General features: G+C 40.6%; 1 protein-coding gene across 1 annotated transcript; it reads left to right on the top strand.

The window, feature by feature from the left end:
• Nucleotides 1-31653: 31653 nt before the first annotated feature.
• NGFR (nerve growth factor receptor) lies at nt 31654-96114 on the top strand (the record flags this gene model as incomplete). The annotated part of the gene is made up of 8 exons (XM_081343043.1): nt 31654-31804; nt 49092-49230; nt 75898-76254; nt 86420-86524; nt 87515-87643; nt 88793-89012; nt 91654-91814; nt 95813-96114. Exons 1-8 carry the CDS (start codon nt 31676-31678, stop codon nt 96112-96114), a joined length of 1542 nt encoding a protein of 513 aa, XP_081199169.1. The 5' UTR covers nt 31654-31675.
• Between the last annotated feature and the right edge of the window lie 48065 nt (nt 96115-144179).

The raw sequence follows: 144179 nt of genomic DNA, 5'->3' as shown, positions 1-144179 counted from the left end.
CTATCCCACCCTATCTTGTTCAGGCCCCACTTAGGACTTTATGAACACTCCAATTCCAAAAGGACATCAATACATTGCAGCAAATCCAAAGAAAGGATTCCAAGATGTGAAGGACCTGGAAATTAAATCCAATGAGAAAAGAATTAAAACAACTGGTATGTTTAATCTGCACAACAGTAGACAAAGAAAACATAACAACTCCTTTCAAATTATCTAAAAGGGCTACTGCACAAAAGAAAAAGTGGACTTAGTCTATGGAGATTCTCATTGATCAAGGTCATGGTTGTCCTAAAGGTGCTTTTTCAAAAGGCAACTGGAGTTTGTTTTTCCAAGTTCAGTTGCCTTTTGAAAAAGCACCTTTGGAACAAAGAGTGGATTTGTTCTCTATTGTCTCAGAGGAGAAAACCAGAACCAATGGAATGACACTATAAGAAAGTAGATTCAGGTAGCTATTACGAGGAATGACCAGACACTTTCAACCACTGAAATAGGTTGCTTCATGAAGTCATATATTCCTCTTCACAGTAGTTCTTCTGAGAGAGGTTGAATAACTATCTGTCCAAAGTACTGAGTATGCGGTTTTCCTTTTTTTTCCTATGGCAAAAGAAAGCAAGGGTAGTACAGTAATAATTGCCTTGGATGTAATTCCAAACATCTGGACCAGCTCTCAAATATTATTGATGTTGACAAAATCAGCATCACTCAATTGCAAATGGCAGTTTTATTTGGAACAGTTTACATCTAGTGATGATACTTTTAATATTATTAAACAATATCTGCCTATTCCAGGTCCTTGGGAGGGATTCAATGGCACTTTTTTTGCCTTCAAGTCTTGTTGACTCCTGGCAACTGCTTGAACTAGTCCCTGTAGCTTTCTTGGGAAACTTCCAAAAGTGGTTTGCCATTGCTTTCTTCCTAGAGCTGAGAGAGAATGACTGGCTCAAAGCCACCCAGTGGACTTAATGGCTAAGGCAAGACTAGATTTTATAGTGTCCAAGTTTCTATCCTGATATTTTAACCACAACCTCAAACTGGTTCTTTATAGCTCATATCAGTAACACAAATACATTGGAATACTAAAACTGAATATAATCAAAAAGTCAGATGTTCTCAGAACTATCATAGTACATACTATTTTGTAAAGGTTCACATAGTTTCTCAGGTACTCCTCCTCTCAAAGACTGCAGAAAAAGTAATGAACTTAATAATAAATTAATTTAATTTCATGTAGGAATGGATTGGCACCTTGAAGCTATCAAGGTTTTTTTATGAACTAAAACAGTAATGAATAACCTTTTTCTCTCTGAGAATGACACTTTTATAAATGGGAGGTGCTCTGACATCACCAAAAAGGGAGAGGTTTCAAAATCTTCCATGTTTTGGGCAGTTTTAATGACATAGGGGATTTGAGAGAGGGACCAAATCATTTCATTGTCTAGTAGTATTACATTTTTCTTCTACTCATACTTTAGTTTTTTTTTTACCTTAATGTTTGACTATTTTTCACCCAAATTTTGGTGGTTCCTTTAAGAACTACCCATAAGGTGCTGGAACTGTGTGTAGTTCACAGGTTACCTACTCCTGAAATAAAGCAAAAGTAGGAAGATATGTATGCAAACATCTGAACTTTGCTTACATTAGCATGTTCCTTGGATGATGCTATAGCTGATCAACTAAGTGACAGCAGGTTATATATAGGACAATGTTAACTATAAAATAAATTTGTGTATTCAGCTGAAGTGACCTCCTACATTGAGAAATAATCAAAACACCAGACTGGGCATCTCTGGGGTAAGCTAGGGATTCTACAGAATTCCGCAAATCATACTTCTAGTATGATTACTAAAGAAAAACCTCTACTGTAAAGTGAGAAACCAAAATGCCAATTAGTTATGCCACAAAATGTGGCATTGTGGAAAATTAAAATAGTTGCCAACAACTCAGCATTGCTAGGCCCAATCAGAAAGGGGTCATATGTCTTTAAAATGACTGAAAAATTATTTGAAAAGGTTTTTAAATAGTTGTCAAACTGAATTTTGTTTTTATTGTTGGTTTCGTTGATGGTTTTGTGTACCATCTTGTTAGAGAAAATTGATCTTTTTCATAAGACTTGCCCTTGCTAACCTGTGATTATTGTTACTGTTCTTTTTATTCATCAGAAGATATTGTTTTAATTTGATCAAATCTCTAGGACAGCTTTATGCATTTTGATCAGGGTGTATATTTCCTCCCTGCTTCTTAAACAGAGATTTGGTTAGCAAACAATCACATGGAACTCTTTTTTCAAATTCAAACAGCCAGTTCTTCTATTCAAGCTCAACATTCTGTCAGCTGGAAATAAATCTTGCTTTCCTAAGTCCAGTGAGCAGTTCCAGACTGTCAGTAAGGCTATAAACATGGTAGATGTTCAACCAAATATTTGTGCATCTGTTCAGTCAGTTCTGCTATTTCATGCTCAGGTGTGTTGAACAACCCATTTCTGCTGTTAGTTTCAATTAGTATAATTTAAACCATTTATTCATTCCTCCCACTCTCCCATAGCTTAGAGCCAGAAGATATAAGTTCTAGCTTTGATAGATAAATTGGGTAGCTATGTCAGTTCATGATTTATAATGCCTAACTTCCTCAGCTATAAAAAGCAGTGGAGTAGTGACAAGCTTTGAAGCACACAGAGGCAATTCCCAAATAGCATGCCTCCAAAGCAATATATTACAGTAGCTCCATTTATAATTTTGAGAACATATCTTAACAAAATAGTTCACAAAGTAGAATATCACAAAGAGTTGACAGTTCATCAAATGGCTGCCATTATGGATATGTCCAATTAGAAAATATCTGTTTATCAAAATGTAAAGAGGGCAGCTGAAAGAAAATGATGTAAAGAGATTTGCATATAAAGTAGAGGTAAACCTGACCTTCAAACAGTAAATGAACTTAAAGTTTTCTGTTTTTCTATTTTGACACCATTTTCATGGAAAGCAAACTTATGAAGTTCAAAGACAAGCACTTTTGCTGCGGAATTTGAGCTCAAGGGAAAGAATGGGAAAATGTTAACAGAGAAGAGAGTCTAGTAATATTTTCATTTCTCCCATAAATCTACAGAAAAAGGCACTGGGAAACAGTATGTTGCTCAACATTTCCATGCAAGCGTTTGCAGTGTGTTTAAGAAGAAAATTAATAGAGCAATAGCACTTAGACTTCCTTATTGCTTCACAGTGCTTTACAGCCCTCTCTAAGCAGTTTACAGAGTCACCATATTGCCCCAAACAATCTGGGTCCTCATTTTACCGACCTCGGAAGGATAGAAGGCTGAGTCAACCTTGACCCGGTCAGGATCAAAGGAATCGAACTCCTGCATTCTAACCACTGTGCCACCATGGGTCTATATCAAGGCACCTTGCATTTTAAAAGATCATGGATCCTTATTAGTGATAAATGCAGGGATTTTTTTCTCATAGAACGCTCAAAACGGCATTCTGGCACCTTTTTTTGCACAATTTTTTTTGAAGGAAACTGTTCCAGAGAGCCAAATTCTCCTCAGCAGCACACCAACGAGGCAGCCAGATTGCAGAGCAGCAGAATGCATCGCAGTGACGGGCCTTCAGATGGCCCAAATTGAAAGAAACACGTTCTGCATGGGCTAATTCAAAAGTGGGAGGGTAAGAAGGGCCGAGTGTGAACAGGTTGCCGAGCAACCTGCTTAAACAAACTTTCATCTCCTGGTGCAGGACGCCTTGCCTTTTTTAAGCTGGGAAGTTGAAAAAAATGCTAAAAAGAAGGCAATACAGTGCTATCAAGGAAAATGTATGGATATAGCCAGCAGACATTTAGGGAACCTTTATTTTTTATACACTGTTCAAATTTTGTTTTAATGCCATGGTGATACACAATCAAATGTAGTCAATCTTTTTTTTTTTTTAATCCCAAAGCATCTGTTCGTTAAATACAGTATAACAAAGTTTTGGATGATAGAATTATTTTTTATCTAAGGATAACTAATGATAACAGCTCTTAAATCTGTTATTTTGTTTTATTTTTGCACAAAAAAAATTATAATTTGCATTTGCATTCATTTACATTTAGAATATGTTGTTAAAATGTATTGGTGTTGAAATAATTAGTGCACACATATACCTAAAGCCAGTTTATTGCATTTGGCAATTGTACTAAAAAAAATCTCATTGTCAACCAATATAATTCATTTAATTTGAAATCAAGTGAAAAATTGATTTAAATTATTTTATTAAAACAAATTAATGGCAATTCTTTTATAAGAAGTTGCCTCAAACAAAATGAAATTTCAATACATTATGCATTGTGAATGCTTTCTATTGCGTTCCTTAAATACCATACTTATTCTTATGCCAAGAGACCTTGAATATTTTTATGGCGATCAATGTACCAGGAAGAAAAGGAAGAATGCTTCGGAAGCATAAGAACGTAAGATCTACGGTCATGCAAAGGAATTGTGCATTAAAGAGGAATCTGATTTGTGATGTGTGCCATGTGTTCAATTAATGTAGCTTGCACAGCCCCACCATATAGAGTGGGCCCCACTGCTCCCACAGCACCAGGCACGCCGGCTCTGGCTGCGGGGGGCAGCCCGCCGCAGCAGCGCTCCCCCCGCCGGCCTCCTGCGCCCACCAAGATGAGAATTCCGGCACCTTTTTTTTTTTTTTTGGAAAAAAGCACTGGATAAAGGTGCTATGAGAATTCCCAAAAAGAGCTGACTGACCCATCCAGTTAACCTTAAAGAGGTTAGTTTAACCCCAAATCCATGTTTCTTTGAAGCCAATGCAACTACAGTAATTTTTTCATGTCATGCAAGCTACTTACCAAAGATTAACTGTCCCTTTTGACATTTGTCATCGAGAAAAAGTTCTGGAGAGATCCTGCTTCTCTGAATTGTCATAGGCAGTGGAATGAATAAGATATCGATTGGGATATTGATTAATTGGGATAATGATGAGCCACGTGTCAGCATAAAAGCAGTTCTTTGAATTTGCTCCATTATAGAAATTCTTTACTTAAAAAGGGCAAACTTTAAAACTCATCCAGTCCTTCATCCATCCTTTTAAATACTAATTCAGTAACTGCTTTAAACACTGCCTGCTTGATATTTTTTAAGATCATTTCCTCTAACATCAAATATTCTGGGCATGTTCCTGATGAAGCATGTTTAATTCAAAATGTTTGGTGGGAATAAAGAAGATTCTGTGGCTGTTCTGTTCTCATTGGAAAAATACTAAACAATAAAACTTTTTGTAATTCCCTGATTCATATATTTTTGTATAGAGAAATCCCAGAATCCAATATAAGGACATAGCCATATTCCTAAGGCTAACATGGATGTTTGCATGTCTGAATAAAAACACATTTCACAATTAGATACTTATACCTTTTATACTGCAACCAAGAAGTAAACTCCCAGTCATTTGCTTTTCCTCCTTGTAATGCTTTAATACAGCAGAGCCCATATTTATGTTCCCTGCTACACCAACTTCTGAAAAATCTTGTCTTCTCTTGGTTTTATTTATGCATAGGTATTTATAATGTTCCCTTAAGGATAGCCATCTTTGTCAAAGTAAAGTAATTGCTTGGTTTTTTTTTAACAAAATCAATAGAAAGTTTAGATAGGTGCAAATAGACTCATGCAATATTTAACTTGGCCGGTTGCTGGTGGATGAGGTATTGCACTGATGTACAGTGCCATACTCTGGAAGAAGGAGATAACACAGTTCCAAATAGGTCTGGGACAGGGATCTGCATTACAGCAAGAGTACCTTTATAAAATTGCATGCAAGCTTTCAAGTTCTTCAGAATGTTGCCTCTATAAATAAAGCAAAAGTGGGAGAAGGCAAACCATGTGGGCATCCCTATTTGCAAACCAATTGATAGTTAAAATTGTTTCCAGGATACATGAGTCTTGTTGGCAACCCTCATGGCTGCATATTAAATCCAGTAGCTGCATGTTTATAGCTGAAATATGCTATCAATGGTAGTACTTTTTTGGAGGAAATTTATTTAAACTATTTTTCATATTAATTGTCCTTTAGAGATCTTGGCTTCAGAATGTAGGAGTGGGCCGTATATGTATTTACTGATGGTCAATGTACCAAAATAAGAAACAGACACAGAAAAATAACAATCACTTTTTAATATAAAAGAAAGCTTACACCAAACTTTTATGCTCTATTTCTTTGTAACAAAGAAAAAATACACCCTCCCCATAGGGGTAGTTTTTCGGGTAATAATCCCCAGACCCACCCCTCAAAATGAATTCTGATGGATCTTGAATAATATAATCGCACCATCACAGAACCTTGTGAGATCTAACAATATTCTGTAGGGAAACTAGTAATAATTGTTGAATGACTAAATAATATTGCCCCCAACTATTCATAGAGGGGCTATCTCAAAACATTAGAAGTCCACTGGGATGAGTCATACAGTAGACCACGTGCACCAAATAGTGGTGCAAACATCTAAAATATGGGATACAAAGAAACTGAAATAAAGTATAAGGCAAAGTGTAGAGAGAGGGGAAAAAAATCAGTTATATCCTAGATCACAGGTCTGCAACCCACGGCTCCGGAGCTGCATGCGGCTCTTTCAGCCGTTTCCTGCGGCTCCCAGTCCTCTGCCATGTGCAGTCCTCCCCCCAAAAAAAAGTGGGACTAAAAAAGTTCAACTAATCAATTCAAATATGCAGGGTAGGTGCATATCTCGCCTTGGCTCCACTCTTCAAACCCTGTTCTGCGCATGTGCGCATGTATGCGATGCGCACACATTTTTTGTGGCTCCCAGTTTTTCCTTTTGTGAGGGAACCGGTTCCGAGTGGCTCTTTCACTGTTTCAGGTTCCTGACCCCTGTCCTAGATACTTAAAAGGAAATAAAAGGTCCTGGAAGGTCAAAATGAAAAAAAAATAGACTACAGTTTCTTTTTTGTTTATTATTCTTTATCACCAAAGAAAAAAGAAAGGAAAAAAACAAACAAACTGACAGACAACCAACACCATCACCAAATCGGAAAAAAAAATGTGTGCAAAACAAAATTGTCAATATATCATTGACAACTAACATTATGCCCTAGCTTGATTGCAAGCCACAGATTATTTCTTGAGGAACATACAGCTTTATTGTCTACTTGCCCCCCCCCCGCCACCCTCCAGGCAGGAACATCCACTCAACTTTTCCTGTTAGACTTCAAAAGGCTTGTTTTCTGACTTGAACCAGTTCAAACAGTGCCATCCAGTTTGCCTGCTGCACATTATTTCATTGTAGGGAACCACTGTAGATCCAGTCTGCTACCATGTACTTTAGTAGGAATATCCCTCCCCTCTCCCTGATGGCTACCCAGTTTTTATTTTTGTTTTTCTTTTGGGTTCCAGGATGAAAAACTGGCCACTACATTAGAGAATATTGGACATTCTTTTTTTTTCCTTACAAATTCATTGATGAAACAATGAGAAATGGTGTTTGCCTATTAAACACACACACACACACACACACACACACACACACACACACACACACACACACACAGAGTTCATTGATCAAACAATGGACAAAATATATTATTCATCTGACTCACCTGTCCATCTTTAGATGAAATTAACAAAGGTTCTGTCACTTTCCTCTTCTGTACCAATTACAAGAAGAATGCTAAAATTAGCCTTTTCCCTTTTCCCAATCTAGGAAAGATAAAAGAAGCAAAAATATCAGAATATCAGGGTATCAACAGGGTCAAAGTGAAGGCAAAGTCTGAAATCTGGGAAGGGATTTTTTTTTTAAAGACAGCTTCGTTTCCAGCCAGTTTACATTCAGATGCTTCTATCATGCAGACAGAGGCTGAGCCCTAATGCTTCCATCTGCTGTATTAATAAGGGGAAGACTAGTGCACTGTCATTTATTTCTGAACTGGATGTCAGTGTTTGTGGCTGTTAGTTGACTTAGATTTAAAAAAGTTGAGAGGCAGAGGTTTAGGAGATGAAACAAAAAGATCAAGAAGATAGACTGTACTGTATATGTTAACCAAAACAGCGAATCTCAGTTATTTGGCTCTAGAAATGGCTTGCCACTATTGTGTTGCCCTAAAAATTGTCAAAAGACATTATTATTTTTCTTTCTGTCTCTTAACAACCTTTCCCCCCTTTCTCTTAGTTTTCTATGTTTTTCCTGTTTTTATCTTATAAGATTTAATAGTATTCTTTTTTAAAAGGAATGACATACTGCTTTATATATATTAAGACATGTACAAAATATTTAAAAACGAAGTTCAGCTATGGGACCACAGCACAAGCAGAGGGGGAAGCATGAGCATACCACCATTATGATCAGCCATTCCCCAACTAGCACCTTCCCAACATTTATGGACTGTGACTTCAGTCTTTGGCCATGCTTATTGGAAATTTTGGGTGTTGCAGTTTCAGCACATCTGGGCCAGATGCCAGGCTGTAAAAGTCTGTAGCAGGTAGATTTTTGGCACCACGTTGAAAACAGGTGAAAAGGGGAATTCCAAGCCTGAAAAAACTGAGATGCCAACTTATCAGGTTCCCATTGTGGAATGTCAGTTTCCATCTGCCAACATGATGCTTGAGAGCTGCCGAAGCTAGAGTCAATCTATAGCACATTAACTTTGCATTGTTTGTAAAGGTAGTTTTTTTTCCTTGGAGGAAAATAAATGACAGAGAAATACTTAATCAAGGCATAAAGTACTTTCAGAAGCCTAAAAGATTCGGTATTCTAATGCATCTCTAAACTACCAGATTAGTGGGAAAAGGCATGAAGGAAAGATATGTACCTATATTAAAGAAACAAGATTTTTGGAAGGAATTAATTTTTCCAGAAAGTTGCACTAGGATAGATTAATAGAAAGTTACATTTCATAAATACAGATATTAGAAGCAATTGTGGTTATTCAGCATTCAGCAATGTAGATGGAAAATGGACTGTATACATGTTCAAATTCAAAAGTTATCCTACTTAATTAGTCAATCTATATATGTATTAGGCTTTAGTGATGGGTCTCAAGATGGTACAAGGGAGCAATCTTTTCAGGAATGGTCCATAGCCAGAACAATTTCTTGTAGGATTGATCCACATAGCATAAACAAAAATTAAGGCAAACAGATTGCAACCTAAGCATCAGATTCCATATTATGACAAACAGTGTCTTTCTAAAACCATGTATCATTGTTGAATGAACCATGAATAGTGGGCTTCAGATGTCACAATTGTTCTCTATTGGACTCATGAAGTGAGAATGATATATGGTGCCTTATTCCATACTTGCTGCATTTCTTGCAATTTAGCAGACTAGGCTTTCAAAAATGTATCTTTGAATGATACATTGTTCAAAATACAAATGTATCTTTTCTCTTCATTCATTGCAGTTATTCCAATTTATTACTGTTTACTAGACAAGTATCTTGGAATGAGGTTTATTCGGTATTTCACTTTTTAATGGATAATAGCAACAGTCTGAGTTTATGGAGTCTCTAAATGTGTGTTTGCATTGTGTTGCATTGTAAATGTGTGTTTGCATTGCTTGTTATGTGTTGCTTTCATTTTTGTATTCTTGTAACTAAGTTTTTCAGTTTATATAGAGAGAAAATTTATAGTTTATATAGAGAGAAAGATTATATTAACTGGTTTGTTGTCCATTCACAGTTATGTATTTAAGATGGTTAGCTATATAAACTTGTTAAATAAGTACTTTTTTTTGATGACCTGCACAAGTCAGCTACTAGACAAATCTTTTTACTGTCCTATTTTGTGTTCAGCTATGTTTGGATAGGTATATATGTCCTGCTTTTAACTTTTGATCAGATTCCAGTTGTACAATTTGTGTTTTCTCTCTCTTTTACTCTATAGTTTTTTCATGTCTAGTGCTTATATAAATTTCTATAGACTGTTTTTCAGCTCTTTTGCTAAGATCAAGTATGCTCTCTCTCACTCTCTCTCTCTCTGTGTGTGTGTGTGTGTGTGTCTGTGTCTGTGTCTCTGTGTGTGTGTATGTGTATGTGTGTGTGTGTGATTTTTCTGTAGGCCTTGGTTGGGTGGATAAATTGTTTTGTTTTTGTTGGTTGACACTGGATCCACAATAAATCCATTGTATCTGATTTTTTTTAAAAAAATCACTGGCTATTCTTCCCAAAGCTCCCACAAAATTTAAAAATAGTTGGCAATAGCATCACAGCAGCAAACTGAACAGATGCTGCCTACAGCTGCCAAATCCTCCTTCCTAAATGGGGGCAATAAGCAGCCTACAGTAAACTTGCCTTGACACAGCTGTTCTTACATCAGGACTCGGGAAGAGAAGACGAAGCCGCCTTATTTAGAATAAAATAGAGCTGGAAGGGACCTCGGAGGTCTTCTAGTCCAGTGCCCCACTCAAACAGGAGAACCTATACCATCTCAGACAAGTGAGTGTCCAGACTCCTCTTTAAAAAGTGATGGAGTACCCATGGTTTCTGAAGGCAAGTCGTTCTACTGGTTGATTGTTCTCACTGTCAGGAAGTTTCTCCTTAATTCCAAGTTGCTTCTCTCTCTGATTAGTTTCCAACCATTGTTTCTTGTCCTGCCCTCTGGTGCTTTGGAGAATAGTTTGATGCCTTCTTCTTTGTGGCAGCCCTTCAAATACTGGAATACTGCTGTCATGTCACCGCTGTTTCTTTTCTTCTTTAGACTAGCCAAACCCAGGTTCTACAGCCGTTCTTCATATGTTTTAGTCTCCAGGCCTTGGATCGTCTTAGTTGCTCTTCTCTGAACTTTTCCCAAGGTCTCAACATCTTTTTTAGTAGTATAGTGACCAAAACTGGTTGCAGTATTCCAGGTGTGGTCTCACTAGGGTTTTATAAAGCAGTGCCAATACTTCAGAAGGGACGCGGTAGCTCAGTGGGTTAGGATGCTGAGATTGTCAATCAGAAGGTCGGCAGTTTGGCGGGTCGAATCCCGAGTGCCACGTAACAGAGTGAGTGCCTGTTACTTGTCCCAGCTTCTGCCAACCTAGCAGTTCGAAAGCATGTAAAAATGCAAGTAGAAAAATAGGGACCACTACGGTGGGAAGGTAACAGAGTTCCGTGCGCCTTTGGCATCTAGTCATGCTGGCCACATGACCATGGAGACGTCCTCGGACAAACGCTGGCTCTTTGGCTTTGAAATGGAGATGAGCACCGGCCCCTAGAGTCGGAAACAACTAGCACGCATGTGCGGGGGAAACTTTACCTTTACTTTAATTTAATTTAATTTAATAACATTTATATACCGCCCTTCTCCCTGAGGACTCAGGGCGGTTCACAGGGCAGAATAAAATAGCGAATACAAACATTAAAATAAGATTAAACAAATTGCCCTAGTTAAAAACAATATAAATACAACACTAAAAACCCCCAGAAAAGTTAAAAAACGAAAAATAAAATAACCCCAACACTCCCCCTCAGGCTAGGCCGGCTTGTACAAACAGAAATGTCTTGAGATCGCGACGAAAGGAGCGAAGATCGGGCGCCATCCGGAGCTCAACCGGTAGCTGATTCCACAGCTCCGGAGCGCCCACAGAGAAGGATCTCCCCCTGGGGGCCACCAATCGGCATTCTCTGATCGGTGGCACCCTGAGGAGGCCCTCTCTGTGGGAACGCACAGGGCGCAGGGAGCTTGATGCCGGCAGCAGATGTTCCCTGAGGTACTCCGGCCCCATGCCATGGAGTGCTTTAAATACCGTTACCAGTACCTTGAATCTCACCCGGAAGACAACTGGCAACCAATGCAGCTCACGGAGCAGAGGCGTAACGTGGGAGTATCGGGAGGCTCCCAACACCACTCTCGCGGCTGCATTCTGTACCAGTTGGAGCTTCCGAGTAGTCCTCAAGGGCAGCCCCATGTAGAGAGCGTTGCAGTAGTCCAGACGAGAGGACACGAGCGCATGAGTGACCGTGCATAAATCGTCCCGGCTAAGATAGGGCCGCAACTGACGCACCAGGCGAACCTGTGCGAAGGCCCCCCTAGTCACGGCTCCTATATGGTCTTCCAAAGTGAGCCGTGAATCTAGGAGGACCCCCAAGTTGCGAGCCCTATCTACGGGGGGTAATAGTTCCCCCCCCATAACTAGAGGTGGAATGTCCGAATAAACCCGGGACGAAGGTATGCAAAGCCACTCAGTCTTGTCGGGGTTGAGTTGGAGTCTGTTCCTCCCCATCCAGACCCGAACCGCCTCCAGGCAACGGGACATCACGTTGAGGGCATCACTGGGGTGGTTTGGGGTCGAAAAGAAAAGTTGGGTATCATCAGCGTACTGATGATACCCAACTCCAAAGCCACGAATGATCTCACCCAGCGGCTTCATGTAGATGTTGAACAGGAGAGGCGAGAGGACCGACCCCTGAGGAACTCCACAAATGAGAGACCTCGCGGTCGACCTCTGCCCCCCTGCCAACACCGACTGCGAACGTCCCAAGAGATAGGAGGAGAACCACTGTAAAACTGTGCCTCCCACTCCCAATCCCCTGAGACGCCGCAGCAAGATACCATGGTCGATGGTATCGAAAGCCGCCGAGAGGTCTAATAGGACTAGGACAGAGGAATGCCCCCTGTCCCGAGCCCTCCAGAGATCATTCACCAGCGCGACCAATGCCGTCTCCGTGCTGTACCCGGGCCTGAAACCCGATTGGTACGGGTCTAGATAATCCGCTTCATCCAGGACCAAAGGGAGCTGATGCGCCACCACACTCTCAACAACCTTCGCAAGAAAGCGAAGGTTGGAGACAGGACGAAAGTTGTTCAATACAGCCGGGTCCAGGACAGGCTTCTTGAGGAGAGGCCTCACCACCGCCTCCTTCAAGACGGCGGGGAAGATACCCTCACTCAAAGAGGCCGATATAACTGCCTGGAACCAGCTGCGTGTCCTCTCCCGGGCTGCATAAACCAGCCAGGAAGGGCACGGGTCCAGTAAACATGTGGTGGCGCTCAGCCTCCCCATGATCCTGTCCACTTCCTCCGGAGTTACAGAATCAAACTCCTCCCAGATGGTATCGACAAGACCACCCGTGTCCTGATCGTCAGACTCTGCCCAGTCAGAGTCCAAACCGGTCCGAATCCGAGCGATTTTGTCCGACAGATGTTGGTTAAACTCCTCGGCACGTCCCTGCAAGGGATCCTCCCTCACCTCCTGATTTAGGAGGGAGCGAGTCACCCTAAACAGGGCGGCCGGGCGATTATCTGCGGACGCAATAAGGGTGGCGAAGTGGTTAGACCTCGCCTCCCTAATTGCAGCGAGATAAGACCTAATATAGGCTCTTAGTCGCAATCGGTCGGGTTCAGATCGGGTGGACCTCCAACCGCTCTCTAGGCCCCGTCTCCGACGCTTCATCTCCCGGAGCTCCGCAGAAAACCATGGAGCCCGACGGGATCTGCACCGGGTCAGGGGCCGCAAGGGTACAACTCGGTCAAGGGCCTCAGTGGCCGTCCTTTCCCAGGCCTCCACTAGGGTCTCGGCCGAGCTGTGAGTGAGGGAGGCAGGTGGGGACCCCAGCGCCGCCTGGAACCTTTGGGGATCCATTAAGCGTCTGGGGCGGTACCATTTGAGTGGTTCCAAACACCCACGGCGGGGGGTGGCAAAACGGAAGACCAGCCGCAGGAGATGATGATCGGTCCATGACAGGGGCATAATAATTGGAGAGCCCCCACCAAGATCATCTAACCACCGTCCAGACAAGAAAACAAGGTCAAGGGTGTGGCCTCCTTCATGAGTCGGTCCCGTAATTACTTGCGTCAGGTCCATGGCCGCCATGGAAGCCATGAACTCCCGAGCTAACTCAGATGATCCTCCCAGCGATGGTAGGTTGAAGTCCCCCAAAACTATAAGTTTCGGGAACTCAACCACCAGCCCCGAGAGGACATCAAGCAGCTCAGGCAGGGCTGCTGCTGCGTGACTAGGCGAAAGGTACACCAGCAGCAAGCCCAACTGCGCACCAGGGCCGCATCTCAAAAAGAGAGACTCACACCCGACTGTCTGGGGAACGGTGGCCTCCCGCGGACACAAGGTCTCCCTCACAACAACAGCCACTCCCCCACCCCTACCCTGAGCCCGAGGCCGGTGCAGCACCCGGAAACCTGGTGGGCAAAGATCAACCAGAGGAACACCGCCCTCTGGGCCCAACCAGGTCTCCGAGATGCAAGCCAGGTCAGCCTGCTCACCCTCGACCAAGTCTCGAACGAGAGGAGCCTTATTAACGACCGACCTGGCATTCAAATACACCAGCCGGAGCTCAGGAGGCTGCACATCCTCACTCCCGGGACCTCGGGGCGGAACCAGAGGGTCGGAGTGCCTCACCGCTTGTAAGCAGCGGAGAGGCCTTCCCTGAGACCGATACGGCCCTCTGTTCCTACACCTGCTGCCATTCCCTATCGTCGTGGGAATAGGCAATCCCACGACTGGCCCTGGAGCCCCAGAAGCAGCCAACCCCCGCTCCTCCCCATCGCGATCAGCCTCAGCACTAGCCTGAACAACGGTAGATGGACTGCCCCCCTCGTCCAAACAACCAAGAAAAGAACCCTCCCTCCTCCCTAACCCCCAAAAAAATTTTGACAAAAAACAAATCAAAGACCTCCTGTTGGGTCTACGTCGGAGGTCCGTAACCGTGCCCGGCCATCTCTCAGGATCCCAATAAATGGGACCTTCCTCGAGATTATACTCGGCCGGAAAGGCGGGCCGCCTCCAGGAGGGGGGAGCACCCCTGAGGGCGAGCAAGTCTGTAGAGGAGTACCTCAAACAAGGCATAAAGCAGTCCAGATATAGGCAGTCCATAATCAATTGATTTAAGGAGGAACCAAACAGAGAACAAGTAGATGTCCCGAGCCTCCACCCAGCCACTGCCACTCAGCTGGGTGTCCCCCAAGATAGGCCAACCACCGCCCTCTCACGACAGTTGGAAAGCCTATACCAGGGGGGAATAGTCCGAAATATCCATCCTGGGTACAGCATGTCCCCTAGAGCTCTCACCTCTAGGGGCAGCAGATGTAAGTTCAGGCCACCCTCTCACTGTGGCCAGTACCCAGGGAACTCTGAATCCTTTGGGGCCGATATGTGAATGGCAATAGAGAACAGTCCAAGGCAGGGATAAAATAATATAGTACATCATCAAAGTCTGAACTACTAGGTGGCCAAATCCTTCGCTGCTCTGTCCTTCGAAAAAGTTTATCATGGCCAATTCTGCAGTCATTGGGGTCTTCCAAGTTATCTAATTCTTTTAGGTCCACAAATCCAATGGCACCAACCAGAGTCACAACTGGTGTCACGGGAAACATAAATCTTTCAAGGGACCACTGGGCTCCACTGGGATCCACCGGCATTAACCGGCTAGCCCAGGAACCCTCGGGGCCACCAACAGCAGTAGGAGTACCAGGCCATCCAGAAGGAACAAAGCAAGCAGAGGAAACAATAAGTTGATTACAGCGTCGCCGCTGAGCCGCCAGGGCGACCGCCACCACCGGAGCATTGCTGCAGACGCCACCGCCATTGCTGCCGCCGCCAGGACGCTGATGGAGCCGAGAGTAAACATTCGATGGAAAGGGAGGCCTAAAGCGGCCCCGGCACAACGCCGCCGCCGCCGCCATCCCCGTCGCCATCCAAGCGAGCCAGGAACGCCGCCGCCGCCACAGCCGAGGGAGACCAGGCCGACCACAGAAGCGGCCCGAACGGCCCGAAACGCCTCCACCGAAGCCGCCAGAAGCGAGGGACCATCCGAAGGCCGGCTCCGCAACCGCCGAGGACACCCAGCAAATGGCCGATGGAAAGGCGGGCCCAGAACGGCCCCGGAGAACGCCGCCGCCGCCGACGCCGTCCCCGTCGTCCCCGGAACGAACCAGCAACGCCGCCGCCGCCACAGCCGAGGGAAAGCCGCGAAAGACCAATCCGGCCACAGAAGCGGCCCGGAACGGCCCGAAACGCCTCCGCCAAGGCCACCAAGGCCGCCAGCAGCCAGGGACCTCCCGTGAACGCCGGGTCCGCCATCGCCGAGGACGCCGCCGCCGAAGCCGCCGGCCGCCGCAACCACCAGGCCCGCGAAAACGGCCCGAAAAACGCCCGAGGGAGCAGGTAGGCGCCCCCAACATCCAGTTGAAAAAAGGGTAGGGCTGGCAGCTAACGGAGTCCAAAACCTTCATCCTTCAGCTGCCTAAACTATTGCGCTCACTATCCCCCCAACCCAGAGGGTGTAAACACCCCTGGGGGGCTCCTAGGACACCTATTTTTCTAAGACTTGCAGAGCTCACTCGAACAGATCCGCCCGCACGTCCGCCATCTTACACACAATTTTACTAATACTTCACATGATCTTGATTCTATGCCTCTGTTTATGCAACCCAGGATTGTATTAGCTTTTTTGGCTGCTGCTGCACATTGCTGGCTCATAGTCAAGTGATCGTCCACTAAGATGCCAAGGTCCCTCTCACAGTTACTGTTTTTGAGCCAGGTCTCACCTAATCTGTACTTATATCTTTGATTTTTCCTGCCTAAATGTAAAACTTTGCTTTTTTCCTCATAAAACTCATTTCATTGGATAGGGCCCATTGTTCCAGTTTGTTAAGATCTTTTTGAATCCTGAGCTTCTTCTCGGGTGTTGGCTATTCCTGCCAGTTTAGTGTCATCTGCAAATTTGATGAGTTGCCTTCCTATTCCCTCATCTAAGTCATTGATGAAGATATTGAAGAGTACTGGGCCTAAGACGGAGCCTTTTGGTACCCCACTGCTTACTTTTCTCCATGTGGATGTAGCACCATTGAGGACTACTTGTTGAGTATAGTTTGTCAGTCAGGTACAAATCCATCTTGTGGGGATGTTGTTTAATCCACCTTTTTCTAACTTACCAAGCAGTAGATTGTGGTCTACTTTGTTGAATGCCTTACTGAAATCTAAGTGTACTATGTCCACAGCGTTTCGCTGCTCTACTAATTTGGTCACTTTATCAAAGAATGAAATAAGATTGATTTGGCATGATCTGTTTTTAACAAACCCACGCTGGCTACCAGTTATAACTTTGTTTGCTTCTAGTTGTTCGCAGATCTGTTTTTTGATTATCTTTTCCAGGACCTTCTCAGGTATTGAAGTTAGACTGACTGGTCTGTAGTTTCCTGGGTCTGTTTTTCCCCCCTTTCTTGAAGATGGGAATCTTTGGTTGCACAAAGCTTAATAATAATAACAACAACAACAATAATAATAACAACAGCAACAACAGTAACAATAATAAAGTTGGAAGGGACCTTGGAGGTCACCTTGTCCAACCTTCTGGTCAGGCAGGAAACCCTATACCATTTCAGACAAATGGCTGTCCTGTCTCTTCTTAAAAACTTCCAGTGTTGGAGCATTCACCACTTCTGGAGGCAGGTTGTTCCACTGGTTAATTGTTCTAACTGTCAGGAAGTTTCTCCTTAGTTCTAGGTTGCTTCTCTCCTTGACTAGTTTCCATCCATTGCTTCTTGTCCTGCCTTCAGGAGCTTTGGAGAATAGCTTGACTCCCTCTTCTTTGGGGCAGCCCCTGAAATATTGGAACACTGCTATCATGTATTCCTTAGGTTATGCATGGTGGTTTCTTTGTGAGACCTAGTGAAGGTTGCCTCACATGTCTATCAGCCTGCATTAGGAAGGGCCAGGTTGGACAAGCATTGTCAGCAATAGGAAGCAAGAAGATGGTGAAGTTCATCTGCGCTGGTGGAGCACAAGGTGGTTGGGGCCTCAGAGTGAAGAGTGGCTGGAACTGGGCTCAGGCAGCTGCAGCTTCCCAGGGCAGCAAGAAATCCACTTTTTATTCTGCTGCTGGGCTGGCTGGGGCTGCACCATGGCTCAAAGACTTCTTGCAGCCCCAGTGCAAGAAGACATTCCTTCACAATTCCAAGTGTGGAACAGGTTTGTGATGCATTGTTCAGCTTTTCAGGATGCTGCAGTTTGTGCTGCACTGCTGGGCAGGACTGGGGCAGCTAAGGCTTCCAGGAATGGCTGTAACTTTGCACTGTGCTGCAAAGTGTGTGGGGTTCTTGTAGCCCAGAGCAATGTATTCTTTCCCTGGCCTCCCTGCCTTGACACATATGCATGCAAGCAACCTGCACCCTTTCTGCAGCCTCCCTGAGCTCAAGCCACACTGAAACACCCACTTTGTGCATGATCTGCTCTGGGTTTGCCAGGGCTTTCCCCACCCGCTGTGGCACCTTTCCTCCACTCCTTACCTTATGCTTCCTGCTCAAAAACTCTGGTGCCTGGAGTTATAAGAATTGGGACTGCTGTCCCTAAACCATCCACTCACAACTGCATTGCTCAGTGGTGGAAATTCTGGTCGCAATTTTGGTTTTAAATCAAAGATTACCTATAGTATATTTGTATAATACTTCCCAGTATTATAATCTTGCAGCAGTTCCAGCTATTCAAATATATATTTAAAAATGTGTACAGCAATTTTATTTTATCCCAATCCTTTACTTTTTGATGTGTGATTCCTGGAGCCCTGTTCAAAGGCTGATTGATGATAAAAATGAGAGGAACGGAGAAAAAAAATATCCTGCCTTGAGTTTACTGGACACATAAGTTACAAATTAAAGAGTCAAAACACTAGCATTCTGTTTGTGTGTTAAAGTAGTTATAAATCTCCAGTGGGCACTTCTATCTGTTGGAATGGGGACTATATGTTCACAGTTCGTTATATACTACTGTCCTGCTCTCTGGAGAAGGACAGGGGAAAAGTTATCAGCTGCAATCTCTATGAGACAGATGAATATCTTGTGTCAAGCACTTAGATAATACTAAGGGCTAACATATTTATATATAAAACAGGTTATGTCTGAACTTGTGATAGGGAGCAGCAGTTTTCACTTACCTTGACTGGCTACCAGCCTACTTTGCAGATGTGACCCATTTGATTCAGCGTTGTGCTTTTCCTTTTCTGTTTCATCTTGCTATAATTATATGTGTCTGTGTATTACATTTATATGCACAAACCATGTACTCCAAGTTGTGGTGCAAGACATTGGCAAAATGCTGCTCTGAAGCTGGAATATGAGCAGAAATATCTGGAGATTTATGTTCCCTGGAATGTGCTGTACAATTCACAGAGAAGCCTCATGAGCAATGCGCAGAAGAGACTCCCGCTTTTCATTGAATTCAAATTAAAAAATTCAGCAGAAAAGTGTGGGTTAAAATTTTTCAAAGGCAACGATTCAAAATATTCCACCTCTCCTTATGGGGGGTGAGTTCTTACCCCCCGTGGATAGGGCTCGCAACTTTGGAGTCCTCCTAGATTCACGGCTTACTCTGGAAGACCATATAGTAGCCGTGACTAGGGGGGCTTTCGCCCAGGTTCACCTGGTGCGCCAGTTGCGGCCCTATCTGGACCGGGATGCCCTGTGTACGGTCACTCATGCGCTCGTGACCTCTCGCCTGGACTACTGCAATGCTCTTTACATGGGGCTTCCCTTGAAGACCACTCGGAGGCTCCAACTGGTACAGAATGCGGCCGCGAGAGTTGTCTTGGGAGTTTCCCGGTACTCCCATGTTACACCTTTGCTCCGTGAGCTACATTGGTTACCAGTTGTCTTCTGGGTGAGATTCAAGGTTTTGGTTATGATCTTCAAGTCCTTACATGGCATGGGTCCGGGGTACCTCGAGGACCACCTGCTGCCGGCGTCAACTCCCCTCCGCCCTGTGCGCTCCCACAGAGGGGGCCTCCTCAGGGTGCCTCCGGTCAGGGAATGTCAACTGGTGGCCCCCAGGGGGACGGCCTTCTCTGTGGGCGCTCCGGCTCTATGGAACCAACTGCCGGTTGAGCTCCGGATGGCATCGGACCTTCGCTCCTTCCGGCGCGGTCTGAAGACCCACTTATTTGAACTAGCTGGTCTGGCCTGATGGGGGACGTTAGGGTTTCTTAATGGTTTTTTTTATTGTTATTGTATTTTTAAACTGGGCACTTGTTTAATTCCTTTTTAATTTTTGTATTTGCTATTTATATATGCCCTGTTCACTGGGAGAAGGGCAGTATACAAATTTAATAAAAGTTTAAAAAGTAAAGTAAGTAAAAAAGACTGTCACCTTGGACTGTGTTAACGGTTAACTGTTAATGCAGTGCTATTGGGAAGAGAGAGAGAGAGAGAAAAAAAACCAAAACCTCGGTGATACAAGTTCTGGCCTCAAGATGATCTGAACATTGACTGAACATAATTCAGACTAATTTTAATTACAATAGAGACATTTTATTGTTTGCAGTTGGTTTTTTTTTAGCTTTTGCTTGTACTATCCTTCTATTCCACAAAAAGCTGCTTTGCAGATATAATACACTGTAGTAATTAAACGACACATAAAAGGCAGTAAAATAATCTTCAGCTTTACAAACCAAAAACTATACAGTAAGAAACCACAGTTTTTCTAAGGGCTGACTTGCTCTTTAAAAGTTTTAAGCAAAACACTTGAAAATATTAAAACAAAAACTGGAAGCCAGATAAAATAGTTATACTTTCCCATCGATGACTGAAACAAAGCACTAGACTCTCAAAGGATGCAGGGAAAAAGCAATATTGTCATCTTGCTCAGGATAGCTTCCAATGATGAGACTCACAAGTTACCATGCATTCAGATCCAGAGGCACTACCCAATACCTAAAAATGGCAAACAAAAATTGTCTACAAGTAGTATATAAAAAACAACATATATCTATGCAAATAATAATAATAATAATAATAATAATAATAATAATAATAATAATAATAATAATAATAATAATAATAATAATAATAATAATATAAAGTTGGAAGGGACCTTGGAGGTCATCTAGTCCAACCCCCTGCTCAGGCAGGAAACCCTATACCATTTCAGGCAAATGGCTGTCCAGTCTCTTCTTATACTGTAGCTATGCACTGGTATGTAGTTTGGGAGAGGGGAGCTAATAAGATATCCAGGAAGCAGAGTTCAGCAGCTGATCTTCCTCTCATTCTGTATACCTTGAGCTGTCCTAATAGACAGGTATGATTGGACTATAAATCTTGATATCCTATTCATTATTTGTTCTTATTTATTTTATTTAGTTACCCTCTTTTCCCTACGATACCAAAAATAAGCCAGTCATTTGTTGCTGCTAGAATGGCAGTTTAGGAATGTCCAGGCCTCACAGATTGTCATCATTTTTCAAAATCAAATGTTACTCAAGGAGACATTTAGGAAAAAAAAACACATTTAATTTCCTTATGGATTTTTATTGCACTGTTTTTCAAAATACTTGATGAGTTCCTCAAAAAGGGATGAGTTTGGTCCCTTGGTTTTTATTTTTATGATAGCCTGGGAAGTAGATTTTTTTAAGGCATAAGGACTGGAGCATTTCCTGAACTCAGGAAGCTCTCCCACAAGACACAGATATGAATATCACCATTGGCCACTAAACCTGCGTTGCTAATCATATACTTTCCTGTCCACAATTACTGATTCCATGGGACTCTTTTTCCCATGGAGTCCCATTTTCTTTTCTTTAAAAGATACACAATGAAAGGGTTTCCCCACCCCCAACCAACAGGTTTTAAATCTGAAGGGGCTAATTTTCAAAGATTTCAAATATTAGTTGAAAGTGTTCAGCAGATAGAAAATATCAAAGGTCGAAGATGCTGGCAGGGAGGTAACAAAATAATTAGGTCTACCTCTCCTTTCTGTTTATTGCTTCCATTTCTCTGACTCCAGAATGCATTTCACAAATGAATAACATTTTAATAAATGCTTTTGGCACTTGAAAATTGGGTTGCTAAATTCCCAGTTGTCAAAATGGACATACCCAGAAGTCTACAGCAGATTCTGAAATACATGGATTCATTGTAGAAAAAAGATTCATTGTGGGATGAGGAGAAGGGTGAGATTAGTTCAGTAATCTAAGTACTTTAAATGGATCTCCCTTGCCTCCACTGCCAGGAAATCACCATTTAGACCGTTAGAGAAGGATCATACATTTTGTAGAACCATTTACAGATTCACAAGATTCTCTGCTGGCCCCTTGCAGACAAATGATGCAAGCTAACAGCCTCCAAGCCATATTCCAACAAGCCATATACCAACAAGGCACTGCTATGTGTACACGTGTAGCTCAGGAGTTCTTATGGCTGTTGCCACCTCTTTAAACTGTATTAGAACGTCCTGACATTGATAGTGCATGAAGGAGCCAGTGATGCCTGCATTCAAGACCCACTGTAGAGAATCATTGAGGGGTTTTTATCCTGGCTTGTCTAGAGAGTACTACACTGGAGAGAGTTGACCAGGAATGTGTTCTGGTATCATTTAGTTTATCCTGGTTGGCATAAGGACTGAGTTCACACAACATGCTAAATTACAAAGTGATTTGGTTTATTTTGAGCTTAGTTTGTTGTATGAACTCAGTGGCTGGAGAGAAACAGCTGACAAATTCAGTTTGCTGGATGCCACATTCACTGACTTATCTGGAAGCCAGCTGTGGTTCTTGTCTCTGGCTACACCTTTTTTAATGTGCTCTATTTTAAAACTTTAAACACAACAGCACTTGCCTGCTTTGTTACTGAGGCAGAATAAGATTAGGCTGCTGGGGCAACTAATTTCACTCAAGATCTCGTGGATTGTATTTTACCATAATAGTCTGGATCCATAGAATGGAATGATTAGGGCAACCTTCTCCAAACTGACACCCTCCAGCTGTATTCACACCACAACTCCCAGAATTCCTAAGTAGCATGACTTTAATCCTCATAGCGTGGAGTTATGAAAATTGCAATCCCAATTCCTCTGGAACATACCATATTGGGAAATGGCAGAGCTAAGGGACCTGGGAATGAGCCAGCAGTGTGCAGCAGCAGCCAAAAAAGCTAATACAATCCTGGGTTGCATAAACAGGGCCATAGAATCAAGATCATGTGAAGTATTAGTACCACTTTATAAAACCCTAGTGAGACCTCACCTGGAATACTGCCACCAATTTTGGTCACCATACTACAAAAAAGATGTTGAGACCTTGGAAAAAGTTCAGAGAAGAGCAACTAAGGTGATCGAAGTCCTGGAGACTAAAACATATGAAGAATGGCTGCAGGACTTGGGTTTGGCTAGTCCAGGAGTGTCAAATTCGCAACATCACATGACGTGTTGTGATGTATCGTGACTTTTCCCCCATTGCTGGAGCTGGGGTGGGCACAGTTTTGGCATGATGCATCTGGCCCATGGGCTGGGTGTTTTGACACCCCTGGGCTAGTCTAAAGAAAAGAGGAAAGAGGGGCGACATGATAGCAGTATTCCAGTATTTGAGGGGCTGCCACAAAGAAGAGGGCATCAAACTATCTCCAACGCACCAGAGGGCAAGACAAGAAGCAATGGTTGAAATTGATCAAAGAGATAAGCAAACTGGAATTAAGGAGGAACTTCCTAACAGTGAGTACAATTAATCATTGGAACACCTTGCCTCCAGAAATTGTGGGTGCTCCATCACTGGAGGTTTTTAAGAAGAGACTGGACAGCCAGTTGTCTGAAATGGTATAGGTTCTTCTGCTTGAGTAGGGGGTTGGACTAGAAGACTTCCAAGGTCCCTTCCAACTCCTATTCTATTCTATTCTATTCTATTCTATTCTATTCTATTCTATTCTATTCTATTCTATTCTATTCTATTCTATTCTATTCTATTCTATTCTATCCTATCCTATCCTATCCTATCCTATCCTATCCTATTCTACAGTATTCTATTCTATTCCTATTCTATTCTATTCTATTCTATTCTATTCTATTCTATTCTATTCTATTCTATTCTATTCTATTCTATTCTATTCTATTCTATCCTATTCTATCCTATCCTATCCTATTCTACAGTATTCTATTCTATTCTATTCTATTCTATTCTATTCTATTCTATTCTATTCTATCCTATCCTATCCTATCCTATCCTATCCTATCCTATCCTATCCTATCCTATCCTATCCTATTCTACAGTATTCTATTCTATTCTATTCCTATTCTATTCTATTCTATTCTATTCTATTCTATTCTATTCTATTCTATTCTATTCTATTCTATTCTATCCTATCCTATCCTATCCTATTCTACAGTATTCTATTCCTATTCTATTCTATTCTATTCTATTCTATTCTATTCTATTCTATTCTATTCTATTCTATTCTATTCTATTCTATTCTATTCTATTCTATCCTATCCTATCCTATCCTATCCTATTCTACAGTATTCTATTCTATTCAGTGAGTCGATTGCAATGTCATTACCTACCTCTGCCACCGGAGGCTATTATCTCATGCTGTCTAATAGCAACTGGTTCCATCATCCCAACTCAGAATGCCAGGATATTTTTTAATGAGTGGCACAGACAGGGAAAGAAGCTGCTTGAGGAGGTGAATTAGTGGAAGAGAATATGACGTAGAGAGAAGGCTGCAAAAGCAGGCATCGACCAGCCAAAGACTGGTACATCCATTTCTGCAACAGATGGGATGTTGATGAGAAGCCTCTGGCCAACTTGCTTGATTTGGAACAGAAGTCTTCAAACTTGGCCCTTTTATGACTTGTGGACTTCAACTCCCAGAATTCCTCAGCCAGCATGCCTGGCTGAGGAGTTCTGGGAGTTGAAGTCCACAAGTCATAAAAGGGCCAAGTTTGAAGATCTCTGATTTGGAAGAAGCAATTGGGAGGGGAGAATAGCAATGGTGCAAAGCCCAAAATTGAACAGAAACATATCACAGGAAGGAGAGAAACTGTTACCATTCTTCAGACTTTATCTCCAGTTATGTCAGAAATTTGGGATGGAGGAATTGTGTGTGTGTGTGTGTGTGTGTGTGTGTGTGGTCTGGATATGTTTTCCTTAAGAAATACAAACAGAAAGCACAACAAAGGGGACTTGCTAGGCAATGCTAGGTAGAGATTTGGAGGACATTTGTGCAATCCACAGAAAGGGATTAGGAATTGTGGGGTAAGTTGATGAATTTAGTAATCAAATGGCTGCCACCTGTCCTGAAAACTAAGAAACAAGTGGTGGAAGCCCGTGAACTGTTACTGCAAGTCCTACAACTCTAGTCAGCTTCTGAGAGGGGCAAGAAGGAAGAAGAAGCTTGCTGAGGGATTTCTGAGTTCCTGAGAAGGAGGGGTAACTTCAGAGAAAAACCACTGCCTAATTTAGAAAGCAAAGCCTTTTAAGGAAAAGTGAGCCAGAGAAGGAAAAGATCTCACAGAGAGTGGAAAAACACCAAGGGGCAAAAATGTCTATTGTATTTGGGATAATACACAACCTTAGGCTAAAGCCTAGCCCAAGAATATATCAAAACCCACAACTTTTAACTCTTTAACTCAATTTTCCAGTAGAAAATGGGAATGGTACTCATAGAGGTCAATAGACAAGAGGTGGGAGGGTTTTTGGACAGCGGCAGTGGGGGAAATTGTAGCGATGCTAGGGTCACAGAATACCTACGTGTCTTTAGGATAACCAGTCCCACTGATGGAAGCCTGTATCCTCAGAAACAGAAATCACAGCATTGTGAAGAGGCTGCCGAATGAAGTAATGACTGACACTGACTTGCCAATGTGTAGTAATATTATATCGCAACTCCATCATCAAGAAAAGGTAGTGTGAATCACAATCAGGACAAAAGCAAAGGGAGGAAAGTGAGGCAGAAAAACTCTGCAATTTTGTCCTCCCACCAAATTCCAATCTTCCTGGAATGCAACCACATAAAGGTAAAACTGTTAGTTGGGCTGGCAAAGTCAGAGGCCAGCCTTAGAACACAAATGGACGCATACAAAACAACTTCAAGTGCACATTTTTAAAAATAAAATACCTATAGAAAGGTAGCAGTGACAAAGCGTGGTACGTGGTTAAACAATTATGTTTTGTTAAAAGAAAGAAAGAAAGAAAAAAACACCAGGAGGAAATCCTATTTTGAGCTGTAGGGGATCCCTCTAGAAGAGTAGAAAAGGTGCAGTAAGTTCCACACAAGTTCGGAGTAGATGTACTGAAACCTGTCCATGCACATACTTTAGCAGGCATACCAGTAGGAACAAGAAAGAAAAAACTACTAACAAAGCATTGAGACAGAATCTTTTGGCTAGGAATAACCAAGGAAGTGGAAGCCCACTGTCAATCCTCTCCAGAAGGTAAATCTGAAGAGAAACAGGATATAGCAGCCATGTCAAGGATAACAACTGTTCCATTTTCAGGAACTGCTATGGTGAATCTTTGCCAAAGTTAGCTAAAGTCAATCAGTACATTTTGCTTGTATGTTATGATGTCAACAGACACCCTGAGGCAATATCTTTGTACGCAATAATAACCAACATAACTGCCAAACTTGAAGTACTATTTAAATTTTTTTTCTTAACTCCTTTTTCAATTTGCTTGAAAGATTGCATGCATGCTTGAATTAATGTGGCCCTAATAAGGGTATGCTAGCATATTATAGAGATGCGGTGGCTTAGTGGGTTAGGACGCTGAGCCTGTCGATCAGAAGGTCGGCAGTTTGGCGGGTCGAATCCTGAGTGCCGCATAACAGAGTGAGCACCTGTTACTCGTCCCAGCTTCTGCCAACCTAGCAGTTCAAAAGCACGTAAAAAATGTAAGTAGAAAAATAGAGACCACTACGGTGGGAAGGTAACTGCGTTCTGTGCGCCTTTGGCATCCAATCATGCCGGCCACATGACCACAGAGACGTCCTTGGACAAGTGCTGGCTCTTCAGCTTTGAAACGGAGATGAGCATCGGCCCCTAGAGTCGGAAACGACTAGCACACATGTGCGGGGGAACCTTTACCTTTACCTTTTAGCGTATTATATCGACTTTGAGGGTGTTTTCCTCATGGACCAGTACTGTAAAATTGCTTTTTCTGCTCATTTTTTATCCTCCCGAACTTCCCCCCCAAAAAATTAGCAACAAAATTAAAAGGCCAGGCTATAATTGTGGAAGAAAACATAACATGTTAGGAAATAAATAAAATTCGTTACAAATTTCTACCACAGTAAGAAGGAGGATTTTTGTTTACCTTATAGAAATTGTATAAAATTAAAAAATGTGGACTTTCCTCTATTCTTGTCTTTGAAAGAATATAAAAATGTTGACAGATCAGAATAATAATCAGCTGTGACACTTACGTGGCTGGGTTTAAACTTTTCCACATATTTCTATTAACAAGAAATGTGACTTTAAGTGCAACAGAACGCCTTTGCAAATGCATGTAGGCATGGAAGTGACATTTTCTTTCTATACTGGGTCATGCCTAATGCAGTGGCGTAGCGTGGGGGGTGCAGGGGGTGCCGGCCACACTGGGCGCAACATCTGGGGGGGCGCATTAGATGCATTTTACTTTAATTACATCAGTATTTTCATAACAAACAATACATGTGCTTAGGGGGTAAGGGTTTCTTTAACTAATCTAGTGGAAGAGACTCGAGTGCTAAAATCCACGGGTTAGGGGGCGCAAATTACTTGCCTTGCCACGGGTGCTGACAACCCACGCTACGCCACTGGCCTAATGTAAAAATTCAACAATACAAATATTGATTTAGGTTCTGCACTGAACTCAATACTGAGAGCAAATTTAGAATTCACAAACCCACTTCTGATTTCATTTGATACGTCCTTCTTCTTCATTATTTGTAGCAGCAACATGAAAATATTGCTTTCTGAATTATGTGTTTACTTAATTGGTCAAAAAGTTCTTAAACATCATACATCTATGCATCAATTCAAAAAAGCCATGGCATACTTACCTAATTTTACAGCTTAATTAAAAGCTGATGTATTTCTACAAAAGGAAATCAAACAATATGCTCCAATTCTGTGAAACAGAAACTGGATAACTTAAAACTCAGATAGGCCTTCTGTAGCTGCCAATTAGAGCAGAAAGCTCAACCAAATCGGTGATGTCCCCCCCCCATTTAGGACAATAGTTCTTAAATTTGAAAGAATCCTCATCAGAAGCAACTAGGTGATTTGTTTCTGTGCAAAAGTATTGTTGCACAAAAAGCCCTAACTTTGGTCAGAGAAAGGTGAAACTGCCCATAGCTATTCCATCATCTCATAAATGAATTTATGGTAAGAGGACATATGGATGGTCAGCCTGTATATTGACTCCTGGAAAAAGGGCTTTTTTTCATTCCTTTCCTTTTTCTTCTCTTCTTTATCAAAGTGAAGGTTGAAAGACTATATTGCTTTGCTGGCAGCAAAGCCTAAGTGGTAATGAAGGTTCTAAAAAGTGATTTTATGATCAGCATCTGAAAAAAAACACATGTCCTTACCTTTCACACTATTGCAGTTGGTTGGAACCATTCATTACATTGAGGATATTGGCAAGTTGGAGAGAGTTAAAAGGAAATATTTTCAAAGAAAAACCAAAGAGGGCACAGAAAGGACAATGCTGTAAAGACAATTACAAATAAAAGATTCTAGGAAAGGAAGAAAAAACACAATTATACCGTATGGTATTTGAATGATGTTTCTGATTCAGTTCTGAACCAGCCTTCTGCCATTTTGTTGCTCATGTCCCTCTAAAATCCAGGCCCAAATGCCAGTTTCAAACCGTTTTATTCATCCTAGTCAGATGTTCACAAGACACAAAACATAGAAATTTGCTTCCTTGCATACCACAGCGATGTGCAGCCCAGTCTGCAGAGAGTGGGGAGGTCTCCTCAGCATATGTGAAACTTCCTCTGGTGTGGCTGACAGTAGGCATATTAAAGATATTTTAAACAAGCAACTAAGTCATCAGGCAATTATGAGGCTCATGGGATGACCTCTTGGGACAGTCAGCATCTCTCAATCTAGATGCTCCTGCTCAGGATGGTTACTCAGGATGGTCGTAAGGATCTCCTGCTCATGGTTGGTTGTAAGGATAAAATGGAAGTGAAGTATTCTTCCTAGGAAAGAAAAGGTTGAGTAAAATGTAATGAATAAATCTGTGGGTCAGTTCAAGATCTGATTCCAAAACAGTTTATAAATAAGGCAGCTCCTGCTTCTAGAGCATCCTGCAGAAGATACCCACTGCTGTCTATATCATTAGGCCCAATGAAGCAATTTCCAGGGCAAGTGATCTTCAATATCATGAAAGGGATTTTTACTGTCAAGAAAGAGATTCCCCATCCTATCCCAAGTATAGAAATAACATGACTTTGACTGAGCTTGGAGATAGATGGAGGCAGTATGGGGAGGAAGTAGCTTACAAAAACTTTTGGACTGGTCCTTAAGCGCAACACGAGGCACCAGATGTGTGCACTGAGGCATACCACATTTTTAAAGCGAAAGGATTAGGAGTTTTGAGCATCCAGTGCTTGAATTAGAGCCGTCTGAGCCCATGATGCCTCCTGAACCCTGTCTCCCCATATTTCATCCTATAAATACCAAAAATGTACATCTCAAACTCCTCCCTGCAAATTCACATTCTTCAAGCAGTGATAGGTGGAACAAGTCAGATGCTCTGCAGTCCATTTCCTCTTTTTCAAAAAGGTCTGGACTCCATTCTGAATATCTGATTCAGAGAGCACTTATCAAGAAAGCAGAAAGGATCCCGGCTAAACTTTTAACATGGCATTCATTATTAAAGCCACAATTGAAGCCATAAAATGTCTGACGAGCAACTAGAAGGTCTTTTCAAACTAAGTCATGCTGTTGCTGCACTATACCCAGAGCTGATTTATTGAGCAGAGAAAGAGTTGTGGCATTCTGAAGTGCTGGTTCTTAACCAAATAGGCAATTTAGTTACTCTTAAGTCAGGCAAATTGGGGGTGAGGAGGCAATGGCATGAAACACAGGGCAAGACTGGCCAGATACAGGAAGCTCTGAGTCTGCGCACAAAGATAGCCAATTTTGTTGAGTCAGACAATTGGATCCTTGTTTCTGTCACAATTGATCTAATAGAGGATGTGGAAAGCAGTTGTCTGAGATGAGGGAAGTGAAAATGCATTGCAATATGTTGGGAGAAAGAGGGGGAAGGGAAGGGAAGGGAAGGGAAGGGAAGGGAAGGGAAGGAAGGAAGGAAGGAAGGAAGGAAGGAAGGAAGGAAGGAAGGAAGGAAGGAAGGAAGGAAGGAAGGAAGGACTAAAAGTAGGGCTGATCTCCCAATGAAACAGTATAAATCTTCAGATCACATAGATCTGGGACATCAAGCCATAGGTTCCAGGAGACTTTCCAGGAAGAAAGTCCACTTTGATTCCCCATGTGAAGAATTTAAATTATAAATGAACTCCACTTGCTAGCAGGATTTACATTTTTAGTTCAGCTGCAGCACATAAACAGGGCTTTCCTTGTTCAATATATCTTGTCATGATTAGCTTTATTTTTTTCTCTTTGATATAAAGTAGGGTGCACATTTGCTGTGTGTATGTGCGTGCACACACACGTAATATATATATGAAGATATATAACAGCTAATAATCTATTCCATGAGCAGATACAGTGTTGTTGAAAAAAAATTATGGAAATTTATATAGGATGTACAGAAAAAACCTCTAAGTGAAGTGTGTCCAAAAAGTCAGATTTGATTGTGTTCCATTTCGCCATAAAGTGTCAATCTCACCTTGGTTCTTGTCGAGATATCTGGCCAAGTATCAGCCTAGCCCAACTTGACTACTCCAGATAGACTGAAGTACAACTCCTATAAATTTCATCCATCGATCCATCTGGCGGCCAAGAGATTTGCAAGGCTGGGACATAACATTGCAAATAATGGCTCCAGATAATAACTTATGGCTATCTGGATGACTTCTGAGGGTCACACATCCTGCACTACAGTTGACTGCTGGTTGGTTGTCCGGTTTACCTTCTTCCTGCTTAGATTATCTCTCTCTGCTTGTATCGGGTCTCTTCAGGCTGGTGGAGTCTGGTTATAAAAGGGAGAAAATAACTGAAAGATTGCATGCCAGCATTGGATGCTTCCAAAGACAGGGCACCATTCCCCAAAGCCACGGCCAGATCTTCTTTTAGCAGATTTTGCAGGAGAAGAAAGAAAGAAAGAAAGAAAGAAAGAAAGAAAGAAAGAAGGAAGGAAGGAAGGAAGGAAGGAAGGAAGGAAGGAAGGAAGGAAGGAAGGAGGAAGGAAGGAAGGAAGGAAGGAAGGAAGGAAGGAAGGAAGGGAGGAGGGAGGGAGGGAGGGAGGAAGGAAGGAAGGAAGGAGGAAGGAAGGAAGGAAGGAAGGAAGGAAGGAAGGAAGGAAGGAAGGAAGGAAGGAAGGAAGGAAGGAAGGAAAAGAAGAAGCAAGCACCCCAAAGTGGCAACTGTTACTAGTCCCTGGGTCCCACCCTTGTGTTTCCATTCACTGGTGGAATCCCTGGAAGTTATTTAAAATCATTTCCTCACCACTGAGGATTTTAATACCTTTCTCAACATCTTTCCTCAACTTTCAGGAGAATATATATTTAAAAAAAAGTTTTATGGTTGGGAAAGATATAATGAACCAAGTGGTTTTCTTTGATAATCTCTTCCTGGGCGCCTGAAAGAAGGAGGGCTTGTCACGTCTCGGTTATTAGTGCGCTCCTTAAACCACCCAGCCAGTGGGAGGAGAACATCGATCGTTTTAATACTAATTTAAAAAAAAAAGGGGGCTGAGCTTACCAGTTACAGAAAGCAGGTGCTGTCCGACTCCCTCAGTTACTAGCGCTGCCTCCGTCGCCATCGAGGCTCTTCTTCTCTCCCTCCCGCCCCCATCCCGAGACGCCCCTTGGGGAGGGAATGTTTAAGCAGCCTCCTGCCCTCTCCTCATCTCCCGGCCGGCACCTTCCTTTCCTGCGCCCTATTTTACCTCAGACCATCATGCAGAAGACGACGTTCTTGCTATGGGGCTTTCTGCTGCTTTCCGGGGTGAGTAGACGGTGCCTGTAGGGAACCGGCCGGGGACCGACGGGGCGAGACACGCTGAGAGGTATTAGGGAATGGGTGGGAGAATGGAGAGCACGCGCCCCCTTCTTCCGCGTCGGGCGCTACTCCATCCCGGAGAGGGCAAAATTGGGATGGGGCAAGTTGGCGGCTTTTTTTTTCTTCCCTTTGGGGTTGGGGAGGAGAAGGGCGAGGACAGCCTGGACCGGTGAGTATCAGAATGTCGTCTAAGATGATTTGGGATGGAAGAGAGGGTCCAAGACTCAGAAATGGTCCCTCGGCGGTGACGGCTGTCCACAGGGTCGCAAGTGAACCCCGTGAGCTTCGCCGCTCAGGCGTGGGAAGGTTGGGATGCGCTCGCGTACGTCACGTGTGAATCTTCGCGAGAGCAGAAGTATCGGTCAAGGTATCAGCCTGGCATGGGGAGAAGGAGGGGAACTTTTGCTGTGCTCCAGTCCGATATAATGATGAGATGGTAATGGTGGTATTGTAAAACTGAATAACAAACGCAAACTGTACAGACTGTGGACCGAGTGGATAATTCTTATAAATAGGGGACAGCGCCGGAGCACTCGCCCTTTCCGCTTGCCACACCTTACTTCTAATCGTTGGGATTCCTCCAGAACAGAAATCCATGCGGCCGAGGAAGACATGAATAAGGAATCTTGGGACGGCGATTAGAGTTTTGAATGGGGGGCGGGATGTGGCAAAAGGCTTCCCGGGTCTGGAAAGCGGGTGTGGCGCTTCTGCGAGTGAGCTCCGGAGAACGATCATCCTTCCCACCCACTCCTTTCTTTGTGGCGGCTCAACTGAAGGGGTTTGGAAGCGCGCCGGCTGGAAGCGAAAGAGGTGGTTTGGGATTCTGAGGCTGGATTTCACTTTCCTTCTTTCGAATTCTCAGGAGAGTAAAGAGATATGGGATAATAAAGGATGTATATTTTCAGGAGGAGGAACATTTCCACACGGCTTCAGAAATGATTGGTTGCTTAACTCTTCGTGCAGAATAAGCACTTTAGCATACCCTATTGCAGAAGAACTGGATGCGGGTGGATGAAGGGGCGGGTAACGAGATCAGCACAAAGTAATTCAGCAGCAAAACTTCAAAAGGCTACCAAATTCCCACTGACTTTTCCTGCCACGAAGCGTGGGTGGGGAGAAGAGGGTCATCTTCGTTTCACATCTCTTCTGGGAAGGAAATTAGGCAGGAAGACAAAGAATCGTTGAAGGGTGTTCGCTCGTTTTAAGTGCTAATAGAGTCTGCAGGGACACGTTTTTATTCTGCAAACGAACTCCTGGAGAAGGATTTAACACTTGTCCTTCACAATGATTTTTTTAAATGGCTGACTCTCTCTCTCTCTCTCCCTAGATACTTTATTCCACCCAGGAAATAACAGTTTTGATTCTATGGATATGTAATTGTATACTATAGCTTTGAAAGACGGGCTAGAAAAGGCACAAAATCCCTTTGATTTCGCAGCAGAAAACTCATTTGAAGTGGTCTTCAGCAGCTGTAAAATCATGCAGCCGCTAAAGAGGACCACTGAGCATGCAAAGAGGGCATGAAGAAGGTTCTCATTTATCCTGTAATCATTTGCTCAAAGCGAAGTCCTTTGAGAGAAAGGCTTCTAGTAATTATGATTTACAGATAGATTTACACATCATCCGATTTTTCCACTGCAGGTTCAGTGGAAAAATAACCCAGAATTTTACCCCAAAGAAAATTCTAATGTTTGACAGTAGGGAGAGAGAAGGGGAGAAAGTTTCATGGCATGGACATGGGGAAGAAGTGATACATTTCATGCCATACATTGTAATGGAATCCAGTGAGTTGTGTTTAGGTCCTGTAATGCCTCCTTAATTAATGCCTCCTTAATTAATTAATCTAATGCCTCCTTAAGTAACACCAGCTGCCTGCAATTAGTGCAGGTTCGAGTCCCACCAGGCTCAAGGTTGACTCAGCCTTCCATCCTTCCGAGGTAGGTAAAATGAGGACCCAGATTGTTGGGGGCAATTAAGCTGACTTTGTAATAATGCCGCTTGGGGTGTGTGTGTGAAAGCCCTAACAAGCAGGCATATACATAGAATGAAGGCTACTGCTAAGTTTGTAAGCCGCCCTGAGTCTTCGGAGAAGGGCGGGATATAAATGGAATTAAAATTAAAAATTAAATTAAAAATTAATTGAAAGCATAGCTGGGCAAGGATTATGGATGGCTCTATAGAAAAAGTGATGGGCAATGAGGCACTTAGAGAGGACAAGTCATGTCCTCAAGATCAATGAGTTTGCCCTGAAGGTTACAATCCTCAAACACAGCAGACTTCTACTTCCACCACATTTACTGTAAGGCTGTGTTGATACAATTCTTGTAATGTGCCATTCATGAAACACATCAAGCTATAAATGTTCTGGGTTTGTTGAGCATGCTTCTGTGCAAAGCAGCTCCAAGTTCAAACTGACTAGGCTTTACCTAATTTGCAAACACTTGCTTTTAAGCTCTCATGGCTTAGAGCACAACTTGTGTGAAGTTATCCCCCAAAGGGAAAAGTGTTACAAGCGTTGTAGTAAACCCAGAGTTCAAACTGTAGTATATGAAAAGTGGATGGGAAGAGAGGTGGAGAGCCTCAGGCATAGAAGCAAGGAGAGGAGGGTGTGGTTTCCCAGCCCTAGCAACTCAGTGTTTTTTTTTAAATGACTCTACATCTCTTCTGCCTGTTTCCTCAGGCAATCTCCAGCACAGGAGTATACTTCTTTCAGTGCTGAGCATAATCTTTGGAGGTGCCCTTCTGCCTATTTGTGAATGTGAATGTGGGGGGGATGGGGGAAGAGCTCTTCTTTAGCTGGGATTGCAATGACAGTCCTTGGGATCCTGGAGCCTCACAAGATTCCAAAATCAGTGCCATGCTTTTGTTTTGTTTTGTTTTCTTTTAGTCAGTAGAAGTCTTCCTTCCTTCCTTCCTTCCTTCCTTCCTTCCTTCCTTCCTTCCTTCCTTCCTTCCTTCCTTCCTTCCTTCCTTCCTTCCTTCCCTTTCCTCCTTCCCTCCCTCCCTTCCCAATAAAAGTGCCAAAAGCATCTTCTTATCGGTGAAGCAGCTAATCTTCTTTATAAGTAGAAGAAAATAAAATGTGTCTTATTTTGAGGGACAGTGGAAATGAAAGAGCACACCCAAGAGGGGCACATTGGAAAGTAGCCCCCCCTCCCCCCACCAGGAGTAGTGAATATATTCTTAATTCTGGCAGAGCTTCTATATAACAGAGTCAATAAAATGTGGCTTCTATATAACAGAGTCAATAAAATCTGCTTAGGGATGGTCCTGCCCTTAGAAGGATGAGTCTTCTGCCTGAAGTAGATGCTGAAGGGCAGGGAGTGGTGCTGGTAAAGGGAATTGAGGGCCCAGCTGTGTGTTCTGCAATCATTGCTCTCGCCTTGGTAAACCAGCTGGCTGCTTTTGGGTGTCATGGAAGATGCTGTCCCATTGCCAATCCCAAATAAGATTTGAGTGAGAAAGCAATTGGTTCTTGATGCGGCAAGGAGGAGCGCTCTACAGGCTTGCAAGACTGGGAGAAGAGAGAAGAGGGACACACAGAGAGAGGGTTAGAAAATTAAAAAAATAATTTTTTTTCTAAGACTGAAAACACTTCAAGTCTCAAAAACACAGACCATGCAATTCAATTAAAATGTTCCAAAACATGTTTATTCCTAAATTCGATGAAGCAAAGAGAAGGGGGAAATCTGATGTGCATAGTTTCCAGAAAATGCCTTCTGCCAGAGGGGGCTTGGGTGTTATTGTGTTGCTAAAAAGAGAAACAGCAAAACTGGGTAGTGATTATTAGGTCATCTGACTTTTCAAAGGGGCAATGAGGCCTCACTCAATATTATTCAGGCTCCTGCTCGAGAGTTTGCCATGCATTGTTCTCTGAACAGAAACTGGGTGGGGCAGGGGGTGTAGAATATATAAGGTCCTGATGAAGAGATGCTATAGCCTGGTGAAGATGGAATAATACAATGGGAAAGAAATTAGTTACTTCCATGGAATGCCTACCTCTTGAGTAGTCACGGACACCCATGAAGCTGAGAAAAAGGCCATACATAATTCAGTGGTACAGGTGATGTTTTGCATTTAAAAGATATCAGATTTAATACCTGGCTTGAATGTTGAGTTAGCAGAGGATATGAAACTTTCTGGTCTAAATCCTGCAGGGCTAAATCTTATTATAATACAGGTCAAAGATTAAAAACATTGGCAGGCTGCTTCCCTAGTATTTGTGGCAGGAAACACTATCAGAATGAGGCTTACATTTTGGCTTTACTTTTTTTAAAAAAAATAATTTTTGTTGAATATTTTACAAAAACAAAACACACTTAAAGAGAAAGAAAAGTAATAAGTAACTAAGAAAAATACAGAAAAGGAGGAAAAAGGTATAAAGGAGCAACATCTGTTTTTTTTCCAGCAACTATACATGCATTTCTATATTAAATTCTCTCTAAGATTGTATTATGGCACTGTTCTTTCACTTTTTTTCTCTTTTTCAGTAAATGTGCACAATGAATTTCTGGTCACTAAAAATATTGGTTATTTTTAACAAGTCAATTTTGCCATTTCTATGAATTCTGACATTTTAACCAACCATTCTTCTGTTGTGGGTACTTAAAAGTTTTTCAGTTTTTGTGCATATAATAAATTTGCTGCAGTTACCATGTGGAAGAACAATTTTTAATAAGTCTTTTCTAGTTGTCTGTCCATCTGTCCATTAGTCCCAGCAAAAAAAGGTTATAGTTTCATTAAGATTTGGGTCTGCCCAGGTGTGTGACACACCTTTCCACATTGCATAATTACCCAGTTTTTTTGATGCCCTGGACCTCCTAAAAATATGCTAGATGGCCACCAGAATGCAATCCTAATGGAGATCAAAACTAAAAGGGAACTGTATTGGCCATATGAAAGAAAGTTTTTTTTTTAAAAAAACCAATAGAAAGTCATACAGTATATTTATTAAGCCAATGCAAACACCATTCTTTGTAAACAATTAAGTCTTATTTTTGTGTTCTCTGAATTAACAACATTAGAATCTGAACCAAGTGTATTGGTCTTGCCATCCACTGGAATCAATAGCAAATCTTTCTGAAAGAGCATTTTATAAGGGCATCGATATGTCCACATGTCTAAAGAGATTGACTGCTATCTGGTTAGATGGAAACTTCTAGAACTATAGATGAGATTGGAAAGCTGAAAAATGGTTTTGGAAGAAAGCAATGGCAAACCACTTCCATTTCAAGCATGTATATGCCAACGCATAGTTTCTAGAAACCAAGCATTTCTTGAAGACAGTTTTCCTTTATAACATATAGCAAGTCTGACTATTGATCGATCTGGTCTGCTACAACCAACTTAACCTCTGCCCCTCTACCATTACCTTAACCTATAAACTGCATTTCAAGTACTTTGACAGGTGATGTATCCAGCCTGCTCTTACTGATTTTGAGGGAGCCCCCTCTGCATTTCCAAATAAAAAGATGAGAGCACTGTTTCCACAAAATGTACATATCTTAATTTTATACTTGGCTACAAATTAATTTGGTTGTAGAAATTATATCTATCATTTGACTAGACAGTCAATTTATCTTACTGAAGTAGGAAAGGCCATTACTAGATCTAATACATGTCAGATGGAAGGCTAGGTCCAAAAGCCCATATGAAAGAAAGTTGAAAAGCTCATTAGAAAGTTATGCAGTATATTTATTAAACCAACATGGAGGTCATTTTTAAAAAATGAGAATAGAATAGAATAGAATAGAATAGAATAGAATAGAATAGAATAGAATAGAATAGAATAGAATAGAATAGAATAGAATAGAATAGAATATTGACCAAGTGTGATTGGACACACAAGGAATTTATCTCTGATGCAAAAGCTCTCAGTGTACATATAAGCAACAAGTGCCATATGTTCATAATCATATAGCAATAGCACTTAGACTTATATACTGCTTCATAGTGCTTTACAGTCCTCTCTAAGCATTTTACAGAGTCAATATATTGCCCCCAACAATCTGGATCCTCATTTTAGTGACCTCAATAGGAGGGAAGGCTGAGTCAAACTTGAACTGGTGAGAATCGAACAGCTGGCAGTTGGCAGAATTAGAATACTGCATTCTAACCGGTGCACCACCATGGCTCCTGTTAAATGGCTTGGGGGTTGAAGTATTCTTAGAATAGAGAAAACCCACAAATGGAAGGCAGTCTTTAGGTGGCACCTTATGTGTCCTATATGTAGAATTCATAAGGCCTTTGCTGTCAAAATCTTAGCCCATTATTTAAGCCAGGCTGTTTTCCTAGTTAAATGCTGAGGATCAAGCCTGTGAGTTCTTTCATGCAAGGCTCCGAACCTTTGCTGCCATATAGTCTCATCCCCATCTTGTCCTCTCAAAGGCTATGAAATAGGTTAGCCTAGGATCAGTGAGTTCTGTAGCTGAATGAGGATCAACAAGGTCTCCTCAGTCTGATAATCCAGCCTTCCCCAGTCTGTCCCAGATGCTCTCTGAGAATTCTGCCAGGTATAGATAATCCAAAACAACTTGGGAGAAAGATCTTTCTTTTAAATTATGTTACACACTGGCTCTTATTAGAGTAACTGTCTGGTGCCTACTTTCTCTCACTTTTAGGTGGCAGGATTGCCAACTTTGAAAATGTGATGTTGCATCAATCCTCCAAAAGAAACTGCTCACAGAGATACTGGTTTAATTGATGACACCTTAGAGACTCATTGATTAACTGTGCCAAGAAGAACTTATTTCACTGTGTCAGACACTGAACAGATTTCATGCCCCTATAATTTTTAGGACTTGCAGTCAGTGGATTGGGAAAGAACCAAAGGTAACAGGAAGTTAGAGAGTGGACTTACTGGTTAGACTTTCAGAGCTGCCTAATGCAAATATTCTCTAGGGCAAAGAAGAGGGGAAAAAAACAACAATAACAAATTGTTATGGTGGAATCAATTTGGGCAAGGGAAAGAATTGTGATCAAACCAGGGAACACTTATCATCCCTCAAGGTACTCATTATAACTGTCCAAGTGCATTTTTTGTGATGTGAGTACAGTGACCCAGAAATCAGAAAGCCGTACCCCGCCCCCTCCAGACAAACAAAAGATAAAGAATCAATACTGCTTGCTCTGCCATTAAGGATTTGGAAGAGGATGAAAAATCAGAGCAGCTGTAATATTTCAACAAATTGTCTTTAAAGAATCAATAAAGAATAAATTGACCTACGAGGCTTTACTGGCTTGCAAACTTTAAGGTGAGTAAGAGGAGAAGTTAAAATGAGAGATAGAGACAAATGGCCTTTCCAGATTCTCCACTATATTTGCTGGCAAAGAAATTGGTTGAATGAATTTCTCCAAAGGATAGAGGCAATTTTCCAAACATTTCTCAAGGTTAGTATTTCCCATTAATGGAAGTACTGTTAGTGAAGTAGCCTCATGGGGCATTGCTTTGTATTTGTGTATATGTGTGATTGTGTGATTTAATGGAATCACATCTGGAGAGAAGGGTGCACAATGAAGTACAAAATATTCATATACATCCTTTGGCTATCTTGTCACTCAACAAATGTAATATCACACCCCACTCATAAGGATGTCTTTGGAATTCTCTTGTCCTTTGAAGTAACTGCTGTGGCAAATTCTCTTTCATCAAATTTGAATGGGAATGTAAAATTTCTCCATATGGCATTCATTAAATTCCCCCTCCATAAAACAGCTCAAATAGCTTTTGTTTATGCTTATTACTCACAGAGCACATTTAATAATTTGCTCTTGTGGTATTTTATTACAATCTGTGTTCAGGATAAATTTTAATCAAGCAAGGTCATGCTTGTATCCACTTTACAGATAAGAAAATTGAGGATGAAAGATTGTGTCCTATAATAAATTGGTATTATAGGGAGGACTTTTTTCATTGATGAAAAATTGAATGAGGCTAATTATTATACTGTTTATTCCAAGTGAGTCATCACAAGACCAGATTTGTGAGCAAGGAATATATTTGTACTTCTAGGACATGTATGAATGGTAACATCAAAACAACGTAAGTGCATCATATAAATTGAAGTGAATCCTCTGCACAGCATGGTTTATATGCATAGTTCCCATGTGCATGGTCCCACCAATAAGTCTAAACCAGTGAATTTCCAAGTTGTTTGTAATCTATGAATTCCTATGCACTAATTTCAGATTGTACAAGTATCATATTATTCCAGTATTCAGTGCCCAATTTTTTCTGCAGGTGTAAAGATCAAGGGGTTTTCTTTCTGTCTTTTTGCCACTAAAAGTAATATTCAAAACAATTAATATTCGAGAAACAAAATGCACACAAAATGCAGCACTAAGAACAAGCCAATAAAATAGCAATAGCACTTAGCACTTAAACTTATATACCACTTTACAATAGCCTCTTAGTGGTTTATAATGTCAGCATATTGCCCCCAAAAATCTGGGTCCTCATTTTAGTGGATACAAGGATACAGTGCTAAGTCAACCATGAGTAGGTCAGAAACGAACTCTAGGCTGAGGGCATAATTAGCCTGCAATACTGCATTTTAACCACTGCGCCACCGCAGCTTCAAATAACCTAAAAAATATTTCAGTTAAACATATCCACACCACTGTAATGCTAAAGGAACTTATTTTAGAAGTTATTTTCCTACTAATGGAAAAGCCTACTGTGGCATGGAGCTGTTTGGGTTAGGGTCTCAGTGCTTTGGTTAGAGAAGAATCAGAGGAACATACTTTTTCTAAAGATCTGCAGACCCAGACAGGTTTATATGGGACAGTGTGATCTGCTTTCCAGAGGAATTGTTCCTTTTCTAAATGTTTATTACTTCTCTGTAGTTCTCTGGACAGCGTACTAGTCTATTAAAATACAATACAAAACAAAATATTAGAAACAGAAGCATAGGATGAAGGTCTGCATAATAACCATTAATCATAACAATAAATGCAAAACATAACATCTATAAAACTAGGAGCAAAACAACTTCCATGACTCCAAAATGGTTTCATTGGCAATTCTACTTTATTCTTATTTAAATATTTTTATTACCTAAGGATTGCACTTATATTTTTTTTGCACATTAGTGCTTCAGATGAGACCTGCTGAGAAGGATATTCTCAAAATTAATTCTACCATTGAGAGAGAAAAAAACCCTCTGTCTCCTACAGTTATTTGACTTTTCTTTAGATGGGAGAACCTGGAAAAGCAACTCCTACAGGTAATATTATAAATATCATGTAACTCCCCATGGAAGGGTTTGTTGTATCATTTCTGCATCATAAAATAGATCTTTTCATTTTCTTCAATAATCATAAAATTGAATTGTTTTTTAATTTAACAGGTTTTTAAATATTACATTTTAGAGGTAACTACTCAAAATTGAATTGTTCTGTAATGAAACAATTTTTAAAATAATACCCTTTTAGAGGTAACTACTCACTGCAGGACCCAGTGTAGAAACAAAGACACCATCATTAACCAGTTAGCCTCTACATACAGACAATCCTTGCTCAGTGATAGCTTTATTAAAAGTGTTTTATTAACAGGCATATGTTTTTAGGAGCTGAATTCACTTTGCCAGATGCATAGAGTGGCTTGATTGATATAGAGCTACAAACTGGTTAATTGGAAAAGGTGCTTCAAGATATCTTCTTGTGTTTAGGACTGTATCAGAATAACAGAAAAACAGAGTTGAAAGGGACCTTGGAGATTTTCTAACCCTGCTCAGGCAGGAAACCCTATATCCTTTGTTTATAAATTTAGATTCCAACCCAACCCATTCACCATCCTTCACACTTAGCTTAGCTGTCTTGCTGCTGGCTGGTTTATTCAGTGATAAAAGGCACTCTGTTGTCACAAAATATAGTAAAAGATTGATGTTAAGAAATATGTGCAGAATGCTCTTTCCTATTGAATAAACCATTCAAAATTGACACAGCAAACAAGTTGCAAAGCTCTATTCCTGCAATCTCAATAACAAACAATAGTGCTGACATCAGTCAAATCGAGATAAATAAAAGAGGAAATCTACCTCGTTCTGAAGCAAATCTCAGTTCCTTCTTTTGAACAGTCCCTTAAGCAACCTGGGTTCTCCAGATGTTGCATTCCAGTTCCTAGCACCCCTAATCAATATGGTGATTATGTGTAGTGTATAGTGTACAATGATAGGATCTTTAGACCAAAGTCATTTGGTGGGGTACCCCATTCATAAATTGAGAATGTTTCTAAGTCAAAATAAAGCAGTTTGGAAATTTAACTTTATCTCCTGAGTTCCTTGTGTTCCATTGTATACACACACAAACAAAACATGAATCCAACTTAAAAGCAATTAAAGGCTTTCCAAATGTTTCATTCTTCCAACTTCCCTTTTGTTCCACCTGTCAGAATGTTTTATGAGGCTAATACCTATGTCAACAAGAGCCATGTTAATAGTAAACACATTTGGATGAATCTAATGAAGAACATGTGTCCTTACCCAAGAATGACAATCTGGGTACCAAAAAGGAAGAAATTTTGGTGTTCCTGGAAAAGTTGAAGTTGAAACATAATGCAGGTTCAAGGTCCTAGTGATGACTTACAAAGCCCTTCATGGCATGGGTCCGGACTACCTACGGCAACACCTGCGGCCGGCGTCAACTTCCCTCCGTCCAGTGCGCTCCCACAGAGAGGGCCTCCTCAGGGTGCCGCCGATCAAAGAATGCCGATTGGTGACCCCCAGGGGGAGAGCGTTCTCTGTGGGCGCGCCAGACCTTTGGAACCACTTACTGGTTGAGCTCCGGATGGCCCCCGACCTTCGCTCCTTCCGGCGCGATCTTAAAACCTTCTTTTTCGAACAAGCTGGCCTGGTCTGATGGGATGGGGTTGGGTTTTTATAAATAGCTCTAATTTTAAGATGTATTAATTATTATGGGCATAATGGTTTAATCGCTTTTAATTTTTGTATTCGGTTTTTTACTATGTATTGCCCTGTTCACCGCCCTGAGTCCCTCGGGAGAAGGGCGGTATACAAATTAAATTATTAAATTAAATTATTAAATTATTACTATTATTATTATTATTATTTTTAAATGAACATGGAAGTTAAATTTTCCACATCACTGAAAATGTGGATTTTCCTTTTTTGGATGTTTCATGCTTGGGATAGTCTTGTCATTAACACAGCCTGCTGTGCTTCTAGAATTTAACCCATAGAAAATCTGCTGGAGTTCTTTTTTTTCAGTGGAAGAAAACAATTCTGAAAAAAAGTGGAAACAGTAGTATGTCTTTACTTGTTATTAAAAAATCCAAATAATTGGCCTTTTATAACAAAAGATCCTATGGAATCACATTTTTTTTAAAAAAAATCAATGCACAATTAACTATTAAAGTAGCAAAAGAAATAAACTATAAAGGACTGAATGAGAGATCAAATGTAATCATACAGAGCTGGAATAAAATCAATAGGATGAGTTAATATAGAAAAACCCCATTGATTTCAGAAACTGCTCAAAATATAAGAACAAGGATCCACTAAGATCCTTAATTATTTTGTGGTTAAAGAATCATCCACACGTTTGGCTGATATGTTCAAATTGAGGATCTGCCTGTTATTCTTGGCTCAGAAGACCAACATAGATGTCATATCACTTCTAACATGCTTGAAGTATATTCACTGTTAAAGTGATTGTTTGCTATTGTTCTTCCATGTTATTCCATGGGCAACCACACAAGGGTTAATGTTGGCTGATAGTATCTCGTATATGGCAATGTAAAGGACTGAAAACATGCAGGCAAGCTCTGTCCTTCAGCTGCAGATGTGTGCAAGTGAGGAGCCTTCAAAGAGCCATTGACAGATTTCATGCACCAACAGTGCAGCTGTCAGGAATAAGTGTTTCTTTGATGGGGAGGATGGGGAGTGTTGCATGTTTTAGACCTTCATAATTTCAATTCGATTATATTATATTATATTATATTATATTCACTTTACCAATGAATATACTTCAAGCATGTTAGATCAAGTCGATTAGAAGGTCGGCAGTTTGGCGGGTCAAATCCCGAGTGCCGCGTAACAGAGTGAGGGCCTGTTACTCGTCCCAGCTTTTGCTAACCTAGCAGTTTGAAAGCATGTAAAAATGCAAGTAGAAAAATAGGGACCACTACGGTGGGAAGGTAACAGCGTTCCGTGCGCCTTTGGCGTCTAGTCATGCTGGCCACGTGACCATGGAGACGTCCTCGGACAAGCGCTGGCTCTTCGGCTTTGAAATGGAGATGAGCACCGGCCCCTAGAGTTGGAAACGACTAGCACGCATGTGCGGGGGAACCTTTACCTTTTTAATTTCAATTCAGAAATTAAGTCATGGATAGCTCCAGCAGACAGTTCTCTTCAATCTGGTGTCATCCAAATATACAGAGACAGCAACTCCCAGAATTTCCAAACAACAAAAACATTACAGGTATTATTTGGGATATCAGAGATGTTGGCCAATAGATACCTGCAGCTCTGTGTATCCATATTGCAGATGTCAGCTACACAAGCAATAAATGATAGCTTTGAGGCAAGATTTATTTTCACCAATAACAAAAGATTATATTTTAAGGCAGCAGTCTGCCCACATGACAGGAGCTGTGATAGCCATCTACCGTACAGGTATCAGTTCTATCACATGGAAGCTGAAGCATGATTTGTTTTCTTGTTCCAGAGAGCAAAACTAGAATTAATCCATGGAAATGTCAAGACAGCAGATTTTGCAATGCATTGGAAGAAATTTTCTAGGTTTAAGAGATTTTTAACTGTGGAATGTTGTTTCTTGGAATCTTTAAACAGGGATTAGATGGCAAAGTGGTAATGATACCAGTGTTGCATTTTGTACTGGAGATTCTCCACTGAACAGTGGAATAATAGAACCATATTATTGGAAGAGGACACTGAAAGCTAGATGACCTCCAACGATCCTTCCATTTCCATTGTCAGTATACAAGATTAATAGTACTCAGATCATGACAAAAGCACTTCCTCAAAGAAAGGATAATTGTAACCCTAATGTAGCTAAGGAAGACATACTTTCAGTTGTATAGTGGGAGAGCTATATTTCATGAGAAATGTCCTAAGGAAACTTTCTATGTTTAGCCATCAATGAATAATGTCAAGGGAGGAAAGAACATACTGCAGTTTGAGAAATCAATTTACTATCAGTTTCAACACCTAGCAAAAAAAAAAGTAGCTAATTCTGCCACATCTGTAGTTCAGGCCAGATTTATGAGCTCTTCCTGTAGAAGATGAATCTGGCATTTACTTCTCTAGCTCTGTGCACACAGAAGTACTGTGGGTCAAAAAAAAAGCTCTTACTACACTGCTCAAAAGAAATTACAAAAAATAATTAAGAGCACTCTCTGTACTGATTTTCTGCTCTGATTTTATCAATATCTGATGAACTCTCCTCTTTGTTGGTTTTTATTGGATGTTACTGGGTAATTTGGTCTTTCCTAATAGGGATGTGTATGTTTCTAAAGTGCTGAAACCCAGCACCTCCCTAGTATTCATTAAAACATTACAGTCAGTGCTTTTTTTGTAAAAGAAAAAGGTGCCAGAACTCACACATGTCATACAACCTGCCTTGCCTTACCCTACAAGGTTCCATCCAAAAAAGGTGCCGGAACTCCGTTCTGAGCGTTGTATGAGAAAAAAAAGCCCTGATTACAGTATTGTTTAGGTAGCAGGTGCTTTAAGAATCACATTAACTTTAAATCATCTGAAAAATAGTAAGGGTGCTGTAGCAAATAGTAGGGAGGTACTATGTCTGTGTGAAGTCTGATGCATTTTTTTCTAATCATTTTCAAAGTAAACCTTTAATTCTTAATGTATTTCTTGTTCTTTTCCAATTAAGCTGCAAGCTCAGTTCATTAGCATTGCCTCTTACCAACTTCTAGTAATATCAAATTTAGCTGTTTTCCTAATATTCAGACTTCTGCTGTGATGATTTATTAGCCTTTCTGGACTTCTTTGCTGCCCTGTTGTTTCTTGTATCATCAGATGAGTCAAAGAATCTTGGCTACATCTGTTCTTGTTTCTTATTGTATGTTGTGCTGAAATGAGGATTGTTAATCTTGATAAATTTAAATTAAAACTTTTTATCAACTTCAGAAAAAGTTGCCATTGTTCAGCTTTGAATCTCATTTTTTTTCCTTAGTAGTTGGGAACAAATACCTGACTTTGACTGATCTTAACATGAAAAGCCGTAAATGATGTGCACACATTTCATATTTTTTGTTAAATCCACCTGCAACAGCACCCCTGTAAACTATGTTACTCGCTACATGAGAAAGTTGATGGAGAGTTTAACTCCAAGTAAGGAGACTTGGTGTAGGATACAAGCAGAAATTTAAGCGAGTAAGGGGGGGAGCTGCAGAGATCCATCTACAGTTTTTCAACTCGGACACTGGAAAAAATTGTATCATTTTCTAGAAAGAGAAAAGTAGAGTATCCATAACTTCTGCAAAAGATGGGTCTTCTGTGATAGGAACCCCAAAGGGAAAGTGGAAATGCTACCCATTGCTGCTGCTTTTATTCTGGAGGACTTCTGCAATGGTAACAGGAAACATGAAAGGAAACATTTTCTTTCTGCCTCTCTGAATTAGGGGGTGTTATGTACTGGGTTTTGGTGATACACCACATGGGTTGCTGGAGCAGCTAACGGCTCTCCAGCAACCCAGACTAACTGTCTCCTGTCCTGCAATTGGCTAGCCCCAGGCGGCAAGAGTGGGTTCAAACCTATTGGCTGCCGCCTAGGGCCTAGACTATATATTGCGGCTGGTTGCAGCCCATTCTTCAGTACAGTTCTAGCAAGAATAAAGTATGAGTTATCCTGTACTCAGACTTGTGTCATCATTCCTGCACCCAAGAGCCCACTATTTAACAGGGGGAATAAGGAACAGTTCCTGATCCTTCCAGATGCTTTTAAGAGGAAGGGGTAAAAGATTCAAAGGAGTATGTGGGGAACTCACATTTCTCAAGGCAGGAGTGCCTATTATGTCAATGTTAAATTATCACCTAATATTATGAGAAATGTACCTGTTAAGTCATGGGAAAGGCAGGAAAAAGAAGTAGCCAGTCTAAATCGTAAGGGTATAAGAGAAGTGTGCCCTCAAGTTGGCAAATGGCAATTGACTTCTTCAAGTGGCATCATTCTGAATATAGTAAAAATCTGTATTTAGCCATGCAGTTTCAAGTGTTTCTGCTGAATTCAAGACAGGGGATCTGACAGTGATGCTGCCATGGATGAAAGTTTTCTGAAATGGTGCTTCTGGGTTCCCAGTTTTTCCCCCCTCAGCTGGTTCTCTCTTTACAGCATACACACTGTGTTTCTTATCTCTTGACGTGCCTTACTAGAGAGTAGCAACTTTTGGGGGAGGTGTCTTCCTTTGGCCACTCAAAGTTCATCATAGTTTTATTTCAATTCTTTCTTTGGCTGTTTTGTATAACAGCTGGTGATGTTTTTTCAATGTCCGGAGGTTGTTGGGGCTTGGATTGGCAAAAATTGGGTGAAGTTGAACCCAAGAAGCTCTACTTGCTCATCAAGGCTCTCTATCTGCTCCTGTGTGGTCTTTTGAGGGAGTGGCAGAGCCCTTGAAGCAGCTGCTTTGCAACTTGGGGGGTCCTCTTGGACTACGGGCTATTGCTATGTGGGCAGGTGGAAGGTGTCTAGGAAACCTTTTGCCTGGTTCCAAATGGGACACCTGTTGAGCCTTTCCTGCACTCAGAGGATTTTGAAACTCATATCATTTTTGCAACGCATCCTCATGGGTCTGCCTTTAATGATATACCAGATACCACATTTCAAGCAAAATGAATAAGTCTATTTACTAACTGATACTAGGTGCCTGAAGCATATTTACACTGCAGTAAATATGCCAGTACACTTCCAGATGTGATTTAGGTTATGATGATATAGACATTTAACAAATAAGGAAATAGTTTATTGTACGTGTGTTTTTCTTTTATCGTGGCAAAATTTACATTTAATGGCAACTTGGGATGGGCTTCTGGACACTGAAAATGGACCTGAAGCTATAAGGTCATGATCTCCTCATGTTCAGATAAAAATGACAAGTTCACATTGTTATTCTGAAGTTGGTGATTCTATCATGCACTCAAGTCTTCCTATGTAATATGAGAATTGTAAATTGGAATGATGTAGATGTTACACAGATTTTTATACATTAAGTTTGAAATCTTGCTCTTCAAAATATTCAAGGCTATCTACAACATCTACTTTCCAGATCACCATCTGACTAATGGCCATGACTGGCCACTCTTTAAAATGGCCTAGTTGATCTAAACGATTAAAGCAGATTTCCCCAGATGGATGCTTTCCAGATATGTTGTAGTACAATTGCCATAGGTCACAGTTCACAGACTTTGGCTTGACTGTTCTGGGAACTGTGAAAATTGTAGGGCAGCACATCTGTATAGCACCTTGTTGAAAAATGTAGACTTTCAACTGGGTTTCTGTTTGCTTCTAATATAGGAATGTCCACCAAGATAAACTCAATATCTGATTAAAATACCTTACATGAGGTCAGACAATTAGTCCTTCTCACCAAGTTGCCATGACTTTTCAACAAAATAATTCTAAACAGAAATTTTGTGGAACTTCACTCAAACTCAGATGTTACCTATGTAATTATTTTCTCACAGCCATGCTATGTACAGCATGAATTTGCAGATTTATCTCTGACACTGGAAATGTCTAAGAAATAATGAAGGTTCACTAGGAATCTATTTAATAGATTGCAAGACTGAGAATAGAGATAAGGGGTCATTGGTGCTCTCTCTAAGCTCGGTTGTCTCTTGCAGATGTTTCATTATCCAAACTAGGTAGCATAATCAATGCTCTGATATTACCTAGTTTGGGTGATGAAATGTATGCAAGAAAACAATCAAGCTCAGAGAGCACCAAGGACCCCTTATTTCCACCACGAGCTACAAATGGCAGTTTGACATGCCTGGCATAGAGAGTTTGAAAAATTTCCCTTTGGGGCAGTTGGAATGAAGCTCATAAAAGGGAAAAAAATCCTCAGGTAAGTCCATATTCTTGGTTCCACACCAATGATAGTTTATTTTTTATTTGCCAATCTGATGAATCTTCTTGGCCAAGTCCTGGAGCAAAAAGCAGCATTTTTGGGAGTATCTTTGCGTTCAGAGTTAGAAGTAGCCTTACCATCTGGGTTCTGCTTTTTCTCTTGCTATAGGGCTCAGCAGGGGCCAAGGAACAATGCTCCACAGGGAAATTTACTGTCAGTGGGGAATGCTGTCGAGCCTGTAATCCTGGGGAAGGAGTTGCCCAACCATGTGGAGTAAACCAAACTGTCTGTGAACCTTGCCTGGACAGTAAGTAACATATTATTATTATTATTATTACTATTATTATTATTATTATTATTATTATTATTATTATTATTATTATTATTATTGCAATAAATATACTGTACTTATATCACACTTTTTTCTTTGAGAATTGAAGCAGCATTCTCAAGGTTTCTCTTCATTATACTGCACAAGAACAGTTCTCTTGCTTAGGCTGAACTAGGAGAAACTGATGGGTCTAAAAGTAATAGTGAGCTCCATGCCTGAATGGAAATTTATGCAACCTTTTGGATCAGTTGATTAATCCAGTATTTGAAGAATCCTTTTAAAGGCAGAATGGATTCTCATTTGTGATCAGTGGCCAACCAAATGTCAGTGACCATGATACCCTACTGAATCACCTATGGAGGCTAGGGATTGGGGGTACTGGTAGCTGCAGTTGGTAGTGGGGAAGGGGAGGTTTCCAGTCACCATTCAAAAGGTCATCAGCAAGATACCCTAATCCAGGGGTAGGCAACCTTGGGAGTTGAAGTCCTCGAGTCATAAAAGAGCCAAGGCTGCCTACCCCTGCCCTAATCAAAGGAATCAAAGACCATTTAGAGACTTTAAGGACTTTTCTGTCTTGGGAACATACAAGCATTGTCCTGAGCATCTCTTCAGATTATAATTCTCCTTTGTACTCAGAAGAGGATTAAAGTTGCATGTCCATTTGGGTATGAACCCATATTTGTAAGCCTGCTTTTTTGCAGGCAAAGGGGAAGTCCAATAAGTAACAGCTTTTTTTAAAAAAAAACCCACCTTCAATGCAGGTTTTTTTTCCAGCCTAATGCTTTTCAACTACTTTATCTATTGAACTGATTTATATTCTGCCTTTCTGCTACATGCTTAGATTCTGCTACATGCTTAGCTAATTATATAATAGGTAAAGGTAAAGGTTCCCCCGCAGATGCGTTCTAATCGTTTCTGACTCTAGGGGCCAGTGCTCATCTCCGTTTCAAAGCCGAAGAGCCAGCGCTTGTCCGAGGACGTCTCTGTGGTCATGTGGCTGGCATGACTAGACGCCAAAGGCGCACGGAACGCTGTTACCTTCCCACCGTAGTGGTCCCTATTTTTCTACTTGCATTTTTACGTGCTTTCAAACTGCTAGGTTGGCAGAAGCTGGGACAAGTAACAGGCACTCACTCTGTTATGCGGCATTCTGGATTCGACCCGCCAAACTGCCAACCTTCTGATCGACAAGCTCAGCGTCCTAACCCACTGAGCCACTGCGTCCCTTAATTATATAATAGAAATAGTCAAAAGGATTGTATGGAGCTATAATCTACAACCTTCTTAGGTTTTATGGTCATTGGGCATTTTGGATGGACATAATCACAGAGTAGTCCATTCATTTTAGAAGGGAACCCTGTTTAAATTGTTCAGGTAACAAGTTGCAGATATACTGATTTTGCCTTGCCAATGAATTTTACTTTGCGACAATAGGGTAAAGTTTAATTGAATAGTGAAAAACAATATCCATCCTTTCTTCCATTTAAGTTCTTTTTTTTAAGAGGAGGGAAATGTAAGAAACTTCTGTGAAAGTTGCAGTCCATAAAATAAGCTGTTTTTAAGTATTTTTTTATTGTATGTACACATCTTAGGCCAAATGTCACTGATTTTCCTGTATGCTTTAATAACAAAACTACTTTCACTAATCCTTTCATAGAATTTGTAGATAAACTGTCTTCTTGCATATGTCTATTTATTATGAATCAAGTATTGATTGCTTTAAAACTTTGGAAATTGTGATCATGTGACCATGGCTCACTCTGTGATGTCCTAATTGGAAGTAGCCAAGTACCAATGACCATGGGGGCACTGTGATGGCCAGAACTTTGAGGATTAATCATAACTACCACTTGTTCAACACCATTGTAAATTCAAATGAGTGGTCATAAACCAAGAACCACTGTATACCCAAGTATAGTAGTAAATAGCAAAGCAAATTGTTCCTTCTTAACCTAGGCAACCACTGCTCTCATTGCACGTTGTTTTTTAATTGTATGTTCAAATAATATCACATTTACTTCTCCAGTGCATTTAGATAAATAATAGCATACAGGATGTTTATATTTTGATTATCTTGTTGGTCAGTGCTTTCATTCCAATACAATCTGTCTGCTTATAAATAATATTAACATATATTCAATAAGCAACCCAACATCCTAAAAAGGACATCAAATAAGTTATTCTTTTTATACTTTACTTTACTTTTATTAAATTTGTATACCGCCCTTCTCCCGAAGGACTCAGGGCGGTTAACAGGGCATATATAAATAACAATACAAAAATTAAAAAGGAATTAAATGCCCAATTAAAAATTACAGTAGCAATAAAAGCAATAAAAGACCCATTAAAAACCCTAACATTCCCCCATCAGGCCAGACCAGCTAGTTCAAATAAGTGGGTCTTCAGACCGCGCCGGAAGGAGCAAAGGTCCGATGCCATCCGGAGCTCAACCGGCAGTTGGTTCCATAGCGTCGGAGCACCCACAGAGAAGGCCCTCCCCCTGGGGGCCACCAGTTGACATTCCCTGACCGTAGGCACCCTGAGGAGGCCCTCTCTGTGGGCACGCACAGGGCGGAGGGGAGTTGACGCCGGCAGCAGGTGGTCCTCGAGGTACCCCGGATACAAATTTATCCTAAGCAAGGAGGTTGCAGCACTACAGCAAGTATCCTGCAAATGAAGATTATTCAATGAAGACAAATTTGGAGAAATCTATACAGGTAGTCTTCAATTTACGACCACAATGGAGCCCAAAATTTCTGTTGCCAAGCGAGACATTTGTTAAGTGCATTTTGCCCAATTTTACAATATTTCTTGCCACAGTTGTTAAGTGAATCACTGCAGTTGTTAAATTAGTAACACAGTTGTTAAATGAATCTGGATTCCCCATTGACTTTGCTTGTTAGAAGTTTGCAAAAGGGGATCATATGATCTGAGGACACTACAACTGCCATAGATTTGAGTCAGTTGCCAAGCATCTGAATTTTGATCCCATGACCATGGGGATGCTGCAACAGTTGTTAGTGTGAAAAAAGATCATGTCACTTTTTCAGTGTTGAAACTTTGAATGGTCACTAAATGAACTGTTGTAAATTGATGACTACCTGTATATTCCTAAATGTCACAATTTAGCATTTCCATAGGACAATATTTTTCCAGGGCACTTTTACTATGATAGAAGTGTTCCTTTAGAAGACTCCATAGGGCAGGACCAGTGGTGGGATTCAAATATGTGAACAACCGGTTCTCTGTGTGGATGCCGCTTCCGGAAGTCCATTCTGGGTCTAGGCAACAAAAAATTAGCTACCGGTTCTGCCGAAGTGGTGCAAACCGGCTGAATCCCACCATTGGGCAGGACCAGGGCTTTTTTATTGTCATAGAACGCTCAGAATGGAGTTCCAGCACCTTTTTTGGATGGAACCTTGTAGGGTAGGCAAGGCGGGTTGTATGACATGTGTGAGTTCCGGCACCTTTCACAAAAAAAGCACTGGGCAGGACACATGATAATAATAAAGCAACAAACAAGCAAGCAAATTTTGCTCTCTGAGTTAAAGGAGAAACAAGTGTCCTCTACCTCTAATAGAGGAATCTTGCTTTGATGGTGATGGAACATCAGTCTCTAATTCTAACTTAGAGAGGCCAGAGATGATGGCCTGGAACACATGAGTCTTAAAGGCGGCTACTGCTGCTGCGGCTCTTCTTTCATCTTCTGATCTACTGAGATGATTACCTAACTTTGCCTAATGGTACAGACAGGATTCCTGCCAGCTAATATTAAGCACCTCTGAGGAACCAACCTGACATATTAGCATAGTTGAGTATGTTTAAACTGTGCTCTTTTTAGACAAATGTAAATCTACATTTATCAAGTTTAGCAATCATGCATTTTGATCCTTCAGGATTTTCTCAGCACAAAGCTGAATCTGTATTTGATTACCCGCAGATTCCTCTGATGTCTTCAATTTTCTTAGTAACTGAGCTATTCCATAACTGTTATGAAAATTCTTTGAATATATATATGTTTATGATTCCCATCACATTCAGGGAAGATCTTCTGAGTAATTCATTTTTATTTCATTCTCAGGAAGTCATTTTCCTCTATAAAATATTGAAAAGCTGGCTATTTTTTTGTTTCCCAAAAACAAAGTCCAAATATTTCAGCCACTTTTTCTCTGGAAGTTCAATGGTTTTCATCTAAGTTGCTTATTAGGTTGCGCCTTTTTGTGCTATTGTTTTAGAATTTCTCTTTACCACAGGTTGTCCCTGGATATAGCATTTTTAAATCTTTCTGCATCAGTTTCTTTAAAAAATATAATCTGTTACACACTGTATACTATATTTGCGGTACAGTATATCTGAAACCAAGAACATGACCTTGCAGTAACCACTAGTAAAACATTCTCCAAGGTTATTTCTCTGGTCCTCTACTACAATATCACACCCTCAGTGTCTTGAACCAAAGAAATCTAGGTTCATATCTCAACTAGGATTGTAAATGCTCTGCTTTCATTCACTTCAGCATTTTTGTGGAGTTTCTGCAAAAGTAAAATAACACTCCAAACTCCTACGGACTATAGGATAGGAGTCAAATAAATCAATGAAAACACATCTAAAACTCTGTCTTAATCTGCCCAGAATAATAATCCGTTCAGGAAATTATATGTTAATGCTTCTGGAGAATGCTTAGTTTTAGGCTTTGGAGGTTCTCCAAGAGCAGCAGGAATAATTATAGCATTACTGCTGTTATTGCTTTATGTTGCCTTTCATTTTCTGGGTGGGATACTGTGAAACTTATTAAAGTGCGTACCTCTCAAAAACAGTTCTGTATTTCTGTTTATGTCTTAGAAGTATCCTTAATTGTGCTTCAGAGGCTGAAAGAAAAATAAGGTATTTAATACTCCCTCCTTCCACTTGCTCCTTTAAACACCAACCCATTGGGTAGCTTGGGGTCAATTTAATATTTTTCTGGAAGAATGTTAAACTGGTGGTAAGAGCAGCTTCAACAATAGTTGGGGAGGGAAAGGCACATAAGTACCCCCTTCTCTCTGGTGCTTCATTCTGCAACTCCTCCACCTATCAGCTATTGTTCAGGCTGCTTTTTGGACACAATTTAATGCTGCATTCCAAACAGCACCTAGCAGGCACCCTGAATGGGGCCAGAGTTGCACCATGGGGCAGCAGAGAGAGAGAAATCCATCTCTTTTTTCCCCCAGTACGTATCATCTTCTTCATCTATAATTCACTGGCTTCTATTCAGATTGATCTAGGTTTGTAGACCTGTGTGTAAAGGGAGACTATTTGAAACAATGGAGGGAAGTGCCCAGGAACCATAGCATATCACAACCAGTCAAAAGTGGCCAAGAGATTCTGTGCACCAAGAGATTCTGTGCAGATTGTGTGCCTTCCCCCTAAGGATCACCTGACCATACCATAAATAAAATGGTGAATTATGTCAAACTCTTACATGATAAAATGGCCTCGACATATTGGCTCATCAAAGGAAGATACCCTATTTTAACATTGGAATAGCTAAAGGTGGCTTTAGGTTGCCTTAACTATGGGTTGGTAACAAGATGGTAAGTTTTGGGAGAAAGCATTAATGGTTAAACGCAAACAGGAAAGGGCTTCTGGACTTCATCCTAAGCTCAACTAATGTCATCCTCTGATGGATCACTTTTATATCCTGATATTTCTCCACTTGCAGATGCATCATTTATTTAATATATATATATATATATATAAGAAAATTTAATATACCGTATATACTTGAGTATAAGCCGAATTTTTCAGCCCACTTTTTGGGCTGAAAAATTCCACTTCGGCTTATACTCCAGTCAACAAAAAAACTTACCGAGGACTTGTGCGCGGCCGAGGCTTTGGTGCTTCCGGGATCGCGCGCACCTCTCCCAAGCCACCGCCGTCCGAGACCTGCAGGTCTCCGTTCCTCCGCGCCCTGCCTGCCTGCTTCTTTCAGCTGTCTGCCCATCAGCTGTCCATAGGGATGCTGCAAAGCTCTCCTTCTCTAGGCCTTGGACTCCCTCCTGGCTGAAGAGTAGATGAACCAAGCCAGCAAGGAGACAAAATGTTTCTGCAGCTGTTTTTCCTCTGAAGGTTTTTTTTGTTTTTTTTTTTTAAAGTAATCTCCGAAGGTTATGCCAGAAAATGGAGGACGCTGGGTCTTTGCAAGCTTTAGCTGTCCGCCTGGCTGCCTGAAGGCCGCCCTTTTCAGGCAGTCTGACAGACAGCTAAAACTTGCAAAGACCCAGCGTCCTCCATTTTCTGGCACAACTTTTAGGGATTTATTATTATTATTCCTACTACTACTATTACTACTACTACTACTTCAGGAGTAAAAAGTTGCAGAAAAAAATTCTCTCCTTACTAGCTTAGTTCCTCTACTCTTCCATCTGGAGCCAAGGTAAGATTTTAAAAAGGGATATTGGTTGGAAGGCAGAGGGAGAGTTTAGTTTTAGCATCTAAAAAAAGGGGGGGGAATCAGCGAGTACATCCCAACCAGCTTTTTATGTTTTTGTTATTGAAGAAATATGGGGGAGGGGGAGGGGTTCTGGGGTGGGTTGGGGAGGGGATAATATTGTAACTTCAATAAAAATTTTCAATAAAAAAAAAAGAAATATGGCTTTCTGGGGGAAGGTGGGGAGGGCGTTAAGGAAGGAAAGGGTTTTTGGAAGCTCGTCCTGAAGCTGCCTTTTGTGCAAGGGGCCTTTTCTCAAAGCCTAGAGAGGCAGCTTTGTTGCCTCCCCGTAGACAGCTGATGGGCGAACACCAAAAGCTCCAAAAGGCTAGGGAACTAGTCCCAGAACACCTTGGTAGGAGGAAGGGCAGAGGCAGAATTGGGAAAGAGGTAAGACAGGGTTTTCCTTCCCAGATGTTTCTCTTTGGCAAGACAGCCAGCTGTGCTGAAGCCCAGTATCTGGGGGTGGGGGAGACCTGAGGCAGGCGGGCTGGTGCTTGCATTAGGCCTCCCAGGATCCCAGAGGCTTGCAGAGCGCGGATCCAGCCTCCGAGGCATGCAGAACGGCGGATCGGCTTATACTCGAGTCAACAACTTTTCCCAGTTTTTGGGGGTGAAATTGGGGGTCTCGGCTTATACTCGAGTCGGCTTATACTCAAGTATATACGGTATATATATATATATATATATATATATATATATATATATATATATATATATATATATATATATATAAATTTAATATATATATATAAGAATATATATATATAAGAATATATATGTATATATATATAAGAATAGGGACGCGGTGGCTCAGTGGGTTAGGACGCTGAGCTTGTCGATCAGAAGATCGGCAGTTTGGCGGGTCGAATCCCGAGTGCCGCGTAACAGAGTGAGCGCCTGTTACTCGTCCCAGCTTCTGCCAACCTAGCAGTTCGAAAGCACGTAAAAATGCAAGTAGAAAAATAGGGACCACTACGGTGGGAAGGTAACAGCGTTCCGTGCGCCTTTGGCGTCTAGTCATGCCGGCCACATGACCACGGAGATGTCCTCAGACAAGCGCTGGCTCTTCGGCTTTGAAACGGAGATGAGCACCGGCCCCTAGAGTCGGAAACGACTAGCACGCATGTGCGGGGGAACCTTTACCTTTACCTTATATATAAGAATATATATATATATATATATATATATATATATATATATATATATATATATATATATATATATATATATATATATATATATATATATATATATATATATATATATATATATATATATATATATATATATATATATATATATATATATATATATATATATATATATATATATATATATATAAGGCATTTTCTTTCCCCCAGAACCAGCATACTGGAGACTCGGGGGCTCATGTAGAAATTAAGCAATTGATTTTGTTTATTCTTTGGGTTCTGTTGTAGCTTGTTTTTAAATATGAGCAAGCCTTTTTCTGTAAAATTCTAGGAAATCTCATCCTGGACCAGAGAAGGCCTGCTTCCACACCTTCAAATGCATGGAGAGCCCAGGCAATGACAGGGCTGGGTGGAGGAAATTTAAAGTCTCTTCTGCTCTTCACAGCATTTGTTAAAATAGCTAAAAATAACCTTCTTCTGCAAAATCAATGGCTGCTACTTAATCTCAACATGGAAGGGCAGCAGAGATGCAGGATATCAAATACCAACTAAGAATCTGACCTTGGAAGAGTTGCTGTATTGGCATTTGACTGTGCAGGAAAAAAATAGAGAAGCCAGTGGCCACGTTTTGCAAGATGGGGGGTGGAGGGGTGGCAGGAAGAAATACAAAGCAAATTGGTTTTGGGTCTCGGATTCTTGTCAAATCTCAGAGGGCTCAGATACCCATTTAGCACTTTTCAAGAAGAACAGAAAAAAAAGAAGAAGCTTTTTGAGCTGGGTGATTCATTTAATCTGCCATCATTTCAAAACATCATCTATGTATCATTTAAAATTTATTTTAAAATTGGAGAGAGAGAAAGAGAGAGAGAGAGAGAGAGAACCATATATAAGGTGTGTGGACAATGACTATATCCTTATATTACTAAATATAAAGAAAATGATATAAATAATTAAAACAAAGTAACACAGTACTGCAGAAATCATATACCACTGTATATACCACCAAGACAAGCTGGATTTTCTCTCTTATAACTTTCCAAACTGTCAAACAGCAATGAGATAGGCAATTTTAGACTTAGGATTTAATGATTCCATCTCTCCTCATACTTATTTAGCTAATTAGTTATTTCAATGCATATAGCCATTTATATCAAACCTCAAATGTATGATTCTAGGTAATTAAAAACTGCAAAAAGAGAAAAATGCAATTTTAAACATATAAAAAATATTAAACTATATAAAATCTATGGAACGGAATCTATAGCTGAGATATAAAAACAACTGGCAATCAACACAATCATTGCATACATCCAGATTCCCAAGCCCGATGGCACACCCATAGCTTTAAGGCTTTACAAAAGTCCAGTGGTGTTGGGGCCAGTCTGATCTCTGGAGGGATGATGCTCCAAAGGGTGGATGCTGCCTGTCTCCAATCAAATGATATTTTCTAGAAGGTAGGAGGCAAAGCAAATCTCCCATGCTGGACCTATGGCTTTGGTAAATATGATTGGAGAGAGTCAGATAATCTGGTCCCATGCCATTACTGATTTAATAGGTCATCACCAGCACATTGAATCTGGAAGCATATTCTGCAACTAGTGCAGTTTATAGAGCAGATCATCCCAAAGATGACCTGGACGACTGAGAATTTTCATAGACATTATGGAGTAGATGTATAATCTATTGAGGAGCACACAGAACTGCCTACACAGCCACATTTTACCATAACTTCCAGATTGCTGCTCATTGGCAGCTCCAACGACTGCACTAGGCTAGGTTCTGAGTACAGATTGAGTACTTTTAACTCCTATTGAGTTAAGGAGAGCCCATTTCTTCTTTTCTTATTCATTTTAGCATCAAATTCCAGAAAGTTACTGGATGGCAATTTTTGCTGCCTCATCTGGGAGAGCTATTTGAGAATATGGGTGGGAAGAAGGCTCACTATTAACAGATTAATTATTTGTCTACCACATTGGAACTACAGATTTATGTCTACCACACGAGAACTCCCACATTTGTCTACCACATTGAATGCAGCATAATAATGTATGTGGGCGGTGGTAGGGACAAACACATATGCTTCTGTTTCATGTTAACATTGCATACAGCTGACCTTGGTGTTGTCCTTGTGGTTCTGAGATGTTTATAAGTTTTGCAAAATGAGAATATATGGTTTGGAATCCATGGACCCAAAGGAAATATCAAGACAGGAAAAAAATTAAAAAACGAAAGATAAATGACAAAACCATTCTAAGGGTTTCCTCCCAAATGATGAAAAATGATGAAGATTAAATTAGAAAGGATTCAGGGGGAAAAGATGCTTTATTGACAATAATAAAAAAGCAAAATTCATAGTTGGAAAATATGTTTATTAGAATTAACCAAAATGTCAGACAATAGTGAGATGAATTGAGTTTTTCAAAATTTACAATGTTTGTTCCAAGGCTGAAGAACAATTGGTCAGATAGATTTTTTTAAAATTTTTGATTGAGTTTATATCTGCTCAGAAGTTGGTACCATTAGATAGATGCAATTTACCTCCAAATAAATGCATGTAAGAATGAGTTGACTAGCCCTACACATTTAATTGACAATATTTTAAGAATCGTGTATGAATTATCCTTTTTTAAAAAATATAAATAATTGCAGTGATAAGAATGCAAAGTTCAACCTTAAATTTCAGTCAAAGTTTAGTGGACAGAATTCCGCTTAAATCTAAAAGCTCTCACTTGCTTCATAACCTTCCAAAACAATTCTTCAAAAGGCAAATTTCTGATTCCCACCCCCCCTCATATTTACTTTGACTTATAGATATACCCAGAGGCAAGTGTACAACAGGCATGTTATATATAGGCAAGTGTACAACTATCAGACTAGCTAACCCTCCATTTGATAAAGTGACTAAACTAGTAGACCAGCAAAATGCTCTAGTATACTTAGATTTCAGTAAGGCGTTTGATAAAGTAGACCACAACCTACTCCTTGTTAAACTAGAAAAAGGTGGAACATACAACATCACCACCAGATGGATCTGTAGCTGGCTGACAAACCGTACTCAACAAGTAGTCCTCAATGGCACTACATCCACATGGAGAGAAGTAAGCAGTGGGGTACCACAAGGCTCCCTCTTAGGCCCAGTACTCTTCAATATCTTCATCAATGACTTAGATGAGGGAATAGAAAGGGAACTCATCAAATTTGCAGATGACACTAAATTGGCAGGAGTATCCAACACCCCAGAAGACAAACTCAGGATCCAAAAAGATCTTGACAAACTTGAACAATGGGTCTTATCCAACAAAATGAGTTTCAATGTGGAAAAGAACATTTTTGCACTTAGGCAGAAAAATCAAAGGCACAAGTACAGATTAGGTGAGACCTGGCTTAAAAACAGCAACTGTGAGAAGGACCTTGGAGTTCTAGTGGACAAACACTTGACCATGAGCCAGCAGTGTGCAGCAGCAGCCAAAAAAGCTCATACAATCCTGGGTTATATAAATAGAGGCTTAGAAACAAGATCTTGTGAAGTATTAGTACTGCTTTATAAAACCCTAGCAAGACCACACCTGTAATACTGCAGCCAATTTTGGTCACCATATCACAAAAAAGTTGTTGAAAGTCTGGTGTTCTCATGACAAGGAGTATGGCTTAATTAATCTCTTGTTCTAGGCTGAAAAACTCAGCCATGTGGGCCAGTCATTTTCCTTCCCTGAATGTGGTGCTGTCTTTGCACCAGTCTAATAGCCCCCATAAATAATTCAGTTTAGAGTAAGGGATTATGCAGATTAATGATAGCTGTGTGCTTGGGCAGTCCAGCCAAAGCTGGATGTAAATCCCACTTCATGCAGAGATGAGAGAAAGTCTTAGCAGATTAGAAGAATGTGAAGATCTCTTATGCCATTTTAATAACATATAGGGATACCATGATGGCTTCTGATTGGGGTGATGGTGGCGGGTATTATGATACACAACTATGCCTTTCAATAGCCTTTGATGAGCCCCTCTAGAGTCCTTCCAAAAGCAGTTGCAGTTTTGACTCTGGCAGAAGGAGAACTCAAATACAAAAGGAAAATGTTCATAGTAATGATTTGCCAATTCATAGTAATGATTAGCCCAAAACCCTTAGTGCACTTTTGAAATATATTAGCAATGAATTCAGATTTCTAAGTGCAAGAGATGACCATCCTAATACTCAAGCTATCTCAAGGTTTGCAGGAGTTCAAATAATGAGAGTATGTAGAACAGAATGGAATGTTTTTTAAGAGCTTACAACTGCCTTGTTGGTAACTATTCTATAATTTTAGAAGAGGGTTTGGTGATCAGGAAGATCAGTTGTCCCTTTCTTCTTGTAAATCTGCTAGGTGTAAATATTTGTATTATTTCCAAACTGTGGAAATACATATCATGTATACCAAAACTTCAGCTTTTCCAATTTTTCCCCAGCTCTTTTAGAAATAAGTCTTTCTCCAGTTCAAGGTTAGCTGTCCTAGATGTGACATGTAAAATTAGCAGAAGACACTACTCCCAAATTTTCCTTGGTGTGAATTCAGAAGGACTTGCCAGACTTCCTTTGCATGTCAGTCAAGGGCACAGCTAATAAAGCAGAAGTGTCAGTTTGTTAATAGGAAATTTAGAAAATTATAATGATTATTTTTCGGATGTTTATGTATTATAAATGGCATAAATGCAAATTATGAAACTCCTTAATTATATTTCCTGTAATTTCCCATCATTTATGTTTATTATTTTAATGAGATGGAGAAAGACATGAAAGTTCAGGAGCAGAGATTGCAGTGACAGAAAATCTCTCAGGTTGATTAGTGTTCAGTTGGAGGAGGAGGAGGAAGGGGAAGAAAAGGAGAAAGAGGAGGGAGAGGATATTCTATTCTATTCTACTCTACTCTACTCTACTCTACTCTACTCTACTCTACTCTACTCTACTCTACTCTACTCTATGAATAGAAAAGTTAAAAGAAGGATGTTCATGGATAAGGGATGAGCCTTAGAACTGCTATTGCAGTGGAGTAGGATGATAGCAATGTGAATACCAAATGGAACCATCCTTTTACAGAAGACATGTGGCTAAGAAGAGTCCTCATGGCGCAGTAGTTAAAGTGCAATATTGCAGGAAAATTCTGCACACATCCTGGAGTTCGATCCTGATGGGGCTGCAGGTTGACTCAGCTTTTCATCCTTCCAGGGTCAGTAAAATGAGGACCCAGATTGTTGGTGACGATATGCAAGTAATGTTTCTTCATTGTAAACTGCTCAGAGAATGCTGTAAAAAGTGCTATGGGGCAGTATAAAAGTCTAAATGCTACTGCTACTCCTAAGGAACAGTGATAAGATACCAGTGAAATGAATCTGTTTTTTGGAGCACTCCCCAGATCCCTAAAATATTACATCAGCCTACTTTTTCTTTTTAATTCTACCAGGGTGCAATTTCTGGGAACATTTAAATATTCTAAAGTGTAAGGTAATATTTAGAATATCAGACAGTGATTTTAAGGACAATCAATCAGGACTTTCTGTCATCTTGTTACCCTTTTGGTTGTGCAGGCTTTGCAGCTTTGGAGGTTTTTATTGATTATGGGTCATTACATTGGTGTTGACTCTTAGCAACTATATAGCTAGATTTTCTCCATGATGAACTATCCTTAATCTGGTCCTTCTCCTCTTCCCAAAATGCATTAATCACCATTGATTGATTGAGTAATTGTACAGTATCCACCCGCCTTGCTACTGGTCATCTTTTTTCTTCTCTTTCTTTCCATCTTTCTCAGCACAAGAGCCTTTTGCAGAGAATTGGGTTTTTGGATAATGTGTCTGAAGCATGATAATTTGAGCCTAGTCATTTGTGCCACAGGTAATATCTCTAGTTTGAATGGTGATCCATTTGTTTGTTTTATTGTTGGCTACAGTACTCTCAGAAGTCTTCTGCAACACCAAAATTTGAAAGTGTCAGTGCCATTCTATTCTGCTTCTTCAAAGACCAGTTGGTATTTTTCTCAATAGAGTTTGCAGATCCTTTGAATTTTGGCTACTGGAGAAGTGTCATCAGCACAGATGACTGAACTTTCCTCCTCTTGTTTTGAAACCACACTTGCCTTCTTCAAATCTCTCTCTCTCCCTCCCTCCCTCTCCCTCTCCCTCTCTGTCCATCACACACACACACACACACACACACACACACACACACACCATGTAGATTGAATAAATAAGAACAGTGTTTTAGTCCAAACTAGAAATAGTTTGGCTCAGTGGGTTAGGACACTGAGCTTGTTGATCAGATAGTCAGCGGTTTGGCGGGTCGAATCCCGAGTGCCGCATAACAGAGTGAGCGCCTGTTACTTGTCCCAGCTTCTGCCAACCTAGCAGTTCGAAAGCACGTAAAAAATGCAAGTAGAAAAATAGGGACCACTACGGTGGGAAGGTAACAGCGTTCCGTGCGCCTTTGGCGTCTAGTCATGCCGGCCACATGACCACGGAGATGTCCTCAGACAAGCGCTGGCTCTTCGGCTTTGAAACGGAGATGAGCACCGGCCCCTAGAGTCGGAAACGACTAGCACGCATGTGCGGGGGAACCTTTACCTTTACCTTAGAAATAGTTTGCTTTGCCATTCCTGTCTGGTTTATAGCTCTGGCCTGTACATAGTTTAGTATGAGGACAATAACATGTTCTTGGATTCCTATTTTTCTAAACAACTTTGAGAGATTCAGGTAATTAAAACAAAGATTTTTCTGTAATCAATGGCACATATTAACTTCCTTGGTGTATTCTTTGCTTTCTCAATTACCCATCATACTGCATCAGCAGCAATATCTTCTGTTCTAGAGGCTTTTCTAAACATGAACACTGGCATCACTTTTTCCATGTAAGGCTCTAACATGCATTGTATGATCCTAAGCATTATTTTAATAGCATGTGAAGTTAAGCACACTGTATGATAGTTTGCACACTTTGTTAAATCTTCTGTTTTTGTCATTGGAGTGTGGATTGAACTCTTTCATTCTCCCCCCCCACTGTTATCCTTCTTCAGATTTGTTGGCAAACCTTGGTTAGAATCTTTACTGATTTTTATTCTGGGTATTCCATCAATACCTGTAGCCTTCTGACTTAGTAATGGCAGATTGCTGATATTCTAAAGTTTCTTGAAAGTTGCAATGAGTAGAACGGCTGACATAAATATGTAATATGGTCCAAAGTATTTGGATGTTGACATCTTTGCTGTATAGTATTTCAATATACTCCTTCCATCTTTCTCTGATCTTTTTTTAATTAATTACTATCTGTCCATTGTTATCCTTCAATTTGAGACTGGAACCTGGTTCTGAGTTCAGAGATCTTTTGGAAGATATTCTTTCTTTTTTTTTCCATGTGTGTTTCCACCAATACTGTTTCTTGACTCTTTTCACAGCTCTCTGAAATTCTTTGTTCTTTCTAGAGATATTTGTCTTTCTTGGCTTTGGCTTCTCTTTTCTTTTTAACAATTTCCACAGTTTGTTTTTATATTTATTTTGTTTTCTTCTCCTTCTTCATTTTTGGTAGATTTCTTTTCACATTCAGTTTTGGTGGAACCACATATAGATCTAATGTCTAGAGATAGATCTGAGCATATGCTTTTTTGGAATCCTATTTGTGTTCTGTTTTCAACACTATGGAATAACAACAATAGCAACAATGATATTTCTCCAACTTTGTTATGTGAAGTAAAAGAAGAAATAGTATCCATCACAGGATGTGATTGGTTCAGCAGAGATCTTGAAATCCTGGTTAAGGCATCACAGGAAGGGGTTCCTTACCTCATCCTGATCTATAGGAACTCTTCATCTTACCATTCTGAATCCAGTTTCCCTGATACAACTATCAATTTTGAAATACTTTGTAATGATAATTGCATGTATGAGATTGTACTTAATTTTTTTAAAAGCCAAAGGCTCCAGTGGGGAGAATGGGAATGTGACTAGGGCTAGCAGACAGTGGCGTAGCGTGGGTTGTCAGCACCCGGGGCAAGGCAAGTAATTTGCGCCCCCTCGCTCTCGCACCGCACGCCTGGCACCCCCCTGGCGTAAGAAGAATCGAGCCTCCCGCGATCTCCCGTCCCCCCCCACCCCCCTGAAATTCTCGCCCGCTTTCACAGACTTGTTCTTTTACACCGGCTGCAAGTACCAGGAGCCAAAGGCAGCCTCTCCGAAAGCCTCACACCCAAAGACGCAGGCACGCCCACACCGAGGAAAGCCGCCGCTGGCGAGGCTCGCAGACGACGCCGCTGCCGTTCTTTCTTTCTCGTTCGCAGGAGCGCGCGGCGCCGTGCGCATACAGAGGCATATATAGACCCAGGGAGCCGCCGAGCCTTCCCCCACCCGGAGAGAGAAGCGTTTCTGTGTCGGCGCAGGCACAAATACCCCTCGCTCGCGAGCTGCCTTGCCCTAGCCCGCCGGTCGCGCCCCCCCAGATGTTGCGCCCGGTGCGGCCGGCCCCCCCTGCACCCCCCACGCTTCGCCACTGCTAGCAGAGATTAGTTCAAATAGTTCCAGAAGTGAACAATGACCCAAAGGCACATCAGACACACACAGAGACTGATACAAATACATGGAAATGAATATCTTGTTTTGTTTTGGCCCTTCCCACTACTTTTTTTATAGAACAGCGGTGAAAAGCTGTTATCTTCAGTCCAGAGAAGCCTTTGTACCCCTATTTTAATTGAAGAGTGCAAAGATTGTATTGGGGCATGCAATACAAAGCATGTGTTCAGTCACTAAGTTATAGCACTTCCCCTATCATAAAAGTCTTCCATGGTGCTCTCAGAAGCTCCTAATGGTTTCAAAAAAAAATGTCCTAGCTGTTTAATGTTCCTTTCTTGCAATTTAGGATTCATTACTCCTTTTCCCAAGAATTAACAAGGGGGGATTTGACAGAGGCTGCTGACGAGGGCAGGGACAAAGGCCATGCTCTCATTGATAGTGACAGCAAAGGGCAAGTTTAAATGAGCACCCAGCATGTCGTGATGGAAGCATTCAATCTGTAGAGTGACTTGTGCATCCTGTTATTCAGAAGAAAAATGGCTATTTCCCAAGAATATCCTCAGGAGATCAGAGAGCTCATTAAGACTAATGTGGTACATTAAAAGGGAGAGCAAAATGGGGGTGAGTGGGTAGGGTCTTAGACTGGTCTGAAAGCAAGAAGGAAGGAAACATATCAGTGGTAAATTAAAGCTGAATCCTTTAACACCCATGGGAAAAGTGGATCAATCCCTTCACTCAGTATGGGGCTATGGTGGGCTAATGAAACAAGGGCAAAGAAAAACGCATGGCACAATCATTGTCCATACTCAATCCAAAATGCTTCATATTTATTTGCCACCATAATTTGTCAATTGTCGGTTGTGGTCTCTGAAATAGGGCTGGACAAATTTTGAAATCTATTGAGAAGTGCCTCAGACTTTACCTTGCTAAAAGCTCTTCTCTGTTATGTATTAACACAGCCTGAGTTTCCACATGTGCCTGGAAAAGAAAGTTGTGGCTGCTTTAAGTGGTGCATGATCCCTCAGAATAGCCACAGCTATTTTTCAGGCTCATGCAGGAATCTGAAAAGAGTTTAATGGCTTGAATAAATAATAGAAAGTGCTGTGCTCATGAGAGGCTCCAAATGCTTATTTTGAATACTGTTGGAACTGTGCCCATTCTGAAAGTGATTTTTTTCCAAAGACGTTTGTGTAAGTGTGTGTGTATATATAAGTGGGTTAGGACGCTGAGCTTGTCGCTCAGAAGGTTGGCAGTTTGGCAGGTCGAATCCCGAGTGCCTCATAACAGTGAGCGCCTGTTACTTTTTCCCAGCTTCTGCCAACCTAGCAGTTCGAAAGCACATAAAAATGCAAGTAGAAAAATAGGGACCACTACGGTGGGAAGGTAACAGCGTTCTGTGTGCCTTTGGCGTCTAGTCATGCCGGCCACATGACCACGGAGATGTCCTCGGACAAGCGCTGGCTCTTCGGCTTTGAAACGGAGATGAGCACCGGCCCCTAGAGTCGGAAACGACTAGCATGCATGTGCGGGGGAAACTTTACCTTTACCTTTACTTTAGGATCAAAATGATATTTTGATATTTTTCTGTCCTATTCTTCATTCAAATTAGAGACCACAGGGAGACTAAGGCTAAGTACTTGTGCAGTAAATAATCATCCTGGATAAATGCTTATGTTCTGATTTCCTCACATAAAAGGTCAATTCTTTTGAGCTAGCTGGTGACTGTGTTCCTATAACCTTTAAAACAACTGTTCCTTCTACAGACATTTTGGGGGAATGATAGCATGGGGAATTCTATGGGGGGAAAAAGCAGACAAGGAAGTAGTAGATATGGGACAGGTCAAGGAAAGATTGTTTTACATTCAAAACTAAATTCCCTGAAGAGAGCAAATGAAACCCAAGACACTGGAACAAAGTGGCAGCTCAGCAGAAAGTCAGCAATTTTGGCACTCTAATCTAATGTTTACGTTGGACACCATCATATTAAATCTTTCCCATAACTAATGGACGGAAAACAGATGCAAGTCGGAGCATGATCATACATGATCCTCCACACTACCACCCGTACATAATATGGAGCAAAGGTGGTGATGGTGGAAGGCTGCCAACCTGATGCTTATTTATTTATTTCCTTCTTTCCTTAGTTACCATTTTTATAAGCATTGTTAAAAAAAAGAAACCTACCAAATCTCAGAGAGTAAAAATGGGCTTAATGCTACGCCTCTTCAAAAGACACCCAAAACAAAAGAAGCCTTGATCTTCAATTTCTTCAAATGAATCAAAAGTTGGTACCATTCCTTCTAAGATGCCATGAATATTTGGGGAGCTAACAGTGAAACAATGAAGCCACTAAGATAATAGATGACAGACAGACAGACAGACAGTGTATAAGACAAAAATGCAAAATCACAACTGAATAGATCTGACAGTTCATGGTTCACCACCTGCTTGGTACTTCAGATCATCTCCTTCTTCTTTATTTGAATGTACTGGGGAAAAACCCTCCCTTATCATTGTTCTCAGCATTGCTCAATAGCTCATCCTGAGGACCTTTTAACAATTGAATTTTAGTTTCCTTGTCACTGTCTGTGACAATTACTTGTGTCATTTTGGTCCAAGAAAGCAATCCGGTATGTTTGAGAAGACATATTTTATTACAATACACACAAAGTTTATGGTTGTGGTGAGATGGGTGGCAAACAAATTTAATAAACCATAAAAACAAACAAATAAATTAGTTGAGATTGATGGGAGCTGAAGCATCTGGAAGTTTCCAGACCCTGGAACAGAATGATGTAATCTGAAGCCCACATATCTTAAAGTTGTCAAGGCTGAGAAACACTGCTCTAGTTGCCCTCCCACAGATTTGCTGGCATGCTTAACAGCTTGAACATGAGTAGAATAGCAGGGACAGACAAGTTGGTCTGTTTACTGCCCTTGTTGTCCATGCACCTTGCCCTTTAGGCTCCACATGTTCATCTAAAAGAGAGTTGAAATGAGTACAATACACTGCACAATCTAGGAATTTGTTTTATTAAAGATCTTAATTGTGTGAGGGCACGTTATGGGAGATGTGGGATGCCAAGTTACAGTGTATTATAAGCCTTTATGTCTTCAAGCTAATGTCTGAACATGCTAGGATTTTTTGCTTCATTCCCATTGCCTTACATTTTGATATCTTAGCTATTCGGTCTCTTGCTTAAGAATCCTATCTAGCATTCCTTTGACATTATTAAAATTGGCTTTCCTAGAATTTGAGGTACACAAGGATTCCAGCATTGTATAATTATTTCCCACAAATAACTTTAAAAAATCATTATGCAGCCAACATGTACAAAAACACATGTTGCCAAATAGTGTTATTAATATTAAATGTGATATATGGAACTGATATGGATTGGAGTAATTTTAGATAAATTTTGCTATGGTTATAAATTAATGTATAAACTAATAGGCATATGTACCAAACTCTTAGATTTTGTGGTGTGGAAATATATCATTTGACATCACTGATCATGTAGCTAGACTGATTTTCATTGAGTAATTTGCATTGGAGAGCTTTTACATGACATTTGAAAAAAGCACATTATCCTATTAGGCACATTTAATGAGAAAATATTTTCTCTTCATCTCAGTCTTATTTTCATATATATTTTCTGAAAAGCTGCATATTAGAATCCAATGATATTTACTCTTTGTAAAATATCTATAATTTGTCTCAGGAAAGTGTTGCTTTTCTTTGATTTGTTGAGTCCAAGCAAGGGTTTTTATGCCTCCCCCCTATTTTCTTATTTATTTATATGCTGCCTTTACTGAATTATTTTTATAAATAATTCAAGGTGGTGAACATATGTAATACTCCTTCTTCCTCTTATTACTTACTTGTTTGGCTTTTCTCAATGTACAAGTTTTTGACATTAGAGTTACTTCATCCTTTTTCTGAGGCATCTCTTCTATGTGTCCTTAAGTAGCTACATTACAATCATGGGAGTCATTGTACAATGTCTTGGTTACACCTATAACTTCTCTGTTCACCTCCCTCCCGCCCCCCATCCTTCACCCCTACCATACATGCACCATGTTGATTTTGTCTGAGCTTGAAAACTCAGAAGGTCTGGTTAACTGCTCTGGTTTGAAGAGCACCTGAGAATTCCAGGACTAGTCTAGACTATATTGGGAAGTCAAATGCACCAGAGAAAAAGACAGCAGTCAACCATTGCTGTTGAAATGAAAACTGTATGAACTTGTTCATGAAGTCCTCAAGTATCAGGCTTAATTGGAAGGAGACATTACCATTTTATTAATTTCTCATATCTTGTACTGTGTATAAATGGATATAGAAAGAGTTACTAAAAGCCTTGAATATTAAACTTCAGGTTTTTCCAGCTATTTAATTATGAGGTTCTTAGGAATCTTCATAATTTCCCTACTTTTGCCTCAGTACCTCCTCTTAAGCTGTTCTGTCCATCCTGCTCTTGTTTAAATTTGAAATTTTTTAGGTCAGGTGGACTCTGCCTCCAACGAATAACTTTTTTCAGTCCTTGTAGTGTCTTGCCCATCTTTTGTTGACCACATATACATTTATTATTCCTTAATAACATAACTGGCAAGAGAGAAACTTGAAATAGCTTAGCAAGAACTGAGCTGCTTTATCAAATCAAATACTATTCAGAGAGTTTTTTTTTAGCTGAAGTTCTTTTTTAATGTCATATGGGCTGATTTGTTTGCTTATATGGAAAGATGAGAAAGATTTTGCATAGATTAAAATCCATTACAATTCAAATGGATGTAAATTGTGAGCACTGAGAAGTGATTGGGATGGGCAGTCAGAATTTGATTCAAATAACATTGTATTACATCTGTCCTGCAATTTCCCTTGTTTTCCCTTTATGTGAAAGAGGCTCCTATTTTTCTTATTCTTGAGGGGCTTGATAATTTATTTTGAATGTCTTCTAGTGCTATTTTATTATTGGAAATGTTGAGTGGCACTACTGTAGATACCATTTTTTTGGTTAATATTTTTTTCCCGTCTTTTCCTTCTTCCTCAATGTGAAAGAGACCAGTGGGAGGATTTGCCTTTGGAGGCCTTTCCTTGAGATTTATTAGAAATGTGAGAATCCAAGAAGAGATCTCAATGGAACCTCTAATCAACCATCAGGCTTCCACTCTTAAGAACCTCTGGATTCAGATGAAGTTGGTAAACGTAAGACCTATGATATAAGATTAGGGAAACTAAGAGAGGATTCATCCTATTAAAATCCTTCAGTCATTTTTATCCTGTAATTAAATAAATCCATAACCTCTGATGTACTAAATATATTAGGAAATAGTTTAGAAATAATAGCAGAGAAAAAATTTAGTGTGAGCACAAATCAGAATATGCTTGCAATGAAAACTGTCTGAAAAAGGACAAAATCAGGCCACATAGTCTCCTGCCTCTCCTGAGAGGAATCATTGTGCCAACTCCCATCACATTTCATAGGTCTTTCTTGCCTTGTATAAGACAAATGGAGGTACAGAAAATGTCCTGTAGATACCCAAATTCATTTCCAAGTTTATGCTTGAACATTCACTGATAGACCCTTGGGCTTCTTCCAAATAAATAAATGCAACAATGTTTTATTCATGATGAGAATTTCAGACAAACCATCATTTTCTTTGGGGGAAAAAATTGGAAATGGTTTGTCTAATTCTTCAAGTGAATTAGAACTGAAGGTAAAATATCAGAAGGATGTTTCTGCATGGAACTCTTTTCAACTGAATACTCCTCAGAAGCTGTTGAGACCAAATTCTCAGATCAATCTATGCAGTTGCAGTCAAAAAGAGTATTTCTTGGTAGTGTTGTTCCTTCTGTGCCATCTAAAATATACAGGGCTCTTTAGAGCCTGATCCTAGCAGTAGACATTTCGTGTTACCCAACCTCCAGCTCTTGGCACCTATGAAATTGGAGAGCTTCTGCTCTTCTTTTCTATGTAGTCAGGCTCACTGGAGCCAAAGCAAAATCGTAATGCATTGTTTAACCTTGTCAGCTTGTGTGCTGAGCTCCTTCCACTAATTTAACTCCCCATTAAATCAAAATATATAGCTTCTTTAGGCAGTAAAATGCACTTTTATAATACTCAGTGGTGTATGATTCATCCTATGCGTTCTTTGTGAAGGAATTGGGTCAATTTTATTGATATGAGCAGATGATAACTATACAGCAATTAATAGCAAGTGAATTTTTCCTTCCAGACATAGTTACACAAAGTCCAACGTATCTTCCCCCCTCCTTCAGGGCTCACAAAGTACTGCTTAATTTAGGACCTGAAGGGGCAAACAAGGGATATACTTAGGAAAGGTGATAGATTGTGGCTTTCTTGAAAGTATGTTCAACCACATCAATTAGAATAGAGCTGGAGGGGACCTTGGAGGTCTCCTAGTCCAACTGTCTGCTCAAGCAGGAGACCCTATACCATTTCAGACAACTGGTTGTCCAGTCTTTTCTTAAAAAGTCCAGTGATGAAGCACCCACAACTTCTGAAGGCAAGTTGTTTCATTGGTTAGTTATTCTCACTGGTTAGTTAGTTTCTCCTTAATTCCAGGTTGCTTTTCTCTTTGATTATTTCCCATTCATTAGAAGATCTGCAGGACCAAGCTAGAAACAGGTTATCTTAGGGCAGACATGTCAAACACAAGGCCCGGGGGCCGTATCCGGCCCACAAAGTGGTTTCATGTGGCCCGCAAAGCCATCCTGGAAACAGTGAGGGAACGGCCCCCACTGCCTTGACCCTGGCCCAGAGACCCTCCTTCTGCCAGAGACCCTCAGATCTGTCCCACTCCTGCCCAGGCCCCCATAGGCACCCTTGATGCGAACGATGTAGAGCTGGCCACGCCCACCCAGTAGGCCATGCGCACTCTAGCCACGCCCACCCAGTAGGCTACGCCCACCCTGGCCATACCCACCCGGCCCCTTGAGGGCAACTGCAATGCTGATGCGGCCCTCAATGAAATTGAGTTTGACACCCCTGTCTTAGGGGAAATTGAACTATGTGGTCACTAAGAGTCAGCTGTCTTGACGTCACATAATCAATCATTCATACATAACTATCCAACAGTAAACTTTATGTAATAATTAGCACTTAATACTAAGTAAATAAGTATGGAATTCCATTTCCATTTTCTGGAAACAAATTTATTAAATTTTATGGGAATTGTTATTACACTGCAATAGCCAAAGTGCATATAAAATCAAAGAACTTGATTAAGATTTATGGGGTTTTAGCTTAAGGAAAAATAAGTTGAATAAAGGGTAACCTAATATAATTGTATATAATACATTACACATGTGAACAAAGTGGATGTGATTCAAGTTAGAACTCAAAGTCAACCCAATGAAATTGAATATAGGGGGATTTAGGACAGATTCAAAAGAAATTATTCTTGACAGCCAAATTGTGGAATTCATTACCATGAGAGGTAATGATGCCCACTAATACAAACATAGAACATTAGACCAGTTTATGACTGCTAAAGTCATTAATGCTTATTAGTCATGATTTCTACACATTATACCCAGTTTTTGAGAGTTAGCTTCTAATAACAGTTATTGGGAAATGCAAGATCCAATTGTGTCTTTCTAGAGCATGAGATAAGCCACCAAGTACTTCAATAAGAGGAACTTGGCAGTAGATTATGGCATTGAGAAGAGATATGACTTTTTAGTTCCATAAGTTCCTATAATTGTTTCTATTTAGGAAAGTGGGAGAACTAAATATCAATAGCTAAATTTCTACAGCATGTTTAGTTTGGTTCCACTACTTTGTGGAAAAGAACCTTTAACTATCATTTTCTCTTTATAGAAACCATACAAAATAATTTTGCTAAAACAAGGACTGTTCAGGGATCAAGACCCCTTTGGAAGTCATGTATGATGTGGAAAATGAGAAATGTTTTATTCCTATCCCATAATCTGGAATTCAAGTTTACAGTAAAACTGATCGGCAGAAATTTCCAAAGAGAATACAGGTAGTCCTCGACTTAGGACAATTGATACCAGAATTGTCAATGCTAAGCAAGGCAGTTGTTAAGTGAGTCATGCCCAATTTTACAATTATTTTTGCCATGATTGTCAAGTAAAACACTGCAGTTGTTAAGGGGATCACATTTTGTTTGTCCAAAGCCAACTGGGAAGGTCACAAATGGTAATCATATGAACCTGGGAGGCTGCAACTATTATAAATACATGTCAGTTACCAAGCACCTGAATTTTGTTCACATGACCATAGGGATGCTGTAATAGTAATAAGTGTGAGAGTGGGTCATAATTTTTTTTTCAGTGGCGTTTTAACTTTGAACAGTCCCTAAATGAATGGCTGTAAGAGGAGGACTACTTGTCCTTTATACAAGCTGTAATTAATTCATATAATTCATACCAAAATTGGTGATGGTGATCACTGGCTTTAATGACTTATGTTTGTGTAGGGAATGGGGAGATATCAGCTTTTATATTTAAACAGAATTTCTGTGTTATTGAATAATGCAAATTTTTACAACCTTTTTTGCTATTTTTTCCTGTAGGTCGAGACTAAGGTGATTAGTGGATTTCTCTAGCTTTATTTCTCTGCACCCACATGTGATGGGGCAGGCTTGGGCAACTGAATCACCTTGAGCGAAGATGGGCAGCATAAAAGATACATAAAAGATAGATAGATAGATAGATAGTTAGATAGATAGATAGATAGATAGATAGATAGATAGATAGATAGATAGATAGATAGACAGACAGACAGACAGACAGACAGACAGACAGACAGACAGACAGATAGAATGATGATAGGGAGAGAGAGAGAGAGAGAGAGAGAGAGAGAGAGAGAGAGAGAGAGAGAGAGAGAGAGAGAGAGATAACCTGGATCATAGATTAGTTGGGAGAGCAGACATGTGAAGTAGGAGGGAGCTTGGGACAATTCCCTACAATGTCATCCTAGGCTTGGGACAATTCCCTACAATGTCATCCTAGGCTTGTCCTTTCAGGTCACAGGTATAGTCAAGTCCCAAGTATGGTGGACAGTTTGTGAGGACCATTAGATGTACTCCTGCCTCCCCCATTTCCTTCAGCTCTGCCTGTAACCCATCACTTGGGCTAGATGGAGGACACTGACCAAACGCTTGTCAATTTCTCTTCAGCCCTCAAACATCTGAAATGTTAGGCACAATGAGAAACCAAAGACTCCCTTTTCAACTTATGGAAAATTGGATGAAAACAGCACCCCTCCCCCATGATAAAAACAATAAAAAGCACAACCAATGTTTTCCTGTAAGGAGAAGCAGCAGAAAATTGGAATGCATTCATTTGGAATAGAACCAACAACTTACAGTTGGCAGAACCAGCCCTTTTCTTGGTTCAAATCTATCTCCCAAGCAGGTGGTGTGCACCTGTTTTCTAAACAGATATAACCATCAGAAATCAGATGTCTCTGTGGAAGCCAGGTGCCTGATCTCTCTCAGTGCCCAACCCAAAATGGCCATGGAGGGCAAGCTTCAATGATCAGAAGAGGAAGGGCAGCTACAAGTATTGAAGGGGAGCTGGGTAGATCTTAGCACTTGACCTTGTCATAATCACCATAAAGGTTTATCAGGCTCAAACTGTATGGACTGGTTTTCTTTGGAAGCCCCCCCCCCCTTTTAAATATTCTGCTAAAGCAGAAGTGAGCAAGCTGAGTCTCTAAAACCCATTTTTGCATCTCTTTAAAGCCATCTCTATTTGTGGTGTAAATGCTAAACTGTACCGTGTTTTCCAGTTTTTAGGTTAAAATTCATGTAAGTGACAAACAAGTAAGGCACAGTCATTTGGAAATTTGAGACCATGTGATGGACGAAGAATGATTGCTTGGGCAATGCGAAAAGCCATGGTGATGACGTTAGAGAAATAGTTACAAAGAAGTAAAGTTTAATAAAGTATAATTTCAGGCAAACTTGTTGCATCTGTTTCCTGGCCTGGCCTACCACAAAGTCTGATTGATCAATCACAAAATACCCATTTATAGAATATGAACTTGCTCCCAGGATATGCGCTTCTCTGGGACCTCACAACACACAGCAAATGTGATGCTGATGATTGGTACTTTATTTTGCAGCATGCCAGCCCTTGTTTTAATTTTTTTATTTCAAGAATCATTTTTAGAAGGTCAGCTTGACAGGCATTGTGAGAAGAGTCTAGATTGCCCAAGGGATCCACATTATTTCCTTGACATAAGCTCAAAAGAAAACAAACATCTTCCCTCAATTTTGCATGTGTCGTTTTGCCATTTATATGACGCAGCCATGATTGGTATCACTGTCCCATACATTTCAGCCCGTGGCTTCCCCATAACCATTGTTCAGGCCTCCAGCTTCCTCAGAGTTGCCTATATCTGGATGAAAGGAGCCCCCTATGGTCAAATGAAGTGTGCTCAATTCAGTCATCTCATAACCCACCACTCAGTTTACTCGCTTTGACCTTCCAATGTTTTACAGGCATCAGCTATTCAGACACAGTGAGTGCCACTGAGCCTTGTAAGCCCTGTAAGGAGTGTGTGGGCCTGGAGAGCATGTCGGCTCCTTGTGTGGAATCGGACAACACTATCTGCAAATGCATCTATGGCTTCTATCGGGATGAGAGCAATAAATGTAAAAAGTGTCGCATCTGTGAAATGGGCTTTGGGCTTGTCTTACCTTGTGTGGAAAGTCAGAACACATTGTGTGAGAAATGCCCGGCGGGGACGTATTCCGATGAAGCCAACCATGTAGACCCCTGTTTCCCCTGCACAGTGTGTGAGGAGGACGAGATCATTGAGAAGGACTGTACTGCAACTTCAGATGCCAAGTGCAGAGGTAATTATACATTTTTTTTAATTGGGGTGGCGGTGGAGAGATGGAGCTAACGAACATGTATAATCCTGCTGTGGAACAGCAGAGATCCTTAGCAATATCCAGAAACAGGCAACCAGCATTAGTGCTTTAAGCAGTGAGGTAGAGATGGGGGTTCAGCAAAATGTCCTTTGTATAATGTTCTTGATTTTTCTCCCCCAGGTTGTCTTGGTCCCCCCCCTTTTTTTTACAGTTAAGGAAAGGAACATGTTGATTTGTTCTTTTCTTTTTCTTACTGTTTGAACCTCTGAAAAACAAAACAGAGTAGAGCCATTTGGAATTGTCAGCTTCAAGGAGATTCTGATGGCCCCCCCAATGGGAGGATGGAGCTATCCAGTGGGTGAGCCAGATCAAAACTAGTTTAAGATAAAGAACCTTAAGAAAAGAAGCAGCCAGGGGGCTTTACTGACCACCCCAGCCCCCCAGGAGCAGCTGAGCAAGCACTCTTGTCACTAGATTGAGATTCTCTCAATGGTGAAGTGGTTCTCTTTCTTTCTCTTGCTTAGCAATTATTTCTAAATGAATTTCAGTATTTTTTATTGAGAAAAATGTGCGATTTGTGCAAAACCTATGCCCCCTTTTGCTGACTTTCTCATAATGATACCTTTATTCCTAATATGATCTCCATCCAAATATACAGCCCATCCTGCCAGCACAGCTCTTTTTTGTACATTTAAAAGGTCTCAAAAGGGTACCTTGTAACCATAGAAATGGAATTGAAGATGGTCTATGTATTTATTACTTTTAACCTGCCTTTGTTATTTTTTAAAATAGTGTTGAACATACCTAATAGTCCTTCTTCCTCCTATTTTCCCCACAACAGTCTTTCATGCCAAAGGTGGGACTAGAACTCACAGTATCCTGGTTTCTAGGCCAGCCTCCTAACTTGTATAACAAATATTAGAATTCCTGAGCATGTGAGATCTTGATATGCATATGCATACAAAGAAGGTTGAGAATGGTGCTGTAAAGTGAAATAGCAAGGACCACACACTAAAGATCAATTCCTTTCTTCCTCTATATACCGGATTCATGCTATAAGGCAGATATGTAAAACACAAGGCCTGCGGGCCGGATGCAGCCTGTGATGTAGTTTCATGTGGCCTGAGAAGTCATCCTGGAAACATTGAGGGAATGGCCCCCGCTGCCTTGGCCCTGTGACTGATAACACATAAACAGAAATCAACCTGCTCTATTCTTACTTCCTAAGTATGTCTTGACCTGCAAAAGTTTCCCCATTTAATTGGGCCTGCCATCATTACTATTGCACATAGGATCTTTCCTTGTTGGTCCAACCTCAATCATCAATTGAGTCATAGGAGAAGGCTAATAGAGACTTGTCTATCTCTGCCTCCTCCTCCTCCTCCTCCCTATGTCTGTGCTTGTCTATGTGTAGCAAACAATGGCAATAGCATGGAGAAGATTTGGCAAGATCAAGAGTGAAATGTGGATGGTGGGCTCTGGCATGAACCTGACTGTATAGATTTTGGTGCTGGTCCTCCTATCAAATTTGACTTTCCCTGTTTTTTCTCAACCATTGGAAAAGAGCCTATATATTAAATGTCACTATACCCATCTTCTGCCTAATCTTAGCTGTATCCAATTATCTAATGCTTGCTTATTAAGTCTAGAATATTTATTGGGATTCTCAGAATCCCAATGTTTATTTGATGTGTTTTATTTCTCATAGTGGAAAGCAGAAATTTGACAGTATAATACAGGTCATGGAAACCAATCTTTTTTGCTTGGCAACATTTCTATTAAAAAGATAGGAATTCCAATATGAGATTGATTTCTTGTCATCCCAAGCCTTCACGCATGGCCCACTTTGCAAAATAGTAGCAAGTAGAGTTATTATCAAAGTACAGATATCTGTATATTTTATTTATGGAAGAAAGGGCAATGGGAAATGGGTAGGGGTGATTTGCAGAAAAGCATAACAAGGGGAAATGGCTTAGAAATGTCTCTTCAGGGTATCCCATTCTTCAGCTTTATTTTGAGGCTGTAGAAGTTGAATGTAATAAAACAGACACAAGACAAACAAACAGAAGATAAAGATAATCACCCACTACATTCACACTTGTGCTAAGCTATAGTGTGGTTTAACTGTTTGTAATTCAGTGTCTGAACTCAGCCATTGTGGTTTTGCTATCCCGGCTTAGGGTGAACTGAGCCAGTTGTGGTCTATCCAGTAAAACATAGTTAAACAGAAGAGTTTTAAGTTTGAGATGTGGGGGGGAAAAATCAAAGCTGACTTAAAGAAACCAAATAAAATTACAGTTCTATGCCCACTACTGTATCTGAGAATAAAACAAATGTGTTTATATGATAAATGCCAGAACTGATGTGATTTGATTTGCAAGCTGGCTCTGATCCTAGTTGAACGACAGAGTTCCTGGATGGTCTTCAACAGTGCTTGTTATATTGAGCTCTTTTTCAAGAAGTTTTCTGGCATTCCAACTTCACTGGTTCAGATACAACCACTCCAATAAGAGAAAAAGTGATCTAGAGACGGATACATATCTTGTCCCCTGCCCAATTTCTCTTTCCTCTTCTCTTCCTTGACAGCAGGCATTGACAATATGACTCTGCAGGCTAGCACTCAGGGTAACAGTGGGATCCAAACTTATTAAAAGTAATGTTTTTTTTTAAAAGGCCAAAATCTTTTTATATAATAAAGTAAATAAACCAAAAGAAAATACAAATACAGCTTTATGACAATATCATCAGTATTTATGAAACTGTATAACTTTAAAAATAGGAATAAAAAAGGAGGGAGAAGAAAAACTGGGGCTAAAAAAATAAATTGTAAATAGAACAGTGCCAAAAATTGACCATTTTTCTCAAGGGTCTTCTCCTTGGATATAGCTAAGAGAACTAACGGATTTTTAACATACAATTTGTTTACTTATTTATCTATTGATGTCTATTTCATTTTCATTTTGACTTATAATGACTTACAGCAGCTAGAACATCTAAGGTAAATAATAACAATAATGTAGAGTGACATGAACAATCCTGCTGATTTTAGTTCCAAATGCAACAATAAACCTAAACAATATGAATTGTTATTCTAACTTTTGAACTCTAGCTTACTCCAAGAGGAAGCTAAATAAAATAACTATGGTTTTTGAAAATGTTCTCAGGTGTCCTGTATACACAAACATTTTTGTTGTTTTAATCTCATTTTAAGATCATAAAAGATTGTTTTCACATTATTTGCAGTGATCTTCTATGAATTTACAAAGATGGGGCAACATGCCTATTTAAGTGATGCATAAATAACATGCCTGTTAATAAATAACATGCCTGTTAATAAATAACAGGCCTGTTATTTATGTGATGCATAAATAACATATATCAATTTCACCATATTTCTTCAGCTTTTTATAAAAATGGGGGTTTGGCCCAGGAGCCACTATTAATTCTTCCAAAACCTCTAATTACTTATAATTTCTGAGGCAGTGATAGCATCTGGACTAAATAAACCAAATAACAATGATTAAACTGAATACACTGCCAAGAACATTCTGAGTTCAATAAAACTTGTTTTTTAAATTTTATGTTAAACCAGCTTCCTTGAAACTAAGGTTGTTGTGTTCTGGGATTGTTGAGGCATTGATGAGGCGAAGTGGAAAGTAACAGAATGTTTATTGAGTTTAACACAGAAGCAGCTCTAACAGTCGCTTTGACATATATTTATACGGACCGCCGATAGGCGGCAGCCAATGAATTTAAAGCTCAAAAGACAAACTTGCAAAGTGGTAGACAGACAGTTAAGAGTTTAAATGAATACAACAGTTAACCATTTACAACTGCTCGTATCAATTCTCCTCAATACATAATGCCCCTCCCCCCTAGATAGTTCACACATTCAGGACATGAACATAGTCCTGCAAGTACTTCGGTGGCTTCCATGACCACTCTGAATGCCTCAATACCATTGGTGGTTCCTGGTCTGCCAGCTCCCTTGCCTAACTAGGTAGACCGGGGCCAGTTGATGCTGCATCACCAGAAACAATTCTCTTTAACAACTCCTTGGTCGTTCTGACCATACACTCTGCTTGGCCATTCAAAGCCAGATGAAAGGAGGCTTAAGTGGCATGCCTAATCATGTTAGTCCTCAAAATGGACTGAAATTCAGTAGCAGTAAATTGTGTCCTGTTGGGTAAGCCATGTGTGGCAAAGATTCTGCACAGTTCCTGGATGGTCCTGGCAGTAGTCATAGTAGGGACAGGTGCGACCTCAAGCCATTTGGAGTAACTGTCCATGACAATGAGGAACAGCTGTCCCTGGAATGGTCCCGCATAGTCTATGTGAATCCTCAATCATGGGATTTGTGTGGTTTCCCAGCGAGGTACTGGGGCTTGAGGCATTTCAGGTCTGGATTGCTGGCAAACGTTGCAATCTTTTACTTGGACCTCAATATCCTTATCCAACCCTAGCTTCTCAATAGTGACTTCATCCTGACTATCCCAGGATGTCCCTCATACAGAGATTCTAAGACTCTAGTCCTCATAGAGTGTGGAACTATGACTTGACTTCCCCATAGAATGCAGCCCTTGAATGCTGACAGCTCATCCTTCCTTCTGATGAAGCTGTGAAATTCTGTTCCCAGACTGGCTTCTGGCCACCCCCTCAGGACCCAGTTCAAAACACAACTGAGTGTTTTGTCAGTGGCTGTTTCAGCAGCCACATCCCCTGCATGAAGGGGAGACTCTGGCAGGTCCTGGATTGCCAGGATGCATGCAGCAGGTGCAGGGTCTGGTTCTGAGTGAGGGAGGGGCAGCCTGCCAATATTTCTGCTGACTCTCCGGCTATGAGGACATCATTGAAGTAAGGGCACACACCTGGGATATTTTTGAGTGTGCACTCCATAACGCTCTGGAAAAGACCTGGGGCCACACTGACCCCAAACTGCAGGCGATGAACCTTGAATGCCCCCCTATGGGTCACTATTGTTTGAGCTTCCACCATGGCATCATCCACGGGCAGTTGCTGATACCCCTGTGCCAAGTTCAACTTGGCAAATAGGCGACCTCCCTGTAGTGATGCCAAGATATGGCTGACTACAGGTACCGGATATGCATGCTGCTGAAGTGCTTTATTTATAGTGAACTTATAGTATGCACAGATATGCACCTCACCATTGGGTTTAAGTGGTGTGACTATGGGAGTTTCCCACAAACTGCTATCTATTGGTTGCAACACACCCTGCTGCACCAACTTATCTAGCTCTGCATCAATCTTAGGTTTAAGGGCAAAAGGCACTCTGTGGGGCTTGATCCTGATTGGGGTTATCGTTGGATCAAGGTGGAGGGCAATTGGAGCTCCCTAAGCTAGGGCTGAAAACAATCAGCATATTCCTGGCAGACAGTCATCAGGTCCACTGCTTTCATTCGGTTAATGCCAGTCACATGTATGCCCAGGGCATCAAATCAATCTAACCAGATGAGGCTTGTACGCTCAATTCCCACAACATCGAGGGAACCCTCAAACTCTTTGAATTGTACTTTAAATGTAGCTTCCCCTTTAACTGCTACACAGAAATTTTTAAAATCCATCAACACTAGATTTGATGGCTTGAATTTAACTCTTTTGCTGCTGTGACTGCAAATGTAGTTAAAAGTTCTTTGAGAAGCTATGGACAGGGCTGACCAGGTGTCCAATTCCATTGAGCATGGAATTCCTTGAAGCTTAATTTTAAGCCTAAGCTTTTCTTTAAGGGGGCAATGGGCTCCTGTTCTTAAAATGCTCCTTCTACTGGAGCAATATCCAACTCTATTTTGCCCCGGGGACCCTGTGCCTTTCCTGGGGAAGTCTTCTGGCAGAGATTCCCTCTGGCGACCTTTGAAAACAATGGCGATGTGGCCTTGTTTGCCACATGCCTGACAAACTGCTGTATGGAACCTGCACTCAGAGCACCAGTGTCAACCTCCACAGCCCTCACAACTAGTGAAAGGAACTGCTTTCTCAAGTGGCTGATGCCCTCTTTCTGGTAGCTTCTGCAGCTGGTCGATCTCATTGTCCATATCTAGGTTGACGGCTCTTGCAGAGTCTTCATGGTGGATTGTTATCTGACTGGCAACGTTCTTGGAGGGCTGTAAGGCTTTGACAGCTCCCCTGGCAGCCTGTTCTGCCATTGCTTCTTTTAAGGCATCCTGGGACGTCAAAGTCTCCTTCGCAAACAGCCTCTGCTGTCCCTGTTTCTCAAGCTGCATACCAGTCGGTCCTTGAGCCGGTCTTCTAAGTCTGGGAAGTTGCAGAGCCTGGATGCCTGTCTCAGTGCGGCCACAAAGTTGGCAGCTATCTCTCCAGGTTGCTGTTCCTTCTGTTCAAATGCGTGTCTCCAGGTGATGACGGAGAGCTTTGGTTCTAAATGCTCCTTAGGTTTTCTCTTGAGCTCAGCGTAGGCGACTGACTCTAAACTTGCAGGGGTGACTAAATTTTCAGCTATGTCAAACATCTCCTGGCCACACAAGCATAGTAGCATTGCAGTCTTTAAGCCATCTTCACTGACTTGGTTCACTCTTAGATAATTTTCGACTCGTGAAATGTACGAGCTCCATCGCTCTGGGTGCGATACGTCGAACTCTGACAGCTTGCCAATCTTTGCCATGGCTTACTGTTACTAGTCTCTCAATGCCTTGTGCTCCTAAGGGCTTCTGTGTTGATCCTAGGGACAGGTCCCTTAGGATATGGTTGCCTCCAGGGGGGAACATCGTTCCTACCAGGGTGCTGATGCCTGGTCTTACCCCTAATGACTCTTGGCTTCTTCTTCCTTAGCAGCACATCCCACCCTCATCACCACTGTTGTGTTCTGGGATTGTTGAGGCATTGACAAGGTGAAGTGGAAAGTAACTGAACGTTTATTGAGTTTAACACAGAAGCGGCTCTAACAGTCGCTTTGACATTATATATATATATATATATATATATATATATATATATATATATATATATATATATATATATATATATATATATATATATATATATATATATATATATATATATATACAGACTGCCGATAGGCAGCAGCCAATGAATTTAAAGCAATCTTCCCGCTCAAAAGACAAACCTGCAAAGTGGTAGACAGACAGTTAAGAGTTTAAATGAATATAACAGTTAACCATTTATAACTGCCATATCAATTCTCCTCAATACATAACAAAGGTGATCTTGGTTAATTATATTGTGACAAAGCCAGTTTACCACAGGCATTGATTAAGATGCTTAATTTAAGTTTTTGAGAGGTAAACATGCCAACAGCAACCAAGTAATTTTCATCTATACTTTCCAACATTGAATGTAGATATTGAAGATATTAAATGTGGATATTGAAATAAATACAAACAAGGTTCTCAGTATTAGCCAGAATTTTAATGTGTTCAAGTAATAAATCTTGTCTGAACTAAAGAAGAGTTGAAGTTCCTATAGCCAAAACCCAAAGCTGGATTAAATGCTAATGATAATACTGAAAGTGTGGAGAATTAAACCCACCTCTCTCTGTTTGTTTGTATCCTGCATTTATTATTTTTACAAATATCTCAAGCAGTGAGCATATTTAATGGAACTGATAGTTGTTATTTGTGCAATGAACACCCTTCAGAAAAATCTATTTGGTCAGTTCTTCATTTAAAATAATGGGATGGAATGGAATAAATGTAAATCAAACCAAAGGCTAATCTCTGGTAGACACTTTTTGTTCTTACACAACTTTCCAGGAGATCTTGGAGCTTTTTTCGTTTTCATTTTTTTATGTGTCCAGTTTCTTAAAATCAGTAAGTTATATCATGGTTTGGAGAAAATCCTTAAACTGTAGTTTTCCAGTTTAGATGTCATAGGATATTCAGGCCACACTAAGTACTGTATTTTGTAAAATTGATTATAAAGAGAGGCCCGCAAGACTGGACAGTCTTTCCTCTAGGTTGGTTATAAGGAGGATTCTGAGAAACGACTTGCTCAAAATATATTGAGCTTTATATTCAGAACAGTTTTACAAAATACTTGGAGTTTCTTCTTTTCATTCCTATGCTATTACTTCTCTTCTTCAAATTTTTTTGTGAGCTAGCAAGATAAGCACTCTTGCTTATGGACAAGGTTGGTTCTTTTTATTTTTTAGATTTTTTAAAAAAATCCTGCCTTTATTATTTTTGTAAATAACACAGGGTGGCAAACATATATGATACTCCTCTTTTCCCCACAACTCTGTCAAGTGAGTTGGGCTGGGAAGGAGTGACTGGCCAAAGACACCCAGCATCTTTCATGTCTAAGGTGGGAATTCACAGTCTCCTGGCTTCTTGCCTAGTGTGTTTTAATCACTAGACCAAACTAGTTCTCTTTAAACTAGGATTGTTACACCAAAGCCAGTACTGTATGCTATTAATTTGCATATTTGACTGTTCTATAGAAGTCCTGCTCTCATAAGGTTTGAAAGTAGAGATTTACTTATGTATTAATATAGTGTATAGCAATAAAGGTGGAGGAATTTACAAGAATAACTGGGACAGCATCTTTGGTCATATGCAGATATTTAAGCCAAGCATGACAGAATTGTAGAATATTGGAGCAAAGAACTACCAAAGGATACCACAATCAAGCCAGTAGCACCAAAAGTAACTTTCAGACCAGAAAATGGCAAACAACGGGTGTTCTTTACCTGTTAGAAGAAGAGAAGAAGATGCTGACTTCTAGCCAATGGCTAGGGAGATAATGGCCAGAACATATTGCCTGAAGATGAGTCAGGAGTCAGTATTGCTTTCTAGGTGGGGGGAAATTGTGCAGGTTGCAGGGCAGAAGGTACAACTGTTGCCTCAGGCATGGCTAAATTTCATAAAAGCCACTCAAGGAAGGGGAGCAGCAGCTTGCAGTTGGATAGGAAACTCTTCTCTCTGTGTGGCATTTGGGTTTCTTCTTTGGAATAAAACAATCAAAAGGCAGATCTTGCCCCACCCAGACACCCACATAATATTAGATGGACAAAAGGTGCCAGAAAGGATATTGTTAGGCATATGGTGTTAGCCTACAATGTTGGGTTGAAAATATATTAACCATGATGTCTTTAAGATGTTAATTGGCCAATGGGTGTGTAAGTGTTCTCATGGCCATAAGACGGAGCTAGTAACGTAGCTTCTTTCTCTCTCTGAATTCACTGCTCTCTACTATTATTGTTTTTGCTCTGTTACTGTGATAGACCTGAACTGTGTATTGACCTCTGGACCGGTAAGAAGACTTTGTACTCAGTGTACTCTTGTGTTTACTGTGTGACTCTTGCTGCTCTCAGTACCCTTCCTTGTCTGTGCAACTCTTTGGTAGCACAAGGAGACCTCTGCACAACAAAATTTCTTAACAGATATGATGGGACAGGTTGATTCCTTTTTTTTTTCTTCAAAACCTCCGTCACATTTAGGGCCAGTACAGCAGGTTTTCTCAATCTTGGCAACTTTGAGATATATAGACTTCAACTCTCAGAATTGTGTGGGATTTCTGACTTTTTAAGGACCACCAATCTTGTTTTGAATCTGACTAATTAATATGATTTACCAGTGAGATTTCCATAGGGACTAAGCATCAGAAAATGTTGAGAAAGAGTTTTCTACTTCCTCCAGAACTATGATTGCTTACCTTTCTCTTAAGAAAAACAAGCACATTTTGACCTTTAAAATTGTTCCCTGTATTTTATTAATGTAATGGTATGGAATAGTTTCACTCTGTGATTTGATGGCTATCTTATTATTTTACACACACACACACACACACACACACACATTTATTAGTATAGGAGGGAAAAAGTGATCTGTTCAGAATATCCCTTATATGGCAGTCTGTAAGTATTACAAATTAAAAGGCTGGACATCAACTTACTTAAGACCATAAAGCAAACTGTGTGACAAAATGAGAATCCTTCATATCTGCCACTGCTTCAGCCTTCCTTCTGAAATGGTGTCACATGTTTGACCTTCTCATCTACTTTTTTTGCAAGAATTATGCTGTGGTGAGAATTTCTGTGTATTCATATCTGCTTCATTTCCTAAACCTTTAGTTAAATTGTGATTCATTTCTAAACTTCCCAGTTGCCACACTTTCTCATTCTCTTTTACTAAGTTATTCCTGGTTTTCTTGACAGCAATTAATCCAAGATTTGCGATGACAACCAAAGACCCGATGGATCCCTATACCAGCAATATAAATGTAGATGCAAATACAGATGTAATCGTAGATGTGGAACACGGTACCTTGTTTTCCTTTTTTTATACTGCTGAAATAGTTCCTTGTTTGCTCAATTGGTCTAACTCCCATAAGGACCTTACTTGACTGCATGACATAAATAAAACCACAGACTAAAACAACATTTTGGAACCACTCAGAGAGGTATTGTTCCAAACATTTTCTGGAGGGAAGCCATAGATGTAAAATTACTAACAATGATCAGAGTTAGACTCATCACTTTATGGTGACTTCTCTCCTATCTTTGTGGGTAGTTCCAACTGGGGCAATAGAAAAGAAGTACTTAAACTCACTGCTACTATCAGGTGCCAGAGAACTCAGAATTCTCCCTCTGCTTTACAGACCTCTCCTCTTGTTGCACTTACCACTAAAGTAGTAGGCTTCTGGTCCAATTAAAAGTGCTGGTTATTACTTTGTTAACTGTACAGAAATGTAACACAGGGATATCATCAGGCAACATCCTGTCAATCTTGAATCTGCCTGTCTGGTTCTTACTTCAAGAGAGGGTCATTGAGAATTCTCTTCCTCAAGAGGTGACAGGTGGCACCTTCTTAACAGTGGCCTGCATTTTTGAATCTCACTTTTCCTGAAGTTATATATGATTCCTACCACTCTTCTATTTCATAAGCAAGAAAAATCAATCCCTCTTCAACAAACCTTTGGCCCTGGTTGACTGTGGGTATCTACCACAGGAACTTTACTAAATTAATAATTACATTGGTCTTGATGTTTTCATTTCTTTCATTTTTTTATTCTATTATCAGTGGTTCATTCTCCAGAGTCCTTCCAGATTGGAGCAGCTACAAGCCTTGTTAAATAAACAAACAAAATTCTTTTGAGGGAATTACATTGTTTCAGCAAAGATGGGGTGGGAACTTTTGATCATGTTCACACTTGCTTAATTACTTAAATGTTAATTAAGTGATACATTCCTAATTGTCTCACAGCTTTTCACTCTCTTTTGTTAAATTCTTCCTCCTTGTTTTCTTGGCAGCAACTAATCCACAATTTGCGGTGACAACAAAGACTCTGATGGATTCCAATACCAGTGATGCAGACCCAGATGCATTCATAGACCCAGATGTAGTTATAGACCCAGATGCAGTCATAGATGTAGAACATGGTATCTTGTTGTCTTTTCCTTACATTGCTGAAATAGTTCCCAATTTACTTAGTTGGTCTCACTCCAACAAAGATCCTACTGAAACCTTTGACTGCATAAAATGGTTAAAGACCACTGACTAAAACATTTCTGAGCCCTCAGGGAATTATTATTCTCAAGGATTTTGGAGGGAAGCCATACAAGTATAACTAACTGTTATAGCTTTATTTGCAGGTAATATAATATAATGTGATTGCAAGTACTAACGAATCACTGGCCTCATTTGGAGTGAAAAAGAGGACTTCTTTAAATTCCCAGTATAGAAATGTTCTTCCAGCTTTACTTTATTCTAGATTTTTAGAATGCTTATGATAAATATGGATATATTCTATTTTCTTGCCCGTAAGGATATAAGAATGATTAAGAAATTTTAACATGAAGATCGCTAAATATCTGCAAATGCAGGCAAAAAATACCCAGATTAGTAAAGAAAAACATTTGTATATTTCCGTTTCATATAAAAAAAGGTGTCTAGGCCCCAAGGGAATTTTACATCTTTCAGAAAGCCAAACATTTTGATTAATGAACTGCCCTGATTATAAAATCAATCAATGAATTGTTTTTCAACTTTAAGTAAAGATGGAGAATGTGAAGTGACCTAATTATCCAGCATTATTCCAGAGTGATTAAAGCTGTATTCCAATATCTACTTACTAGTGATTAAACCCATAAGACTTACTTATAAGGAGACATTATATGAGTGTACGCTCTAATTAATATTTGCATATTATACAAAGCTCTGATTTTCTATATAGACATGACTCTGTATTGCTCTTGTGGTGGTTTACATTGTTATCCACCACCATCATGGTGGTAAACATAACATTTCCTTCTCTCTCTCTTTTTCCCTACAACAAACCTGTGAGATAGGCTAGATAGTGAAAGGTCCAAAATCACTCAGAAAGATTCTATGGCTAAATGTGAACTTGAATCTGAATAGATTTAAATCTGGGTTCCCCAGCACTGGGCAACATCTGAATTATTGGCTTTTGGATCACTAATATTAAAGATACAACATATATGCCAAGGAAAAATAGATTAATCTAAATGTAACCTCATCTTTTCCATTTTGTATTCCATAATTATTCTTCTGTTTCCTTACCTTTCCAGATTTTTACCCAGGGAGTCCCAAAAGTCCTTTTCCTACTACAAATTTTTCAGAGATTCTGGATATTTTGGAGACCACTGTAATGAGCACTACAATGACCACAATTATGGGCAGCTCCCAGCCTGTCGTTCGAAGCGGGACAGCCGATAACCTCATACCTGTCTACTGCTCCATTTTGGCAGCTGTGGTTGTGGGTCTGGTGGCATATATTGCCTTCAAGAGGTAAGTAGACAGAGACAGTCTGGAAAACAAGTGTACAGGAGGAGTGTTGTGATATATGAACAGTGATAGGTGGTGGCTGAGGTTGATCTTGCTCATGGACTAGATATCCTTCAGTTGTTCAAACTACTTCTGGTGCCTGTACTAAGGACATAATTTTGGCTGACTATAGTGAAATTTAGTCATGACTGAGCACATTTTGCAGTTAAAAGTATAAACCACAGCATTACCAATGGCAATATGATGGTTTGCATGCAACTCTCATTTTCCTTTGAAGTGTGTAAAAATAGTCGTATCATTGACTATGCTTGAACAGTCCTCTAGGACCTAAATACTGTTGCCGTCCTTCAACCCTACATAATTTGCAAGCAGGGGAGGCTAAGAGGGAAAGTAGAAAAAGGGAGCAGCCGAAAAGGAAGCCACTTTGTGAGTATGTGCTTACAACACATGCACAACATTTTTCATGCTGTACTGCAGGCCATATTTGACTTTTAAATGTAATTCCTGGAACACTCTCAAGAAAGTAAATGGGGGTAGGATGCAAATTAATTTGATTTATTTTCATAGGATGAATATTCTTCATATTTTAATAATTTCTAATAAGCATCTTTTGGTGGAGCTCAGGGGCCGTGTCTCTGGCATGCAACAGAGAAGAATGGAACCATTCTCTGCTCCCATTCCCCTTTTACTGTATTTTATACCCTTCCCTTAAGTGATAGGCATCTTTATAAAGCCAAATAAATGTACTTCAATAATTTCAGAGCTGGCCACATTCAATTATTCTTGAGTGGCAAGGATGAGCATCCTCTAGAAACAACTGTTCAGGATTGAAATTTCTAAGTTGCTGTTATTAGAAACTAGATCCTTCTTAATGCCGATCCAGGAACATCTTGCCTCTAAGATTGCCAACTTTTAAGTGACCATAAAAGAATGGGAAGATGATAATGATTATATCAATGCTATGAATCTCTGGCTGATTGCAATAGCTCAAGTGGTTGATAAAGGCATAGAAACATTATAGGCATTACTCTTTCCTTTCTTTTCTTTTTTGCAAGAATGCTGGTTTCTGTTATAAGATAAAATCCATTATCTTATATTTCAATCTTTATAAATAAGCTCACTAAATATAAAATATTCTGTTTTTAGAAAGCCAGTTGTCTTGGGTTAAATTGGAAAGCATTTCCTAAAGTGTAATGCAAAGATCCCATGTTCCTGCCACTTCTCCTTTCCATTGATACCTACTGTAGTTCCTTCTCAAAGAATAAGAGTTGAAAGTAATAAGAAACATACGATTACTTTACTTTGTAATCAGCAACATACGGACTGGGCCTAGGAAAAGATTAAGAAAAAGCAAATAGGAAATAAGAAAGTAGATCAGTTGTGGATCCAAGTCCATCCTTTCCCCCATTCTCCACTTCAAATACCTTGAATCATCAATGTTAGATCACATCATTACCATATGCATGCATATTCTTGAATCTCTTTATCTATTAGGAGCTCACTGACCCAATTCCAAGCTCTTATAAAAGTGGCTTCTTGCTCTTCTGGGTAGCATGGTTGTGCTCAGCTCTTAGTTAGAAAGCATCTTATTATTGATGGGTCCTCCAGATTTTCATGGGCTCCAAATCTCATGATTCCTTACCACTTGTTATATTTGTCAGGGCAGATAAGGTTTACAGAATAATAGTGATAGTGATGATGATGATGATGATGATGATGATGATGAAGTTGGAAGAGACCTTGGAGGTCATCTAGTCCAATCCCCTGCTCAGGCAGAAAACTCTATACCATTTCAGAACAAATGGCTGTCCAGTGTCTTCTTAAAAGCTTCCAGTGTTGGAGTATTCACAGCTTCTGGAGGAAGGTTATTCCACTGATTAACTGTTCTAACTGTCAGGAAATTTCTCCTTAGTTCTAGGTTGCTTCTCTCTTTGGTTAGTTTCCATCTGTTGCTTCTTGTCCTGCCTTCAGGTGCTTTGGAGAATAGCTTGACTCCCTCTTCTTTGTGGCAACCTCCGGGATATTGGAACACTGCTATCATGTCCCCCCTTGTCCTTCTCTTCATTAAACTAGATGTACCCAATTCCAGCAACCGTTCCCTATATATTTTAGCCCCCAGTGCCATAATCATCTTTGTTGCTCTTCTCTGTACTCTTTCTAGAGTCTCAACATCTTTTTTACATCGTGGCGACCAAAACAGGATGCAGTATTCCAAGTTATCAAGGCATTGTAAAGTGTTATTAACATTCATGTGATCTTGATTCTATCCCTCTGTTAATGCAGCCTAGCACTGTGTTGGCTTTTTTGGCAGCTGCAGCACTCTGCTGACTCATATTTGATTGTCTACCAGGACCACTAGGTTTAGTAATGCCTCACATGTGCCCCATTTTAGGCATAACCCTACAAATTCACAATCAGTATTGGCAATTGCAGTGACTTTCAGGAGCTAATATAAATGAAAATATCCTTATCTGGATTGGCAAACTAATCCATGAGAGTGAAAGTTCTGTCTGGGCACACTCCAAACTTCATGATGTGTAGAAAGGAATTAATTCTCAGTGACCCTGCCAATTTTATAGTGTATCACGGGTCAGAAGAAAGAACAGGTATCCTTTGCTCAACTGTCAAACATTTTCACCTCTAGGTGGAACAGCTGCAAACAGAACAAACAAGGTGCCAACAACCGTCCTGTCAACCAGACGCCTTCCCCAGAAGGAGAGAAACTTCATAGTGACAGCGGCATCTCAGTTGATAGCCAAAGCCTCCACGATCAACAGCCACCAACACAAACAGCATCTCTACAAGGCAAGAGGGGGGGTCAAGTTGAAGCTGGGAGGGCAAGAAACCAAAGCGCAGGAATGAGATTCAGAAAAAAAAGAGGAAACCACTGATTATCAAAAGATACTGTAGCCATGGCAGACACCAAGAGGACAGTTAATCCAAGAACTATCTACTTTCTAGATCACATCCCTCTTGTTGCTTGTCCTGTAAACCAACCAATCCCAACTATAGTTTGCCCCAGGCAGATAGCAAGCATGTACAAGTTTTTTTTATTAAAGAGTTTTACAAAAACAAAATTTTACAATATATCCCCAAATCCCTCCCACCCCAAACCCGCCCACTTCCCCCCCACTTCCCAGAGCTAAATACAGGATTATAGTTACAATAATCATATTCTAAATAAAAATTATGCATAATATACAATTAACCAAATTCATAATGTGCTTTAACTCCCCTTTAACATAACTACAAACAAAGTACCAATAACAATATCCCACTAAAATCTACTCATAAGCTAAATGGAACTTTTTAGTCCCATATTTGTTCTGAATATAATCTATCCATCTCCTCCAAACTGAAATATATCTTTCCTGTGAATGATCTTTCAAGTAAGCAGAAATCTTAGACATTTCTGCAAGATTCGAAACTTTAAACACCCATTCTTCTATAGTGGGCAAACTATCCTTCTTCCAATATTGTCCCACCAGTAACCGTGCTGCTGTTATCATGTTCAACATCAAGTTAGTTTCTTTAACATCACAATCTACAACAATACCCAATAAAAACAATTGCAGAGAAAAGTTTTTGTTGATGCCAATTATAACTAACAAATCAAGTAAAATTACAATGGGGAAATAAGCAAGGTGGAGCAAATAGCTTTATTCCTCTGATTTCAAGTTTCACATTTCCCCCCCCCAAAATATATATATATATATATATATATCAGATTTAGTGTTTTTTCATTTCATTTGTTTTGGAGGGGGGCACATATGTCAAGTTAAATTTATCACTCTGGAAATTCAAATTTTTAGTTTGTACTAAAATTTGTGTGCATTGTGGTGCACGTTGCTCTAAACTATTTTTGTTATCTATTTTACTTATATACACAGATTTTACAAATAATTATCTAATATAGTATATAATTAGTAATATAATATCAATTTGTATATAATTCATGAATATATATATATATTTGTGGTTAGACTTTTCTCTAACATATATCTTTTTCAGTTGTAGTCTTCAGAGATTTGAAAATTTGGGGTATCTCATTTTTGATCTATGTTTTGTTTTAAAAATACAAAATCTGATCAAGTTGCTTTCAAAGATAAAGCTAAACACACTTGTCACCCTTTCTTGCAAAGAAGGCTGGTCTTCTTGCGACTTTATAGATATTAATATTAATTGAAAGTGTGTAAAATTATTAGTTTCCCAAGAAATACTGTAAGACAGTGTTTGCTTGATGATGAACTTAGACTCATGTTTTCAGTCCCAGGACATAGTTTGAAAAAATCCATTGTTGTTTTAGTGCTTTCAAGTCAGTGTTGACTCCTGGCAACTGCTGGGACAAGTTCCTGCCATCTTTTTGGAAAGGTATTTTTAGAGGTTTGCCCAGTGGTGGGATTCAGCCAGTTCGCACCAGTTCAGTAGAACTGGTAGGTAATTTTTTGTTGCCCAGGCCCAGAATGGGCTAATGCCTCCTTAAGTAACACCAGCTGCCTGCAATTAGTGCAGGTTCGCATCCCACCAGGCTCAAGGTTGACTCAGCCTTCCATCCTTCCGAGGTAGGTAAAATGAGGACCCAGATTGTTGGGGGCAATTAAGCTGACTTTGTAATAATGCCGCTTGGGGTGTGTGTGAAAGCCCTAATAAGCAGGCATATACATAGAATGAAGGCTACTGCTAAGCTTGTAAGCCGCCCTGAGTCTTCGGAGAAGGGCGGGATATAAATGGAATTAAAATAATAATAAAAAAATAATAAATAAAAAATGGACTTCCGGAAGCGGCATTCACACAGAGAACTGGTTGTTCACATATTTGAATCCCACCACTGGGTTTCCCATTGGTTCCTTCCTAGGACTGAGAAAGAGTGACTGACTCAAGGTGACCCAACTGGCTTTGTGCCTAAGGCAGGACTAGAACTCATGGTCTCTTAGGTTCTGACCTAATGCCTTAACCACTATACCAAACTGGGTCTCTTGCTCATATTCTGTCATGTTTCAAAATATTTATACTAGTTGTTTAAGTCCAGATGAAATACAAATAGTTGCAGAATAGAAACAACAGATATCGAAACTTGCACTTCTTTTGTTTCCTACACTAAAAGTCAACCTAATTTTCACTCCAGATAGATGAATTTCTGTGCAATTGGCATGAAAGCTAGTTTACTTCTATTAGGCAAATAGGTATGGTCACTAAAACCATATTTTGCCTAGTAACTGGGAGACATTTTTATACCTAAGGACATAAAACTAAACTATTCTTGTAAAAAATATGTCAACTCTCATTCAACTTCCTCTGTACTTCCTCTGTACTTCATCATAAATGGATTTATACTTGGGGTTGGTTTGAGGTATGAGAAGCCAAGGATGCTGGAGAAATGCATTCAAACCCAGCCCTCGGTCACTTCTTAGCTAAGAAGCTCAAGAACACCACAGTCTTTTCTTCTTTGAACTTCCCTGGACCTGATTCCGAGTTTTCACAGGCAGCCCTGTCCTATTTTTCTGCTCTCCACATGTTCACTGGGAGTCCTGAAGATAAGCTGAACAAGGATTATTTTAAATGTCATAGTTCTCCATGCCATCCAGAGTCCCAGAACACACAGCAAGCTGCACTGTATTCCACAGAAGGCTGTCTTTCAGGCTAAATGCCTGGAGCTTAGAAAGTGCTGTATGGTAAGGGTGAATGAGTAGTTTTGTCCTTTATCCTTTGCAAGCCCACTTGTGCTCAGATGATGATTTCTCAGAATTTGGATCCACCATTCTTTCTTTCCACAGATGCATTGGAGTTGAACCAAATGGGAAATCCTGAAACTAAAATGAAGATTTATACATTTTTTAATTTGAGAGATGTTCAGAATTCAGTGATTACAACACTAATTGTAATGCAGGCAAAGAAAAAATGCCAGAATATTAAAAGTGGCTTGAATATTTATGTCTGTGTGAAAATAATGATGGATATAAAGTTACCTGGATTATTTAGAGCAATTCATATTCTGCCTTGCCCAGCGAAGTTCAGGAAATTATCAAGAAAAACCTCCATCCAAATCTTGAATATGGTTTACCCTTGAAAGCATATTGATTTGTTTATATTTCTTATAAATCACAGAATGCAACTTCAATAATTCCATATTTTTCAGAATGTTCTAATGCTATTTTAAAAATACATTAGTGCTAAAAAGAATATATCATCAAAGGAATTTTACATGAAATGCAAATAAATGTAATATTTTATTGTGAAATGCATCTATGATACTTACTCATTTTTGTGCCAATCATTTTTTTTTTGCCAGTTAATACAGAAATAGGATGGAATAAATTCACATGAAATTGACTTGGACCAAAAAGACTCTGAGCCAAATGTTGGGTCTCTCACAGTAAAGGACTATCTATGGCTCCCACAATAATACCTGATCGTTTCCCCTTTCCATCCTGGGCTTTCTCCCAGGAGCATGCACAATTGCTGAGGATTGTTGTACTGTATAAGCCAGGGGTGTCAAACTGCCAGCCCGTGGGCCAGTTGCATCATATGGAGACCACACCCACCCCAGCTCCGGCAATGCAAAATACATCGCGATACGTCACAACACGTGATGTGATGTGGCGAGTTTGACACCTAGGGTATAAGCTATTCATTTTCATTTGTCATATTGTTCTGGGGCATTGTGGGGAATCTAAAATGGCTTCCAGCCATCTATTTCTAACTAAAACCCACTTTGGAAACATGAAATAGGAGAGTGTCTCACATGCAGTTATGATTGTTTTTTTTTAACCTTTCTCTATTCCAAACTCATTTCTCAATTTCAGGTCTTAAAGGAGATGGAAATCTTTACACCAGCCTGCCCCCTAACAAACGCGAGGAGGTTGAAAAGCTGTTGAATGGTTCCACAGAGGAGACATGGCGCCACCTGGCTGGAGAACTAGGCTACAAGGAAGATCACATAGACTCCTTTACACAAGAGGAGTACCCTGTTCGTGCGCTGCTCTCTGATTGGTCCAGCAAGGACAGTTCCACTATGGATGCCCTTTATTCAGCCTTGCGCAAAATCCAAAGGGGGGACATTGTGGAAAGTCTTTACAGTGAATCCACTGCTAGCTCACCGGTGTGAAGGAGGGAGAAGGGGCAGCAGCATTCTGAGTTAGCTCCTCACTTCCCCTACCCTACTGGTGCCTCTTGGAAGAAGAATATGTGAAGGAAAAATAGAGCTCATTCTTTCTGGGGTCACTGGAACAATCCTGTAAACATTGATTTAGTTATTTTTCCCCCTCTGCCCTACTCTCCTGGTATTTTCATTCAATAGCTCTTGCTAGTAACAGACAATAAGATGATAAAAGGAAACGGAGGGGGTGGATGCCTTGTTTATACTGTATGTGCTCCTTAAAATCTCCTGGACTGATAGATTCTGAACTGCTGATTCTGAACTGAGGCAAGAATGAAGTGGTGGGATTCAGCCGGTTCGCACCACTTCACCAGAACCAGTAGCTAATTTTTTGTTGCCCAGGCCCAGAATGGACTTCCGGAAGCGGCATCCACACAGAGAACCAGTTGTTCACATATTTGAATCCCACCACTGAAGACAGCAGTCCAAATCAATTGCTTGACTTCTCTTTCAGGTGCCTCTGACATTTATCCTATGCGCTTCTCTCACGATCCCACCTACATTAGTTCCCTTTCTGCTCTTGCACACCTTCTTCCCTTCAGTCACCAGTTTACCCTATTTAAGCACATCTGAAATCAGGAAAAAAAAAACAAGGAGACCAGCCAGATACGTTACAGAGTGATGAAGGATTCAAAGAAGGCAGAAAGAGCAGGAATGATGGGCCTGAAACAAGGAGACATATGGTGTTTAGAGGACAAAGCGAACATTTGTTTTGAGGCAACCTCCTGGAGGGTCTCTTGAGTGGGGAGAAAAGAAATGTGGACCAGGTTTATAGCTATCGAAACTGACAACATGAAGATCAAAGTAAGAAGTTAAGGGATGGAACCCAAAGAGAAAAATAACCACATTTCTCTCCAAGTATTGGTGACCACATCAAGACTATATTTGATCCTGCCCTTGTTTTCTTGCTCAGATGCATTCTTCTCTTGCTCAATAAGGATTTTTTTTTTAAAAAAAACACACACCTCTTCTATTTTTCTCTTTCTGGGTTTGACTGAAACCAGTAAAGTCATATAAATCCTTGCTTAAAGGAGCCAGATAAGCCACACTGATGAGTGGACCTAATTAGAAGCAAACAAGGCAAGTGGTCCGACATATTCATTCATTTTCCAAGGGATGCTGCTTTGATGATGCCACATGCTCTACATTCTTCTTCAAACTGGTAAACCAATCACTGTGTGTTAAGAAGCTGTTACCTCTGTTGCATTAAAAGGGGAAGCAAGCAAACGGAAAAAAAAATCCCTTAGTGGCCTTAATGCACAAAGTGGGGAGCAATCTATATGAAAACATAGCTGCTCTCAGAGATAGAATTTGCTGAATGTTATTCCTGTGTGAAGTGATGTACAGCCACCAAAGCACCCTATTTTCTGTTTTCAAATATTAGAGGGATATGAAAGTACTATGGAGATAGGATGGTGGGGAGGTATTCTACAAGCTAACAAGAATCACCAAAAGCTTTTGGGCAAAACAAAAAACAAAACTGGAACTGAACAATTACCTCCCTCTGTATCTGTATTATAAGATTCATGTTGGGTTTTTTTATTCTTATTCTGATGATATTCAGATAGACCTGATTAAAAAAAATGGTGGCATTTGAAAGCTGATAGGGTTTTAAACATTTGACTGGGCTGTTCATGGGGATTGTTTAGCTGCTCATCTTGTTCCTCTGAATTAAAACTGTGGAGAAGAAATTTCTCCATCATATGTATGCACGCACACGTATATATAAATATATACTTAGAAAGTAATGGGAATACTTCCTGGGGAATGTTAGTTAAGAATGCTAATTAATTTCCTTTCTCAACCAAGAGATGATTAGGGAAGCTTGGCAGTCTGCACAAAGTGTTGCTATTCTGATCACTTTTCTGTCATCATACCAGTTTTAATGGTTTGCCTCACCAGAAAACTTTTTATTTTAACCTTGACATTTTAGCTGTCAACAAAACGTAGTAGCAATTTTAAATAGGACGGTACAAACAGATTGAGGAAAGTTAATTACATTTTTGCTTTCTATTTAAAAACTTTTTACAGAACAACTAGAATCATATCTTGTTTATGGGATGTTGCCATCACATAACAATAGTCATAAAAAAGAAGCCAGAGGGAGAGCTAGTAATGTATCCAATGGACTCTTAAATTGTTTTAGAAAGAAAACATGGAGGTAGGTGGAGGTACCTGTGGACTTCCTGATTTTGAGCCTAGTCTAACATTGGCCCACCTTGTTTAACGTTCTTTGATCTGGCAGCAACCTTCATTTATTCAGACAGAAGCCTTTTCATATCTGTTCTGAAATCTAACTTCTCTTTTTAATGTTATGAAGGGGAAAGAACTTGGACACACAAAGCAGGCACTTTACCTCAGAAATCCAATTCCACAATCTAGTTCAGCCTCCTCTTGGTAGATCACTCTAATGGCCCTTTTCTCTTCTTGTAGAGATATGTGCCTTGTTGTGCATTGACTATCCCAAAAGAAACAAATAGTGTGCCAAATCTTTTTTGCTTTTCTTGAACATGCAAGGCTATTAAACAGTTCTGCCTTTTGAGATCTACTGCATTAAGCCTGCCTTTTTTTTTCTTGTGGAACTACCAAATCTCTACAGATTAAGAGATACAAACTCCACTGGAATTCAGTTGGTTTCAGATTTTAGGAAACAGAATTTATCTTAGCAGGTAAATTTTGGCACATGACACAATATACAGTCTGAATTTGGAGCTTATTGTCTATCCTCTGAAAAAAAAAGAAAGCTCTTCTATATGCTATTCCTTATTGTTCTGAAGGCACAGTAGGAACAAGACAACCAATAAATATAAGAGGCCGAATGATTAGTATTCTTGAATAATAAAACTATGAGGTATAAATGTGTCATATTATAACTGCATTATGCAACAGCTACAATTCCCAAAATCATGTTTCAGCTGCATGATCTTAGAAAAAAATGGGACTGCTTTAAAATGTTGCATAGACATCCTACGTTTGTCCTTCAAAGCTTCTTTTTGTAATGAAATCAGAAATGTGGTACAGTTATATTGATTAACATAGCTGTGTGATTGATTGGTGCTGTTAGCACTTGCATTTGAATGCCCCTCCTCATACATGACTAACAGGGACACAATGTCAGAGAACAGCAGTTCCTTTGGAATACAACTTTTTCTTTTTCTATTGTTTACCCAGGAAGTTAATGAATGTTGAGTTCTTATGCTAACAACCCATAAAAAGAGATGGAAATGTGAAAGGATAGGGCAAGGAAATGTAGAGCCTCCTTAGTTGAAATTTGGCCTATTTTACCTGGAATGAATTATCCTGAATAGAGTGTATCTCTATATCAGAGCCATGTAAAGGTACATGTGTAGAAGAGAATATGTAAAACAGGATAATGACACTTTATTATAAATCATTGTTGGCATATGTCTCCATCTTAGTCACTAAACTGAACTGCAGCTGGGCACAGTAAACCTGTGGCTTTCTTTTGTATGTTCACATGCCAGAATATCCAAAAACCTCAATAGCTCCTGCTGGTCTCCTCCTAGCAGACATGTCAAACTCGCGACGTCATATGATGTCGCGCAACGTATCAGGATGGTTTTGCCATTGCCGGCAATGGGGTGGGTGTGGCTTCCACATGATGCATCTGGCCCGCGGACTGGCAGTTTGACACCCCTGTCCTAGAGGATTGAAGGAGAATAATTGGTTATTTTCTCAGGGCTACTTAAAATGTGTATGAGAGACAGTTTGTGTATATACCTACCTACCTACCTACACACACACACACACACCTAGGCTGATATAGAATCCATGTTACTTAGGGAAGGCAATTGGGTTTTTAGATTTGGTGGATCCAGGAAAACCCCTCCCTCCATTCCATTGGAAAAAGGAAATTTCCAATGTTGAATTTCTTCCTTGAAAATTATAACTCTTTCTCCAATCTTCATTGAATGACAATTTGTAGTTCAAACTACTTTGCTTCTTCATTTGTTTATGTGGGGTTTTCATATCTTATCCCAAGATCCAGAATAAATATTTCTCTTGACAGAAGCATTGGGCTGGTTAGTAGTTTCCACTAAAATGAATTGAAGACTTAGTCCCTTCACTTCTAAGTTGGCAAGGATGGGGTGACTTAAAAGAGATTTTGGGGAGAAAATGGACACATATGTGTGACTAAATGATTTTGCAACAGCTGCATGGCCAGCTGTACATATGTACTGTGTAAATATGAACAAACATAGTTGTGCCCACGACCTTATGTATGTATTCCAAAAATCAGATGAGGAAAGGGTACACTATGTTAAGTGTTCACTTGATTTTTTACCCTAGATGCAATTCTTGCATTTAAAGAGGTTTAAATTTCTTTGCCCTCATTCTTCCCTATTCCCTGAACCAAATTGACATCACAAAATATCCCCTAAATTTTGCAGCCCCTCCACGTTTACTTTGCAATCAAAAAAGACAAACTGAGCAGATTTAGATAAACATATCTAATGGGCCTACAGCTGTTCCAGACATTTCAGTACAGACACAGATGTTAGCTTTTAATGATAAATGTTCAGGAGTCTATGGCTTATTTTAAACTGCTATATGTGTTTGAGTTCATTTCAACTAATTGATGAATTATGATTAGCAGTTTGTGATTAGCCAAGACTGCTATGTGGCTAGCTAGCAACAAATCACTTTGAAGGGCAGCAACTTTGTAGAGTTATCATTCAACAAAATCATTCAGTTTTATGTGTTGTATCCATCTTCTTTTTCACAGTATGCATGGGCTATTTATATATGGGTGGTCTCCCATCCGATTGCTGCTTGGATCCAAACCTGTTTACCTTTAGAAGCTCAGTTGAAGCAAGAGTACTTTCATAAACATGGATTATAGCTCTAGTAGAACATGTTTCTTCAGCTGCACACTGTAAAAAAGTGGAACTGTAATTGACTTTCCATACCATTAAGGGACATTATGACTTTTCCATGCATTCATCCCATTGTATTATTTCATGCCTAAGTCCTTAGCACTACTCTTTTATCTTTTTAAAAGATGTAGCTTTAACATAGTTAGGGACTTAAAGCAGCTAAACCTAACCTAGATAACCACTTAATAACAAGTTATTTTGTAATATGGTTCTATTTTTAAATTATCTTTTAAATAGGATCAAAATATCTTCACAGCTTTAGCTCTGTTACAGTAAAACACTGTGTATGTGAACTTTCCGAAGAGTTCTATCCCTTTGATGTCGTAATGCAATGTTTCCAGATATAACCATTTTAACAAGTAGTCAATGATAAGGACTGGAATAATGTTTTTTTAGAAGTTGTTAATGTAGCTTAATTTTAATGTAATACTTAAGCATTAGAGGGCTAATTTAATTGAAAATTGAAAATCTACTATTGGTCATACTGTTAATCTATGACTGGAAATAATATTCTTTCATTAGTAACACACTTTCATTTACACAGAATTTTACTTTTATTTTATTTTGGAGCAGGAGAGAGAGAGACATAGACACTGTGCCACAGATAAACACAATGTTTTGGTACTTTTGGTAGAGCAATTAAAAATTGATGGTGATTAAAGAGGCATCTGGTTAAATTGCAAGCATGATGATGAACTATAGAATATTTTGGTCTCCCCAATCTAACACTATACTTTTATAAAAGCAAAAGAGAAGTACTAAAGACATCTACACTTTGTTATTTCTCCTCCACCTCAACAGTCATGGGAAACATCACCTACAGAATTAAAGAGAATTATAAACGAGAGATAGTATTGTGTAGATACCATAACATTGGAGTAAATATATCATTATTACTGTACAATAAACCCTTATTGGAGAATAGACTTGGCAGTTCCAGACTGTGATCCAAGTACCAGACTGGAAGTAATGCCCCAAAACAAGATTATGTTTGAAGCTCCAGATTAGAAGCCAAATGGCCTGATTGCATTGTATTGACCTGAGAAATAGAAGGACATCCAGTGCTTAGGATAAAGAATCAAGATCCTCTAAAACTTGTCACCCAATTGAAATGTTTAATAAGGGGCAAAATGTGAAATGCTCTGAGAGTAACTATATTTATTTAATTCAATCAGCACACATTTTTTCTTGGGCTCATTTATTTCTTTATCTGTCTGACTTGCCCGCTTTTTGAAAACTGTGCTCTACCATCCTTTAAAGATTTAATGTGTTCCTAAGCTTGAAAAGGGTCACACCTCCCTATTGTAAGTTGTCTTTTGACATTTCTTCCTGAGCCTAAATGAATACACTGACACTGCACATGTACAGTACTCTTAAATACCGCATTAACCAGTTTTTTATGTTTCACATAGAACCATGAATTATATCAGCTGGATCATAAAACAACCAAATTAAGGTTATTACCAACCAGGCTTAAGAGTTTGTACAAAAGTAATCACTAAGTCTTCAGCTGGTGAAGCAAATTGTCTGAAAACAGCCATTTTGGAAGTGATGATTTGCTCATTAGAAAGAGAAGGTGCTTAATACATACAAGAAGGTCCTAGCCTCCATTAGAACACAAATACTTTGAAACTTTTTATGTGACAAGCACATAAAAAGATCAGCACTTCAGTCAAGCTGTTAAGACTGTTAACAGTGATTTTCTTGACACCCCACACCCCTCAAATGCCCCTGCATAACTTTTGGCATTTTTCCCTCTACTATTTACCTAGAAACCACCTAAAAATAACACACACAATGCCAACAGGTCAAAGAGTGGATGAACCAACTTTCTGACTCCAGAAGAACAAATGATGTTAAGCACCAACTTATTTGAATCCATTTCTGTCTAAACTTCAAACCTCCCCCTGCCGAAGACAATCTAAATGGTAAGTAACAGACATTGGCAGAAGCAGCCCGCACCAGGATGGGGAGCAGCTGCCCAGATGTTCCTTATTTTAAAGTCGAGTTTTGTTTTACATCTTGTTTATGTGCTAAGGGATACCCAAGGTTTTTTTTTAATTCTGTGTTATTTTCTTGTTCAAACTTTTGTAAGCAGATCTGAAAGTGGAAATCTTTCATAATCTCAACATGAAAAGGGGATTATGTGGTTATTCTCAGGAGATGGGAAAGGCCCTTTTTATAGGCACAGGAGCACAGGCTCCACTGTGGTCATGGAAAATGTTTTCCTTTCACCTTTAATCAATTGACAAGCTTCAAATCTTCCTATATCCATCTGCCTGCCCTATTTCTAAATAACCAAATTTAGCTCAGCACACTGCTGAGAGATTAAAAATGACAGCAGGAAAATCCTGAGTTCCTTATTGGGAAGTGATTTTATATAAAGGTGGTAAAAGAAAGAAAATTGGGTGACACTTAGAAACAGCAACATTAGTTTTTTGAGTGAAACTTTTAAGAACACCTTTTTTGAATCCTTGCACACATAAAACAATGTACAAATGTTTGTTTGCTTGTTTCTATTTTGAGCCTGCCTGAGTCCACAGCAACTCTGGCCAGCTTCAATTAAATACAAAAAAATAACATATATCCAAGAAAAAAAGAATACAGGTGGTAAAGACTTTGGGAGGCAGTGTGAAGAGAAACTGACTAGGAAATGATAAAATAAGACAGGGCATATCCTTCACTCAAAGGATACCCTTCCTAGATTCTCAGGATGTAAAGAAGATAGTGGGAGATTTGTACTTTCAGACTTGCAAGATTGTATTAATGTAGCCTTACAATAAAGTAGAATTAACTCATCTGTTATGTTCTCTGTCTATTCTATCTGGTAAGACTGACAACAGATCTTTAGAAGACAGTAACAGAAAACCAAAGGGGCTCAACCAAGGCCTAAAAAAACCAACCAGTTCTTTATTTTAACAATTTGGGAAAAGCCAAAAGGGCAAAAGCAGTATGGTTCTCTAGGGGGATATCATCCCACAGAACAGGAGACATCATGAGAAGGCACACTTTTTTTTAATCCCATTTATATCCTGCCCTTCTCCGAAGACTCAGGGCGGCTTACAATCTAAGCACAAATCAATGTGCTTAGCAATAGCCTTCATTCTATATATATGCCTGCTTATTAGGGCTTTCGGCCCCCCCAAGCGGCATTATTACAAAGTCAGCTTATTGCCCCCAACAATCTGGGTCCTCATTTTACCTACCTCGGTGCAAAGTCGCGTGGTCACACAGAGAGACGGACACTGGAGCTGGGTAGTAACTTCTTTATTGGATCAGGAATGAAGCTGGGGCAAAGGGGTTACTTGGCGTCTCTTTATACCTGCCCAGGTGAATCTCAACCAATAGATTCAAACCTGGGCTTCCCGCCAGTGCAGGTGGCCAATGGATTTAAACCCTGGCTTCCTGCCAGAGCTGACCATGCCCTGGGGCTGTCAACAGCTTGCTCTATTCAGGCTTTCCCGCCAAAAGCGGTTGTAGCCTGGAGCTGTCCAGCCCCCTGCTGTGCTGACATCCTGTGTATGCTTAAGAGCATACACTACACTCGGAAAGATGGAAGGCTGAGTCAACCTTGAGCCTGGTGGGACTCGAACCTGAACTAATTGCAGGCAGCTGGTGTTACTTAAGGAGGCATTAGCCCACTGCTCCACCAATTGCAATCAATGCAGCTCATGAAGCATGTAATTAAATGTAAACATATAATTTGCTCATGCTGTTCAAGAAAATGCATGAGGGCAGGAGTGTCCATGGGAGAGTCCAAAAAATTAACATGGCAGGCACAACCACACAATTAAAATTCCATCTCTTTTTTTATATGCAACATGATGGTGGCCATCATCTTGACTTCAAAGGAGCTAAAGATTTGGTGCAATCACTTATTCAAAACAATACACGACCCTGTGTAGGCACAATGTTTTTTCAGGTAGAGAGCCACTGGCCAAACATAACATAGGCAAAATATGGGCTAAGTAATTAAAAACTCTTTCCCTCTTTTAAACCTATGGAAACCTCACTTTTCTCACCACTGGGCATGTGATACCTCCTTGCTTTATTGGCAGCACCAATAAAGTACCTTAACACTACATTTTTCTCCTTCTTGATGGTGCACAGCTATCTTTTGAGAAGAGTTTAAAAATCATAGAGGAAGATAGAGACAAAAAGAAGGAGCACGATGGGAGCCAAACAGGGAAAAACAAAAACAGATGGGCTGCTCTCACAAGGTGGTCAAATAGGCAGGAATCAGGAGACAAGTATTTCCGCTATCCCCAACAATTTATAGTTATTGCAGGAGGCAAAAATATTATCTACAGAAGATGGAAATGAGCATGAGGCTAATACAAACTTGGAGAAGGGAGGGGAACAGGAAAGGTCAAAGGATTTCCCCTTTGGCAGTTTTATAGCTTCCAAAGGAAAAGTAGAAAAATGAATGAAAGAAAACATCTTACATCTGGTTTAATTAGATTCACCAACTGAGGCAATCTGGTTCTTGCTGATGTGTTGGATCACATTTCCCATTATTCCAAGCTGGCATGTCCATTGGTCAAGAAAGTTTTCAAGTGAGGACCAGCACAAAGAGTATTTAATCAAAACCAAAACTGGCTAGTTTTATTCTAATAAACATTTGTGTGGTTTCCAGGTGGACAACTCCTAGTATTACAGTCAATACAATTTGCACAGCTACTCTATTCCATCTTTTGCTCCTTAACAGATTATCATTTTTTCTTTGCAATAAGGAAAATAATGGAGGGATGAATGGACCTAATCTTGCCCTTTAAACCTATTGAATGTAGCTGAAAAATTGCAGAATAAAAATCTTTGTTCCAGAGGATTGATGTTCCCTCACATTTCTTAATCATTCCATGTTTATGAATTGTGCTTTGTAATCCAATGCCACTTCTGTTAGCTGCAATGCTTTATATATGCTTACCTAACCTAGTTCATGTATAACAGCATCATAGTTGAATTACCGCAGCATCCAGAGCCAGAACCAAATACATCATGTGATATGTGAACTGAGTCATTCTCTCTTTTTTTTCTGCCTCTCAGGATCCACTTGCAAAACTCCTTCTTTAATATCATAACTGATTTTGAACATCCTTTGCTACCTTCTACCCTAGTCACTTCTTGACAAACTATTTTTAAAAATTATTCCTGATTCTCCATCAGCTTCTGGCTTCTTAAAGTACACATTTGTCCTGAAAGAGAGAAATTGGTCTATGTCTAGTATGATGTAATAATTCATCTATTGATATCTCATGGATATTTATGAATCCATAAATCTTGGAACAGGCATCCTCACATGATATGGGATTCCCCTCCCATGATCCCCAGCACGGTGGTCAATTGAGCTTCTGTCTTAAATACAATAAAGGTTGTTGCAGACCCATCCCCCTTGAGGCAATTGATTGCAACTAGCATTCCACCCAAAGTCCAATCCAATGTTTGGAATGACAATATTTCATTCAAGATAGTGAAAAGAGTGAAGCCAAAACAGAATCTCAGTAGAAACATTTCTGTATTTTGAGTTTCCTTGCGGACTCTTGTTGGGCCAATAACTTCTGTGAATATAAAAAAAAGTGGTAAAAAACATTAATGACCATAGATTGTGACTTCAAAAGTGCTCACTGGAATCTTTTGCACTTGGTCCTCTCCATCTTAACTGGGCTTTAAACACTACTCTTTGTTGGGTCTATATTATCTCAGAAAATTATTCACTGTCAAAAAGGAAAGATTCACTTCTTGGTTCCTCCCCCCATTCTCCTTTCTCTTGTTAGTTTTTGGGAAGAAAAGGCAAAGGCAGAGACGGAATTGAGTCAAGGAGTCAGGCAGTGAAGCAGAGCTGCCTGCTTGCCACCCCATGTGCCTCAAGGCACAATCTGTCTCCCAGATGTAGAAGGGAGCAGTCACATTCCCCAGTAATGCAAAACAGGTTGCTTTTGCAAAGCCTATAGAGGCGGCAACATGTCGGCTACATGCCAGACTGCAGGTCAACTTTGCCCCTCAACAGCACAGCTTCATGTCTTTATAAACATAGGGGCCGCTCAGAGCAAGGAGGTCTTGATGTGGAGAAGATGCAAAGACCTAGTAAGAAGACACCTTGTCGCTCTTTTCCTAAACTGACAGGAATTTCTGGGTCAGATTAGGAAAGGGTGAAAAATTATTCTTAAATTAAGAATTAACAAGCATTCAGATATTGGCTTACTAGCAACTTGGAAAGATGAGATTCTGAATTTTGTGCAGGAAAACAAATAGAAAGCAAATCTATTTGCTTTTCCACAGACACTTGCTAGAATGCTTTTATGTATTCACACACATTTGTGGTCTTGAAATAGAATTGCCATTCTCCCTCTCCCCTGCTTGACTTGCTCCTCATCTTTAAAGCTACATGGAAGTCAGGCACATTTTTAGCCTTTCCACAGACTAATAAATAATATCATTTGGTTCGTTCTTATTATGAAGTTGCTATAATTCACCAGCTTGCTACGTATATAACTTCATATGTATTAAGACTTGAATGTGGGAGCAAACAAATCTTAAAGAGTAGGCTTAATTTTGAACCAATCTCTTTAGGGTTCAGCCCTATAACATGCAAACCAAAGAATATTGGAACAGAACAGAGAATTAAAGCACATTAATTAAACCTTCATGCTTAATTATCCCTTGTAGAGAAGCCATGCTAGTTTATTTGTTTGTTTTTATTCCTCCTTTATTATTTTACAAATAATTGAAGGCAGGAAATATATCCAACACACATTCCTCCTCCTATTTTCCCCACAACAACTCTGTGAGATGGGTTGGGCTGAGAGAGAAAGATTACCAGAAGCAATGTCTATGCCAAAATATAAGGAGATCAAGTGGTAGTCAGTATCTAAAGGTAAAAGGTAAAGGTTCCCCCGCACATGCGTGCTAGTCGTTTCCAACTCTAGGGGCCGGTGCTCATCTCCGTTTCAAAGCCGAAGAGCCAGCGCTTGTCCGAGGACGTCTCCGTGGTCATGTGGCTGGCATGACTAGACGCCAAAGGCACACGGAACGCTGTTACCTTCCCACCGTAGTGGTCCCTATTTTTCTACTTGCATTTTTACGTGCTTTCGAACTGCTAGGTTGGCAGAAGCTGGGATGAGTAACAGGCGCTCACTCTGCTACGCGGCACTCGGGATTTGACCCGCCAAACTGCCGACCTTCTGATCGACAAGCTCAGTGTCCTAACCCACTGAGCCACCGCGTCCCTTAGTCAGTATCTACAGCAATGCAAAGGGAAGATGAAGGCCTAGTCCAGTCTACTTTTAGCCCTAGGCCTAGAGTGCCATCTGGATGCACTGGCCAAAGTAGATTTCCAGGAGATCAGGCTTATAGAGAGACCTTGAAGCTCACTGGATAACTGTATCACCTTAGTTCAGACAGAACACTCTTAACTTCATTCTCTTATAAGGTTTCTGTGAAGAACTGTGTACATATTGCCTTGAGCTAGGTATGAATTCAATAAATATGGAAAATAATAAAACCCACAAAGGAAGTGGGCAAAATAATTTTGCCTCTAATTCTAAAGTGCTGTCTGCACAAGTCTGGACGGGGAAAAACAAAGTAGATTCCAACTCTTACTATCATGTTAGAAGAATGAAATTACTTATAAAACTTCCAGGATGGAGTCAGGTTCTGCCCATGTTACTGGCAATACAGATGGTGGTTCCCAACTGTTTTTGATGCATCTCCCTTTGGGTCTGCTCTGGCATCAAACTAAATGAGGATTAGAAACTCCCTGATGCAAGGAAACCCTAAACTGTCTTGAGAGTTCCTGAGATGCCATTTCAAAGAGCCATTGGACAATAGCTTATGCAGATAGCCTGCAGCAAATGTTCTCATTGCTGATTGAATATGCCATGCCAAATTGGTCAGTGCAAGAACATAAACACAATAATATTAATCCCAAATTTGGGCATGTAAATTATGTTGTTTGAACACATCCTTACAAAACATTCAGCAAGACAGGGCTTGCATGGGGCGATTCCTGCCCTCCTCAAATATTACTCAGCCTGCACTGCTTTATTTATTATGCTTCATCGTAACACAACTCCCCCCTCCCCAAAGCCTGTTGCTTTTGACATTCAGAAGAAATACTCCCTACCAACTGGTGAAAGGGGAAAGTATTTTTCCCCCTCTCTGTCTCTCCCTCTCTCAGAGGGAGGGAGAGAGAGAGAGAGGGAGGGAGGGAGGGAGGGAGAGAGAGAGAGAGAGAGAGAGAGAGAGAGAATTGGCTCAGTTGCATACAGCCCACATCCAACTATGGCTTTGTGCCGTGCTCACCGCATCTTGATTCACATTCATTTGTACAAGTCGCTTTGGGCATTTGGCATTTGCTCTACAGGGAGTGGTTGTTTTTCCATCAGGGAGGGTGGCTAGCATTTATAGGATGCTCAGCAAGAGTCTGCAGTTGAAAAAAAGAGTAGAACAACATCTTTGTTCCTCTTTGGGCCTTGATCTTATAAAAAGGAGGAAATGTGCTTCTAAAAAGGAGGAATTGTGCTTCTAATTAATTGTATCCTGAACATGAGTTGTTTTCTCTAGCCTAGCTAGTTTGGTGGCATCTAGAAATGGGTTGGCTAGTTGAGAATTTTTCCACTGAAATAGCTAGAGGACATCAGGTTATGGAAAGTGGTAACTCTCTTATTTCATGGATACCTGAGTTGCAGAGATGCAAGCTTACAATAAACCAAAAACAACAATGTCCTTTATCAATTCAAAATGATTTATTCAATGAAAAGGAGTTTCTATGATCCCAAGGCCCCAAAGAACATTGGGTTATGTCCTATTGTAAATCTCATCCTGCTGGGAAAAATCCAGAGGCTAACTGAGCCTTTAAAGGGACATTGTACTTTTTTTAATCCCATTTATATCCTGCCCTTCTCTGAAGACTCAGGGCAGCTTACAATCTAAAGCACAAATCAATGTGCTTAGCAGTAGCCTTCATTCTATGTATATGCCTGCTTATTAGGGCTTTCGCCCCCCCCCCCAGCGGCATTATTACAAAGTCAGCTTAATTGCCCCCAACAATCTGGGTCCTCATTTTACCTACCTCGGAAGGATGGAAGGCTGAGTCAACCTTGAGCCTGGTGGGACTCGAACCTGCACTAATTGCAGGCAGCTGGTGTTACTTAAGGAGGCATTAGCCCACTGCTCCACCAAGGTTCTTTGAAGGACAAATATGGGGTTGCCTCAGTCTTTACTGGGACCACTGAAATTTTCTGTTTGTGGTATCCAGCCATTTAAAAATAACCTAAAATCATTCTGTTCTTGATAAAATGAAGAAACAAAGAACGTATCAGCATGATTGTTCTATATTTGGTTTAGATTTTCCACTGAATGGGCAGGAAGGCTGCTAATGAATGCTTAATGTAATTTTTGAACATTAATTCGGGCTGAAAGGTGACATACATACAAACACCCATTGCAAACTTTGTTGCCCTGCCACCCAACCAACACCTGTCACCAATCTTCTTGGATGAAACCAAGTGTTCTCTTTTCTCTCTTTCATGGCTTATAGCATTGTCTAACAAAGAAGAAAAAAAGGCAATCCTCCTCCTTCCATTGCTTTTAAATTTCTTCTCCAACTTTGGTTGCTGGAAAAGACAAGTGATTTTTGTTTAATCAAGTGTATAAGTGTACACTTGATTATACACTTGTTTCTATACAAGTGTATAGAAACCCACATCCAAACATATTATACATGGCATCTAACCTGCTTCTCTTCTTTATGCAGTCCATGAAGTATAGAATCTACAGCTTGGAGTTTATTTCTCCTTTATTTTATTTTTTTCAGCTGGGAGATTGGCTTAGGTTGAGGCAGTGTGGGAATTTTATTCCCAGCACAAATTAAATGAATAGGCTGAAAAGGAGATGAGGATGTATCCAGTTCACAGCTCTGTAGTAGATATCTGTCACATTTCAATTTTAGCTCCTTCTAGGGAGAAATCGCACTGAAGCAAAATTGTTCACAACGTCAAAACATGATGGGGTTAAAATATCCGAATCCCAGAGATGCAGTTGGTGTCAGTCTCTGCTGTAACAGGAATATTCAAGGAAATTAAAAGCTTGTCCAGAAGACTTGCCTTTTGTAGGGCACTTTCTCAAAAATTTATCTGAGCATCGAAAAGAGACTTGAACAAGTGTCAAAACCTAGGTCTAATGTATTGGCCATAACAGTTTTAAATCACTTGTTTAATATCTGACCTACATTGCTGTATTGTGTAACGGTTGCTGTTATTGAAAGCCAGACTGGCTGTCTCCAAGCTGATAATGAGGTTTGGGGTGGGAAACTGTTACTTTAAACCTATTGGTTGCCACCTAGAGGCTAACTGTATAAATAGCTGTGTAGCAGCCATTAGGGCTGCTTCTGTTCTGAGTTAATAAACTTGTTGCTGTTTCAACACTCTACCTCGTTCAATGCCTAACAAACAGAAGATATAACAGTGGTGATGAAGGTGGGATGTGCTGCTTCATCATGAGAGCCTGAAGTCACTAGGGGGTGAGGCCAGCACAGAGCCTGGCAGGAACTATGTTCCCCCCCTCGGTCTGCCAACAAGCCACACTGGAGACCACCACACCCTAAGGATTCATCCTAGGGCCTACACAGAAACCAGCAGCACAAGGCATTGTGAGCAAGAAGCAAAAGCAACTCACCATGGCAAAAATAGGAAAGCTCGAAGAATGCAATGTAACCCACCCAGAGAGATGGGCGTCCTACATTTCCCACGTAGAAAACTACCTCCGCGCCAACCACGGTCAGTGAAGATGGATTGAAGGCCACGACACTCCTTTGCATGTGCGGCCCTGCCATCTTCAACATTGCAGAGAACCTGGTCACCCTGGCGCCGCTCAAGTCGGTCACCTACGCGGACTTGAAGAAAAAGCTCTGAGACAACTTTGAGCCCAGGTTATCCATTATAGCATGGAGGCACACTTTTGAGCGGTGGGAGCAACAGCCCAGTGAATCTGCAACAGAATTTATTGCCACTCTTCATCAAGCATCCTGACTCTGCAATTTCATGGATTTGGAGGAGAGACTAAGAGACCATTTAGTCTACAGACTCCGGAATTGAGAGCTCCAACAAAAACTGTTCGCCAATGAGACTCCCTTGCTGCAAGAGGCCTTGAAGGAGGTCATAGCAGATGAAGCCACCGAAGGGGCCGTTAAAGCACTGCGGCCCTCCAAAAGCACACCAAGCACTGAAGCCATCCACCACGAGGACACCGACTCAGACTATGAAGTCGACCAGGTATGGAAGCACCTGGAGAAGGGACCATAGCCAGCTGAGAAGGTAGTTCCGTTCCTTAGATACATGGGCTGCGGAGGCCGCCATCAGTGCGCAGAATGCCGATTCTGAACAGCAACATGCCAGGCATGTGGCAAACCAAGCCACACTGCTGCCATCTGCCGAGGTCGCCAGAGGGACCGTCCACAAGAAGACTCATTCAGGAGAGGTACTGGGGTCCCTGGTTAACACTGAGTAGGGTTTTGCTCCAGCCAAAGGAGGGTGTTCTGCACTAGTGCCCATCACCCCCTTAAACCGAACTTTCAACTCCAGGTCAAGCTTCAGGGACTTCCATGCAAAATGGAACTGGACACAGGCTCAGCCATGTCCATCATCTCCCAAGAAACATTCAGGCATATATGCAATCGTAGCAACAGATGGGCCAAACTCTGGCCATCTAATCTACTGCTCACAAACTTCCAAAACTCCCGAGTGGTGGTCAAAGGAGAAGCCACACTTCTCATGCAATTTAAGGGTTTTGAAGGTCCGCTAGATGTCATAGTGGTGGAAGGCCAATGCACGAGCCTCATAAGCCTCGATTGGTTTGATGCATTGGGCATTCAAGTAACCTGCATTCACCGGACACAAGTGGCAGACTTGTCTTCAGTCTGCCAAGAATTCACGGATGTTTTCAATTCAAGCCTAGGGGAGTACAAGGGTCCTCTGATTGCCCTCAAGCTTGATCCCATGGCAACGCCAATATGGATCAAGCCTCGTTGAGTGCCTTTTGCTTTAAAACCCAAAATCAATGCAGAGCTGGACAAGCTGATTGTTGTGATTCAGGGTCAGCCTGTGGGTTCTGCAGTTGGGTCGGACGACTCAGAGGAGGAGGGGGGTGTTGAAGACCTTGCTGAGGGGGTTGAAGATCTTGCTGATTTTAGCCCCCAGCAAGGCCCCTCTCATCTGGTCACGACGCAGACCCAGCTGTGTGAGCCTGACAGCGTGGATGAAGATGACCCACAGCTGGCCCTGTTCAAGGACGCCCGACGCAGGAGGCAGTCAGTCAGGAGTAAACAGAGGGAGGCAATGGGGCACCTCGGAAGGAGGCACAGAGAGGCCACACCCTGAACTGTATTTAAGGGGAATGTGTGGGAGGGCTGGTTTGCTGAAGGCAACCGCTTGGATTGTTCCTGCGTCTTAGCTCGTGTTTTATGGTTGGTGTCTTGTCTTGCTTGTGAATAAATTTGGCAGGCTTTATTCCAGCCTCTTGCTGTTTGTAAAGGGGTCATCCCTGCTTTTGCTGCAGGGCCGGTAGCAGGCTGGTACAGAACACTGATTAGTCAGGGGCTATTGCAGCCTGTAGACAGTGGGGTGTGGGAGACCCCCATAGTAATGCCACTTAAGGCCAATGGAGAAGTGTGCATATGCACTGACTATAAGTGCACCATCAACAGGGCACTACAACAGCAAATGTAGCCGGTGCCAGTTGTCAGCCATATTTTGTCATCATTGCAAGGAGGCCGCATGTTCGCCAAGTTAGATTGCGCAGACCTACCAACTCCTGCCCGTGGACAAGGCCATAGCAGTTGCCCAAACCATTGTCATCCATAGGGGGGCTTTCAAGGTTAAGTGCCTTCAGTTTGGGGTAAGTGTAGCCCCAGGGCTTTTTCAGGGAGTGATGGAACACATGCTCAAGGGGATTCCAGGGGTCTGCCCCTACTTCAATGATGTTCTCATTGCCAGGGAATCCATAGAGATTCTGGCCAAATGGCTTAAAGCTGTCCTTCAGTGGTTTCGCGCAGCAGGACTTAAACTAAAAAAGGAAAAGTGCAAGATTGGGGTAGAGTCAACCAAGTTCCTTGTGTTCTCCATTGATGCCAACGGCATTCATCCAGCGGACTCCAAGCTAAAAGCGATACAGCAGGCCCCAAGTCCGAAGTCCAAGCGAGAGCTTCAGGCCTTCTTGGGCCTTCTGAATTTTTACCATGCATTCCTCCCACATAAGGCTGCAGTGGCAGAACCGTTACACTGGCTCTTAGACAAAAAGCCTCAGTGGCAATAGACCAGTGTCCACGAGAGGAGTTTCAAGGCAGTCAAAGCACTGCTGTCCTCAAATTCAGTTCTCATACATTTTAACAAGAAGCTGCCTGTATGCATCACGTGTGATGCATCTCCCTATGGGGTTGGGGCTGTGTTGAGCCATTTGACGACTGACGGGAAACAGACTCCCACTGCCTACTATTCTAGGACCCTGTTATCTGCAGAGTGCAACTACAGGCAAATTGATAAGGAGGCCTTGGCAATTGTGGCTGGAGTTAAAAAGTTCCATGACTACTTGTATGGCCACCAATTCATGGTCTTTACGGACCACAAGCCACTTCTAGGGTTGTTCACCATGAACAAAGAGACACCTCAGATTCTGTCTCCTTGAATGCTGAGGTGGTCTATTTTCCTTTCAGTCTACAGCTACAGGCTGATTCACAAACCGGGCAAAGAAATGGGCCATGCAGATGGCCTTAGCAGGTTGCCCCTGCCACATGTGGAGCCAGCTCCAGCTCCGGCTGCATGCATCCTGGCTATCCAGGATTTGCCAGAGTCTCCCCTTCATGCTGGGGACATAGCAGCTGAGACAGCAGCTGACAAAATGCTGAATTGTGTACTAAACTGGGTACACACAGGATGGCTGGACAAATGTCCAGGGCCATAATTTCAGAGTTTCTTCATGAGAAAAGATGAGCTTTCAGCTCATAAAGGGTGCATCCTTTGGGGAAGTAGGGTTATAGTCCCAAGCTCTTTAAGGCCCAGGGTTCTAGAGTCTCTGCATGAGGGAATAGTCCAGATGAAGGCACTTGTGAGGAGCTACCTTTGGTGGCCAGGGCTAGATAAAGCCATCGAGGCCCAAGTACATGGTTGCTACATGTGCCAACAATCCAGACCAGAGATGCCACAAGCCCCTGTCCACTGATGGGAGGACACACACACACACACCGTGGTCAAGAATCCACATTGATTTTGCCGGGCCCTTTCAGGGACAGCTTTTTTAATAGTAGTGAATAGCCACTCTAAATGTTTAGAGGTCGCACCAGTTCCTACTATGACTACTGCCAGGACCATCCAGGAACTGTGCAGAATCTTTGCAACACACAGACTTCCAGATGTGTTAGTCTCAGACAATGGGGCTCAGTTTACCACTTTGGAATCTCAGTCCTTCCTCAGGGCAAATCTAATACAGCATGCCACGTTGGCTCCCTTTTACCTGTCCTCGAACGGCCAAGCAGAAAGAATAGTCCACACAACCAAGGAATCCCTGAAATGGATCATCACAGGAGATTGGCACCACAGACTAGCAGATTTTCTACTCTGTCAATGCACAACTCCCTGTACCACCACGGGCAGAAGCCCTGCCGAACTCCAATTGGGCTGACGGTTGATCACCAAACTGGACAGGCTGCACCCCGACCGAGTTGCCTCTGACTCTGCTCAGCCAATTTGCAAGTGGGTGACCAGGTTTGGACCTGGAATTACGGGCAAGGGGCTTTGTGGGTGGCAGCCATGGTTGTTAAGGTGTCGAGACCACTCTCTTACAAGGTGGTCCTGGAAGATGGGCGAGTCATTTGCTGGCACATTGACCAGCTGTGTCAGAGGCTAGTGAACCAGTCACTGGTCAGGACTCTCAAGAGGGCCACATGCAAGGGCCGTGCAACAGCAGCCCAACAGAGGAGCTTGCACATTCCAACAGAACTGTTACTCAAGGAGACGGGGAATTGACCATGGGAGAGCTTCCCCTGGACAGACAGACAGTATCTGCTGAACAGGACCCATAAACTGCGCTGAGAGACAGCCCTGCAGACTTTGCTGCACAATTGGACTTTGGTTTGGGCCAACCGGGACTGGCCAACCAAAAGGACCTGAGTCAACCTGACTCCACTGGGCCTCAGAGTCCTGGTCTATCCAGCCTGGCAGGTGAGCAGGTAGACCAGGTGACCCCTGCAACCCCTAGACGTTCAGAATGGTCAAGAAGGCCACCTAACTATCTGCAGGACTATGTAAAACAATTGAGAATTTGAGCCATCTAGGGGGAATGGGTGTAATGTATTGGCCATAACTGTTTTAAATCACTTGCTTAATGTCTGACCTACATTGCTGTATTGCTGTTACTGAAAGCCAGACTGGCTGTCTCCAAGCTCATAATGAGGTTTGGGGCGGGAAACTGTTACTTTAAATCTATTGGTTGCCGCCTAGAGGCTAACTGTATAAATAGCTGTGCAGCAGCCATTAAGGCTGCTTCTGTTCTGAGTTAATAAACTTGTTTGCTGTTTCAACACTCTGCCTCATTCAATGCCTAACAAACTGAAGATATAACACTAGGGCTCAGTCTCATAACTGAGTCAGTAATATCCCCCAATCTTGAGCCAGCAGAGAAATATGGTGGCATAAAATTGACTCTCTCCTGATGGTTGATTCCTGCTTTGCCATAGGTCAGCAAATGATGCTGTCCCTACTTATTACAGGTTAAGTCAAAGAAAGGAATTGGTGAATTCTCCCAGGTTCATCTCACTTTCACCCCTCACTCCTCCTCAAGCATTATCTGCTAGCAGGAAAGCAATGATCAATTGCTGTTTCTAATGTGGAACAGGAGAGGTTCTATTGCAAATGCTTCAAATGAGAAGTTTAGTTACTGATCAAGTTGCCTGATTAATAGATTGCAAGCTCTAACTCTGGGTGCAGGTTAAAACAGATAGAAGTGGTTTTGATGGTGCAAATCTCTGTGATGAGGATTGAGTTACATCAGATCATGGGACTAACACTCTCCTGGAATAGCATTAAACCTCCCCTGGAATAGCGTTAAACCTATATTTTGTTTTAAACAGTATAATTGGCAAGTAACATACATGGGAAACTGGTATGAAATCTGAGGTATTGATAACAAGTCAGTCCCATCTTGACTATTGTTGCAAGGGAATGACAGCACTGGCAGAAAGTGACTGAAAAATTCATTTTTGACTTTACAATATCTGGAAGAAGTTACTAGACAGTCTTGGAAGATATGTGCACCAGAGCAGACATCCAAAATTTGCAGTTGTGATTACCTTGACTACTTAAAAATCCTTGTTGGAAGAAACTAAATAAATATAGTGTTATAGTGTGCCACAGATTTAGCCCAGCCATTTTGCTGTGAAATATGTCGTACACAAATGCAAGCTGCACATTTTTAATAACAGAACATTGTTCATCTTTAGAGAATAATAGTGAAGACAACCATGCCTCTAGCCTGTGCAAAATTATTTTTTCTTTCCTGCGCAGATCTCATCTCCCCTTCTATATCTTTGTTTAGAGTTTAACACAATGTAGTCCATAACATGAAGGACTATGACACAGGTCTGCAACCCGCGGCTCCGGAGCCGCATGCGGCTCTTTCAGCCGTCTCCTGCGGCTCCCAGTCCTCTGCCATGTGCAGTCCAAAAAAAAGTGGGACTAAAAAAGTTCAAACAATCAATTCAAATATGCAGGGTAGGTGCATATCTCACCTTGGCTCCACTCTTCAGTCAAACCTTGTTCTGCGCATGCATGCATGTACGCGCATACGCACACATTTTTTACGGCTCCCAGTTTTTCCTTTTGTGAGGGAAACGGTTCCGAGTGGCTCTTTCACTGTTTCAGGTTGCTGACCCCTGGACTATGAAGACCATCAGCCTTTTGTGGTATGATTCCTCAAATCTCTTCCTACATAATTTATATTACAAATTAGTATTATTATTATTATGGTTCATTGCACAATCAGCAAGACTGGATTTGGCATATCCTTCAGGTAAGAAAAAAATAGATGATAATCCACTATGCTAATTCCACCAAGTAATTTTCAAAAATGTCACACCTGTGCAGAGCAGTGAAAGCCTGGTGACTATATTTTCGTGTAACACATTAAGCTAGATATGGATTAATTTTAGTTAGCTAATTTGTGTTTGAGCTTAGAGGGCAAGTCTAGTTAGTTGGTTATTTTCTCTTCAGTGTATTGTACATATCCAAAAATGTGATGATATAACAATAAGGTTAATAAAGGTGCTCCTATTGAACTAGCTGGCAAAAGGCAAATTGGGATCAATCCATAATATTCCTAACTACACAAGATTGTCATCATGCCTGATAATTGCACCAACCTTCATGTACTATATTTCACATGCTACAATATTGATAATAAATAATATGTTACTCCTCTGTGCCACAGAAATAAATGACTGATCAAAGAAGCTAATAGGACTCTGTCAGTTTTGCCTTGGAGATTCTCAGTCATCCAGGTCATGGTTGTCCCACAGGTGCTTTTTCAAGAGCACTTGTTTTTCTTTGAAGACATTTTGCTTCTCATCCAAAAAGCTTCTTCAGCAATGACTGGAATGGTGGGGAATGGAAGGATTTATATTCCTTGCTGACAGCTGATCATTTGCATTCTTTTAGAGAGTCATTAAGGCCACTTGGAGGTTTTGTCTGTGTCCTCAGTGTTATGTATGCAGGCACCTGCATAGCAACAGCCACCAGGGGGCGTTGGCCTGAACGGTTTTGGCGGGAAACCCAGTTTCGGTGGGAAACCTAGGGCCAACCCCATTGGCTGTCAGCTTACCTGGCAAGGTATTTAAGGAGGCCAGGTAACCCTCATCCCTCAGTTCGCTACCCCCATCCAATAAAGAGCTGAACTCACACACCGGCTGGCATCTCTTCCTCGCGTCGGACCCACTACACAACAGTGGCGACGAGGATGAGATTGCTGCTGACTAGGAGCTGAAGTCACCGGGGAGCGCTCCACGAGCTGAAGGGAAAGGCATTTTCCTTCCTTCTCCCCCCCACGACCGCCAGCCAACCGGACCAGCCGACCGGATCACGCCGGTCACTGCATCTGCACCCGAGACCGCACACCAGCACTGCGATGGCAAGGGCCGGACAACCCCGCGAATTCGACACCCGCCGCCCCAAGACATGGGCCTGTTACCTGGCTCACGCCGAACTGTACATGCGGTTCAATCAGATCTCGGAGGACGGCGCGAAGGCGGCCGCCCTGCTCTGCATCGGGGGACCAGCGCTCCTGGAGATTGCCGTGAACCTGTTCACCCAGGAGGCCATCAACACCGTCGCGTACCGGGACCTTGTGGCCCGACTCAACGCCCATTTCAAGCCCTGGCGCTCCAAAGTGGCCACGCGGTCACAATTCTAGAAAAGGGACCAGCGCCCCGATGAGACTGGTGCCGAGTTCCTCGCCACCCTCTGAGACGCCACCGTCGCCTGCAGGTTCTTGAACTTGGAGGAGCGGCTACGGGACTGGCTGATTTGCGGCTTACGAGACAGGCGGCTGCAAGAGCGCCTGTTCGAGAGAGAGTAGGTTTCGCTCCAGGAAGCCGAGGATGCCATCCTAGCCCACGAAGTGGCCTGCGGGGCCGTCCAAGCATGCCAGGAAACCCGGACTGACAGCCAGGCGGCCAGCATCCACCGGCAATTTGCCACTGAGGAGGACGACCAGAGCATCGACCTCCTCCAGCGGAAGTCGTCAACCCCCGACCAGCGAGCCAGACGCCCAGACAAGCCCAGGCCTCCCAGCAATGCTGCCAACCCTCAGAAGTGCGCAGGGTGTGGTGGGAACCATGTGCGCAGCCTCTTCAAGTTCCGGTCCGCCACGTGTTGGGCCTGCAAGAAAATAGGCCACATAGCCACGGTCTGTCATAGCCGCCACCCCCGAGAGGAGATCCACGAGCTGCAACCGGAGGAGTCGCCGTTCGAAGGTACTGGGGCCCCGACCAAAACGCAAATTGGCTATGTTGAGAGCCGGCTGGCCATTAACCACACGGGTAGCCGCCGGCTGCTCAAACCCAAAATTAGACTAACAATCCGCTTGCAAGGCATCTCTTGCAGCATGGAGCTTGACTCCGGATCAGCGGTCTCGATCATTTCGGACAAGACCCTTAACTACATAAATAGCTGGAGCAAGCAGCGGATTAAATTACGGCCTACAAATGTAACCCTGACCGACTTCCAGAATTCACCGGTCAAGGTAAAGGGGGAGGCTACCATCTCGGTGGGGGTTAAGGGTCGTGAAGAGCACCTGGGGGTTGTAGTGGTAGAGGGCCGGAGAGCCAGCCTGGTCGGCCTAGACTGGTTCGAGGCCCTGGGAATCGCATTCACCGGAATCCACCGGATCCAGGGGGACCCCGTCGAGACTGTCTGCAAGGAGTTCACAGACATCTTTGACGGGATGCTGGGCAGGTACACAGGGCCCCCCATATCATTCAAGCTTAACTCGAACATTCCCCCCGTTAGGGTCCAGCTGCAGCGAGTCCCCTTCGCGCTCAAACAAAAAATAGAGCGCGAATTAGATAAGCTGGTGGCCCAGGGAATCTTAGAGCCCGTAGATGGGGGGAATGGGAAACCCCTATCGTTACCTCCCCTTAAATCCAATGGGGAAATAAGGATCTGCGCCGACTACAAGTGCTCGGTGAACCGCGCCCTGAACCCGCACGCTTACCCGGTCCCCACGATCAGCCGCATTCTTTCTTCCCTCCAAGACGGTGCCATCTTTGCAAGGCTTGATCTTGCGCAGGCGTACCAGCAACTCACGGTTACTAGGGCAACAGCTGACATTCAAACCATAGTAACACACAGGGGAGCGTTCCGGGTGAATAGGCTGCAGTTTGGAGTTAGCGTTGCTCCTGGCATTTTCCAGGAAGTTATGGAGAAGACACTCAAGGGCATTCCGGGAGTCTGCCCCTACTTCGATGACATCCTGATTGCAGGAGCGTCAGCAGAGGAACTAGCAGGTAGGCTCAGGGAGTACTGTCCAGGCTACGCACAGCTGGACTCAAACTCAAGAGGGAGAAATGCAGCATAGGTGTTCCCTCCACAGAGTTCTTGGGGTTCAGAGTAGATGCCAGGGGAATCCATCCCACAGAGTCCAAGGTGAGGGCCATCAAACTAGCACCCACACCCAAGAACAAGGCAGAGCTACAGGCATTCCTGGGCCTGTTGAATTTCTACCATGCATTCCTCCCACACAAGGCAGCCATTGCAGAGCCACTCCACAGGCTGCTAGACAAGCAGGCAGCATGGGTCTGGACCGCCGCCCATGACCATAGCTTCAGGGCCTTGAAAGCACTACTGTCGGATAAGTCCACAGTAACCCATTTCATCGAGTCCAAGCCCATTTGCATCGCATGCGATGCATCCCCCTATGGTGTGGGCACAGTACTCAGTCACCTGGAGCCCAATGGGGTGCAAATTCCCATAGCCTATTATTCCAGGACGCTGTCTGGAGCAGAAAGAAACTACGCCCAAATCGACAGAGAAGCCCTGGCAATTGTGGCAGGAATCAAAAAATTCCACGATTATCTGTATGGCAGGGAATTCCCTGTCTTCACGGACCACAAACCACTCCTGGGCCTGTTCACAACAGACAGGCAGACTCCACAAATCCTGTCCCCCAGAATGCTCCGGTGGTCCATCTTCCTTGCAGCCTACAATTGCAAGCTGGTGCATAAGCCAGGGAAGGAGATGGGCCACGCAGACGGGCTAAGTAGGCTACCCATAGACACCCCTGATCCAGACCCGGCCCCAGCCACACAGATCCTAGCACTGCAGGAGCTACCAGAATGCCCAGTTCATGCCAAGGACATTGCCAGCCACACAGCCACAGACAACATCATGAGCAGGGTACACTCCTGGGTTTGCACAGGGTGGCAGGACAAGTCCCCGGGGCATGAGTTCCAGGCCTATTTCACCAGGCGCAACGAGATCTCCACGCACAGGGGCTGCCTCCTCTGGGGAAGCAGGGTCATCATTCCCACCGCAGTACGTGGCAGGGTATTGGACTCCTTACACGAGGGACACCCTGGGGTGGTTAGGATGAAGGCTCTGGCCAGAAGCTACCTCTGGTGGCCAGGGCTGGACAAGGACATTGAGGAACGGGTCAGGGCCTGTTACACGTGCCAGAGATCCAGGCCAGAAATGCCACACGCACCAGTACACAGGTGGGAGGCCACACACACACCCTGGTCCCACATCCACATTGACTATGCAGGGCCATTTCAGGGCCAACTGTTCTTAGTAGTAGTGGACAGCCACTCCAAGTGGCTGGAGGTAGTCCCTGTTCCCAACATGACCTCGGGTAGGACAATCCAGGTGCTCAGAGCTCTCTTTGCCACACACAGCCTCCCCAACGTAATTGTGTCTGACAACGGGCCTCAGTTTACCGCTAATGATTTCCAGGCATTCTTGAAGGCGAACTGGATTAGGCATGCCACCTCTGCGCCCTTCCATCCATCGACCAACAGGCAAGCCGAACGGATGGTAAGGATGACCAAAGACGCACTCCGGCGCATCATTAGTGGGGACTGGCACAACAGACTGGCGAAATTCCTACTCGCCCAGCACACTACACCATGCGTTGCTACCGGGAAGAGCCCAGCAGAACTGCGATGGGGACGGCGCCTCATCACCAAGCTGGACCGTTTACACCCAGACCGGGTAGCAGCCGAGACCGTTCAGGCCAACGCCCCCTGGTGGCTGTTGCTATGCAGGTGCCTGCATACATAACACTCAGGATCACATGAGTAGTGCAAATGGGTGTGGAGCCTTCTTGGAATTGCTGGAAGGACTGTGTTGTGGAGCCGTGCTTTCTGCAAGATGTTTTCTGCCCTGTGTCCCTTCACTGTCGAACACAGGTGCAGGCTGTTGGAGATGAGTCTGTGTTGTCTGCATCTCAAACTGAAGTGCAAATACTGTAGTTCCTGTACTCTGCAATTTTTCTGGAAATCCGTTCATACTTCTGCACCATTCTCAGAATATTCATCCTAAAGTGCATAGCTAAATGTCTATGGAGATTCTCAGTCATCCAGGTCATGTTTGTCCCAGAGGTGCTTTTTCAAGAGGCAACTGGACTTTCTTGTTTTGTTTTTTGGAAGCAATCTGTGAAAAAGGCCAGCATGAGTGAAACAAGCCAGCATGAGTGTCCCTGCCATTCAATAAATGCTTCTCAGAGTTCAAATGACATTTTCATCAATGTGAGATTTCTGAATGTTTTGATATTTTTTCTTTAATATATGAGACTAATTCTGCTAGTGAGAGCAAGTATTAGAATGTGGTTCCTAAAATGTGCTATGATTTTAAAACTGGAATGTGTTATTATCAAGTTACTTGCTCTGATTTCCCAAAACTTTCTACTAGTGACAAGAACATAAGGGAATAGGGGAAACACCCCCCCACACACAAAATGATGCTTTGTGCTTCAAATCCATAGCATATGGGAAAAAAGTTCATTATAGTGTGTATAATTTAATATTAAGTCTGATTAGAACTTCTTAGAGATCTGTATTCCAAGCCTCCATTTCTTGCTATCTTTGATAGGCATTTCATTTCCCTTGTTCCTGTGTAGATGGATGAGGCAGGAGAGGACAGGGCAGGGAGATCCATGGGACATGGTTAAAAAAAAGTCAGTAGCAGTCACAATGGCATGCTTAAACCTCTGTCCTTTGGACTAATAAAAGAGCTGGCCCAGTTAAAACACTTATTTTTCCCCTCTATGATTGACTGTGATGATCCAATGAAGAATACTGAGTGATCTTTTCATTATGCCATTTATTGGTCATGATTAAGAAGAAACACCATTTTGATTTTTCTGATGCTACCCTGCAGACATCCCAGGATAGAGAATGAACTATGCTGTTAACAAGAGAGAGTCATGGATGTCAAGAAGAAAATCTGGGAAGATGCCAAGACATTGGTGGAGAAGATTAAAAATGACAAAATACTTCATTCTCCCCATCTCAGAAAGACGACATGTCTCTGTTCAGACTAGGACTTTTAATCTGAGAGAGAATGGAGTTGAAAATGTTTTTTTCATTGCTTGAGGCCAATTGGGGAAATTGTAAAGAGATAATAAAAAATGCAATTTTCTCTGGCAACATGCAGCTTTTGTAGCTGATCACCAAATAAAAGAGGGTTCTCAACTCTGACAATTTTAAGACGTGTGGACTTCAACTCCCAGAATTCCCCAGCCAGTCTGGAGAATTCTGGGAATTGAAGACCACACTACTTAAAGTTGAAAAATACTGAAATAAAGAGTGGTACACTCTTAGTTTTGTGCTTTAATTGGTATCTCACATCTCTCTTTAAGATTATTCTAAATATATTGAGCCAATCCCTAACATTCCACACTAGCTTAGACAAAGTTCCCAGGCTGGGGATTTTCAGGTTTCTATTCCAAGGTGATCTAATACAGGGCTTTCATCCTTTTCACAGATTGTACCACTTTTAGGACATGGCAATATTTGAGTACCACTAGTGCTTAGCAAGGTGTCAAAAACTTGATGACTAAAAAAAGGGGGGCAGGATTTTGGGTTTTACTGATTAGCTTTGTTCATTGTTATGGAAATGGTTAGTTTATACTATTGTGGAAAAGTAAAAAGTTGAGGTTTGATGTTAATGCTTCATTCTACTGTAACAGAATAAGTTGCAAGTCAATGTCTTTTCTTTTCGTTTTTCCTTCTCCCCCTCACTTTCCCCCCCTTCTTCCTCCCCACTGTGTCCTACTATTTGCTTTTGTATTTTTGTATTTTATTCTATAATCTAATAAAATGTTAAAAAAGGTAAAGGTTCCCCCGCACATGCATGCTAGTCATTTCTGACTCTAGCGGCCGGTGCTCATCTCTGTTTCAAAGCCGAAGAGGACGCTTGTCCGAGGACGTCTCCGTGGTCATGTGGCCAGCATGACTAGACGCCAAAGGTGCACGGAACGCTGTTACCTTCCCACCATAGTGGTGCCTATTTTTCTACTTGCATTTTTACGTGCTTTCGAACTGCTAGGTTGGCAGAAGCTGGGACAAGTAATAGGCGCTCACTCTGTTATGCGGCACTCGGGATTGGACCCGCCAAACTGCCGACCTTCTGATCGACAAGCTCAGCGTCTTAACCCACTGAGCCACCGCGTCCCTTTAATAAAATGTTAGAAACCATTAAAAAAAGGAAAAAAGTACCGGTTTTAATTTCTTTGATGGCGGTTCTTTTGCTGAATCACTTTCTCTTTGCACTGACAAATGTATGATGAATTTATCCATATTTATTAATATGCATCACTACCTTGGTGGTCAGCTGGCTGGTCGGCCCTTCTTCCTCTCTCTCTCTTCTCTTTCTTTTTCCTCCCTGCCTGCTAGGCTCTCCTTCCACAGCTTCTTCTCTGTCCCCTTCTTTTTACCTTTTGTCTTTTTTTCCCTCTCCCACCAAAACCATCTCCTTTTATATCCTCTCCTCTCCCCCCTACTTTTCCCTTTGGTGCACCTCCAGCTAATTCCTCTCCCCAAGGCTGCAGTTTTCCATCTCTTTTTTTTCCATCCCCTTCTCTTTCCCCCATTGTATTTTTTTCCTTTCCCTTTCCTGCCAAACCCTTTTATATCCTCTCCTCTCAGTTCCCCGTCCTTTTTCCCCTTCAGTTCACCTCTAGCTGTGTGCTGCTTCTGGAAGTGCCAATCAGCTGGAGCCTGGTGCTTCTGCTGAGCCCCGACAGCCCTGCAGAAGTGCCGATCAGCTTGTACCTGCGTGCATCGATCCTGGCACTTCTGCCAAGCCCTGACAGCCCTGCAGCTCCAGCTGTCTATCTCAGGCTTGTGCAGTGCTGCCGCCACTTCAGTTCATTCCCCTCCCCCACTACTTTGGTCTAGGATGGTTGTGTATCACTTGCCAGGTGCCAAAGTACCACTGGTGGTACGCATACCACCAGTTGAAAAGCCCTGATTTAATATCTTGTTGGCCCTATTGTTTGAGAATTCAGAAAACTGTAGTCCAAACACTAATAAAAGCCATGGAATAGAGAAAACCAGAGAAATCTTTATCACCGGCCTTAATACCAACTTTTGGAGCCTATAGAGAATTAGCATAAAAACCATAGTGTAAACTTGAGATTCCAGAATTAAGTGCTTCCCCCCAAACTATGGAGGCAGTTCACTTCCAAATTATACTTTGAATGGGAATAAGGAAATGAAAAAATATGCACTAGAAGCAGCTGTCATATTACTGATTCTTAATGAATTTATTTTGATTAGTTTTTAAATACAAGCAAAAATAAATTCCAGCCAAACTGGCCAGAGTCTGCAAAAATTCTATAGCTTGTTGACTTCTGGTTTGATGTCATGATGAGATGGGTGGAAGAAACTGGAGCTCTGGCTTCTTAGCCTGATTTTGTTCTGTCTGGTGACCTCAAGGGGTTGGAAAATTGCCCTGGAGAGGCAACAAAGAAGAAGGGAAGCTTTGGAAGTCTGGACCAGATGGCGGTCAGTCCAAACGAACCGAGGAACCTCTTCAAATGAACGGAAGAAAGGCTGCCTGTAGGCACAGACAGCCCAAGTCATCTACAGCCAGGAAAAAAGTGAGGAACTGCGGCAAGCTGCTGAACAACTGATTGTCAACAACGTGCTGAAAACTGGGTGAGATTGTCTTATTCCTCTTTCTTATGGACTTGGAAACAGAGATCCCCTGATTGGAAAAAAATTCTGAAGCAATTTTCCCTGGAAAATCAGGGAAGAAGGGAGTTAAAAGCAGTGAGAAATTACAAATAGGGGAAAGAAATTAAGGAATACAAAAGAATATACAAAAATGGAATTTGGACTGATTTAAAGAAAAGTTAGTTAATCCTTACAGTGTGGAAAATCTTTTCATATTTAATTTCTATGAGAAATAACTTAAAAAGAACTTTTAAAAAACTTTTTTTAAAAAAATCTTAAACAATAGACAATATAGCAAATAAGGACATCTAGTGGTGAAAGGAGGTATTACAACAATACAAAATATCAGAAGAACTCGAGAAGCTTATGATCTTGAAGCAACACCTGATGTAAACAAAAAGCTTTACATGACTTTATATTAGAAAAGACTTTCTGCAATCATATTTTCTGGTCCTAGACATAACTACAACAGAAACTATTTGGAAACAGAGGGCTTTTTACATCTTTAAACTAAATGGAACATTTGGATTAGTCTAAAGTATTTGGATCATTTTACAGTTGGATTATAGCCTAAGGCAGTTGGCTTTTTTATCTTGTTTTTCTCCTTGTGGATTTACAAAATTCAATTGAAAAATGAATGCACCAAATCTCACTAAAATTATGAAAAAAACCTCTTTTGCACTCTCTGTTGGAACACCTAGTTCAGCAAGTCAGGGATCTATTGAAACAATATTGCAGCGAGAAAAAAAATACTGCTCAAACAGAAATGCAAGCCACACTATGGCTAATTCAAGAATCAGTACAGAAAGAGACAAAAAGCAACTTTGATAAGTTAAATGAACAAATGTTGGATATAAAGGCACAATTTGAGGCCCATGAACAAATGATTACTAAAAATGATCAAAGAATTCAGAAAATGGAAAATAAGTCAGAAGTTATTGATTTAAAAAAATGGAGGCATTAATGCAAGAAAATGAAAAACTAGAACAAGCAAATCAAAGTTGCAGCTTTGGAAATGGAAAAAGCTGTACACTAAGATTCCAAAATATATCTGAAGATAAAGAAGAAAATATAGCAGAAGTAATTATTAATTTACTGGTGGAGGCCTTAAAAATAGAGTGGAGATAGAAATAGATGAAATATTTTGAATGAATTCAAGCTATGCAAGGAAATACAAATTACCCAGAGAAGTCCATGTAAGATTTATAAAGAAAACAATAAGAGATGAGATACTGAGAAGAGTTAGAGACGAACCATTACAGTATAAAAATAAAGAAATTGTGGTATTAAAGCAGATCCCTAAGACAATAAGAGACACCCTAAGACAATATCACTTTTTAACTACAAAGTTAAATGCAAAAGGTATAAACTTTAGATGGTTAATGCCAGAACGGAACGTAATCAACTGGAATAATACAAGATATCGACTGGACTCAGTTTGGAAGACAGAAGACTTTGATGAAAGAAATCAAGCATTCCTAAATGAAAGAGTACAACATCTACAAGAGGAGATAAAAGGCCAGAAACAGACAGAACAAACAGTAGAGGAAACAATTTTACAAACAGAAGAAGACAAAGAGCCTTGGTGGAGCAGTGGGCTAATGCCTCCTTAAGTAACACCAGCTGCCTGCAATTAGTGCAGGTTCGCATCCCACCAGGCTCAAGGTTGACTCAGCCTTCCATCCTTCTGAGGTAGGTAAAATGAGGACCCAGATTGTTGGGGGCAATAAGCTGACTTTGTAATAATGCCGCTTGGGGTGGGGGCGAAAGCCCTAATAAGCAGGCATATACATAGAATGAAGGCTACTGCTAAGCTTGTAAGCCGCCCTGAGTCTTCGGAGAAGGGCGGGATATAAATGGAATTAAAATAAATAAATAAAATAAAAGACAAAGAGAAGCCTGATCAAGAGAGTGAGGGAATGGCAGAGAACTATGAGATCAATGAAACCTAAATATAAATAAACAAAATAGAGAAAGAAAACAGAATCTTTTCAGTAAACATAAATGGACCAAATTCCTCATCAAAAAGAAATAAAATCTTGAAAAAATTACAGAAATTAAATATTGATATAATTTGTTTGCAAGCGACACATATATAAAAAACATCATAAACTCTTGCAATACCTCAAAATTGGAAAACTTTATTATGCATCAGCACAACAGAAAAAAAAGGAGCAGCTGTACATGTTAAAGAGACAATAGATTCTAAAATGATTTGTTCAGATGAAGAAGGAAGAATCGTGATGGTAGAAATATTTTTACATCAAAAACAAACACTTCTGGTAGCAATATATGCACCAAATAATAAACAAGAAGAATTCTATCAAAATCTCTATAGAAAAATAACAGAAATGGAATACCAAATATTTGTTTAGTAGGAGACGCAATAGTAGATGGGACATTAGACTATGAAAGCAGCAAAACAGGAAAAAGTGGAAGAAAAAAGATTACCTTAGACATTTTTTAATATGATAGAGGAAATTGGAGTACAAGATATTTGGAGGGAAACTAATCCGGAAAAATTACAATATATATTCTATTTGAATAGCCATAAATCTTGGTCCAGAATTGACATGATTTGGATGACACCTGAATTAAGGACCAAAATGCAGGAGATTGAGATAGAATTAGGTGCATGGGCAGATCATAATCCTTTAAAAATGACATGGAAAGGAATACCAAAGAAAAATATGAAGATGGACTTTGAATCAATTCATATTAAAAGAAAAATAATTTATAGAATTAGCAACAAAAGAAATGGAGTTCTTCTTTAAAGAAAAGAAAAAAGAAGATACAACATTACAAAATGTGTAAGCATAGAGGTGTAGCTATAGCATATAGGGCAGAAAAAAAACAAAGAAAAAAGACAACAATATATACTGTTAAGGGAAGAATTTAAAAAAACTAGAATTAGAAGTACAAATAAATCCACAAAAGAAAATACTGAAAAAACAAATGGAAATAATAAAACATAAATTAATTTAATTTAATTTAATTTAATTTAATTTAATTTAATTTAATTTAATTTAATTTAATTTTAATTCCATTTATATCCCGCCCTTCTCCGAAGACTCAGGGCGGCTTACAAGCTTAGCAGTAGCCTTCATTCTATGTATATTTAAATTAAATTAAATTTATGTATATTAATTAAATTAAATTTATGTATATTTAAATTAAATTAAATTTAATGGAATCAGAAAAATTGGCACAGCGAGTTAAAAGAGCAAAACAAAACTTTTTTTTGAAAATGCAAACAAACCAGGAAGATGGTTAGCCTATAAACTTAGAAAACTGAAGGAGAATAAAATAAATAATTTAGTAGATGAAAAAGGCTGTTTACAATTTAAACATGAAGAAATAAAAAAGTTAATTAAAGAATGCTATAAAAACTTTAAAATTTTAAAATCATGTTAAATGAAAAAATAACAATGATGGAATTAACAGAGGCTATAAGAAGACAAAAAAAATGAAAAAACACCGGGACCAGATGGGCTACTGGCAGAATTATATAAATGCCTACAAGATGCACTAAGTGCGCCATTGAAAGGTATATGTAATGAACTTTTGTTGGAGGCTAAACTTCCAAATACATGGACAGAAGGAAATATTACTTTAATACCAAAAGAAGACTCAGATTTGACCCAGGTAAAAAAATTACAGACCAATATCATTACTAAATGTGGATTATAACATTTTTACTTCTATAATAGCAGAGAGACTGAAAAGATTTTTAACTGAATTTATACATCCAGATCAAAATGGATTTTTAGCAGAGACAAATTAAAAATAATCTATGAGTTATAATGGATATATTGGAATACTGTGAACTGCATCCAAGGAAACAATTGGCACTAATATTTTTAGATGCTCAAAAGGTGTTTGACAATGTTTCCTGGCAATTTATGACTCAACAACTAAAAATAATGGACTTTGGACAAAACTTTATAAATATGATTGAAACAATATACCACAAACAAACAGCAAAAGTGATTGTGAACGGAGACTACAAAGAGAATTTTGAGATAAGAAAAGGTACAAGATAAGGATGTCCACTATCTGCACTGTTATTTATCCCAACTTTGGAAGTTTTAAACAGAAATATTAAACAAGATACAGAAATTAAAGGACTAGAAATAAAAGGTGAAACTTATAAACTGCAAGCATTTGCAGATTACTTGGTATTTATATTAGAAGAACCTTGTAGAGATGATTCCTAAATTATTGGAAAAGATAGAACAGTATAGGGAGATTGTAAGTCTCAAAATAAACAGAGAAAAAAAACTAAAGTGATAGTTAAAAATCTTACAGATAAGCAAAAAAAAAGCCAAATGTCAGAAAAAACAGAACTACAAATAGTTAAAAAGGTTAAATACTTGGGAATATATTTAACAACAAGATGTTCAACGATAAAAGAAGATAACTATATAAAATTATTCAACCAAATAAGATTGGATCTGGAAAAATGGAAAAATTTGCAATTGTCGATGTTAGTAAGAATTGTCACGGTAAAAATGAATATATTACCAAAAATACTATTTCAAATGATACCTATAAAACTAGAGATTTTTTTGAAGATTTAAATTCACCAATTTTGAAATTTATTTGGCAAGGAAAGAAAGCTAGAATCAAATTGAAAATTCTACAAGAAGCTAAGGAAAATAGAGGTTTTGGCTTGCCAGAATGGGTTTCATATTATCAAGCATCTGTATTAACATGCCTAAAAGAATGGATAACTCTCAGAAACAAAAGTTTGTTATATTTGGAGGGACATGATTTACAACTTGGTTAGCAGGCTTTCTTTTTTTTTTATTAAAAAGTTTTAACATACAATTTTTCCTTTAAAAATCCCCCCTCCCCCTCCCTTCTCCCTCCCCCCCTACCTCTCCCCCCTCCCCCCCTCCCCCCCCGACTTCCCAGAGCTAAATACAAGGTATATAAAAAAAAAACAATCATAAACAACCATATACTAACATCCATAAACTCTAAAATCCATCACTCTCTAGCTTATATAGGATAATATATATATATATTAAATATATATAGAAAAACAAAAATAGAAAAAGAAGAAAAGAAAGAAGACTTATTCAAATGCTACATGAAACTTCTTAACCCTATACTTGTTCTGGATAAACTCAATCCATTTTCTCCATTCCATAATATAGCGTTCTTGCGAGTGATCTTTCAAATAGGCCGAAATCTTCGCCATCTCAGCCAGGTCGGAAACCTTTAAAGTCCACTCTTCTATGGTCGGCAGTTCCTCTTTCTTCCAGTACTGACCTATCAAAAGTCTTGCTGCCGTAATTAAATTCAACATCAACTTAATGTCCACAACTGTAGCATCTGCAATTATTCCCAACAAAAAAAGTTGCGGACAAAACTTTATCCTCTGTTTAAAAATCTTCTGCATGTTCCACCAGACTTTTATCCAAAAGGCCTTAACCTTTTTACAAGTCCACCATATGTGAAAATATGTTGCGTCTTCATCACCGCACCTCCAACATTTAGGCTGATAATTCGGATACATACTTGCAAGCTTTTTAGGATCTAAATGCCATCTATAAAACATTTTGTAAAAATTCTCTCTTAGATTTTGAGCTTGTGTAAATTTTACATTCCTCACCCAAATCTTTTCCCATGTGTCCATTGTAATAACTTCCTGGATGTTTTGGGCCCATTTTATCATACAATCCTTAACAAGTTCTGTTTCTGAATCAATCTCTATCAACGCAAGATATATCCGTTTAATATGTGCTGGTCCCTGATTTCTGATTTGCTTTATCAAGTTTTCATCAGTCATTGTAAATCCATTTTTCTGGTCTTCTTTCCACCTGGCCCGTAACTGAGTATATTGAAACCAATTTTGAACAACCTTCTCTTCTCGCAAGAGGCTATATGATTTCAAACACCAAACATTTCTTTCCAAGCTTAGGATCTCCTTGTACGTAGTCACATCATGTTTAAAGCCAGCATGTATATTTTCTATTGTGTGTTTTGGAATTGCCCACAATGGTATCTTGCAGTCTAACTTATGTCTATACTTCTTCCAAACTCTCAACAATGCCTGTCTTAAAATATGCACTCTAAACACATTGTCTACCTTCTTGTCATACAACAAATATGCATGCCAGCCAAACAACAAATCGTGGCCCTCAAGATTTAATAATCTCTCTTGTGACAAATTAATCCAATCACTTATTCCTACTAATGCAGCAGCTTCATAATATAGTTTAAAATTAGGCATTTTGAGACCACCTCTCTCACGAGTATCCTGCATAATCTTAAGTTTAACTCGTGGCCTTTTCCCTGCCCAAACAAATTTATTGATACCTCGCTGCCATTCCTCCAGATTAGAATCTTTCTTAAGAATCGGTATCATTTGAAATAAAAATAAAAATTTAGGCAGGACATTCATTTTCACTGCTGCAATCCATCCCAACAAAGACAATTGCAATTTTCCCCAACTCTCCAATTCTTTTTGAATTTTCCCCCACAATTTTCCCTAATTATTTTTATATAACTTTGTATTAGAGGGTGACAAAAGCACCCCCAAATATTTAACCCTTTTAACAATCTCAAATCCAGTTAATCCTTCTAAGAGAGCCTTTTGCGAAACTGTCATATTTTTGGCCAAAATTTTAGTTTTCTGTATATTAACTTTAAATCCAGAAACCTTCCCATATTGTGTTATTATCTCCATGAGGTCCACAACAGAGTTCTCTGGCTGGGTCACTGTAACAACCAGATCATCTGCAAATGCTCTCAATCTATAATCCTGATCTCTAATTTGTATCCCCTTAATTTTTTCCGAATTCCGTATTTTAACCAATAATATCTCTAATGTTAACACAAATAACAAGGGCGATAACGGACACCCTTGCCTTGTGCCCTTCTCAATATTACATACTTCTGTCAGACTATTATTAACTATGATTCAGGCAGTTTGTTTTTGATATAATGCCCTAATCGGTTGTAGAAAATTTTCCCCAAAATCCATTTTATCTAAAACTTTCATCAAAAATTGCCAATTCAATTGATCAAAAGCTTTTTCAGCATCTAGAAAAATTAGCGCCGCAGGGATCTGGTTGTTCCTTTCCAAAAACTCTAACACATCAACTATATGCCTCACATTATTTTTCATTTGCCTACCACTAATAAACCCCGTTTGGTCCCCATGAATCACCTGTTGCAGAACCCTCATCAATCTATTAGCCAAAACCTTAGCAAATATCTTGTAATCTGTATTTAAAAGCGATATTGGTCTGTAATTTTTAACTTGAGTAGCATCTTGGTCTTCCTTCGGAATCAAAGAAATAAAAGCTGTTCTCCAAGACGGTGGCACCTTTCCCCCCCTCTGGATTGTCTGGAACAGTTCCTTTAACAGTTTCATCATCTCTAGTTGTAAATTTTTGTAGTAAACCGCAGACAAACCATCCGTGCCTGGTGCTTTATCCACCTTCAATTCCTTAATTGCTGTAAAAATTTCTTCTTCTGTAATTAATTGATTAATCTCCTCTTTTTGTACTTGCGTAAGAACCGGGATGCTAGCATTCTCCAAATATATATCAATGTCTTTTTCATTAATCTTCTCCTTAGCATATAATTTAGAATAAAAATCCACAAAAGCACCCTTGATAAGGTCCTGTTGAAACACAACCCTTCCTTTATACTCAATTTTGTCTATATTAGAAGCCCTTTGTTTTTTCCTCAATCTATAAGCTAACCATCTACCTGGTTTGTTAGCGTTGCAAAAAGTATTATGCCTGGCAAACCGCAAATTGGTTGCCACTTGGTCATCCATTAATTTATCAAATTGTCCTCTTAACAGTTTAATAGCCTCCTTAGTCTTCACATCCTCTGAATTCAAAATCAAAGCCTTTTCTTTTTCCTTTATTTCATTCTCCAGATCTTTCCTCCTAGCTTCCACAGCACGTCTATGTTTATTATTCATATATATCAACACCCCTCTCATGTAGGCCTTGCTAGCACCCCAAACCATATCCATAGAGGTACCCTTATTCATATTAATTTCGAAAAAATCCTTCATCCGCTGTTTGCATTCTTCCACATTTCTCTGATTTCTAAACAAATTCTCATTTACGCGCCACGAGCGCCTGTCTCTATTCTCCTTATCAATCTCTAGCCAAACTGGACTATGATCAGAGATAGTTCTTGCACAAATCTTCACCTTTTTAGTCCTTAAAAAAAATCATTAGTCAACAAAATAAAATCAATCCTAGAAAAAGATTGATGTCTGTCAGAATAAAAAGTATAATCCTTCTCCTGCAAATGTCTCTCGCGCCAAATATCTCGCAGTTCCAAGTCATCCTTCATTTCAAAAAAGGATTTAGGCAGTCTAGCATGACTTGGGACGCGCTTAAAAGCTCCAGCCTTGTCCATCTGTACATCCAAAACACCATTCCAGTCCCCCATAAAAATAAAAGATTTATAATCCAACTGGGTAAGCTTTGTATGAAGTAAACTAAAAAAGTCAGCCTGTTGTTGATTAGGAGCATATAATCCAACTAAAAGCGTCTTTTTACCTTCTAGCAGCAGCTCTATCATAACGTATCTTCCATGCTTATCTGCTTCAATTAAGTCTGCTGTTAAGGCACTTTTAACATAAACAACCACTCCATTTTTCTTATTCATTGCAGAAGCAACAAATTGCGTACCCAACCTTGAGTTCGATAAATACTTTTGATCCACAACCCTAATATGCGTTTCTTGCAAACATATAACATCTATCTTGAATTGTTTTAAATATTGAAAAACTTTCTTCCTCTTCTGTGGTGAATTTAGTCCATTAACGTTCCAGGTTAAAAATTTAGTTGCCATGCATATCCTCCCAAAGCTCTTGGAGCACTGCTTTGATAGGACTATCTTCTTTAGGCCGTGCTCCTCCCACTGCTTGGCTATAAGTACGTTGTGGAAGTACCAAAGACTTTTGCTGGTCTTGTTCTTTTATTTTTTTTGATCGTTTTAAAGCAGCACGTGTTACCCTTTGCTCTCTAGGATCATCCAAAGAAGTTATGGCTTGATCTCCTCCAGCACCGTTTTCCTCTGCTTCAGCCTCTTGATGTTCTCCTTCTCCAGATCCCTTTGCAGCTTCCAGAAGTGTTAATGGGGTTGCTTTTAAAACGTTATTGTAAAAATCACGCGCTTGCTTCACAGTAACCAGCCGGTACCTTTTACCTTCATGCATCACCATCAACCCAACTGGAATCTCCCATCTGAACCTTATATCTCGTTGCTTGAGCTCTTGCACAAGAAATGTAAAATCCTTCCTTCTCCTTAAAATCTTTGGAGGAATTTCTTTTAGAACCAAGACTTCTTGATCAGCAATCACAACTTTAGCATCATAGGCAGCTTGTATAACTTCATCTCTAATTTCCCTTTTTGCAAAGTAAACCACCACATCTCTAGGCAACTTTCTCTGTCTAGCAATCCATGAATTCACACGAAACACTTTATCCATACCTCCTCTTATTTCAGATGCTGGCTGATTCAATACCACTTCGAGAGCCTCAGAAACCAGCTGCTTTAAATCTTCCTTAATATTCTCTTTCAAGCTTCTGATTCTAACAGCAAACTGCATCTGGTAATATTGAGCAAGACTCAATTCTGTTTCCATTTTGTCTCTTAAATCTTCATTCTCCAATACTTTTGCTTCTAATATGGCATTCTTTTGAGTCAAATCTTCCACTTTTTCATCCAAATCTTCCACACATTCCGCCACTTTATGCACTGAAGACAAAATGTCTACCTTCATCACACTGAACTTCTGTTCCATCCTCTCTTCCATTCTCTCCTCCAATTTCTCCAATTTCTCCTCCATCTGTGCAAATTTATCACCCATTGATTCCAAAATTACCTGGGCATGTTTTTCAAGAGCATCTCGTAAGTCCTTCGGTGTCAATACATCAGGAGGATGCAATGCCTGCAATGATGATTGTTGCACCGGAGAAGTTCCACCGCTCCGAAGAGTTTTAGGGGGAGGTTTAGCCGCCATCTTTTACTTTCAATTGTGACGCACTTTCACTTTAGATTTAAAAAGTCCATCAAGCTCGAGAGTAAAATAAAATAATCCTCTTCACCTTTTCCTCTTGTACCGCTCTGCCTGCTCTTATTAATCCATAGTCCTTCCTTCAGGCAGGGGTGGTCGCAGACGCCTGGCTCTGCTCCAAGAAATCTGGAGCAGAGACGCTGACCAGCTGGGAGCAACCCAGGCTACGGGGGAGTTCAATCCTTCAGCCGCCCAAGCTCCAAGCTCAGGCGGCCCCGGAGAACTCGACCCCTACCTGGGGCCTCACCCCCTCCTCTTCTCCCGAGGAGGGGGCTTCAAATTCGCCCGAACAGCTGATCGGCGCTGTTTCGGGCGAAAATCACTCAGCTGAGCCGCGGGCAGCCCGGGAAGGCTGTCTCCGGCACCGCGCAGCCACCGGAAGTCCGGTTAGCAGGCTTTCTTATGGTATGGGGAAAATAAAATTCATAAGTACTTTCAAAACCACTATATAAGAAATGCAATACTATTAACATGGGGAAAAATAAAATGTAAAATATATTTGAAAATTCCAGGATGGCTTTCAACAATGGAAGCATTTATACATCCAAATTAGGATGTATTCTGAAGGAAATTTAAAATCTAAGCAAGAGATGGAAAATCAGGGTGTAGATCTATCATGTTGGGCATACTTATTAAAGCAAGTTAGATATGATAAAGGTGTTAAACTGTAGGGATTCTATGAAGAGCAGACCTTGTTTGATCAGACATTATTAACCCCTGATGAGAAACTAATTAAGAAAAACTATACATTTTTATTGAATTTGAAAATGGAAGATGAAAAAGTTAAAGAAACAATGATAACATTGGCAAGGAACTTCGGATATAATATAGAATTATAAAAATGGCAAAACTTGTGGGAAAGAAATTATAAACTGACAATGTCAACTTCTTATAAAGAAAATTTATATAAAATGTTTTATAAATGGCACTTGCCACCAGCAAGATTAGCAAAAATGTTTAAAATATGTCAGATAGGTATTGGAAATGTAAACATAAGTCATGTACTTATTATCATGCATGATGGACATGTGTTAAAGCAAAGAAATAATGGACAAAAATACATACTTGGCTAGAAAAGATATTGGGAAAACATGTAGATTTTAAACCTGAACTTTTTTATTAGGTATTATGCCAGCAAAGATTGATAAATAAAGTATATATTTGATTTTACAAGAGATAACAGTGGTAAGAATCATATTTGCACAATATTGGAAAAATGAAGAAATACCATCAGAGGAAGAAATAATTAAAAAAATACTAGAATGTGTGGAAATTGACAGACTAACTATGAGGTTGAAAGAAAAAGAAGAAACAGAATATTATCAGACTTGGGGCTTATTTTATCAGTGGCTGGAGAAAAGAATAAAGGATTAGGAATTAAATTTGTATTAGTGAATGATAGACAATACATTGTTGAATAACTACTATTGAATTGTATGGAAAAAATTGATAAAAAATTTACAATAAAAAAAATTCTATAGGTTGTTCCATTAGATAGTTGTGAAAACAGGTGAGGCAGAGATGTAAGTACAAAAGGCAAAAGGAAGGAGAGATAGGTGGCAGAAGGCCAAACATTGAAAGAATACAAATATTCCCAAATTCTTTCCTGAGCATCATTTAAAGCAAAATTTACACAAATCACTCGATGGATTTTAAGATTGATAATGTTTGCAAAAAATGTTAGTACCAGTGATAGGTGGAAAGAATTTGTGGCTTTATTACATAAAGCTATGCACCAGAGGATTTTGGAGCAAGTAGATCTTAATAAGCAGAGTTCCTTGGTGTTTTCTGAGCTCGCTTGTTTTCTTGCAGACATTTCATTACCCAAACTGGTAGCACCATCAGTGTCATCATCTTAATAAGATGACTGGCATTTCTTGGAAGCATGATGTTGTGATTTGCACATCTGATGCCAACAACCAATATGAAGCTATGGAAGCCACTTATAGTCACTTGATGAGATGTTATTTACATATGTGCAACTACTTCCCACCCAGATCAAATGTTGTTCTGCTCTCCTTCCTTTTAGCTGAATACTGCAGATGAAATAACAGGGAATTTTCCTAAACTTGGACAGCTTTGCTCCATTGTGATTACTGTCACTACACTTAAGCTACAGAAGCTTTGGATTAGGGGTGTGAAAAGTACAGCCTGAGGACCACATGTTGCCCGCTAAGCTTCCCTTATGTGCCCACCAGCATGGTTGAAGCCTGATATTTAGGTCTTCATCTTGTTTTGTGTTGGGCAGTTGAGGCTCAAAATGGGTGTCTCAAACATTGCAAACCTTCTATTTTATATCTAAAACTGTAAAGGGTCAATTTTTTAGTGCAATATGGCATTCAAATACTAATTGACCATCAGGCCAATAGATGTTTGCTAGATGGAAGATTTAATATACAAGAAGTAGCATGTCTCTTTTATGATAGTAGATATCTCTTGACTTGACAGTTCTGAATCCCAGAAATCAGGACATTGTCATGTGGCAAGAAGCCAAAAAAGAGTTACAGAGGCAAGACAGAGACCGCCAACATTCAGCAAATATAATGAAGCTAAATTTTTCTGCCAGGTGGTTGAGGAATTGTTTAGGGCAGACATGTCAAACACAAGGCCCGGGGGCCAGATCCGGCCCGCAAAGTGGTTTCATGCGGCCCGTGAAGCCATCCTGGAAACAGTGAGGGAATGGCCCCCACTGCCTTGGCCCTGGCCCAGAGACCCTCCTTCTGCCAGAGACCCTCAGATCTGTCCCACTCCTGCCCAGGCCCCCATAGGCACCCTTGATGTGAATGATGTAGAGCTGGCCACGCCCACCCAGTAGGCCATGCCCACCCTGGCCATACCCACCCGGCCCCGAGGGCAACCGCAATGCTGAGGCGGCCCTCAATGAAATTGAGTTTGACACCCCTGGTTTAGGGTAATTTTGTTGAATAGGCAAAAGAATACCAAAAGTCTTAATTCAAGGGTAGGAAAACTTTTGTTGCTTTCACTGGACTACAAATAGGAGTGGGCCAAATCAAGCCATAGGTAGGAGTCATCAGACTCAAATGTGAATGGGATCACTGTTATCCATTTCTTTCAAAAATTGCTTTCTCTCCTGGAATAGGGACCACAATTTTTTTGCCAAAGCGTTCTCCAAATATTTCCAGACTTCTGGAAATTAGGCCAAGCAAAAAATGCATCAATAAGAAGCTTGCATAATAGTCACCCTAGATGAGATCCCAGCCTGGCAATTTATAAAAATGGAAAGAGAGACAACCCTGCCAATTACAGACCAATAAGACTGCTACATATAATCAGCAAACTCTATGTCAAACACCTCCAAGATAAATTAAAGGAGTGGCTGGATCTTGAGAACTTGATTGCTGAAGAGCAAGCCAGGTTTAGAGAGGGGAGAAGCAATGTAGATCAGTGCTTAGTTCTCCACCATTTGATTTTAAAATATGTATCAAATAGACCTGTATCATTATATGCTGCCTTGATAGATATCAAGGCAGCTTTTGATATGGTTACAAGGACTAAGCTATGGGAGAAGTTGGAAGCATCTTCAACTGATCACAGGCTTCTCCATCTGTTACATGCCTTACACACTAAAATATCCCTCAAGGTGAGGTGTAATATGCAAGGGTCTCTCTCAAGGTCAGTTGAAATTCAAAAGGGGTTTCAACAGGGGTGCATTTTGGCCCCCTTGCTTTTCAACTTTTATATAAATGACATGGTAAAAACCAAATTACCATACCCCCAAAATAGGTGACCGAGGCATTCCCCTGCTGCTTTATGCAGATGATGCTGTGATCCTCTCCAGGACACCAGTAGACCTTAAAAGAGCCTTATGAGCCCTCATCCAGTATTGCAGTCACAATAAACTGGACATAAATTATGAGAAAACAAAGGTTATGGCTTTGCAAAAAGGCCAAAACTCTACTCATGGTATCTTAATGGTCATAATATAAAGCAGATAGCCACCTTTAAGTATCTAGGGGTGGTCATACATGCCAGTGGCTCAAGAAAAGCACATGGAGAATATGCGGCTGCCTCTGGCCAACGATCAATGAATGCTATCCTCAAACTTTTCCACACAAAAGGAGGACGCTATGTTCCAGCCGCAATTAAGCTCTTTCTGGCAAAGTCGTTACCACAGTTTCTCTATGGGGCCTTGCTTGGACCCTTAGCTTCATGTTTCACACCACTGGAAAATGTTCAATCAAAATTTATTAGAGCAATTCTCCAGAGGCCACATTGTGTTTCAAATGTACTTCTGCACCTGGAGTCAGGATTGGTGAAAGTCGAAGTAAGAATCTCTATAGCTTCTTCAAATGTCTGGCTAAAGCTTAATTTCTTTCTGCAAGGCCTTGCTACATTAATCCTCCAAGACAAATTTTCCTCATCATGGATCAAGGCAGACGAGTCCAACCTTGCCAAACTAGGCTTCATTCCAGCCTCAATACTCAAATTGGACTATGACCAAGCAAAACAAATATTATTTTTAGGTCTTTTAATTAATTTTTATTTTAAAATTAATTTTATTATATGTGTTAGTATTTATCATTAGATCATGCTGCATTTTTATATAGGTATGTATGTAAGCAGCCTACAATTGGATATTTTACTGTTTCTGGCCGTATGATTGTAATAAACTGATTTGATATAAGGTTTTAGTATACTGGTGTAATTTTAGTTTTGTGTTCTTTTTTCTTACTTATCTCAGCCTGTCATTCCTTTAGCTCAATATTACTCCTTATCTATGCTCTGCATGGTATTAGACCTCCCCTAGGGGACTAGAAATGATGAGAAATGTCTAAAATATATGTCATTCATTCTTTATTCTGTTCCCTAGATATATCCTTCTGTTAGACCATTTGTAAAACTCTGTTCTATATTTCGAACTGACTAGAAAAGGAAAGCGAAGGGAAAAGAACAAGATAAGAGAGCTAAAGAATACACTCGATTAGCCTTCCATAAGGCTCTGAAGACCTTACTGTAAAGTAAGTGGAACACAGTGAGAATAGGACACTAGAGAAGTATGTGTGTAAAACAAGGAGAGGCTCAAGAATGGATTGATGCTGAATGTTTGTAGACTGGATATAGTGTAAATGTGAATGAAGCATGAAGGAAGTAAGTTGAGGTGGTCTGGTTATACAGAAATAATGAGGTTAGCTAAACTCTGTGGTTGATGTGATTTTAGGAGTAGAATGTATCACTGTATCTCAGGGGTCATAGGTCTTTGTTTCTAACTGTTGGGATCTTCGTCTTTAAACATCATCCTTAGTCATCATTGTGAGATGAGTGGCCATATAAATTATTGAAATTAAACAAACAAACAAACCATCACCTGGATAGAGCTGATTGATGGAAACAAACTAAACGTCTATCTATCACAATGGTCTAATGGCACTAATAAACAAGTATTTATTTCCTTGAGAATAGAAGTGACACGTGAAAATAAGAAGAGAAGGGACAAGGCCAAAACAAAGTGTAAGAGTCTACATAGATTCCATGACTGGTATATAAAATAAAAGATAATATTGTGGCCTTGGAAAGCTAAAATTCTTCCACAAAGAGCTCTTTGGAATCTCCCAAGTCCCTTTCATCTGTTTGGCCAGTGGAATAAAAGAGTACTTTCCATTTTCCAGGGGTGTCCACAGAATGTGGTTAAAAAAAAGTCATGATGGTGATCACAACCTTGGCATCAAAGCTCCACAACTGCTCTTTTCCCTGTACTTTCCTTCCTTTCAGAACTCATATTATCTGTGTGTGAATTAATACATAGATGAATTCATAGAATATGATCTAGGTGAGCTCATGAAATTTGATCTAAAGTAGATCATATTCTGTTTGGGACTTTCATGTCCTGTTCAGATATTGCATATAAGATCATACGGTATATATTTTGTAACTCGTGATGGATATGTGCACATGTATGTGCATATTTCCACAGAATCCAAACACAGGAAACAAATGAGAAAACCATCCTCTCCTTAAGATGAACCGGCTGACTTACCTCTAAATTCCACTTCCCCAAACAAGTTTTATCATGTTCTTTCTCTCCCTCTCTCTTTCTTATGCTGCTGATTACGTATTGCTTGGTAATGTTTTTCTCTTGTCCAGTCAAAGGATTAAAATTAGTACTGCAGTGATTGAAATGGATCTGGCTGGGAGATTATTATTATTATTTTTTTGACATTCCCTAAAACACTTAAACAGCTAGTGGGGTTGAGGTAGGAAAGAGCAGATTTCCTTTGCTGAAGTTTGCCAAGACCAGCATTATGGCCTCCGCAGCATTTGTCGTCCTGCACCTGGCTGGCCCCCTTTGCAAGGTCTATCCTGGGTACATTATGAGCAAGTGAGAATGTTTTCTTGAGAAACAACTTCACAATTGAAATTTCTTTAAAGATTTTTTTAGAAAATCTTTCTCTCCGGAACTCCTTGAAATATTTACATTGATTGTTGTACAGGCTTGTAAAAGAAATGTATCAGTGACATAAGCATCTGGGATGACACAACTCCTGTTTTCTTGCCAGCTTTATAAACCTGATGGATCAATGCCAGCATTTAATCAAAACGCAGGAACTCACTCCAGGGAACAAAGTATCTGTCTCCCTTTTGATCAGCCAAGCACCTGGGTCAGGCTCAAAGCCTACAGTTTATATGTTCTTTTGGCAGGAAGAAGAAGAAGAAAGAATTAAGTGCGTTGTATTTTGCATCTAGCTACGCTTATCACAAATAGAGCTGAAGCTGTGACTCAGAGATTTTGCAAAACTTCAGATAGATTTGTAAGCATGCCATATGAGGGATTTTCAAAAGATGTTCTCATTCAGCTTGCTAAGGAAATAAAGTATATTATTCTATGCAGGGCTTTTTTTTCTAAAAAAAAAAAAGGTGCCGGAACTCTCATCTTGTTAATCTTTTATTTATATAATTTTATTTATATATTTATTTATATAATTAAACAATTAGATATTCAATTCTTAACATACATTTAATTTATTGCATTTAAGGCAAATGTCTGCTCTTTAGAAGGCCAGATCCTGAAGGCCAGATCCTGAAGCTAAAACTCAAATACTTTGGCCACCTAATGAGGAGGAAAGACTCACTGGAGAAGAGCCTAATGCTGGGAAAGGTTGAGGGCAAGAGAAGAAGAGGACGACAGAGAATGAGGTGGCTGGATGGAGTCACTGAAGCAGTAGGCGTGAGCTTAAATGGACTCCAGAAGATGGTAGAGGACAGGAAGGCCTGGAGGAACGTTGTCCATAGGGTCGCGATGGGTCGGACACGACTTCGCAACTAACAACAACAAAGGCAAATGTTCATAGAAAATTCCAAACTTTTGTGCAATTCTCATCTG

Source organism: Vipera berus (assembly GCF_964194415.1).
Source record: "Vipera berus genome assembly, chromosome: Z".
Classification (NCBI taxonomy): domain Eukaryota; kingdom Metazoa; phylum Chordata; class Lepidosauria; order Squamata; family Viperidae; genus Vipera; species Vipera berus.
Note: the sequence above shows the minus strand (reverse complement) of the source record. Positions and strands in the feature narration are given on the sequence as shown.